Here is a 144,179-nt window from a genome sequence, read left to right on the forward strand (position 1 = left end):
TCGATGCGTTTCTGCTCGATCTTGCGTTTGCCATGGGTGATCACTATTCTTAAATAAATTACTTTTTCTTGTAGAATCTGGGCCTTTTTGGGGTTCACTTTACATCCAATTTGTTGAAGAAGTCCTAATAATTTGGCGAGAAGCGAAATGTGCTCTCCTTTATTGTCCGTCTGTAGAAGCAAATCATCTACATATTGGACCAGGCAATCGGGTCGGGAAAATTTGGCTAAACCATTCGCCAACTGTCGGTGGAAAATGGAGGGGGAGTTGTGGACGCCTTGTGGAAGGCACGTCCACGTGTATTGCTGTCCCTGGAAGGTGAAAGCAAATTTATATTGGCACGCTTTAGCCAATGGAATGGACCAAAAGCCGTTGCTAATGTCCAAAACCGAAAAAAAATTTGATTGGAGTCCCTGTTTTAGCATTGTCTCGGGACCCGTGGCTACGGTGGGGGCTGCTTCTGGGGTTACTTTGTTTAGTTCCCGATAATCAATGGTCAGTCGCCATGATCCATCGGGTTTCCTGACGGGCCAAATTGGTGCATTATTCGTTGATGCTACTGAACGGCGTACGCCTTCGTCAAGCAGACTCTGAATAACCTTTGCGATTTCTCCCTCTGCCTCTTGGGAAAACCGTACTGCTTTTGGGGTCTGGGGTCGGGACCTGTAATGTTCACTAAGCCAGTGATCTTGCCACATTCTTGCTTGTGCAGGATTGCTTCTCTATCCTGACTAATGGCTCGAGGGTCGAACCAGAGGTCTCCTACTGCGCTGATTCTGTTTTCGTAGTCTCCAACTGTGAGCGTGGCGGGGGCTCGTGCTGCCTTTGCCATTCTCCACACACATTTGTTTACTGGGTCGAATGATAGATTGTGGGAGCTCATAAAATTGATACCTAAAATGTGTTCGGCTGTCTGGGGTAGATCGACTAGAACTACGGGGTGTTTAGTTTTAATGTTTCCTATCTGAATCGCTACAGGGGCTGTGATGTGTCCCTGCTGCAAATGCCCTGTAAAACCGCTGAGAGTAATGGTGTCTGTGGTGGGCCATGTGTTTCGCTGAAACATTGTGGAGGAGTTTAGCGTGGTGTGGAACCCTCTTGTGTCCCAAATAAATTCTACGGGGTGTCCCTGGACTGTGCCTGCCACTACCGGTCTCCCGGACTTGTCCCAAAGGGTGTCGCAGACCCAAGTTAGGGAGTCCGAACACCGTCAATCGGTGCGTTCATATCTGTGTTCTCGGAACGGGTGCTAATACTCATAGAATCATAGAAGTTTACAGCATGGAAACAGGCCCTTCGGTCCAACCAGTCCATGCCGCCCAGTTTTTTACCATTAAGCTAGTCCCAGTTGCCCGCACTTGGCCCATAACCCTCTATACCCATCTTACCCATGTAACCATCTAAATGCTTTTTGAAAGACACAATTGTACCCGCTTCTACTACTACCTCTGGCAGCCCATTCCAGACACTCACTACCCTCTGAGTGAAGAAATTGCCCCTCTGGGCCCTTCTGAATCTCTCCCCTCTCACCTTAAATCTATGCCCTCTAGTTTTAGACTCCCCTACCTTTGGGAAAAGATGTTGACTATCTACCTTATCTATGCCCCTCATTATTTTATAGACCTCTATAAGATCACCCCTAAGCCTCCTACGCTCCAGGGAAAAAAGTCCCAGTCTATCCAGCCTCTCCTTATAACTGAAACCATCAAGTCCCGGCAACATCCTAGTAAATCTATACTATGGATCCAATACTATGGATTGGCTTGGGCCTATTCTTATTCAGGGTGCCTGCCTGCTGGTTTCGCTGCTATTTCTGGGGCGCATTGCACTCTCCTGCGTAATGTCCTAATTGGCCGCAATTATAACATTCTTGGGATTTAGTTTGCTGTGGGCTGTTTCTTCCAGGCCGCACATGGTCGCCTGTTGTTTTACTCTTGCGAAATAATGGTGTGGGTCCGGAATGTGGGTAGGAACGGTGTTATTTTATCGCACGCATCCCTTAATTGAGTGACGGTTAATGGGGTGGTGTACAGAAAATCTGGGTCTCCGTCTGTTGTGGCCCTGCGCTGTGTGGTGACAGGGTTCATAGGGCTGTGTTCTGCTTGTGCAGTCGGGGGTGGGGGTGCTTTTCCTGTGTACATGTTCCATGTACATATCTATGGGTAGTCTCATTTAATTCCTGCCAATCGGGGCCATTTTCTTGGTCTAATTGGGATCCAAACGTGTTCTGGAATCCATTTTGTACAGAAAGCAGAGATTGCAGGTCTGCATTTTGCTTTCGGCATTTGGTGTGGTCTACCGAGCTCTGCCTTTGTTCCGTTGTGGAACTGTGGCGTGCTCGTAGGGCTGCTTTTAAATTGTTACATTGTTTCTGTAACTGCTCAACTTGGTGTTCTGTTTCCACTCTTACCAACACCGCGCGTTGCCTGTCTTGGTAGGCCTTGTCATATTGCGACTGAAAGCTGCTTAAATGAAATGAAAATCGCTTATTGTCACAAGTGGGCTTCAATGAAGTTACTGTGAAAAGCACCTAGTCACCATGGGCGAGACAAGATTGGTGTGCCCATTTGACATCCGCCATCTACTTGTCCTTCGCCGCTAACTGCTCTCTCAGTGTGGTAGTCACCACTGATGTATATATGAGGTGCTTTGTGGTAAGGCCCTGTACTACAGGTACGTGGGTAGTTCCCTGCCTGCTGGCTCTGCCCAGTAGGCGGAGTATAAATATGTGTGCTCCTCGTACAGCAGCCACTTCGCCAGCTGCTGTAGGAGGCCACACATCTTAATATAATAAAGCCTTGATTACATCCAACTCTCGTCTTTGTGTAATTGATCGTGCATCACTCAGTTCCCTGTTTTCTTTCTCATACTCACTCACGTCTCCTTCACTATTCTTATCTCTCTCTTCAATCTCTCTGCGGAGCGTCCTCACAACCTCCTCTGTGCCTCGCAATTGTGCCAAGCAGGACACGATTGCCATCGGCTTACGAGCTTTCCCTGAGCTCTTCTTATGGATCTCTGTCAGGTTCTCCCACCAAGTATGCCCTATACTTTTGGGACCTGTTTCATCATTCGCACAAAATTCACTCCAAAGGGGCCATCCTTTCCCTTCGAGGTACTTTCTAATCTCCTCTTCCCATATGGGACACTGTCCTACTCTACTGGTCGCTGCGACCTCGAATTCCTGGGAGTTCATAAGGCATTCCATTGCCTTCATTGCCATTTCTATCGCTATCTCTGGGGTTTCTACCGAATTTGGAACAGGGGGGAATAAAGTGGTGATCTAAACATGGGTACGGCTTCCGCTAATTTCCGTTCTACAAACTCCCGACAGTTTTACGCAACAAAATCTCTCAGATTTACCTTTGTCCCTGTTAGTACGGATGCAAATAACACACTTCCGAATCTTGGTGGTTTGATCAGTATTGGTCTTACGCTTGTGGTTTTTCTTTTTCCAATTGGATTCCAATTCAAATTTGGGTTCACTCGGAGTGACTAGGCCACTTCTAGGTCGAATCCAACCAGAGTCGCCAGTAATTTGCTCTATTTATCTGGTTATAAATACGGCGGTCAATATGGTCGCCTCCCTTAATCCTAATTATGTTTACTTTAGAGTCGCCAGGTATCTCTCAATACTGCTACAAGGTTCAAACCCGAATACTGATCAAAGAGCCAATACACCAGTTAGTTAGTTCAAAGTCAATACTATTTATTTACACACTCAGTAAGATCTACTTCACAGCAGCTGGTATAGCACAGGGCTAAATCTCTGGCTTTGAAAGCTGACCAAGGCAGGCCAGCAGCACGGTTCAATTCCCGTACCAGCCTCCCCGAACAGGCGCCGGAATGTGGCGACTAGGGGCTTTTCACAGTAACTTCATTTGAAGCCTACTTGTGACAATAAGCGGTGTTCATTTCATTTCATTCATGTACAACAGTACTACAAACTGAACTATCTCTAATGTTAACGCCTATACTTAACTTTGGGTGCCCACTTAGTCAAAGGAACAATGACCGTTGTTCGGATCTGAGGCTGTTGGGTTCGAAGATATACAGGAGAACAGCTAAGGTAGTCCGTCTGGTAGCGAGCGTTGATCTTGAACTTACTTGCTTCTGGTGATGCTGGTGGATGGGTCTCTCCGCTTTGAGAGCCAAGTCCAAGAGAGCGAATCTCTCGTGGGGGTTCTTTCTTATACTTGGAGGGGCTTTGCGCGCTTTTAGGTGGACCTTAAACTTGGTCCCAATTAATTGGGCCGCTTCTCGATCACTCTTATCGATCTTGACCAATAAAGGGGTGGGTGCCCTGATGGCTGGGCGTGTCTTAGGTGGCCGTTGGCCTTGCTTTGTTTGTGCTTTCGGTTGGGAACTGGCACCGGGATGTCTGCAATAGTATCAGTTACCTGTGTGTCATTCCTTTGTTTCCCAGAGATGGGCCATCAATATGCTAATCGACCCATAGTTTCAATTCCGTCTGGGAGCTGTTTCCCAAATATACATTCAGGCTCTGTGCCTGCTTGTTTTCTAGCATTGTCCACAGTTCCTTATATTCTTTGCGAGTGTCCATTTTGTATTCTGGAAATGGCCATCCCAGATGGCTACAAGAGAGGACATATAGGCTGCTGCGTTTTGGATGAGCTGACAGACAGACAGTCTCTGATCTCTGGAAGTACTCTTGTAAACAGCCTCTCTAAAGCTTTAATTCCTAATTCCACGGTACTTCAGTTAAGGCTGAACCAGTGTTTCATTACGACCGTTCAAAACCTCTTCAATCTGTGCTGCCATCTTCAATAATTTGTACATGTATCTCTCTGTTCCTGCACCCTTTTTCGAATTGTGCCCTATAGTTTTCTCAGGACAGTCTCGTCATCCACAAACTCACATTCTGCAATCCAGACATTCAACCTGTTCTGCCATTTCTTCGATTTGTATTTATTTAATTGGAGTCTTTATTGAATGATCATTCATCTTTATATTAAATAGTTTAACCAGTTGAGCTATAAATTGACAGTAGTATTTATATTATCCTGTTCTCAGTTTAAATTGCTGCCTTAGTTTAGGGGAAAATAACAAAACCTTAAAATTCCTTAAGTCACCAACCTGCCTCTGTAATTACTGCCTCCAGACAACCATCTCTCAGGTCTCGCTCCCTCCCACTCCCTCTCTCAAACCACTCCTTGTGTGAACAGTACCTCGTCCCTCATTCACCAATTACCCCGAGTTCAGGAAGTACCCTATCCAGCTGTACTCAGCCGAGCTTGACTTTGTGGTGATCACTTTTAAAGAAACATTTCGAGAGGGTATAGAGAATCCATTCATATGAATGATGTAAGTCACACTTCGAATTGATCACAAAGTCAGTTCAAGGATTGCTATTGTGGACATATGTGCGGATAATGTCTGAAGTGATTTTGTGCATCAAAGAAGCTGTCAGGTTCAGATATAAAGCAGTGCAAATGAAGTAGATATACACCAGTTGTAGCGAAGAGAAGGGATTCGACATGATTCATCAGATCAATCCAGAAATCTGCACGTTCACTGTCTCTGTGTGTTTTCTCAGGTACAATGACAGTACACATTTGGCAAATCAGGTTGCACACAGTACGTATAGAGGTGAGAAACATTTCTCTCAGAGGTTCGACCTGTACCAAATCACTTGCTTTAGGTGTAGGATACACAGCTTTTATATCCGTTCAGATACACAAACTCAGCCAACACTTACTAATTGTGAACTTCTAAGTGAACAGTTTTTGCTGCTGAATACCATCCCATTCAGTTACTTCACAAGTGAACCTGTGTGTCAAGGCGGTATGGAGCTTATTCTTGTTTTGTAATTGGGACATACTTACGTGAAACCATTTCGATGGAGACAGTCAGTAGTGCATATCGAGAAAGAAGGGCTGACCTAATATCAAAATTTAAATTTGAAACAAGAGCTCGGATCTGTGCTCAGGTGTGCACCAAGTCACTCCTGGTCAAACTGAGCTTGAAAAGAAAAAGTACATTTGAAAGGATCTGGACAAATATGATCAGATATAACAAAGTGAAGAAGCAAAGTTAAAAGAACATTCTAAATATTAGAGATTTGAAACAAATCAGAATACAGGGCCGGGATTCTCCCCTACCCGGCGGGGCAGGGGAATCCGGCGTAATGGAGTGGTGGGAACCACTACGGCATCGCGCCACCTCAAAGGTGCGGAATTCTCCGCATCTTTAGGGGCCAAGCCCTCACCTTGAGGGGCTAGGCCTGCGCCGGAGTGATTTCCGCCCCGCCGGCTGGCAGGAAAGGCCTTTGGCGCCACGTCAGCCGGCGCCGAAAGGACTTCGCCGGGCGACGCATGCGCGGGAGAGTCAGTGGCCGCTCACGGCATCCCCGCGCTTGCGCAGTGGAGGGGATCTCTTCCGCCTCCGCCATAGTGAAGACCATGGCGAAGGCGGAAGAAAAAGAGTGCCCCCACGGCACAGGCCCGCCCGCCGATCGGTGTGCCCCTATCGCGGGCCAGACCACCGTGGGGGCACCCCCCCCCGGGCCAGATCGCCCCGCGCCCCCCCCAGGACCCCGGAGCCTGCCCGCGCTGTCTGCTCCCGCCGGTAAGGTAGGTGGTTCAATCCACGCTGGCTGGCGAGGGTTGACAGCGGCAGGACTTCGGCCCATCGCGGGCCGGAGAATCGCTGGGGGGAGCCCGCCGACCGGCGCGGCGCAATTCCCACCCCCGCCGATTCTCTGGTAGCGGAGAATTCGGGACACGGCGGGGGCGAGATTCACGCCAGGCCCCGGCGATTCTCCGACCCGGCGGGGGGGTCAGAGAATCGCGCCCCAGGAGAGAGATTAAAACCTAGTGGAGTGATGCAGTGACAATAATCTATCCTTCAATGCCAGCAAAACTAAAGAGCTGGACATTGACTTCAGAAAGCAAAGTACTGTACACACCCCTGTCAGCATCAATGGGGCCGAGGTGGAGATGGTTAGCAGTTTCAAATTCCTAGGGGTGCACATCTCCAAAAATCTGTCCTGGTCGACGCTGCCACCAAGAAAGCACAACAGCGCCTATACGGCCTCAGGAAACTAAGGAAATTCGGCATGTCCACTGTGGTACCCTCAATAACGACGCTTAGAGTGTAAACAGTAAAAAAGGCTTTAATAAACTAAGAACGAGACTAGTGCCGAGACGTGTGCTAACTGCTGCACTGCCCACAAGGCGGCCCCTTATATACGGCTCCCAGATGGGTGGAGCCGGAGGCGGAGTTCCCCAGGGTTCCAAGCCCGGTCTTAAAGGGGACATCACCTTACATGATGACAAGGGTACAGTGTTACAGTAACCGTTCATCACATTCACCCCCTGTTTAAAAAAGAGGCCGGCGGGGGTGAAGTGCCATCATAAGTCCATCCGTCTCGGTGACCGGATCGTCCTCATCGATCTCCTCAGTTCAGGCGGGGTGCGGCGGCCGGTGGTGCGGCGGACACAGACGTCCTGGTTGAGGGTACGTCCGGGAGCATGGCGGTCAGAGCTTCGGTCCGTGTCGGGGCAGGGGAACAGGGCGCAGGGAGAATAGGCGGGGCCGGGGGTAATGGTGCCAGCGCCGGCAGGGTGTGTAAAGAGGGGGCGCTACAGGGGGCGCGCGGTAGGTGCTCACCAACGGGAGGTGGGGCCGGGAGGGGTGTGTTGTAGTGGGTGCCGGGTCCTGCAGGGGAGCGGCGCAGGAAGGGGCATCTGTAGTGGGGGATCCAGCGGGTGCCAGATCCAGGAGGGAAACCGTATCTTGCCTGCCGTCGGCGTATCCGACGTAGGAGTAACTGGGGTTGGCGTGGAGTAATCAAACCTTTTCGACCAGGGGGTCCGTTTTATGGCTCCTTGTGCGCCTCCGGAGAAGAACAGGTCCTGGAGCCATCAGCCAAGGTGGAAGTGAGCCCCCGGAGGTAGACTTCCTGGGGAAGACAAACAATCGGTTGTGAGGGGTCTCATTCGTGGCCGTGCAGAGGAGCGACCTAATGGAGTGTAGGGCGTCGGGCAGGACCTCCTGCCAGCGGGTAGTTGGAAGACTTCTCGACCGCAGGGCCAGAAGGACAGCCTTCCACACTGTCGCGTTCTGCCTCTCCACTTGCCCGTTCCCCCGCGGGTTATAACTGGTCGTTCTGCTTGTCGCGATGCCTTTGCTGAGCAGATATTGACGCAGTTCATCGCTCATGAGCGATGTACCCCGGTCGCTGTGGATATAAGCGGGGAAACCGTCCAGAGTGAAGATGCTGTGCAGTGCCTTAATTAAAGTGGCTGAGGTCATGTTGGGGCAGGGAATGGCGAATGGGAAACGGGAGAACTCATCGATAATGGTGAGGAAATAGGCATTACGATTGGTGGACGGGAGGGGCCCCTTGAAGTCCACGCTCAGTCGCTCAAAGGGCCCCGAGGCCTTCACGAGCCGAACCTTGTCTGGCCGGTAGAAGTGCGGTTTGCACTCTGCACAGATCTGGCAGGCCCTGGTCATGGCCTTGACCTCCTTGGTTGAGTAAGGTAGGTTGCGGGACTTGATAAAATGGACGAGCCGGGTAACCCCCGGGTGGCAGAGGTCATTGTGGATGGCTTGCAGGCGGTCGTCCTGCGCGTAGGCGCATGTGCAGCGGGACAGGGCATCTGGGGGCTCGTTGAGCTCCCATGGACGATACTTGATATCGTACGTGTAGGTGGAGAGTTCGATCCTCCACCACAAAATTTTATTGTTTTTTATTTTGCCCCGTTGCGTGTTATCGAACATATAGTTGGTCGGTGACGAGGGTAAACCTCCTACCGGCTAGTTAGTGCCTCCAGTGCCGTACAGCCTCCACAATGGCTTGTGCCTCCTTCTCGACTGCAGAGTGTCGAACCTCGGAGGCGGTGAGTGTCCGGGAGAAGAACGCTACTGGTCTGCCTGCCTGATTGAGGGTATCAGCCAGGGCAATGTCTGATGCATCGCTCTCTATCTGGAAGGGGATAGTTTTGTCCACCGCGCACATAGCGGTCTTGACGATATCAGCCTTGATGCGGTTGAAGGCCAATTGAGCCTCAGCCGAGAGGGGAAAAGTGGTGGTCTTTATGAGTGGGCGGGCTTTGTCCGGATACTTGGGGACCCACTGGGCGTAGTAGGAGAAGAGCCCCAAGCACCGTTTGCGGGCCTTGAGGCTGCGGGGGAGGGGGAGTTCCTTAAGGGGGCGCATGCAGTCGGGGTCGGGACCTAGGACCCCGTCTTCCATGACATTGCGCTGGTCAAGGAGACACAGCCTGAGTGAGTGAGACACAGACAGAGTGAGAATTTGGTAATTTGGTGAAGAGTGGGAGAAGGTGCTTTTTCCCGACTGTTTTGTTCTCTCTCTTTCTTCGGGCCTAATTTTGGGAGCCGTTCGGAGGAGGAGGAGCAGTCTCTGTGAGTTTAAAAACCTAACGGTAACTTCCTGTTTTCCAGTTTTTTTTCTCCAAAAGTGACGTCAGAGGGAAGCTGTGATCTGATTGGTTGATAGCAAATCTGCCCCAAATTCAAAAAAAAACACAGCGAAACTTGTAAACTTAAATTAAACTAATTAATTAATTAGTGATGGCTGGTCAGGTGATGTGCTTGAGCTGCTTGATGTGGGAGCTGGCAGATCCCATTGCGAGCTGCAGCGACCACATCTGCAGTAAGTGTTGGCTGCTCGAAGACCTCCGGCTCAGAGTTCATGAGCTGGAGTCTGAGCTTCAAACACTGAGGCACATCCGGGAGGGGGAGACTTACCTGGACACTGTGTTTCAGGAGGCAGTCACACCCGTCAGAGTAAGTAGTTTAAATCCTGCCAGTGGCCAGGGACAGCAGGGTGTGACTGCAAGTCAGGCAGGTAAAGGGAACCAGCAGTCAGGAACTCAGGAGCCTCAGCCCTTGACCCTGTCCAACAGGTATGAGGCACTTGCTCCCTGTGTGGATGGCGAACAGGGCTGCAGGAAGGATGAGTCAGCTGACCAAGGCACCATGGTTCAGCAGGCCATTCAAGGGGAGGGAGTAAATAGGCAAGTTGTAGTTGTAGGGGATTCTATTATCAGGGGGATAGATAGCATCCTTTGTGAGCAGGATAAAGAGTCCCGCATGGTATGTTGCCTGCCCGGTGCTAGGGTGCGGGACATCTCTGACCGGCTTGAAAGGATACTGGAGAGGGATGGGGAGGATCCAGTTGTTGTGGTCCATGTCGGTACCAACAACATAGGCAAGTCTAGAAAAGAGGACCTGTTTAGAGATTATAAAGAGCTAGGATTCAAATTAAAAAACAGGTCCTCAAGGGTCATAATCTCCGGATTGCTGCCCGAGCCACGTGCAAATTGGCATAGGGAGGCAAGAATAAGGGAAGTTAACACGTGGCTGAAAGAGTGGTGTGGGAAAGAGGGGTTCCTTTTCATGGGACACTGGCATCAGTTTTGGGACAGGGGGGGACCTATACCGTTGGGATGGTCTCCACCTGAACCGAGCTGGGACCAGTGTTCTGGCGAAAAGAGTAAATAGGGTGGTCAATAGGACTTTAAACTAGAGATTGGGGGGGAAGGGAAAGTCAGGGAACCAAGAGGTGAAGTAATCAGTGGGAAGCTTAGCTGCTTAGGAATACAAAAAAGCACAAAAAGACAGAACTCAGGAGAGGTTACGATAGTCCCCATCCCACAAAATATGACACAGTGTATGGAAAGGCTCAGTAAACCAAGGTCCACCACACTAAGAAAACAAAAAGGGACGGTCAATCGATAATTAAAGGTGCTATATTTAAATGCGCGCAGTGTACGGAACAAGGTAGATGAGCTTGTGGCCCAGATTGTGACTGGCAGGTATGATGTGGTAGGCATCACAGAGACGTGGTTGCAGGGGGTTCATTCAGGACTGGCATTTAAACATCCAGGGATTCACAACCTATCGAAAAGACAGAGAGCTGGGCAGAGGGGCGGGGTTGCCTTGTTAATTAGGAATGAAATTAAATCAATAGCCCTAAACGACATAGGGTCAGATGATATGGAGTCTGTGTGGGTAGAGTTGAGGAACCACAAAGGCAAAAAAAACCATAATGGGAGTTATGTACAGGCCTCCTAACAGTGGTCAGGACCAGGGGCACAAAATGCACCACGAAATAGAAAGTGCATGTCAGAAAGGCAAGGTCACAGCGATCATGGGGGACTTCAATATGCAGGTGGACTGGGTAAATAATGCTGCCAGTGGACCCAAGGAAAGGGAATTCATTGAATGTTTACAGGAGGGCTTTTTGGAACAGCTTGTGATGGAGCCCACGAAGGAACAGGCCATTCTGGACTTAGTGTTATGTAATGAGCCAGACTTGATTAAAGATCTTAAAGTAAGGGAACACTTAGGAAGCAGTGATCATAATATGGTCGAATTCAATCTCCAATTTAAAAGAAAGAAGGCAGAATCAGATGTAAAGGTGTTACAGTTAAATAAAGGTAACTACAGGGGCATGAGGGAGGAACTGACGAAAATCGACTGGGAGCAGAGCCTAGTGGGAAAGACAGTAGAACAGCAATGGCAGGAGTTTCTGGGAGTAATTGAGGACACAGTACAGAGGTTCATCCCAAAGAAAAGAAAGGTTATCAGAGGGGGGATTAGGCAGCCATGGCTGACAAAGGAAGTTAGGGAATGCATCAAAGCAAAAGAGAAAGCCTATAATGTGGCAAAGAGTAGTGGGAAGTCAGAAGATTGGGAAGGCTACAAAAACAAACAGAGGATAACAAAGAGAGAAATAAGGAAAGAGAGGATCAATTACGAAGGTAGGCTTGCCAGTAACATTAGGAATTATAGTGACAGTTTCTTTAAATACATTAAAAACAAACGGGAGGCAAAAGTAGACATTGGGTCGCTCCAAAATGACGCTGGTAATCTAGTGATGGGAGACAAGCAAATAGCTGAGGAACTAAATAAGTACTTTGTGTCAGTCTTCACAGTAGAAGACATGAGTAATATCCCAACAATTCAGGAGAGTCAGGGGGCAGAGTTGAATATGGTAGCCATCACAAAGTAGAAAGTGCTAGAGAAACGAAGAGGTCTAAAAATTGATAAATCTCCGGGCCCAGATGGGCTACATCCTAGAGTTCTAAAGGAGAAAGCTGAAGAAATAGTGGAGGCGTTAGTTATGATCTTTCAAACGTCACTGGAGTCAGGGAAAGTCCCAGAGGATTGGAAAATCGCTGTTGTAACCACCCTGTTCAAGAAGAGAACAAGGAAAAAGATGGAAAATTATAGGCCAATTAGCCTAACCTCGGTTGTTGGCAAGATTCTAGAATCCAATGTTAAGGATGAGATTTCTAAATTCTTGGAAGTGCAGGGTCGGATTAGGACAAGTCAGCATGGATTTAGTAAGGGGAGGCCGTGCCTGACAAACCTGTTAGAGTTCTTTGAAGAGATAACAAATAGGTTAGACCAAGGAGAGCCAATGGATGTTATCTATCTTGACTTCCAAAAGGCCTTTGATAAGGTGCCTCACGGGTGACTGCTGAGTAAAATAAGGGCCCATGGTATTCGAGGCAAGGTACTAACATGGATTGACGATTGGCTGTCAGGCAGAAGGCAGAGAGTTGGGATAAAAGGTTCTTTTTCGGAATGGCAACCGGTGACGAGTGGTGTCCTGCAGGGTTCAGTGTTGGGGCCACAGCTGTTCTCTTTATATATTAACGATCTAGATGACGGGACTGGGGGCATTCTGGCTAAGTTTGCCGATGATACAAAGATAGGTGGAGGGGCAGGTAGTATGGAGGAGGTGGGGAGGCTGCAGAAAGATTTAGACAGTTTAGGAGAGTGGTCCAAGAAATGGCTGATGAAATTCAACGTGGGCAAGTGCGAGGTCTTGCACTTTGGAAAAAAGAATAGAGGCATGGACTATTTTCTAAACGGTGACAAAATTCATAATGCAGAAGTGCAAAGGGACTTGGGAGTCCTAGTCCAGGATTTTCTAAAGGTAAACTTGCAGGTTGAGTCCGTAATTAAGAAAGCAAATGCAATGTTGTCATTTATCTCAAGAGGCTTGGAATATAAAAGCAGGGATGTACTTCTGAAGCTTTATAAAGCATTAGTTAGGCCCTATTTAGAATACTGTGAGCAATTTTGGGCCCCACACCTCAGGAAGGATATACTGGCACTGGAGCGGGTCCAGCGGAGATTCACACGGATGATCCCAGGAATGGTAGGCCTAACATACGATGAACGTCTGAGGATCCTGGGATTATATTCATTGGAGATAAGGAGTTTGAGGGGAGATCTAATAGAAACTTACAAGATAATGAATGGCTTAGATAGGGTGGATGTAGGGAAGTTGTTTCCATTAGCACGGGAGACTAGGACCCAGGGGCACAGCCTTAGAATAAAAGGGAGTCACTTTAGAACAGAGATGAGGAGAAATGTCTTCAGCCAGAGAGTGGTGGGTCTGTGGAATTCATTGCCACAGAGGGCGGTGGAGGCCGTGTTGTTGAGTGTCTTTAAGACAGAAGTTGATAAATTCTTGATTTCTCGAGGAATTAAGGGCTATGGAGAGAGAGCGGGTAAATGGAGTTGAAATCAGCCATGATTGAATGGTGGAGTGGACTCGATGGGCAGAATGGCCTTACTTCCGCTCCTATGTCTTATGGTCTTATGGCCTTATGGACATAGCCGAGAATGGCTAGCCGGGTTGTGGGGAAAACGCATTTTACCTCATTATAGGTCAGGTTAAGGGCTCAGGCGGTCTGGAGGAACTTTTCGAGGTTAGCGTCATGGTCCTGCTGGTCATGGCCGCAGATGGTGACATTGGCCAAGTACGGGTATGTAGCCCGAAAACTGTACTGGTCCACCATTTGATCCATCGCCCTTTGAAAGACGGAGACCTCATTTGTGATGCCGAAGGGGACCCTGAGGATGTGGAAGAGCCGGGCGGCTGCTTCGAAGGCAGTATAGGGACGGTCTTTTGGTCGGATGGGGAGCTGGTGGTAGGCGGATTTGAGATTGACCGTGGAAAATACTCGGTATTGGGCGATCCGATTTACCATTTCCGCAATGCGAGGAAGGGGGTATGCATCAAGCTGCGTGAATCGGTTTATGGACTGGCTATAATCCACGACCATCCGTTTCTTATCCCTGGACCGGACTACCACCACTTGTGCTCTCCAAGGGCTGTTGCTAGCCTCGATGACCCCCTCTCCCAGTAAACGCTGGACCTCTGACTTGATAAAAGTCATATCTTGGGCACTGCACCGCCGGCTCCTGGTGGCGAGACTGGCTTACAATCGGGAGTGAGGTTCGCGAATAGCGAAGGGGGTGCGACTTTCAGTGTCGCAAGGCAGCATACGGTGTGGGGGGGGCAAGGGTCCGCCGAACTTCAGTGTCAGGCTTCGGTGGCTGCACTGGAAATCCAGTCTGTGCAGCAGGGGGGCACAGAGGTGGGGAAGGATATAAAATTTGAAACGGGTGTACTTGGCGCCCTGGATTGAGAGATCCGCGATACAGTACCCCTTGATTTGTACTGAGTGGGACCCCAATGCGAGGGCTATGGTTTGGGTCGCGGGATGGGTGCGCAGGGAGCAGTGCCTGACCGTTTCAGGATGGATAAAGCTCTCCGTGCTCCCGGAGTCGAAGAGGCATGCAGTGTCGCGCCCGTTGACCTGGACCTGCATCATAGAGTTCTGCAGGTGTTTTGGCCGAGTTTGGTCGAGGGTGATCGCTCCCACTTGCGGATAGTCGGAGTCCTCAGCCGAGTCGGACTCGTAAAAAGACCGCCGCCGGCTGCGCATGTCAGGTCGAGAAGATGGCCACCAACAAGATGGCCGCTCCCATGATTCGCACGAGGCTGACGACGCATCAGAAGGGGGCGTGTCGGGTTGGTGCGCAGCCGCATTGCGAGGCCTGTGGGCCTGAGAGCCTGATTTTCAGGACGGCTGTTCTTTGTTCTTCTGGCCCCTGGGTCTGGCCAGGCAGACCCTCGCAAAATGCCCCTTCTTCCCGCAGTCGCTGCAGATCGCAGAGCGGGCTGGGCAGCGTGGGCGTGGGTGCTGGCCCTGCCCGCAGAAGTAGCACGGTGTGCCCCCATGATGAGCGGGTCGCCGCGTGGCACAGTCCTGTAATATGGCTGAGTCTGAGGAAGTCCGAGGGGGGCTTGCAGAGTCCGCGGGATACGTACCCAAGTTATGTCGGGCCACCTCCAGCGAGAAGGCGAGCGTTAGCGTGTCCTGGAGGTCTTTTGCCCCGTGTTCGAGCAGCCTCTGCCGGATGTAGGTCGAGCGGATGCCAGACACGAAAGCGTCTCTGATGTGCAGGTTCATATGGACTTCCCCTGTCACATCCTGGTGGTCACAGTCCCTGGCAAAAGCGGTGGGTTTCTCGACGAATTGGTCTAGCGATTCCCCCGAGCGCTGCCGGCAGGTAGAGAGCAGATGCCTGGCGTGCACCCCGTTGATAGGCTTGACGAACCTCTTGCGGAGTAGCTCAACCACCTCTTCATAAGTTGTCGCCTTTTCAAGCGTGGCGGACATTCTGTGACTCACCCGGGCGTGGAGTAGGCGCAGCTTGCGTGGCCCCAGGATGGGAGTCTCTGAGGAGTCCAGGTAAGCCTCGAAGCATTGGAGCCAGTATTAAAAAATTTCCTTTGCCTCCGGTGTCCGTGCTTCCAGGTTGAGCTTCTCCGGTTTTAGGCCTGCATCCATCCTGATGTAGTTTAGTTTATTAAATTGTGGTACCCTCAATAACGACGCTTAGAGTGTAAACAGTAAAGAAGGCTTTAATAAACTAAGAACTAGACTAGTGCCGAGACGTGTGCTAACTGCTGCACTGCCCACAAGGAGGCCCTTTATATACGGCTCCCAGATGGGCGGAGCCGGAGGCGGAGTTCCCCAGGGTTCCAAGCCCGGTCTTAAAGGGGATATCACCTTACATGATGACAAGTGTACAGAGTTACAGTAACCGTTCATCGCATCCACATTAACTCTTACCAACCTTTACAGTTGCACCATAGAAAGCATCCTATCTGGCTGCATCACAGCTCCGTGCGGCAATTGCTCGGCCCAAGACCGCAAGAAACTTCAGTTGTGAACACAGCCCAGTCTATCACACGAACCTGCCTCCCATTCATTTACTCCATCTACACCTCCCGCTACCTAGGGAAAGCAGGCAGCATAATCAAAGACCCCTCCCACCCGGCTTACTCATTCTTCCAACTTCTTCCATCGGACAGGAGATACAGAAGTCTGAGAACACGCACGAACAGGCTCAAAAACATCTTCTTCCCCGCTGTTACCAGACTCCTAAACGACCCTCTTATGGACTGACCTTCCAGTCCTTTTCATTTCAGAAATCCCCAGCAGATGTAATGAGCTGAATAGTTTATTCGGATGTTGTAATGGAAAATCAGGGGAGATTGGTCTATGGAGAGGAATGGAGCATGGAAAGAGTTAAAAATGGGCTATTCAGCTTACTAGCCCAAAGCCACTCAGGTCTCTGCCTGTACCATTTTCTTTCAGCTGATTCTCCAGTTGACCCACAGAGGGCTTGGGAACTCAAAATATATGATCACTGGCCACACCCAATCCTCCACAACCGGCGGGCAGGGGCGATAACCCTGATAAGACCATACTGAACACCAAGCTTAGGCATTAGGTTTGACTTAGCCAAGCCTTAGACTGTTTTCAGGATTTATGCTGGACCCATTCCAATGTTGTGGTGGAAGGTGACTGGAAGGGTTGCGGACTTAGCCTCACATCTCTTTTTATTTTTCCATCTTTAGTCCTGCTTGGTGGCTGATGATTGCTCATGGTGGGGTTGGAAGGCAGCATTTTTATGGTTGTGATGCTAGGGCACTCGCAGAAGCAAGGATCCAGGCAGGGATGGAGACTGGGTGTGCTTGTATGTCCACTCCTATTTCAGATATTTGCAGGCTCAAGTCCCCCCCCAGAGAGCTGAACAGGTAATTGAGATTGACATTGAAAATGAGATGTTAGATGTTAGTGCTTCCCAAAGTGATCATGAAAGTTCTCACTGCACTATTTGAAGAAGTCCAGGACAATTCTCTCCTGACCAATATTTATCTCTCAACCCAAGTTGCAATGTGCAAATTGGCTATCATTTTCCTTACATTACCAGAGTCTATTCACTTCAAAAAGTACTTACTTGTCTATAAAGTGCTGTGGTGTCATCCAATCCTGCCGAAGTCGATGGGCTTTTGGCTGACTTGCCAGATATTCCGTGGGGGAATCATATTTTTCTTCACATAAAGTGAAAACTGTGATATAGGCCATTGAAAACATCCAAGATTTGTTGACCAGAATAATGCTAGGAATGAGAAGTCATAGCTATGTGGAGACTCGAGGTACTGTCACCATTTCCAGTGGCGCAGGGACATCTAAGAGGAGATTTATTCGTTTTTTTAAATTATGAAGAGTTTTGAAAGAGAGAATGAGGAAAGGCTATTTTTCTCTTCCTGGGGTATCAGTGGAGAGATGGTTTGTAATTTAAAATTATCGCTCGGAAAATAAATTTGTGCCGATTCATTACTAACTGGAGAAAATTTATCACGGCCTCATTATAACTCTTCACAACCTTGAAGGCGTTAAACCACTCTTTTCTATCTAATCTTCCGTGGAAAATTCTCTGCCTTCTCACATCTCTCTTCAAAATTGTAGTCCAATAGTGGGAAACACCCTAATCAATCTACACTGCACCAGAGTCATTGCTTTCTTCCTATAATTCAGTGACCAAAGCTGCAAACTAATTAAGTTGTACAACTTTAGTCTTTTCTTTTTACTGTTGGATGGTACTTTGGGTAAATGTCAGGGATGTGGGTGAAAATGGTTAATCTGGGACATTGCAGCAAGCCTGAATGGTTAACTGATAAGTTTTGTTGGCGCAGTGTTGCTGTGCTGCTATTTTAATAGTAACTATTTCTAGTGCTAGCATGGGAGTATATTATGGTGTGATTTATGTTCAATCACAACATTGTGAAATAGTAAATGTCTGGGACATTTGCAATGGAGTATGTGGGGGTGGGGGTTTGAAATATCAGAGGCTAGATTCATTGTTGGTGGAATTCTCTGTTGTGTCAGGATTTCCCAATGATGTGTGGCTGCCCACAATGGGAAATCCCATTGGCCGGCTGGCGGGATGCAAAATCCCACCCCAGATGCCTGTGTGGAAAATCCTAGAGTCATGGAATTCCTACAGTGCAAAGGGAGGCCATTCAGCCCATCGACTCTGCACTGACCCTCTGAAAGAGCACCCTACCTAGGCCCCATTCCTCTGTGCCCCAGCCTATCTCCATACCCCCATAACCCCACCTAATCTGCACATCTTTGGACACTAAGGGGTAATTTAGCATGGCCAATCCACCTAACCTACTCATCTTTGGACTGTGGGAGGAAACAGGAGCACCCGGAGGAAACCCACACAGACACGGGGAGAAAATGCAAACTCCACACAGTCAGTCACCCGAGGCTGGAATTGAACCTGATTCCCTGGCGCTGTGAAGCAGCAGGGCTGACCACTGTGGCACCATGCTGCCCAAATGCTAAATAGGAAGTAAGGAATCCTCTGACGATGTAAGTGGGATGACTCCTCAAATACCTTCAGCAAGGTGAAGAATATGTAAGGTCGAGGGTCCTTGACTTTACCAGCGGAAATGACAAGAACATCCACAGCAAAGAGATGCCCTCTGTTCAGACAAATGTGATAAAGTTCACGGGGGTGCTGTGACAGAAATGAATGTTGCAAGCTATTCATCCCATAGTGTTGCTGAGAAAGATAAAGTGAGAGAAAGGGTATGTATCTAAGTGGGAAGTAATGACAAATCCTCCACACAGAGAGTACGGCCAAATCACCATGTTCAATTGGCAAGGTTGCCTCCATGCTGAATGTGGTGCAGTGTTCGGAAACGACCAGGTCATGTTGCTGGTGCGAGTAAAGATTCTGTAAGGTTAGTCGGAAATGACAGGGCTGAACACAAATTTATTTGATCAACATTACTTTTGTGTTGGATGCAAAACTAAGGACTTGTCTCGCATTTCTGACTTGAGCTGCATGCACTGACACTATTAATGATGCAAGCATTTTCATACAAAGGTTATTATGCCCCATTTGAAATTTTGTAAGTTGTATTTTCCTTCCCTGTTCGTACTTCCAAAGTGTATTTCACATTTCTCAACTTTGAACTGCATCTGCTCATCTTGCTAACCTATCCATGTGTTCCTGAGATATTTACAATCCTCATGGCAATATGCCTTACCCCATATATTTTCAAAGTGGGGGTTTGGACCTGCGGGTGGGTCATGGTGGGTGTCGGGAGGGTCACGGAGCCACCCATCGCAGCGTTCCCGATCGCAGGAATTCAGGCACAATGGCCACAGCAGCCGGCTTTTAAAAATGCCGGTTGCGAGAGGCTTCATGACAGCCGCAACCGGCTTTAAAAATGCGGATGTGCTGCGCATGCGTGCCTGCTCATCAGTGCACATGCCCGGAGTCCAGAGAGAAACACCGCCTCCTCCTGACATCAGCACCTCTTCTGCATCTCTCTTGAATATGCTCAATGGCTGAGCCTGCAGAGCTCTCTTTCATAGTGAATTTTAGAGATTAAAAACATTCACAATACTTTGAGTTAAGTCATTCCTCCTCATCTATGTCTAAAATCGTCGCATTGTAGTTTGAAGACTATATCTCTAGGCGGTAAACCACCCATCTGAGGAAGACTTACATTCTGCATCTGCTCTGTAGAGTCCTGAGAGAATAATGCCTGTTTCAATGTGGTCATTTCTCATTCTTCTCTACTCTAGACTATAGAGTATAAGCCCAGGCTCACCACTCGCATTAAAGGTAAGAGAAAATGGTGGGTCGCGAATGTCGGCTGGTGTGGGTCGCGAAAGTCGGCCGGCGTGGGTTGCGAAAGTCGGCCGGTGTGGGTTGCAAAGGTCGGCCGGCCTGGGTTCCGAAGGATGGCCGGTGTGGAAAAATGGGTCCCTAGCAAAAAAGTTTGAAAATCACTGCCTTACCCCACCAATTAGCAAGTTTTAAGATCACTCCCTCAATTCTGAAATTTATATCACTTACTGCTTTGGTAAATTAAACTGCCCCAGCGCAGATCACTAAGGAACATGACTAGTCACTTTTTAGTTTGAGAAAGTTCTTTATATTCATCCTTCATTCATTCTTCACTGATGTGATCGCATTTTCCTTAACTCCATGTCCCATTACCCTTGACAAAGGATTTATATATAGCGCATATTAAATACCTTATTGAAAACATATGTAAACCACATTTAATTAATTTTCTTTGTTTCTGCTCTCTGCTATATCTTCAATTTATTCTTTAAGTGTAGGTCAAAACCTGCCTTGTAGAAATCCATGCAAACTGGCCATGATTAACTCAATGGCATACAGATTCATTGACTGTATCCGTTATTCCAAATTCCATTACAAATTTGCCTTCTTCATTTTTTTGTGACACTACCCTTTTGTTGAATACGCATTGTTAGATATTATGTAAACTGCACATACGGTGATAATAGATGATACGTACATTCCCCAACAAGGAACCAGGGTTTAACTGGGAGATCCACTCTGTTATTGAAAATATGGAAAGATGTGTCATTTGAAACATGGAAGTCTGGCAATATCTGGTCTGAGAGAAACATGAGAGGATACAGGGAAAGATCCCACAAAGGGTTAACAGCAGCTACCAGGAGAGGATTGTAAAATGCAGATATCCTTGGTCAAGCAGGCTTAGCAAACAAGACAAACAGGATTTTGAATGAAGCCAAAAACAAATGGCTCACACCTTCATTGAACGTAACTATCTTAGCAAGCATCTGGAAAGGAAAGGATGAGGTTCAGTTGAATTTGGTGATAATTCTAAGTGTGAAATTTTGCTAATACCAAGTAAGTTAAAGAAAACTGGAGACTATCAGTCTACGAGAAACATAATTCAAAGCCAAAATCAAAGTCAAAATTATGAGCTGAAGACACAATTGGAAAATAAAACTATAGAAATGACAGGAATTAAAAGTAACACCTCTTGAAACCAAAGCATTTTTGAATATCACAAAGGAACTTTGAACATCACAAAGGACACAATGTAATCAGATCTATGTTGTATTAGAATGTTTAGATCAAAGATACTTTTTACAATCAAAGAAAATCAAGAGTTACTTTACAATAAAGTCATAAAAACTTAATAACTGTTAGAAAGAGAATATAAACCTAGAGACCAGAGCAGGAACTACCAGAACCAGAACTCAGGGAGAAGCAGAGAAGGAACAAGCAGCTCAAATCAGATTACAGTCAGCTCGGCCATGGGAAAGGGACAGGGCAAAGCAGCCAAGCTAAAATAGCTAATACATCTAAGGAAGACTACAATTTAAAGAGTAGGCAGAGTCAGCCCAAAGTCAGCCCAGAGACAGCCAGCAGAGCCAGCTCTTATAGCTCGGCACATGGGAAAGATAGGACATAGCAACCGAGGTAACCAGCGAATACATCTAAAGAAGACCAGACTTTAAAAAGAAGGTTGATTGTCAAGTTGGGCCTGAAGGTCCCTTCAACCAACCAGAAGGATCCAGAACCAAGATATTTTTCCTTTCTGTAAAGAAAGTAATTGCAGCTTTTAAAAGAAAAAATATAATAATAAAATAACTTAATTTAACCTGAAACAGTGGTTATTCCAAAGTCTACTTTAATTACTTAGCAATGCGGGACCCAGGATCGATGCTACTAAGTGGTAAGTAGATGAAATCTTCGGTGAAGGTATGGGTTATACCGGAGGATAACTTGAAAACATAGTTTGACCTGAATAGCACCCACTGAAGCCTGCATTGGAGTCAGGGAGTGAGAATCCCTGTTCACCATTTAGAATGTCGGCCCTTTTTGGTATAGGGGGACTCCGAAGAATAGTGGTGAGTTTTCAACAACAACTCCTACTGAAGTCCAGGTCTGAGGCGTTCAAGACAGGTGACCCTGGCCTACACACAAAATCTAGGTACGACCTCTGCAAATCCATCAGGGACACCAAGAGACAATACCAGACTAAGCTAGAGTCACAGAATAATGACACTGACTTTTGTCGGTTGTGGCAAGTCTTAAACATGTAATGGGCTACAAAACAAAGCCAAGTAGAATCTCTGGCAACAGAGCACCCCGCTCCGATGAATTCAATGCATTCTATCCTTGTTTCAAGCAGGAAGCCAACATACTGTTGTCAACTGCCCCACGAGCCTTGGACACACCCATATCATAGATTATCATAGAATTTACAGTGCAGAAGGAGGCCATTCAGCCCATCGAGTCTGCACCGGCTCTTGGAAAGCGCATCCTACCCAAGGTCAACACCTCCACCCTATCCCCATAACCCAGTAAGCCCACCCAACACCAAGGGCAATTTTGGACACTAAGGGCAATTTATCATAGCCAATCCACCTAACCTGCACATCTTTGGACTGTGGGAGGAAACCGGAGCACCCGGAGGAAACCCACGCACACACGGGGAGGATGTACAGACTCCGCACAGACAGTGACCCAAGCCGGAATCGAACCTGGGACCCTGGAGCTGTGAAGCAATTGTGCTATCCACAATGCTACCGTGCTGCCCATATCTACTATCACAGGCTCAGAAGTCAGATCAACCTTCTTGAAAGTGAACCCACGGAAGGCAACGAATCCTGGAACAGTCCCTGGTCGTGCACTCAGATCCTGTGTGGAACAACTGGCAGGTGTGTTGTAGACATCTTTAACATGTCCCTACTCCATCCCGAGGTTCCCACCGTTTTCAAGAAGACCACTATTATACTAGTGCCAAAGAAGAACCAGGCAACGTGCTTCAACGACTACCATCTGGTGGCCTTGACATCTATCATTATGAAGTGCTTTGAGAGGTTGGTCATGAGGCACATCACCTCTATACTCCCAGAATGCCTAGGTCCACGGCAATTCACATACTGCCACAACTGGTCCACAGCAGATGCCATTTCCCTGGCCCTACACTCATCCCTCGAGCATCTCAAGAACAAGAACTCCTACATCATTGACTACAGCTCCACCTTCAACACCATAATCCCAGTCAAGCTCATATCCAAACTCCAAAACCTAGGACTTGACTCTTCCCTCTGCAACTGGATCCTCAATGTCCTGGCCCATGGACCACAACCAGTAAGGATAAACAATGACACCTCCTCCAGGATAGTCCTCAATACCGGGGTCCCGCAAGGCTGCATACTTAGCCTCCGACTATACTCCCTATACACACACGACTGTATGGCAAAATTTGGCTGCAACTCGATCTACTGGTTTGCTGATTACACGACCATAGTGGGTTGGATGCCGAACAATGGTGAGTCAGAGTACAGGAAGGAGATAGAGAAACTAGTGGAGTGGTGTATCGACAACAATCTCTACCTCAATGTCAGCAAAACTAAAGAGCTGGTCATTGACTTCAGGAAGCAAAGTATCGTACACACCCCTGTCTGCATCAATGGTGCCGAGGTGAAGATGGTTGACAGCTTCAGATTTCTAGGTGTGCACATCACCAAAAATCTGTCCTGATCCACCCATGTCGATATTACGTCCATGAAAGCACAACAGTGCCTATACGTGACTATAAAACAAATCCAATCCAATGCCCTCAGCCTCCAACTGGTGAGGAGTAAGAATGGAAAAAAACATCGGCCTTCAATGGAGAGAACACTTCCGAGAACGGCTAAACTGTGATACAACCATAGGTGAGGACATGTTGAGGAAATCCCCCAACTCCCCACCAGAGATGATCCTGGGCTCCCTCCAAGCTGCAACGTCGAAGCTGCCATTAAACACATGAAGAACGGAAATGCCCCAGGAGTGGATGGGATCCCAGTGGAGATTTTCCAACTTGGAGGGGAAGAGATCACCCGTCATCCCATCAGCTGTTGCTGAAAATCTGGGACAGAGAAGAAATTCCTGCCAACCTCAGGGATGCCGTCATTGCCACCATCATCAGGAAAGGAGACAGGCAGGCTGTGGGAACTGCTGAGCAATCTCCCTACTTTCCATCACCGGAATGATCATCTCCTGAACTCTCACTAACTGCTTTTTCCCAGTCTCTGAAGAAATCCTTCCAGGAAGCCAGTGTGGTTTCCCACCAAGTCGTGAAACAGCAGAGGTGAGTTTCACTGCTCGGCAACTTCAAGAGAAATGTGTCGAAAGTAAATAGTTAAAATGAATGATAATCTCATTTTTACGACCCCTTCATAACAAATTTAGCAGAGTAAGAAGTCTTACAACACCAGGTTAAAGTCCAACGGGTTTGTTTTAAGCACTAGCTTTCGGAGCACTGCTCCTTCCTCAGGTGAATAAAGAGGCATGTTCCAGAAACATGTACAGAGACAAATTCAAAGATGCAAGACAATGCTTAGAATGCGAGCATTTGCAGGTAATTAAGCTTTACAGATCCAGAGATAGGGGTAACCCCAGGTTAAAGAGGTGTGAATTGTCTCAAGCCAGGACAGCTGGTAGGATTTCACAAGCCCAGGCCAGATGTTGGGGGATGAATGTAATGCGACATGAATCCCAGGTCCCGGTTGAGGCCGCACTCATGTGTGCGGAACTTGGATATAAATTTGGCTATAAATTTAGCAGACAGACAGCTTGTATGTATCTTAAACCAAGGTTTGAACCAACATTACTGAAACAAATATATAATACAATACATAAAAATTTATTACATTTAGCACAAGACTTTTATTTTTATTACTGTCTTAAACCGAAGAGCAAATCCCTTTCTTTGTCTGAAAAGTATTTTTGGCTGACATTGCACTGCAATACTGAGGGAGTGTCGCATTATCAGAGGTGTTGTTATTGTTATTCTGGCAATTGCTATCACAATCCTTAATTTCTTTGGGTTGAGATCAATCAGAGAGCCGCAAAGGAGCAGGATTAGCTCAACTGATAGATCGTGTGAAAGATGAACTGACAATATGGATGGTAGAATATTATTCCGGAAAATGAACCAGTGCTAAAACTTTCATTGCAAATAAAGAGCTGGAGAATAATGAAAGTGGTAGCCACACAGTCACGGCCCTCAACTCTCACATCTCTCCTGGACATTTGACTTGGTAGTGTGAAGTCTTAGACCAATTGTGTACCATTGGTCAGCTGGGGTCAGTGGTAGCACTCTCACTTCTGAGTCAGGAAGCAGTGTATTCACATCCTACTCCAGGACTCTGAGCATACAAATCTAGCTGGCAGTCCAGTGACGCAATGGGGCCAAATTGCATTGTCACAGGTGCTATCCTCAAAATGATGTCCTATCTTCTTGCTTAACTGTATGTAAAATATGCAGTGGCAGTTTGAAAATAGGTTTGAAGAGAGGTAGGGTAGTCTGCAGGACTTTGCTGTGAACAGATTTTCTCCTACCTTTGCGTACATGACAACAGTGAGTATAATTCGCTAATGGTTCTATCCATCTGGTTTACTCATACGCTTTAGCCAACCTGCCAACCTTACCTGGTGTGGCTTATAGGCGACTCCAGTCTATCAGCGGTCAGGTTGACTCTTAATTGCCCTCTGAAATGGCCTAGCAATCGCTAAGTTGCACTAAATAGCTATAGGAAACTTTAAAAGGAAAAAGAACGAATGGTCCACTCGACATTGACCTAGGCACCAGAAACGATCATGACAAACCCTGGTTTGTCGAATCTGGGGGCTTTTGACAAAATTGGGAGGGCTGTCATACAACTATTAATCAACTGCCTAACATTGTCATGCTAGGGGCAGCACGGTGATGCAGTGGTCAGCACTGCTGCCTCACGGCACCGAGGTCCCAGTTCGATCCCGGCCCGGGGTCACTGTCTGTGTGGAGTTTGCACATTCTCCCCGTGTCTGCGTGGGTTTCGCTCCCACAACCCAAAATATGTGCAGGTTAAGGTGGATTGATCACGCTAAATTGCCCCTTAATTAGAAAAAATGAATTGGGTACTCTAAATTTTTTTAAAAAGATAACATCGGCATGCTCACCTCATCATACCTGACAGGCAAAATCCCAGATACTCCAGGTGGTATTTAATAGTGACAATTGGAGTCTCGCTCATGGCTAGACTAGCTGGCTAGACCCCTCGTTTCTTCTTTTAGGAAAGGCCCACCAAATTAAATGCAGCTCAGGCACTTAACTAGGTGGGCTTTCCCCTGGATCATGGACCTTGGGGCAGAAGTCTTGCCTGCCAAGATCTGCCACCCAATCAGAGGCCAACAATTCTATTGAATGGCAGCACCACCAGGAACAGTGAGCAGTGGCAAAAAAAGCATGAAAAGTCCAACCGGCCATTTACCGCCTCTCTGCCTGTTCTCAATTATCAACAAGTGATGGAAGGTGTCATCGACTGTGCTGTCAAGTGGCTCTTACACAGGTATAACCTGCTGAATGATGCTCAGTTTGGGTCCTGCTAATGTCATTTAGCTCTTGACCTCATAGTAGCCTTGGTTCTAATATGGACAAAAGAGTTGAACTCAATGTTTGTCTGAGCATGGTATCAGGACCCCTGGCAAAATTGAAGCCATGGGTAATCAAGGGGCAACGCATTCCACTGGTCGGAGTCATACCTAGCACAAAAGAAGGTGATTTTGGTTATTGGAGGAGAATCACCTCAGTCCCAGGGTATTTCTGCAGGTTTTTCTTGGGATAGTTCCTGGGCCCAACCATCTTGAGCTGCTTCATCAGGACCGTCCTTCCACTCTAAGGTTAGAAGTAGGGATGTTCACTGATTATTGCACAATGTTCAGCAACATTCATGACTCTTCCGATACCAAAGCACTCCATCTCCATATGCAGCAATATCAGGACGAGATTCATGCTTGGGCTGAAAAGTGGCAAGTCACCACACAAGTGCCAGGCAATGACAATCTCCAGTAAGAGAGAATCTAAACATCTCCCTTTAACATTCAATTGTATTACGATCACCGAATACCTCACTGTCAACATCCTGGAGGGTTACCATTCATCAGACCACTGGGCCAGGCATATAAATACTACATTTATAAGAGCAGGTCAGAGAGTACAGTTCTTAGACTCCTTGAAGCCTGTCTACCACATATAAGGCACAAGTCAGGAGTGTGATGGAATCCTCAATAATTACTTTAAAAAAAAATTAGAGTGCCCAATTATTTATTTTCCAATTAAGGGGCAATTTAGCATCGCCAATCCACCTAACCTGTACATCTTTTGGGTTGTGGGGTGAAACCCATGCAAATAAGGGGAGAATGTGCAAACTCCACACAGACAGTGACCGGGGGCCGGGATCGAACCCAAGTCCTCAGCGCCATGAGGCAGTAGTGCTAACCACTGTGCCACCGTGCTGCCCAAATCCTCAACACTTACCAATGAGTGCAGCTCCAGCAACATTCAAGAAGTTGTCCTATCTCGGACAACGACACTCACTAGATTGCCCACTGAAACAATCACTCTCTCTGCCACCAATACACAGGGAAAACAGTGTGTACTATGGGCGGCAGGGTAGCACAGTGGTTAGTACTATTGCTTCACAGCGCCAGGGTCCCAGGTTTGATTCCCGGCTTGGGTCACTGTCTGTGCGGAGTCTTCACATTCTCCCTGTGTCTGTGTGGGTTTCCTCCGGGTGCTCCAGTTTCCTCCCACAAGTCCCGAAAGACATGCTGTTAGGTAATTTGGACATTCTGAATTCTGTCTCAGCGTACCCGAACAGGCGCCAGTGTGTTGCGACTAGGGGTCTTCCACAATGAACCCATTGCAGTGTTAATATAAGCCTATTTGTAACAATAATAAAGATTATTCTTATTATAAGATGCAACATAACACCTCACCAAGATTGCTTCAACAACACATTATATACATTTGATCTCCGCCATCTAGAAGAACAAATGCAGCAGATGCATGGGAACAGCATCACCTGCAGTCTATCCCCTCCAAGCTGTAAGGTTTTCGGGCAATTCGGCCTTTTTTGGAACTGCCCAAGAATAAAACTCAGAGACTGTAAACTGACTTTTCAGCCAAGAGAACGTAACCAGTTTTCCCAGCAGGCCTGGTCCGCTGAGCTGAGTAGGGACATAAGTATTTACAAACCCCCCCCAGGAGCTACAAGGAAGGAGCCAGACAACGAGATAAGATCAAAACACAGACCAAAGGGCACGGGAATACACAGGGGGCCTGCCTGCAAGCAGGACAATGGGATGGTCATAGCCCCATGCAAATGTAAATGACCTGGCCTCCACCAGAGCAGAATCCAATCAACACCCCATCAACATAGCAGCTATCTCCGGAGCAGATGGAAGTCTTTGAAAATCTTCAAGGGAGCTCAACCTCGTTATCTCAAAAAACAGACTGGAGGCGGACCTAGGGGAGGTACTCCCATCTCGACAGGTCTGACCGGCTCAAAGGGGGCGGGACCAGCGGGAACTTTAAATCTTACCTTTTTCAATGCAAAAGGGGCTGGCCGATCACAGGACAAAGCCAGGTAAAACAATATAAAAGGGGCTGTGTTTTCGATTGGGGGGCTCTTCGTTCTTGGCTCGACCTCTGCACCCCTGACTTGACCTCTGCAGCCTGTGACCGTAAGTACCCTGCAGCAGCTTGCGAAACTCCCTTGACTTTAATAGTGGTTGAGGCTTTGGGGAAGGGAACTTGTTTTGTGCCTTGTGATATTGCTAAAAACTGTGTAATCATAAGAATTTTCGTTGTGTCCGCTATATTACTTTTGAATAGACTTAGTTTGTATTAGAGCATAAGATTTTATTGTGTTTCTTCTGTTGATGATTTTGACCTGGGTTTTGCAATAAACCTTGATTTGATGATAATTGGAGTCGTTTAAATTCTTCAATCTTTCACCAGCGATCTCTGACCAAGTCATTGTTAAAATACTCCTCACCTTAATTCCGGGTTCAAGAATCGAGGGTCATCTTGAGCGATTCACTCAGGACAGACTGCTGGTTAGGAAATAAACAGCAGTGTCCTATTCTCTCTCTTGGGAAAGCTACTCTAGTGGAGTAGGAACCGGGTGGGTGTTGCACCACCGGCAAGAGAGAGAATCACCTGGGTATTGGTAGGGGTCTGGAGATCTGTGTGATATAAGTCTCAGGCTGTCGGTTAGGAATAAACGGCAGGCTTGAATCAGTGCTCTCTTCAGTGGAAGTGTCCCAGTGCGACATCCCCTGGCCGCTGAAGTTTCAGTGCCAGCTGGAGAGAGACACACACAGATATTCAAACCCCAGATATCGGCCCAGTAGTGGAGTAGCGGAGATGGCACCCTCTACAATGGCGAGTCAGGCAGGAGCCCGGTGGTTTGGAGTATGTGACTTGGCAGAGGGGGTGAGGGAACGAAGTAAAATGGAGGAGAGAATCTCCTCGTATTTGTGGCAAAAGGTCAACCTCACCAAACCTTGGGTCTCAGAATTAATCAATGCGGAGCAACCGGTAATGGCAGCGGCTGCATGGACAGACAGTAAGGCGCACAAAAAGCACTTGGAGAAGGCAGTTTGGCTGGTTTGCCTGTCCGAGCAGGAAGTCAAAACAGAGGATAGGGTCGAAGAGTTAGAGCAGGAGTTGAGAGAAGTGAGGGCCAGCGCAGGGGACAGCGCTAGCGCAGCGGAACGACTGCGGGAAGAAATGACAGAAATGAAACAGGAAAGCGAGTCTAACCGGTGTGAGAAGGACTATCTCCACTGCCAGATAGTGGAGGGTAAAGAAAAGGAACGGAGGCTCCAGGAACTCTATGCTCGGAGTACAGAGCAGTGTAGGAAGCTGGAGGGGAAGTTCCGGGACATCCAGGCAGCGTACCGAGTGGCTCGCGAGGAAGTAGGGGACTGTGCCCATGGGCCGTGCCAGGCACGAATAACGGAGTTGGAGGAGGCCTTGTCCAAGGTCAGGGGACAGATACACCTGGTAGGTCCAGGGGGGTCCCCAAGGGGCAAGGTGCTCCTCGCAGCGGATGATTCCCCACAGGCCAAGGGGAATAGACCGCCTCCTGAGGCACCGGGATCGTGCCCGGGTCGGCAGGCGGGGAGCGGACTGCACGTTCAGGGGCAAGTCCAAGGGGGGTCGGCAGGGTACCCCCAGCTGGAGGCGTGTCCGCCTGGTTTCGTATGTGGGTCCCCATGGGATGGGGACAGGCCACTGCCTGGGATGCCGGTGACGGGGCCGGGTCAGCAGGTAGGGTTTGGACCGCCCGGTCAGGGGCAGGTCCAAGGGGGGCCAGTGGTGTATCCCCAGATAGCGGCGTCTCCTATATGGGTAGTTAGCCCGGGGACAGGGGGGCTACCCAACGAGGCAGGAGAGCTGGACAGTGGGGAGGAGGAGCAGGAACCCCAGGTAGGGCAGATGTGCCCTGTCAGGCAAAGAAGGTACGGTCCCCCGGCGGGGATGGCAAACAGGGGACCGGTTGAGGGCGACATTATCGTTCCTCATGGGGCATCCGCGCTCAGGGGGATGGTGGCCCACGTTCCCAGACTAACTCCAAAGGGGGATCCGTCGCTGCATTTTATGGAGGTGGAACAGGCTGCCAACATCAATGACTGCGACGAAGGGGAGCAAATAAAGATGCTCCTGATAACCCTAGATGCCCAGCTATGCAGGACAGTGACCTCTGGGAATGGGGGAAGACCTGACACCTGGGCGGCAGCACAGACTGCTGTTCTGGAGGCAATGGGCTTGAATCTGGGGAGCCCTTTCATGAGGGTGGGGGAAACCAAGCAGCAACCAGGGGAATCTCCCACCATGTTCGCAGACAGACTGTGGACTGTCTATATGGAGGCATGCGGGGTTCAAGCGGATAGACGGAATTTAGGGGAAAGAACCGCCCACTGGCTGAAGACCCTAGTTGCCAACTGTCTCCCTAACGTTAGGGCAAAAGCCGAACACTGGTTCGACCCGCAGAGTCCGGACCTTAATGAGGAAGAGGTCCTTAGGAAACTTACCCTCGCATATCGTAATGGGGAGAGGGGTGAGGACAAGCCCCTTAAGGGTAGGGTGCATGAAATCGCGCCAGCAGCCCCTAAGAGAGAGTGGAAGCATGAGGGCACCCGGACCTCCGACGAGAAACCGGTATGCTACGGGTGTGGGAAGGCCGGGCATTTCAAGAGGGAATGTAAAAACCCTAGCAAGCAGGAGAGGGCTCCCGCAGTAGAGAGTCAGACCCCGGCGGCAGGAGCAGCTGCCCCGGAAACCTTCGAGGTAAAGAAACTTTTAGCCTTTTTGCAGAGCCTAGCAGCTGGGTCGGGACAGGTGGCAATGGCAACGGGCCAGGGCCTGCCCGCACCCACACCACAAGAACCCGTATGACTACCCAGGGAGCAGCCTCAGGAAAAAGGGAGCGCAGGGGTAGTTCTAGCCCCAGACCCTGGTCCGGTCCAGGTGCAGGGTCCCATTCTGGAGGCTTCCTCAGCGGCTATTTGCAGTTTAAATCCCTTAAGGTGGGACCCATGCGAACGCCACATCAGCCAATTTAAATTGTTCCACCCCATAAGGACAAGAAAGAGCAAGGTGGGGGGAAGACGGGGGGTGGTAGTGGAGAAACCCCCCGTAGAATTAACGACGGTGGGGGAGGTCCCTGACTCCACGATCACACAACCGGTGACAAGGTGCTGTCCCGAAGGGGCAGTCCCAAAGAGACCGACGGTGCTGCAAGCACCCAGCCCAGGGACAGTAACGATTCCCAAGCCCTTACCTGTGGGTCAGGTGGCCTGCCTTAGTATAGGGGCTAAGGAGGCGGAGGAAGGGGAAATATCACCGTGGGCTTGGGAACCAGTCAGGGGACGAAGGAGCAATCGGGTCTCCAAGCCCCCTCTAAGATGGTCACCCTCACAACTCCCTAGAACCCGGTCCCGCAGTAAGGGGGCCCGAGTAGGAGGGAGCGCTGAGGGATCCCCGAACCCTGTTGGGAAAGGAGAGGCAAGAGGCAGCCCGAACCCCCGGGAGGGGACGGTCTGGCCCGAGCCATTCGACCAAACAGGCGGACTGCCCCAGTTTAGCGGGGCACAGTTTTAATTTGGCCACCCGGAGACGGGTGGCATTGTATATATCATATTCCTTTTTCTTTCCCCCTGCTAGTTCTAATTAGTATGTAGTTGTGTGTGAAGTATTTAGGATCGTGGGGACACAGAAGCGCCTGGTGCAAGGGTAAAATGATGAAGCACCAGGCACTAGGACCCTGGTGCAGCCGGGCTGTAAACACAGAATCCCAGACAGGCTGCGGCAACTTCAAAGCAGGAGCTGCTGCTGCCACCGGATAGCGGCAGGCACTAGGACCCTGGGGAGCCGGGCTGTGGACACAGAATCACAGACAGGCTGCGGCAACTTCAAAGCGGGAGCTGCTGCTGCCGCTGGATAGAACCCATGCACTTTAAGGTAGGTAGGGCTGTGGAGGCAAGGATGTGTTTTGTTTGTCTTACAGATGGGGCACCCGACGATGTGGAGTTTGCTGATCCTGGCGATGGTGGGACCGGGAGAACTCCGCAGAGGCGAGACAGAAGAGTCCTTCGACTGACCGGGTTAGGGTGACTGAGGGCAGGCGGGTGTGTTCAACCTGTGAGGGGGATGCTGGACATGAGGGATCGGTCCTCGGACTGGGAACGGACTGGACAACACCTACCGGACCATCACGGGGTCACCGGGTAGGATCACCGTTTGCAGGGATAAGGGGTGGGCTTCTGACCAGGGCATTTATTTGTGTTCATGGGGATCTACCAAGGCATGCCCACAAGGGGCATTAATCACTTTTGTAAGGTGGTGGCAGAACCCAGGGAACGGGATAAATTGACCGCAGTGGGGAGGGATGTGTAACGCCCAGGGAAGGGATGACTGTAGAAGCTACCGAACTGCTGGTTCAGGTAAAGCGACCCCTGCCCACAGCCCAACCGATCGACCCTCACAACTGTCCGATCACCACCAGGGGGGGGCCTGAGAATGGTTTAGTGTTTGCCCCACAAAGGAAATGTTGTACAGGGGGTACATTGTGCTGTCGCCTCAGTTGGACTAAACCTCTCAGCTGCAGGTATCGACGATGGAGAGTAAATGAAGAGCCCTCATCGGGAAGAAGCGAAGTGCAGCCAAGAAAGGAGGATCCTTGGTGAAATAAACAGATGCAATTGTAAATAGTTGTATGGATTCGCGGGTTACAGGGACCCTTACGTTTGGGGTTCCGGTGAAATGTGTACTTGATTGTGATATATGTACAGGGACCCTTACGTTTGGGGTTCCGGTGAAATGTGTATATGTTACTGTGTGTTTGAATTAAGTATGGTCTTGTCTTTCCCTTTCATTGAAATCAGGGGTAGCCTAGATTAAGGGAACTGTCTTGGGACTTGTAGTTTCGCATGTTGTTGAGGGGGGGGCCTACGGTCCACACAAAAGGAAATAATTGCCCTTCACCTGTGTCGATACGGTCCAAGCAGGTAGGGACGTATCGAAGGGGCATCTGTAAGGTTTTCGGGCAATTCGGCCTTTTTTGGAACTGCCCAAGAATAAAACTCAGAGACTGTAAACTGACTTTTCAGCCAAGAGAACGTAACCAGTTTTCCCAGCAGGCCTGGTCCGCTGAGCTGAGTAGGGACATAAGTATTTACAAACCCCCCCCAGGAGCTACAAGGAAGGAGCCAGACAACGAGATAAGATCAAAACACAGACCAAAGGGCACGGGAATACACAGGGGGCCTGCCTGCAAGCAGGACAATGGGATGGTCATAGCCCCATGCAAATGTAAATGACCTGGCCTCCACCAGAGCAGAATCCAATCAACACCCCATCAACATAGCAGCTATCTCCGGAGCAGATGGAAGTCTTTGAAAATCTTCAAGGGAGCTCAACCTCGTTATCTCAAAAAACAGACTGGAGGCGGACCTAGGGGAGGTACTCCCATCTCGACAGGTCTGACCGGCTCAAAGGGGGCGGGACCAGCGGGAACTTTAAATCTTACCTTTTTCAATGCAAAAGGGGCTGGCCGATCACAGGACAAAGCCAGGTAAAACAATATAAAAGGGGCTGTGTTTTCGATTGGGGGGCTCTTCGTTCTTGGCTCGACCTCTGCACCCCTGACTTGACCTCTGCAGCCTGTGACCGTAAGTACCCTGCAGCAGCTTGCGAAACTCCCTTGACTTTAATAGTGGTTGAGGCTTTGGGGAAGGGAACTTGTTTTGTGCCTTGTGATATTGCTAAAAACTGTGTAATCATAAGAATTTTCGTTGTGTCCGCTATATTACTTTTGAATAGACTTAGTTTGTATTAGAGCATAAGATTTTATTGTGTTTCTTCTGTTGATGATTTTGACCTGGGTTTTGCAATAAACCTTGATTTGATGATAATTGGAGTCGTTTAAATTCTTCAATCTTTCACCAGCGATCTCTGACCAAGTCATTGTTAAAATACTCCTCACCTTAATTCCGGGTTCAAGAATCGAGGGTCATCTTGAGCGATTCACTCAGGACAGACTGCTGGTTAGGAAATAAACAGCAGTGTCCTATTCTCTCTCTTGGGAAAGCTACTCTAGTGGAGTAGGAACCGGGTGGGTGTTGCACCACCGGCAAGAGAGAGAATCACCTGGGTATTGGTAGGGGTCTGGAGATCTGTGTGATATAAGTCTCAGGCTGTCGGTTAGGAATAAACGGCAGGCTTGAATCAGTGCTCTCTTCAGTGGAAGTGTCCCAGTGCGACATCCCCTGGCCGCTGAAGTTTCAGTGCCAGCTGGAGAGAGACACACACAGATATTCAAACCCCAGATATCGGCCCAGTAGTGGAGTAGCGGAGATGGCACCCTCTACAAAGCCACGGACCATTCTAACTTGGATCTATATCGGCGCTCCTTCATTGATCTTAGTATACTGGGCCAGATCCCAATTTATGTTAGGATACCAGATGAGAAACAGCAATAATTTGCAATTTGTAAAACTGTGAGGAAAGAACACTTCATCCAGGTGTGATGAATACGACCATGTTAAAACAAACATTATTTCTAACACAGTATTAACCACATTAACATCAAAGAAATAGCTTTACAATTTACAGTTAAACACTTCTTAAATAAAAGGAAAAACTTTCAATTATGCCCTGCACATTCACTCTAAATATTCCAACCACGTAACTGCAATACAGTCCAAAGCCACTTATAAATTAAGTTAACAAAATAGGCTCACTTGCTGTCCTCTGTGCAGAACTTTTGGAGAGAGCCCTTTTCAAGAGCAGATCAAGTACACTTCTATTTTGTCAGATCCTTCTGCTCAACATTACAACATTTAGCAAAGCTGCAAACTATAGACAAATCAGGCTCCTCCCATGAGACACATTATCTGCCTACCACTTGGCTGTCCCATCACCTACTTGTTTAGGGTTAAACACAATCCCTGAAATCAGCTGTACCCCAGGCAACCATCTAAAATATAAATACTATTCCATTAGCTCTTTATCTGTAATTAAGTAAGTGGCTGGACTGAATAATTAACACATCTTTTATGACACCTTAATTACAACTGTAGTAGGCACACAGTCTGGATACCTTAATCCAGGCTTTTAAGACATTACTGCAACAGATACAAAATCTAATGCATATACCAATTTCTTACATTCATCACACTGGCGCTGCATCAAAATAATGAAACTTCTTCCTAACAGCATGGTAGGTGTACCTACACCAGATGGACTGCTGTGGTTCCAGGAAACAGCTCGCCACCGCCTTCTCAAGGGCAATTAGGTTGGCACAACAAATACCGCCCTTGCCAGTAATGCTCATATCCCATTACAGAAAAAAATCAAAATTGATTAGTTGAAAAACACTTTGTGATATGTCCTGAGGTCACGAAGGGCTCTATATTAATGCAAAGACTTATTGTCTTTTTTTTGCAATAGAGAACAATAATGTGAATTAATTGGGTGCAGAAGTAGAAAGGCGATTGCCTGTGATATAAATTCAGCTTTGGCCTTTAGTGCAAATCAATTGAAGTCAATAGAAGGAAGTTGGACAGAGTGAGAAATAAGCTTCCGATTCGCTATTGATTGCTTTGCGCTGCTGACCAAGATGAATTTGTGCCCATTATATTCAGAAACATTTGGATCAAACAACATAACAGCCATGACTGCACTTTGGAAATAATTCATTGTTGTGAAGTATTGTGCAATATTCCAAGAATTTAAAAAATGCTCGTTCTTCCTTTCTCTCAAGTTCTTTTTTTTCATTTCCAGTTTTCTATCAGTTATGACATTGTAAATCAGGAAGTCGGAAATGCAAACCTGTTTGTGGCAGATTTTAAAGATGTACTATTTCTTGCCGATTTCCTCGAACCTTTGCAGTGCACTTCACTCCTTGCGCCACAGAATCACAGGATCGTTACAGTGGAGAAGGAGGCCATTCGGCACATTGAGCCTGAACTGTCTCTCAGAAGGAGCATTCTACCTACTTCCACTCCCCTGCCTTATCCCCGTGACCTTGCACACTCTCTTTTCAGATAGCAATCCAATTCCCTTTTGAAAACCTCGATCGAACCAGCCTCCACCACACTCTCAGGAAGTCTGTTCCAGACTCTAACCACCTTCTGGGTAAAAACATTTTTCCTCAAATCTCTACTATTCCTTTTGCCAATTATTCTGGATCTTGGCCTCTAGCCCTTGATGCTTTCTTGAGTGGGGGTAGTTTCTCACTACCCTGTCCATACCCCTCAGGATCTTGGATATCTCATTCATGTCTCCTTTAGCCTTCTTTTCTGCAAGCAAAACGGGTTCGACCTCTCCAATCTATCCTCATACAGTTCTTTATCCTAGGAATCATTCTTGTGAATGTCCTCTATACTTTCTCCAATGTCTTCACATCCTTCCGTGAGTACGGTGCCCAGAACTGGACGCAGAGCTCCAGATGAGGCCTAACTAATCTCTTACTCAAGTTCAACTTTTAAAAAAAATTTCGATGATCAAATTCATTTTCTCCAATTAAGGGGCAATTTAGCGTGGCCAATCCACCTATTCTGCACGCCTTTGGGTTGTGGGGGTGAAACCCACGCAAACACGGGGAGAATGTGCAAACTCCACACAGACAGTGACCCAGAGCCGGGATCGAACGTGGGACCTCGGCGCCATGAGGCAGCAGTGCTAACCCACTGAGCCACCGTGCTGCCCACACAAGTTCAGTCCTGTACTCAATGCCTCAACTATTAATAGAGTCTAGGATACTATATTCTTTATTAACTGCACTCAACATGTCTTGCCATCTTCAATGACTACTTATGTTCATACACACCGATGTTCCTCTGTTCTGGCACCTCCTTTAGAGTTTCTCCCTTTATTTTATACTGAGTCTCTATATTCATCATGCCAAAATGAATCACCTCACATTTCGCAGCACTGACGTTTATCTGCCACTTGTCTGCCTAGACCCTTTGAAGTTCAAGAATATCCTCATTACAGTTGCCAATATTTCCAGTCTTTGAATGAGTTTCAAATTTTGAAATCATGCCCTGAACACCACAATCAAGGTCATTAGTATACGTCAGAAAGACCAAGGATCCCAACTCTAATCCCTGGGGAGCTCCACCATAAACCCTCCTCGAATTTGAAAAACAACCATTTGGCAATGCTCTCTGTTTCTCGTCACTTTTTTTTCTGTTTCGTTCTCTGTACCAGAGGTGCCAGTTGGGCTCCTAAACTTTGCACAAACGAACATTACTATTGTGCACCAGTGACTGATACCCAGGGATCCAAACAGAGATGACATCACTTCCTTTTGAGTAAAGAAATTATGTTGGTAGAATTTAAAAAAAGAAAATGCTGGACAAACTCCGTGTTGGCAGCATCTGTGGAGGGAAACAATGTTAACGATTGGGGTCAAAATGACCTTTTTTTAGAAGGGTCATTTAGACCTGAAACTATGCAGCATTTTCTGGTGTTATTTCAGATTTCCAGCATCCATAGAATCCATCAAGTCCCGACAGTACACAACAAGGCCATTCAGCCCATCGGGTCTGCACCAATCTTCCAAAAGTGCACTCTACCTAGGCCCACTCCCCCCAAGTTATTCCCTAGCCCCGTGCATCGATCATGGCCAATCCATCTAACCTGCACATCTTTGGATTGTGGGACGAAATCGGAGCACCCGGAGGAAAAATACGCAGACACGGGGAGAACGTGCAAACTCCACACAGACAGTCACCCAAGGCCAGAATCAAACCCAGGTTGCAGGTGCTGTGAGGCAGAGGTGCTAGCCACTGTCCCACCGTGCCTCCCCCTTGTATTTTGTTTTTATAATTGTGGTATCATGGCCCCTTTAAGTGGCAATAGTAAATGAATGTTAGCCTATCAGGCGTTTAGACATAGATCTGGCTGCTGGGATGGTCAGAGTTAGCCCGGGAGTCATGGGAACAAGGCCTGTTTAGTATTTTGCTGTCCTGTGTATAGAGTTCTTCTTAGTTCTGTTGTGTTTTAACACCATCGATCACCTTGCAATACAACACCGGTGACGAGAATAAATCAAGACAGTCAAAGGAAACTCGCCGAAATATGGAAGGGCGGGAAGAGTCTCTCAGAGTCCTGAAAAGGTAAAAGATCATCAGCAGTCGAATAGCGATGCCACTATTTGTGAAAATTGATCCGGTTGATCCGAAGGTTGAATGTTGGGGCCAATATGTTGAAAGGTTTTGTTACTGTTTTGCTGCCAATGAAATCACGGCAGAAGAGAAACAAAAAAGTAATATTACTGACTGTTTGAGGCCCCAAAACATATAAGCTCGTGTGAAGTTTAACATCGCCAGAGGCTCCAGACTCCAAGCCCTTTGATCAATTGGTGCAATTAGTGAGGGACCATTGAACTCTCAATCCTACATTATTATGCAGTGCTGCAAATTTTATACAGCCATCAGAGGTCCAGGAGAAATGGTACCTGTTTTCAGAGGCAGACTTTGGCACGTGTAGGAGCATTGTGAATTTGGTACTTCTCTCAGCGACATGCTGCACGACCGGCTGGTCTTGGGATCAGCAACTTAAATACGCAGAAGAAGTTGGTGTCAGAAACCAAGATATCCTTGGACAAGGCGGTTGAGTTGGGTCAAGTGACTGAAAGCGCTGAGCAAAACGCTTTCTAATTACAAAGCAAGGTGAACCAATTATGGCGGGAAGCGCAGCCGCTCGAGGTTCCCCAAGCAAGGGAGCAGCTGCGCTAGAAAAGAAGAAAAGTGACCGGTCGTCACAAGGATTAGAGGTTTGTTATGGTTGTGGGGGAGAACATTCCAAAGACAGATGCAGGTATAAAGAATTCAGCTGTTTCAGATGCAATAAGAAGGGCCATTTGCAAACAAGATGCAGAGTCAGACTGCTGCAAACTCCCAAATAAAAACAACTGCAGCTCCAATCAACAGGCATGAGGAAGACGCTGAAGAAAAATCAGACGTGCATAAGCTTAACATGGCGAGATTAAGTAAAATACACCCATTGAGATCATCCTCGTTGTCCACTCAAAATGGAGGTTGCTCCAGGGAAAGCAGCCACAGTAGTGGGCGAGCAAGCGTTTAAGTGTCTGAATGGAGGGCTGCAGCTTGTGAATCTCAGCAGTACTTTGACTGCCTTAGCCACCTATACTGGGGAGGCACTGAAGATATTGGGGACAGCATCCACACCAGTATCTTATCAACAGCAGTAAGCCCAATTGCCATTGATCATTGTGGGAGGAAAGAGACCAATGCTCATGGGGCTCGATTGACTGAAGAAAATCAAATTGAATTGGATAGAAATATTCAGCATCACCACTGGGGTTTTCCAGGAGCTTCTACGGAAATACCAGAAGGTATTCAAAGGTGTGAAGGCAAAAAGCGATGTAATGCCAGAAGCAATATCAAATTTTTTCGCTCCAAACCGGTACGAAAACATGGAGGTGGAGTTGAAGCATCTGGAAGACCTGGGTGTTTTGTTATGCTCTTGACTTAGCATAAGCTGCTTCCTTGATGTGCACTCTGACAAAGGAAGGTTCAGACTTGGAGATAGGTTTAACACATTTATTACTGTTAACGATTCTCCTACTTGGATTCGACTCTACTGTTAATCCTGCTATAGCTACTCAGACTGACAAACCAGTCTGCTACAATCCACGTGGTGGGTGTGATGTTCAATCAACCCTGTGTCTGTACTCACTGAGTGTCTCCACTGGAAAGAGACTGAGCATGTGTGATGTGTCCTTTTATATGGCAGTGTCACCTCTGTGTGTATTGTGACTGCCCATTGGTCATGTCCTATCTTACTGACCTATTGGTTGACTGCTTGTGTGCCATGTCTCTGGTCTTCCCTCTAGTGTCTAGCTAGGTGTAGTGTATGTACATTAACCCTTTGTTTACTTACAGTGATGTATATCACCACACTGGGGATAATTGTTTAAGTATAGTTTTCAGAATGGGCTTGTCCCGGTGTTGAAGTCGGACCACATAGTCCACATCTGCAGTGATTATAAGATGATGGCGAATAGGACTGCTAAAGTAGATAAATATCCTGTTCTCAGGATATAAGATGTATACGCCAAGTTGGCAGGAGGCCTTAAATATACTAAGTTGGATTTCAGCCATGCATACCAGCAACTTGAGCTGGAAGAGGAGTCAACAAAGTTTGTCACCATAAATATCCATAAAGGCTTGTTCCAATATACGAGGTTGCCTTTCGGTATTTTGTCGACGCATAATGGTGAGCCTTTTGCAGGGAATTCTGAAGATTGTCATGTATCTGGACAATGTCCTAGTGACGGGGGCAAGACCAGAGGAAACAGTCCGAATTTGGAAGAAGCCCTCAAGAGGTTTAAAGAAGTTGATATTCAGTTACAGTGAGAGAAGTGCATGTTTCAGGCTGATGAAGTCATGTATTGGGTTTATAATTATCTATCAAGATAAGAAGAAGGCAATAACAGGGGTCCCGGAGCCAAGGAATGCATCAGAATTGAGGTCCATTCTAGGGCTGGTCAATTATTACGGCCATTTTATACCCAATCTGTCCACCATTTTAGCAACCCTGCATCAACTACTAAAAAAGCACCAATGTTGGAAGTGGGATGATTTCCAGAGGAAATCTTTTGATCGGGTCAACCAGGCCCTGCAGTCGTCGGCCTGCTGGCCAATTTCTACTTGGATAAACCAAGTGTAGTCACTTGCGATGCATCACCGTATGGCATCGGTGCGGTACTCTCACCCAAAATGGAAGATGGTGTGAAAAGGCCTGTCGCCAGAACACCGTTGGATGCTGAAAAGAAATATTTCCAGATTGAAAAAAAAGGACTGGGCGTTACTTATGCCGTAAAAAAATTTCATCAAGGTGTTTATGACCGGCAGTTCACCATCATCTCACATCATAAACCATTACTTGGAAATTTTTGTGAATATAAACCTGCCCTGCCAATAGCATCAGCCTGAGTGCAAAGGGGGCCAATGCTCTTGGCTGCATATTCGTAAACCTTTCAGCACCGACCGAGAGCTCAGATACAAAATGCAGATGCTTTGAGCAGGCTTCCACTGCTAGAAACCTTCCGAGCCTCCCACTCCACAGGAGATCGTCCTAGCACAAAATTGTCTTGATATTTTACCTATCTCATCCAGCCACATTATGACGTGGACCAAAAGGCCAAAAGACGTGGGCTTGATTTAATGGCCTTGTCGTGCGCGACTTGGTGACCGACGAGGCCGTTAAATTCCGCAAGAGACCTCGCATGAGATTTGCGACGATCGGAACGCCTCGTGAGATTTAACTAAATCGTCCAGTGAAGGCAAAATCCGGCTTAACACATTTAAGTGAGCCATTAGGCGCATTTAGCTATGTTTACACCATATTCCCCCGAGGCCCGGGAACCAACGGCCTCACCTGGGAGACCTCACCATGGCACCGTTTAGCACTGATCCAAACAAACGTGGACCAGATGTTACGGCATCCGGGCGAGGGGGGGGGGTGTCTCCCAGGCCATTGGAAACCCCCGGGTGGTCAAGCTCTGGGCAGGGTGGCACCCTGGCATTCCTGCTGGCACCAGGACAACTTGACACTGTCAGCCTAGCACCTTTGCACTGTCTGTCTAACTGCCACCTGGGCACCCTGGCAGTGCCACCCTGCAGTGCCAGGGTACCCCGACAGGCTGTTTAGCGGCAAGAAACACCCCGCTATATGTGCCCAATTGCGCTCCCTGTGTTGTCAAGAGTTAAAAGGATGGTTCTTCCGCGCTGGCATTTGAGAAGGAAGAACAGATCAGGTTCAAGCTGCAACATAGAGACAAAACCACTTCTGCTGACGGGGTTCCCCTGTGGGGATGCAGAATGATAGTGCCACCCATGGGGCGAAAGCCTCTTCTTCACGAATTGCACAATGGTAACCCTGGGCAATCTCTGGCCAGGGATCAACAAGGACATCGAAAGCAGGCAGGTGTGCCAGTGCTGTTGGAGAGGGTTTAAGCTAACTTGGCAGGGGGCTGGGATCCTGAGAGAAGGTTCAGCAGGGATAGATTTTAAAAAATTCATTTACAGGATGTGGGCATCGCAGGCTGGGCCGGCATTTATTGCCCATCCCTAGTTGCCCTTCAGAAGGTGGTGGTGAGTTGCCTTCTTTAACCGCTGCAGTCCTTGAGGTGTAAGTACACCCAATGTGCTGTTAGAGAGGGAGTTCCAGTATGTTGCCCCAGCGACAGTGAAGGAATGGTGATATATTCCCACATCAGGTGGTGACTGACTTGGAGGGGAACCTCCAGGTGGAATGGTTCCCAGGTATCTACTGCTCTTGTCCTTCTAAATGGTAGCGATCGTGGGCTTGGAAAGGTGTTGGCTAAGGAACCAGTGCATCTTGTAGATAGTTCACACGGCGGCCACTGTTCTTTTAATAAGATCAGATATGATTTGTTCAGAATGGACTGGGAGCAGACACCTTTAGGTAAATCTGTGACAGAACAGTGGGACACATTCAAGCAGGAAATAGGGAGAGTGCAGGGCCAACATGTTCCAATGAAAAAATAGGGTGGGACCAACAAATCCAGTGAACCCTGGATATCGATGGATGTACAGAATTGGATAAGGAGAAAATGGGAGGTTTATGGCTGATATTGAGGGCATAGACCAGCAGAGGCCTTCGAGGCATATAGAATGTGCAAAAGGGAACTATAAAGGAAATTAGGGATTGGATTTGTTTATTGTCACGTGTACCGAGGTACAGCGAAAAGTATTTTTTTGCGAGCAGCTCAAACAGATCATTTAGTACATGAAAATAAAATAAAATAAAAATAAAAATACATAATAGGGCAGCACAAGTTACACAATGTAAATACATAGACACCGGCATCGGGTGAAGCATACAGGGATGTAGTGTTAATCAGGTCAGTCCATAAGAGGGTCATTTAGGACTCTGGTAACAGCGGGGTAGAAGCTGTTTTTGAATCTGTTCATGCATGTTCTCAGACTTTTGTATCTCCTGCCCGATGGAAGAAGTTGGAAGAGTGAGTAAGCCACGTGGAAGGGGTCTTTGATTATGCTGTCTGCTTTCCGCAGGCAGCAGGAGGTGTAGATAGAGTCAATGGATGGGAGGCACTTTCAGGAAGGCCGATCTGACTTCGGAAGCTGTGACGGTGGGTATGGGTGTGTTTTGGGCTGCTGGAGCACTTGGCAGAGGAGTGATGGTTTCCTGCTCGAACCGAGCATAGAATGCATTGAGTTCATCGGGGGGGTGGTGCGCTGCTGCCGGAGATACTGCTTGGCTTCGCTTTGTAGCCCGTTATGTTGTTTAGGTCTTGCCACAACCGACGAGAGTCTGTTACGCTAGTCTGTAACTCTAGCTTGGTCTGATATTCTCTCTTGCCATCCCGGATGGCTTTGCAGAAATCGTACCTGGATTTCTTGTAAAGGTCAGGGTCGCCTGACTTGAATGCCTCAGACCTGTGCTTCAGTAGGGAGTCAATCTCCCGATTAAGCTATGGTTTCCGGTTGGGGAACGTACGTACTGCTTTCTTTGGCATGCAGTCGTCCACACATTTGCTGATGAAGTCTGTGGCGGTGGTGGCATACTCATTTAGGTTGGTCGCTGAGTTCTTAAATATGGACTAGTCCTCTGTCACTAAGCAGTCACGTAGGAGCTCTTCTGCTTCCTCGGACCAGCACTGCACACCTTCTCAGCTGGATTCTCCCCTTAAGTTTCTGCTTGTATGCTGGGAGAAGGAGCACCGTCTTATGGTCTGATTTCCCAAAGTGCGGTCGGGGGATGGAACGGTAGGCGCTCTCGATTTTTGTGTCGCAATGGTCAAGAGTGTTGTCGCCCCTGGTGGGACAGGAGATGTGCTGGTAGAATTGTGGCAGTACACACTTGAGGTTGGCCTTGTTGAAGTCCCTGGCCACGATGAACAAGACGTCCGGGTGTTCAGTTTTGCTGTTGTTTATAACTATGTACAGTTCGTCCAGCGCCTTCCTCACTTCTGCCTGGGATGGGATGTAGACTGCTGTTAGGAGAGCAAAGAGGGCATACGAAAGGATACTGGCGGATAAAATAAAGAACAATCCTAAGTTGTTTTACAAGGGCATTAAGGGCTAAAGGATAACTAGCGAAAGAGTAGGGCCCATTAAGGACCACAGTTGTAATTTGTAGGTGGAGCCAGACACCGTAGGTAGCGTTCTAAATTAATATTTTCTGTTCATGTTTATTTGTGAGAGCGACGATGCGGATATGGATTTCAGGGAGAAGGACTGTGATAAAATGACAGAGGTTAACATAGACAGACAGGAAGTTCTGAATGGCCTGGCAGGCTTAAAATTTGACAAATCTCCAGGGCCAGATGAAATATATCCCAGGCAGTTGAGAGAGCTAAGGGAGGAAATAGCAGGGGCACTGACAATAATTTTCAATTCTTCTCTAGCCACAGGCGAGGTGCCGGAAGATTGGAGGACAGCCAATGTGATCCATTATTCAAGAAGGGAGGAAGGAATAAACCAGGAAACTACAGGCCGTCAGTCTAACCTCTGGTGGAGAAACCATTGGAAGCAATTCTGAGAGAAAGAATCAATCTGCGTTTAGAGAGGCAGGGATTAATTGAGAACCGTCAGCATGGTTTTGTTAAGGGGAGGTCATGTCTGACCAACTTGATTGAATTTTGCGAAGAGGTGACCAGGTGTGGAGGTGAGATAAATGCCTCTGATGCAGTCTTCTTGGACTTCAGCAAGACTTTTGATAAGGTCCCTCATGGGACACTGATAGCAAAGGTAAGAACCCATGGACCTATGGAAAGTTTGCAAATTAGATCCAAAATTGGCTGAGTGGCAGGAAGCAGAGGTTGATTGTTGAGGGGTGTTTTTCTGTCTGGTAGCCTGTGTCCAGTGGGTCCTCCAGGGATCAGTGTTGGGGCCTTTGCTGTTTTGTGTTTTATATGAATGATCATAGATCATAGAATTTACAGTGCAGAAGGAGGCCATTCGGCCCATCAGGTCTGCACCTGCCCTTGGAAAGAGCATCCGACTTAAGCCCACGCCTCCACCCTATCCCCGTAACCCCACCTAACCTTTTTTTTGACAATAAGAGCAATTTACCATGGCCTATCCACCTAACCTGAATATTTTTGGACTGTGGGAGGAAACCAGAGCACCTGGAGGAAACCCACGCAGATACAGGGGGAACGTGCAGGTTCCGCACAGACAGTGACCCAAGCCAGGAATTGAACCTGGGACCCTGGAGCTGTGAAGCAACAGTATTAACCACTGCTACCATGCCGCCCATTTATACATGAATGTAGGAGGGTTGATCAGTAAGATCGCAGATGATACGAAAATTGGTGGTTTGGTAAATAGTGAGGAGGATAGCCTTAGATTATAGGAGGCTATAGACTGGCTGGTCAGATGGACTGATCAGTGACAAATGGAATTCAACCTGGATACGTGCGATGTGATGCACTTGGGCGGGAAAGGAAGGCAAGGGAATACATGATAAACGATAGGCTTCTGGGAAGCACTGAGGATCAGAGCGACCTTGGTGTGCGTGTACATCGGTCCCTTAAGGTAGCAAAGCAGGTGGATACAGTGGGCTAGAAAGACATATGGTATACTTGCATTTATTAGCCGAGGCATGGAGTTTAAGAGCAGGGAAGTTATGCTGGAACTGTATAAACCGTTGGTTAAGCCACAGCTCATGTATTGTGTGCAGTTTTGGAATCCATATTATAGGAGGGATGTGATAGCACTGGAAAGGGTGCAGAGGAGATTTACTGGGATGTTGCCTGGGCTGGAGGGTTTTAGCTATCAAGAGAGATTAGATAGACTGGGGGTAGTTTTCCTTGGAGCAGAGGAGACTGAAGGGGACATGACTGATGTGTATAAAATTATGAGGGGCACAGATAGAGCATACATGAAGAAACCTTTCCCTTTGGTGGAGGGTCCAGTGAACAGGGATCATAGATTTAAGGTAAGTGGCAGTAGGTTTAGAGGGGATGTGAGGAAAAACATTTTCATCCAGAGGGTGATGGGAGTGTGGAACTCGCTGCCTAAAAGGGCGGAGGAGGCATTTAAGAAGTATTTTGATGTGCACGGGCGATGCCAAGGCTATGGGCCAAGTGCTGGAAAATGTGATTAGAATAGTTAAGTGGTTGTTTTTCACCGGGGCAGCTATGATGTGCCGAAGAGTCTTTTCTGTGCTGTGGACCTCGATGATTCCATCACTCTATAAAGCATGGTCCATCCATGCGGCCATGGTTAGTCTCAACATAACCTTCCGCCTGGAACATGTTTGCACTGAGTGCTGAATTTGGTGCATTTGAGTGCTATAGTGAAAGTTTGGAGACTGAGGGAGTATAAGGCTTCATTTTTATCTAAAGTCTAGTCTTTCTTTTATTTAGATAATTAACTTAAAAGATGCTGTTTGGTTTAGAAGAAGGTGAATTTTCAATCAGCTTTAAACAAAGCTTCTATTTGTAGGCACTTGCAGCTGGAGCTTGTTAATTAGTAAATTGGATTAGGCCAGTTTTCAGAGGCGAGATTCACTGTATAAAAGTGATCCCCTACAGTGCAGACTTTGTTTGCACTGAGTGCTGAATTTGGTGTATTTGAGTGCTATAGTGAGAGTTTGGTGACTGAGGGAGTGCTGAATTTGGTGCATTTGAGTGCTATAGTGAGTTTGGTGACTGAGGGAGTTAGGTGAGGAGGGAGTAAGGTGCTCCTTTCATTTTGTTTCCGACATTTCCGCAAAGAGTGAGAAGAGAGCCAGGAGTTTACAGAGAGTGCAACTGACTGGGAGCAGAGTCGGAGGGCGGAGATCCAGTTGGTCCACAGGGCAGCTATATTCTGTAAGGTAAGAGGGGATGGAGGCTAGGCCAGTTGCATGCTCCTCCTGTAGGATGTGGGTGGTGAGGGATACCACCGGTGTCCCCGCTGAATATACCTGCGGGAAATGCACCCAACTCCAGCTCCTCAAAGACTGTGTTAGGGAACTGGAGCTGAAGCGGGATGAACTTCGGATCATCTGGGAGGCAGAGGGGGTGATAGAGAAGAGTTACTGGGAGGTAACTACACCCAAGGTACAGGACAAGAATAGCTGGGTTACAGTCAGGGGAAAACAAACAAACAGGCAGACAGTGCAGGGATCCCTCGTGGACGTTCCCCTTCAAAACAAGTATACCGTTTTGGATGCTGTTGGGGGGTTGACCTACCGGGGGAAGGCCCTAGCAGCCAGGTCTCTGGCACTGAGTCTGGCTCTGGGGCTCAGAAGGGAAGGGGGGAGAATAGAAAAGCAATAGTTGTAGGAGATTCAATGGTTAGGGGAATAGATAGGAGATTCTGTGGTCGCGAGCGAGACTCCCGGAAGGTATGTTGCCTCCCGGGTGCCAGGGCCAGGGATGTCTCGGATCGTGTCTTCAGGATCCTTAAGGGGGAGGGGGAGCAGCCAGAAGTCGTGGTGCACATTGGTACCAACGACATAGGTAGGAAAAGGGTGTGGAGGTAATAAATGAGTTTAGGGAGTTAGGCTGGAAGTTAAAAGCCAGGACAGACAGAGTTGTCATCTCTGGTTTGTTGCCGGTGCCACGTGATAGCGAGGCTAGGAATAGGGAGAGAGTGCAGCTGAACACGTGGCTGCAGGAATGGTGTAGGAGGGAGAGCTTCAGGTGTTTGGATAATTGGAGCGCATTATGGGGAAGGTGGGACCTGTTCAAGCAGGACGGGTTGCATCTGAACCAGAGGGGCACCAATATCCTGGGAGGGAGATTTTCGAGTACTCTTCGGGAGGGTTTAAACTAATTTGGCAGGGGAATGGGAACCGGATTTGTAGTCCAGCAACTAAGGTAGCCGATATTCAGGACGCCAAAGTGTGTAATGAGGCAGTGGGGAAGGGAACACTGACAAAGGAGAGTACTTGCAGGCATGGAGATGGGTTGAAGTGTGTATACTTCAGCGCAAGAAGCATCAGGAATAAGGTGGGTGAACTTAAGGCATGGATCGGTACTTGGGACTACGATGTGGTGGCCACCACGGAAACTTGGATAGAAGAGGGGCAGAAATGGTTGTTGGACCTGGTTATAGATGTTTCAATAAGATTAGGGAGGGTGGTAAAAGAGGTGGGTGGCGGGACATTGTTAATTAGAGATAGTATAACAGCTGCAGACTGCAGTTCGAGGAGTATCTGCCTACTGAGGTAGTATGGGTTGAAGTTAGAAAGAGGAAAGGAGCAGTCACCTTGTTGGGAGTTTTCTATAGGCCCCCCAATAGCAGCAGAGATGTGGAGGAACAGACTGGGAAACAGATTTTGGAAAGGTGCAGAAGTCACAGGGTAGTAGTCATGGGTGACTTCAACTTCCCAAATATTGAGTGGAAACTCTTTAGATCAAATAGTTTGGATGGGGTGGTGTTTGTGCAGTGTGTCCAGGAAGCTTTTCTAACACAGTATGTAGATTGTCCGATCAGAGGGGAGGCGATATTGGATTTGGTACTTGGTAATGAACCAGGACAAGTGATAGATTTGTTAGTGGGGGAGCATTTTGGAGATAGTGACCACAATTCTGTGACTTTCACTTTAGTAATGGAAAGGGATAGGTGCATGCAACAGGGCAAGGTTTACGATTGGGGGAAGGGTAAATACGATGCTGTCAGACAAGAACTGAAGTGCATAAGTTGGGAACATAGGCTGGCAGGGAAGGACACAATTGAAATGTGGAACTTGTTCAAGGAACAGATACTACGTGTCCTTGATATGTATGTCCCTGTCAGGCAAGGAAGAGATGGTCGAGTGAGGGAACCATGGTTGACAAGAGAGGTTGAATTTTGGAGGGATATAAGATAGCCAGGAGGGAACTGATGAAAGGGATTAGGAGAGCTAAGAGAGGGCATGAACAATCTTTGGCGGGTAGGATCAAGGAAAACCCCAAGGCCTTTTACACATATGTGAGGAATATGAGAATGACTAGAGAGAGGGTAGGTCCGATCAAGGACAGTAGCGGGAGATTGTGTATTGAGTCTGAAGAGATAGGAGAGGTCTTGAACGAGTACTTTTCTTCTGTATTTACAAATGAGAGGGGCCATATTGTTGGAGAGGACAGTGTGAAACAGACTGGTAAGCTCGAGGAAATACTTGTTAGGAAGGAAGATATGTTGGGCATTTTGAAAAACTTAAGGATAGACAAGTCCCCCGGGCCTGACGGGATATATCCAAGGATTCTATGGGAAGCAAGAGATGAAATTGCAGAGCCGTTGGCAATGATCTTTTCATCCTCACTGTCAACAGGGGTGGTACCAGGGGATTGGAGAGTGGCGAATGTCGTGCCCCTGTTCAAAAAAGGGAATAGGGATAACCCTGGGAATTACAGGCCAGTTAGTCTTACTTCGGTGGTAGGCAAAGTAATGGAAAGGGTACTGAAGGATAGGATTTCTGAGCATCTGGAAAGACACTGCTTGATTAGGGATAGTCAGCACGGATTTGTGAGGGGTAGTTCTTGCCTTACAAGTCTTATTGAATTCTTTGAGGAGGTGACGAAGCATGTGGATGAAGGTAAAGCAGTGGATGTAGTGTACATGGATTTTAGTAAGGCATTTGATAAGGTTCCCCATGGTAGGCTTCTGCAGAAAGTAAGGAGGCATGGGATAGTGGGAAATTTGGCCAGTTGGATAACGAACTGGCTAACCGATAGAAGTCAGAGAGTGGTGGTGGATGGCAATTATTCAGCCTGGATCCCAGTTACCAGTGGCGTACCACAGGGATCAGTTCTGGGTTCTCTGCTGTTTGTGATTTTCATTAATGACTTGGATGAGGGAGTTGAAGGGTGGGTCAGTAAATTTACAGACGATACCAAGATTGGTGGAGTTGTGGATAGTGAGGAGGGCTGTTGTCGGCTGCAAAGAGACATAGATAGGATGCAGAGCTGGGCAGAGAAGTGGCAGATGGAGTTTAACCCTGAAAATTGTGAGGTTGTCCATTTTGGAAGAACAAATATGAATGCGGAATACAGGGTTAATGGTAGAGTTCTTGGCAATGTGGAGGAGCAGAGCGATCTTGGGGTCTATGTTCATACATCTTTGAAAGTTGCCACTCAAGTGGATAGAGCTGTGAAGAAGGCCTATGGTGTGCTAGCGTTCATTAACAGAGGGATTGAATTTAAGAGCCGTGAGGTGATGATGCAGCTGCACAAAACTTTGGTAAGGCCACATTTGGAATACTGTGTACAGTTCTGGTCGCCTCATTTTAGGAAGGATGTGGAAGCTTTGGAAAAGCTGCAAAGGAGATTTACCAGGATGTTGCCTAGAATGGAGAGTAGGTCTTACGAGGAAAGGTTGAGAGTGCTAGGCCTTTTCTCATTAGAACGGAGAAGGATGAGGGGCAACTTGATAGAGGTTTATAGAATGATCAGGGGAATAGATAGAGTAGACAGTCAGAGACATTTTCCCCGGGTGGAACAAACCATTACAAGGGGACATAAATTTAAGGTGAATGGTGGAAGATATAGGGGGGATGTCAGAGGTAGGTTCTTTACCCAGAGAGTAGTGGGGGCATGGAATGCACTGCCTGTGGAAGTAGTTGAGTCGGAACCATTAGGGACCTTCAAGCAGCTATTGGCTAGGTACATGGATTACGGTAAAATGATATAGTGTAGATTTATTTGTTCTTAAGGGCAGCACGGTAGCATTGTGGATAGCACAATTGCTTCACAGCTCCAGGGTCCCAGGTTCGATTCCGGCTTGGGTCACTGTCTGTGCGGAGTCTGCACATCCTCCCTGTGTCTGTGTGGGTTTCCTCCGGGTGCTCCGGTTTCCTCCCACAGTCCAAAGATGTGCAGGTTAGGTGGATTGGCCATGATAAATTGCCCTTAGTGTCCAAAATTGCCCTTAGTGTTGGGTGGAGGTGTTGACTTTGGGTAGGGTGCTCTTTCCAAGAGCCGGTGCAGACTCAGGGGGCCGAATGGCCTCCTTCTGCACTGTAAATTCAATGATAATCTATGATTAATCTAGGACAAAGGTTCGGCACAACATCGTGGGCCGAAGGGCCTGTTCTGTGCTGTATTTTTCTATGTTCTGTGTTTTTCTATGTTCTATGTTCACTCTTGGGAGTGTCAGAGGGTGTCCGTGCATGAGGCTCCACTTCGACTTTGCAGATCTCTTTTTGGGAATGATGTTTTTTGATTTCCATAGATGCCCACGCAATGTGGGCGGATGTCCAGCCTATATGTTTGGCCTCTGCAGCGGCCACTGGGGATAAGCTGCGTCAAATCTTTTCAATTCATGGCCTACCCGAGGTGATTGTCTCAGACGATGGTACTGCCTTCACAGCCGAAGAGTTTCAACTCTTCATTAACTCCAGTGATCCAGCATGTAAAGACAGATCCCTACCACCCCACATCCAACAGCTGGCTGAAAGGGCGGCCAAACGTTTCAACACATGAATGAAGAAACAAATTGATTGACCATTACTGCTTCGCTTAGCGGAGTTCTTGCTCTTGTACAATTCAACATCCCATGACCACTGGGGTCACCATGGCTGTGACTTTAATGGACAGGCGTTTCAGGACCTGGCTTGACTTCTTCTTTGTCGGGGAGGGTGTAGACAAAGCAAGTCTCACAGAAAAGCCACCATGATCCAACCAAGAAGGACAGGTTGTTTAAAGTAGACGGTTTAGTGTATGTGCGGAGCTTTGGTGGAGATCAGAATGGATACCTGGCAGAGTTGTTGCCAGGACTGGCCTGGTCTCCTGTGTCATAGACCTACAGGGCCGTGAGGCTAGAAAACATGTTGATCATTTGATTAGGAGAAAATCTGTCATCGCTGAAAGGGGGCAACTACCAATATGCCGAGGAGTGGTGTTAGAACCCGAAAAATTCTCAAGAGGTTTTATCAGTGACCACAGAAGGAGCTGACGAGGTAGTCAGTACTACTCCTGTTCCGGACTCTACTGATTTGCCTGCCCTTGCTGGAGACTCAGGTGATTCTAATTTAGAAGAGCCAGTGGCCAAGTTGAGACATTTGGCAAGTGTTAGGAAGTCACCTGATAGACTTAGATTATGAACTTTGTTTTGAGCTCCCTGACTATAACTTTCCTTTTCAGTATATAACTGTAAATAGGCGTTCTTCTGTTTTTATGTTTCAGGGATCTGTGAGGGAATTTAAGTGGAGAGGAATGTGCTGGCATGGCCCTTTTAAGGGGCGATTTAGTGGGCCATGTGATGGGCCCTAAGCCCAAGGGGATGGAACACACAAAGGCTAGCCTATCAGGTGTCTAAGGGGCGTTCTGGCTGTTGGGGGCTTGGTCAGAATTAGCCCGGGCGTCGTGGGGACTCTGCCTCGTCGATCGCCTCACAATATAGCAATAACCACGTTGGTAGACTATTTTAACTGACTGTTGAAGTTGCAAGAAGTCAATAATCAGGTACGGCACCAGCAACAGTCATATTGACTTTTAAATGATGTTTGGACTGGTGTTTTAGTTTCTCTTCCCCAGTTGCTTATTCTTGTTTTCAATTTACTGGATCACCTACTTGTGTAAACCTGAGAACATCAATTGGACTTTCATGTGTTGGGGTTTGGGGTGATTGTGCGGAGAGAGAGAGAGGTGTTGACTCAAATTCAGTGGCTGTGGAATGGGGCTCAGCTGGTCACTGAAGATAAAATAATTATTTGCCTATAAAAATTCTGATGTGTGTAGGAAACCTGACCCTTGTGTAATGGCTCCGTGAGGATCAGGCTGACTGGTTTTATTCCTGTGTGGAGCCAGTGTGCATGGGACAGTTCATCACCCAAAGTACAGTGGAGAATTGGAAGCACAAAAAGGGGTCAACTGAAAAAAATGTGAAGCACCTCACAATTTACTCTCGAGATTGAAAGTCCAGAGCGACACGTACAGAGGGAAAGAAAATAACAAAAGATAATCCCACTGCTCTTCAACAAGACTTGGTTTAATTCTATAAGGATCAAAATTCATCAATTTAGAAAACACTTCTGAAAAATTAGCATCTATAATCATGAATATTAAAAGCTGTCACTTTTAAAAATAATGCACGACTTTTTCTATGAATAAACAAGTTTGTTTACTCGAGGGAACTCTAAGTTGGATAGCCCCCAGAAAAACAGGCAATGGTGCAGTGATACGTGATTAAGCTGTGCCAGTTTATTGCAGTACAGGCAGGGCACCAACGTCATACTGTCTGCATTCAGCCAGTGCTAACTGTGCTGTCCCTGGGCTGGACAAACACGCAGCTGATCAATGCTCTGAGTGGCGAAAAACACTTAACACTAGAATCCACTGCTGGGAAGCTGCATTGTGGCTGGTGCAGGTACTGGGTCTTGGATGAAGAGGATCTGACCCAAGAAAAAGTGAGGAATAGCTCATTTGCGGAGAGAGTGAGCACCGAGGGGGGAATTTTCCTGCCCTTCCAGCGGGTGGGATCTTATGGTCCGTTGAAGACGACGACTACCACCCCCACCGCTACTTCCCCCCCCCCCTTCCTCACCACCATGGTGGGTTCCCTAGTGGTATGGCTGGTAAGCAATGCAAATGACCATTGACTGACTTTGGCAGGACCGTAAGACCGATGGCTAATGCTGGGCTGCCTCCACTGCCAGAAAACCTGGGCGGAAAATCCAGGCCAAGGCTTTCAAACATAGTACTTAGACGGAGATAAAAAGGGAAGGTGGACTGTACCTGCAGGGGGCAAGGAGAGCCTCCGGACAAATGGCCAAAACGCAGTGAGAATAGTTAACCATGGAGCTTGTTGTCAAGAGCCAAATCTTGAAGGCAGTGCTGCAAGAAGTTCAATTACCTCAAACGAATGGACAAGGCCAGTGAATGAATACTCAAATGCCAACTGCACCACCATCTTCATTCGCAGCTCAATTCACTCATCACTCACCTACCAACAATTTCTTTTTAAAAAAAATATATTTTATTCAAGATTTTTTGGCCAACCATAACAGTACATAGTTTTTCTTTTAAACAACAATAAAGCAATATAAATAACAGTGGCCAGTTTTAAACAAATAAATAAATAATATATAAACAGAAACAAAAACAAAACTAAATGGCAACTGCCTTGTCAAAAATAGTTACTCTCCAAAGATACAATCCAACAGTCCAATATACATTACCTATAACAAATGTCTATACATATACAATGACATCCCTGAGAGCCCGCCCGGTTCCTCCTCCCCCCTCTCCCCCCCCCCCCTCCCCCCTGGGTTGCTGCTGTTGTCTTCTTTCTTTTCCATTCCCTCTATCGTTCTGTGAGGTAGTCGACGAACGGTTGCCACCGCCTGGTGAACCCTTGAGCCGAACCCCTTAATACGAACTTGATCCATTCTAACTTTATAAACCCTGCCATGTCGTTTATCCAGGTCTCCACACCCGGGGGTTTGGCTTCCTTCCACATTAGCAATATCCTGCGCCGGGCTACGAGGGGCGCAAAGGCCAAAACATCAGCCTCTCTCGCCTCCTGCACTCCCGGCTCTTCTGCAACCCCGAATATAGCCAACCCCCAGCTTGGCTCGACCCGGACCCCCACCACCTTCGAAAGCACCTTCGCCACCCCCACCTAGAACCCCTGTAGTGCCGGACATGACCAGAACATGTGGGTGTGATTCGCTGGGCTTCTCGAGCATCTCCCACACCTATCCTCTACCCCGAAAAATTTACTGAGCCCTGCCCCAGTCATATGCGCCCTGTGTAAAACCTTGAATTGTATCAGGCTTAGCCTGGCACATGAGGACGACGAGTTTACCCTACGTAGGGCATCAGCCCACAGCCCCTCCTCAATCTCCTCCCCCAGCTCTTCTTCCCATTTCCCTTTCGGCTCATCTACCATGATCTCCCCCTCGTCCCTCATTTCCCTGTATACATCCAACACCCTACCATCCCCCACCCATGTCTCTGAGATCACTCTATCCTGCACCTCCTGCGTCGGGAGCTGCGGGAATTCCCTCACCTGTTGCCTCGCAAAAGCCCTCAGTTGCATATACCGAAATGCATTCCCTTGGGGCAACCCATATTTTTCCGTCAGCGCTCCCAGACTCGCAAACGTCCCATCTACGAACAGATCTCTCAATTGTACTACCCCAGCTCTTTGCCATGCTCCAAATCCCCCATCCATTCTCCCCGGAACAAACCTATGGTTATTTCTTATCGGGGATCGCACCGAGGCTCCCGTACTTCCCCTATGCCGTCTCCACTGCCCCCCAATTTTTAATGTTGCCACCACCACCGGGCTTGTGGTGTATTTCTTCAGTGAGAACGGCAACGGTGCCGTCACCATTGCTTGTAGGCTGGTCCCCTTGCAGGACGCCCTCTCCAATCTCTTCCACGCCGCTCCCTCCCCTTCTCCCATCCACTTACACACCATTGAAATATTGGCGGCCCAGTAATAATCGTTTAGGCTCGGTAGTGCCAGCCCCCCCCCCCCTATCCCTACTACGCTGCAAGAACCCCCTCCTCACTCTCGAGGTCTTCCCGGCCCACACAAAACTCATAATACTTTTCTCGATTCTCTTAAAAAAAGCCTTCGTGACCATCACCGGGAGGCACTGAAACACAAAGAGGAATCTCGGGAGAACCACCATTTTAACCGCCTGCACCCTACCTGCCAGTGACAGGGACACCATGTCCCATCTCTTGAAGTCCTCCTCCATCTGTTCCACCAATCGTGTTAGATTGAGCCTGTGTAATGTACCCCAATTCTTGGCTATCTGAATCCCCAAGTACCGGAAGTCTCTTGTTACCTTCCTCAGCGGTAAATCCTCTATTTCCCTGCTCTGCTTCCCCGGATGCACCACAAACAACTCACTTTTCCCCATGTTCAATTTATACCCCGAAAAATCCCCAAACTCCCCAAGTATCCGCATTATCTCTGGCATCCCCTCCACCGGGTCCGCCACATACAACAACAAATCATCCACGTACAAAGATACCCGGTGTTCTTCTCCTCCCCTAAACACTCCCCTCCACTTCCTGGAACCCCTCAGTGTTATGGCCAGGGGCTCAATCGCCAGTGCAAACAATAACGGAGACAAGGGACACCCCTGCCTCGTCCCTCTGTAAAGCCGGAAATAATCAGACCCCAGTCCATTCGTAACCACACTCGCCATCGGTGCCCTATACAGCAACTGTACCCATCCGATATACCCATCTCCAAAGCCAAATCTCCTCAGCACCTCCCACAGATAATCCCACTCCACTCTATCAAATGCTTTCTCGGCATCCATCGCCACCACTATCTCCGCTTCCCCCTCTGGCGGAGGCATCATCATTACCCCTAGCAACCTCCGTATGTTCGTGTTCAGCTGTCTCCCCTTCACAAACCCAGTTTGGTCCTCATGAACCACCCCCGGGACACAGTCCTCTATCCTCGTCGCCATTACCTTGGCCAGAATCTTAGCATCCACGTTTAAAAGGGAAATGGGCCTATAGGACCCGCATTGCAGCGGGTCTTTTTCCTTCTTTAGGAGGAGCGATATCGTTGCCTCTGACATAGTCGGGGGCAGCTGCCCCCTTTCCCTAGCCTCATTAAAGGTTCTCGTCAGTAGCGGGGCCAGCAAGTCCATATACTTCCTATAAAATTCCACCGGGAATCCGTCTGATCCCGGGGCCTTCCCTGCCTGCATGCTCCCAATCCCTTTCACTACCTCTTCCAACTCAATCTGTGCTCCCAGTCCCGCCCTCTCCTGCTCCTCCACCTTAGGGAATTCCAGCTGATCCAGAAAGCACATCATTCTCTCCTTCCCTTCCGGGGGATGAGCTTCATATAATCTTTCATAGAATGCCTTGAACACTCCATTCACTCTCTCCGCTCCCCGCTCCATCTCTCCCTCCTCATCTCTCACCCCCCCTATCTCCTTCGCTGCTCCCCTTTTCCTCAGTTGGTGGGCCAGCAATCGGCTTGCTTTCTCCCCATATTCGTACTGTACACCCTGTGCCCTCCTCCATTGTGCCTCTGCATTACCCGTAGTCAACAAGTCAAATTCTACATTTAGCCTTTGCCTTTCCCTGTACAGTCCCTCCTCCGGTGCCTCCGCATATTGTCTGTCCACCCTCAAAAGTTCTTTCAGCAACCGCTCCCTTTCCCTACCCTCCTGCTTTCCTTTATGTGCCCTGATAGATATCAGCTCCCCTCTAACCACTGCCTTCAACGCCTCCCAGACCACTCCCACCTGAACCTCCCCATTGTCATTGAGCTCCAAGTACCTTTCAATACACCCCCTCACCCTTAAACATACCCCCTCATCTGCCAATAATCCCATGTCCATTCTCCAGGGTGGGTGCTGTTCTTTTTCCTCCCCTATCTCCAGGTCCACCCAATGTGGAGCGTGGTACAAGATAGCTATGGCCGTGTACTCCATCCCTGTCACCTTCGGGATCAGTGCCCTTCCCAAAACAAAAAAGTCTATCCGTGAATAAACTTTATGGACATAGGAGAAAAACGAAAACTCCTTACTCCTAGGCCTGCTAAATCTCCAGGGGTCTACTCCTCCCATCTGCTCCATAAAGTCCTTGAGCACCCTAGCTGCAGCCGGCCTCCTCCCGGTCCTGGACCTCGATCTGTCCAGCCCTGGGTCCAGCACCCTATTGAAGTCTCCCCCCATTACCAACTTTCCCGCCTCTCGGTCCGGGATATGTCCCAATATACGCCTCATAAAATTGGCATTATCCCAGTTCGGGGCATACACGTTCACTAGAACCACCGCCTCCCCTTGCAATCTGCCACTCACCATCACGTATCTACCCCCACTATCCGCCACTATTGTCTTTGCCTCAAACATTACCTGATTACCCACTAATATAGCCACCCCCCTGTTCTTTGCGTCTAACCCCGAATGAAACACCTGCCCCACCCATCCTTTGCGTAGTCTGACCTGGTCTATCAGTTTCAAATGCATCTCCTGCAACTTAACCACATCTGCCTTTAGTTTCTTTAGGTGTGTGAGTACCCGTGCCCCTTTAATCGGCCCGTTCAGCCCTCTCACATTCCACGTGATCAGCCGGGTTGGGGGGCTCTTTACCCCCACCCCCCCTTGTCGACTAGCCATCTCCTTTTTTAATCCAGCTCCTCACCCGGTTCCCACGTAGCCGTATCTCCCCCCGACGGCGCCCTCCCGCCTCGACCACCCCACCCCGTACCAGCTCCCCCTTCTCCCCGGCAGCAGCAACCCAGTTAACGCCCCCCCCCCCCCGCTGGATCCCTTTCTAGCGTAATTGCACCCCCCATGTTGCTCCCAGAAGTCAGCAAACACTGGCTGACCTCGGCTTCCCCCCGTGACCTCGGCCCCCACTGTGCGAGGCTCCCTCCTTCCTGCTTCCCTGTTCCCGCCATGATTACCATAGCACGGGAACAAAGCCCGCGTTTCCCACTTGGCCCCACCCCTAATGGCCGGCGCCCACACTTCCTCATCCTCCCTCCCCCCCCCTCCCCCACGACATGGGGAAGAGAGAAAAGTTACAGGGTCGCAAGATTAACAACTTGAGAAATCATCCCTTCCCCCTTTTTTTCCCCCCTTCACCCCACGTAATCACCCCACCACTTTGTCCCAAACGTTCTTTTTCTGGCCCGCCTATTCCAGCTTCTCCTCCACAATAAATGTCCACGCCTCTTCTGCCGTCTCAAAGTAGTGGTGTTTCCCTTGGTGTGTGACCCACAGTCTTGCCGGTTGCAGCATTCCAAATTTGACCTTCCTTTTGTGAAGCACCGCCTTGGCCCGATTAAAACTTGCCCTCCTTCTCGTCACCTCCGCACTCCAATCTTGATATACGCGGATCACCGCGTTCTCCCACCTACTGCTCCGAGTTTTCTTCGCCCATCTGAGGACCATCTCTCTGTCATTATATCGGAGAAATCTCACCACTATGGCTCGAGGAATTTCTCCAGCCCTCGGTCTTCGCATCATAACTCGATAAGCTCCCTCCACCTCCAACGGGCCCGTCGGGGCCTCCGGTCCCATTAACGAGTGAAGCATCGTGCTCACATATGCCCCGACGCCCGCCCCTTCTGCACCTTCAGGAAGACCAAAAATCCTTAAATTCTTCCTCCTCGCATTATTCTCCAGCACTGTGGTGTTGGGTGCTCTGGTGCACAGATGAGCCAACACAGTTGTATGTGGTACAACTCTATTTTATTATAACTCTTATAATACAGTTCGTTCTGGATACTCTGCACGTGCTGTCTCCCTAAGTGTGTTTGGCAACAGATGTGTCCTGGTTCTCCTCTGCAGCTAATATGACCACCGGGGGTCGTGTCTGTGCTTTTATATCTTTCTGTCATTGGTTGTGGTGTTGTGTGTTCTGATTTGTCTGTTGGTGTGTCTATCATGATGTGTGTGTTTGAATATCATGACATCCCCCCTTTTTACAAAGATATGTGCCTACGTGGTTATAAATATAATTGTGTCGTGAGTGCATCGAAGAGTGTGTGTGTGTGTTATGTACAGCGTGTGTATATGACGTAACTATTTACATGGGGCGATGTCGGGTGCGTCACACTAACAAGGTTGTACCATAACAAAACTTGGATGCGAGAGAAAAAAAACTTGAACATTGGTCTGGTCAGACGATATCTGGAACAATAAACAACAACAGGTTATAATACAGAAGTGTTTGACTTTTTGAACGTATGAACAGCGTTATAAGTCCAGTCTAATGGGTGACCGCCTCAAGAATGGGCTGGTCCTCAAGCCGGTTCAGCTGTGGAGATTTGGGGTCACACTGGTTCACCTTGGACTGTTGGAGGTGATGCTGTTGCCGAAGTCTCTACTTGACCATTTGTTGTACTTCGTGCAGTGCTTGGTTTTTTCATTCGTGCAAATATAACATTCAACATCTTTGTTAGTGGTGCCTTGGCTGTGGTTTGGTTCTGGTGGCGATGGAAGGGGCATGATCCGTGGCATCTCCACGAAGTCATCCTTGGGAACCAGTGGAGGATCCGGCGTGTGCGTACGGTTCAGTTGCGAGCGTGGAAGGCGGCGCAAAGCTCGCTGATTGCGCCTACGCACCAATCCATCCGCCCTGCATGCCAGGAACAAGGTGGAGTCTTTTTCTTTTTATGTTTGTGGTGGACGGCATCTTGTAGCCGATGGGTCGTTGCCATCGAAGTAGCACCATCACTAATATCATGCAAGGCGATGACTGTGCCAGATGTGGAAGTTGGCCGAGACCGTGTACGCTGGTTCCGGCCACCTGCTGTGCCGGAAGGGCGACTCCGCAGAGAAACGTCGAAGCATGTCGCCTTGGAGAGAGAATTGTTGCTCGCATCAACGTCTGGCGATGGCGCGAATTGGTGTGTCCATCTTGGACAGACGGTGCTGGTTGCCACTGCCGACCCAGTGGGACTGCCACGCGATCCATTCCCTGTCGCCGTGGCATCCGCCGTCACCCTGAGCGTGCCATCACCGAGGCCGCGACACCGCCCGTCCGGAGCAAGGTCTGGCGTGCGCGAATCAGAGTCGGCGCTTGGCTGCTCCCCATCTGGAGTCTGGTCTGCCTTCCGTCGATGCCCCCCGTCCGGAGTCCCAACAGGTTCACTGGAGGCAGCCGAGATTCCCTGAAGCTGCACTTCTGGAGTCGGAACATGCAGGAATGCACCAACCAGTGGAGAGGGTCGAGCCATCGAGGGTGGAAGCGGTGCGCCGCCACCGCAGTCGTCAGTGGTCCCACCGTGATCGTCGAGTGCCTCGGTACGCACTAGGCGAGGTCCGTCACCTTGCACCTTTTGCATGGGAAGTGGGATGCTGTCGTCACTCGTCTCACATCCCGTGGATAGATCCTCATTAGCAGCTTGCTGTTCACTAGGCTTGGGTAAATTGTCAGAGTTTTCATCTGGTGGTGCACACCATGTCGGTGGACTGTCATTGTCTTGCCGTTGTCCTTCATTTGGGCTTTTCTTCTTTGGAATTTTAAATCTTCCCCCAGACATTGCAGAACCTTGTTTATTACCCCCAAATTCTCCCATAGGTATGGTCTCGAATATAGGATCCAATGTTTCTATCGACATTGTACTATTTTCCAAAGAACATTCCGTTTCACTTTTCTTCTCAGGTGCCTCATATGTATCTTTGTCTAATGTACATGCCTTCATGGTCTCTGGGTCTGATTTTGCTGGGACTGGCATGGTCACAGTCTCTCTTTTACTGTTCTCAATTGCCCACATTATACTCCCCATACATAACTGCTTAATCACTGGGGTTAGTGTGGTACAATGGATAATCGGGTCGACCTTATCTGCATCTTCACCATTAGTGGAAAGCACACTTGGTTCACTTGAAACTGCTGTGGGTTTTAAATTCGTTATCTGGCTACTCGATGTCGGTGTCCTCAGGATTCTTGCTCCAATGTTCTGCTCAATAATCAGTGGAGCGTGTATAGGTTCAATGCAATTAATGTTCCCCTCAAGGTTTGAAGAGTCATTACTGACTAACTGCTGGTCTCCGAAGTTGGGATTTTGCGGTGTTGTGTTGAACGGAGACATTTGTCCCTGCTGTAGATATGATTCAGGTTGTGTTATTTCCATTACCTGAGGATCAATGTCTTGTCCATTTTTTCGATCCGTACTAAAACACTGGCAATTCTCAGTCTGCTCCTTGCAAGTTAAACATTCAATTAATTTTGTTAGCAAATCCTCAGCATCCTTCTGTGGCCGTGCAGCATTATTAATCTCTGTTCGGCTATAATGATCCTGAATGTCAGCGCATAAACCTTTTTTCTTCGGGCTTGGACGAGGCGATTCCTTTGGCTTGTCTTCAGTTGGGCTTGAACAGTCTTCAGCGCTGTGCCCTTCATTGTAGCATGAGAGACCGTCATGTTCATGCTGCTGTGTAGTGGAGCATGGTAGGCTGTTATAGCCTTCTTGCTGTTCACGTGAGCATGGCAGACTTGCATCGTCTGCCGCTGGTTGGTCAGGAGAGGTTGCTAGACCCTCATGGTCTTGTTCCTGCAAGGACTGCGCTCTGGAGTCTTGCGTTCCTTCCATCGTGGAGTCCGTCCACGAGCTCTCTGTGGAGGCTTGTGACACTGGAGTCACTTCTTGTTCGTGCAAGGACTGCGCTCTGGAGTCTTGCGTTGCTTCTATCGTGGAGGCTGTCCACGAGCTCTCTGTGGAGGCTTGTGACACTGGAGTCACTTCTTGTTCGTGCAAGGACTGCGCTCTGGAGTCTTGCGTTGCTTCTATCGTGGAGGCTGTCCACGAGCTCTCTGTGGAGGCTTGTGACACTGGAGTCACTTCTTGTTCGTGCAAGGACTGCGCTCTGGAGTCTTGCATTTCTGCAATTGTGGAGTCTGTCCACGAGCTTGCTGTGGAAGCTTGTGACACTGGAGTCACTTCTTTCATAGAGTCGGGAACGTTGAGCGGGACGTGGACCACGCTCTGTGTGGCAGCAGGGCACTCTCCGTGTGCTTGCACCGCTCCCTGTCTGTTAATGTCAGGCTGCAGCATCATCCGGTACTGATAAGTTGGAACGTCATATCTGCTGGATTGAAGATCCTCAAATCCGAAAAATGAATCCGCATCTGCGTCGGATTCAATGTGGGGGCCGCCAATGTGCAACACGAAAGGTTCGTCCGAGTCATAGTCATATAGGACCACGGAGCTATCATTGGGCTCGCGAGGTCCGGAAACACTGTAAAGATCGTCATCGAAGTATTCAAGGTCGGAATCATCGGCTTGTGCGTAGGTAACTGCTTGTCGGAGGGTTCTTCGGAGGTCAAATTCATCTCCTGGGTCAATTTGCGGCACTGTGCTGTCATTCCAGGTGAGAGAAGGTTGTTTTACAGCTTTAACAGATTTTTGTTTTTTTGATTTGGGACGTTTCCCTTTTAAATTGGATTTGGGACGTTTCCCTTTTAAATTGGTGCAGTCTGGGGCCTCTGACATCCTGACGCTCGGTATGTAGCACGTAGGAAGCGACTGCGCATGCTCAGATCGCTGTTCCTTTACCGATGGCCGTTTTCTGGACTGCGCATGCGCAGCATCTCGCGCATGCGCAAACGAAACTTCCGGTTCTGCGCACTGCTCGCGCAACTGTGCTAGCGTGATACCTTTAGCAAGATGGCCACCGACCTCGACCCAGCCTTCTCTCAGGCCCGGGATTTCGGCCTCTGGGAATTCGGGCTCCGGGATCCCAGCCACGAGGTGAGTACTGCAGCTTTTCTTACCTTTATGTGCCGATTGGATTGCGTTTTCTTCACAGTACTTGGAGAATTTGCCCAGGACTGCCTGGTAATCGTACCTTTGCTGCCTCCTGAAGAACCTGAACCTTGTGAATATTTCTCTTGCCCTTGCACCGGCGATGGTGAGGAGAAATTCAATTTTTTCCCTATCATCCAGGTCTTGGAGTTCAGCTGCCACCAGGAACAATTCGAACATTTGCCGGAATCGCCGCCAGTTTTCGCGGAGGTCGCCGTGGCACTGGATCGGCTGCGGAACCGGGAGCTCGTACATCATGCCTGGGCACTGCTGGTTGTCTGTGTACACGGAGGTATGCCGGCAGGTATCGATCCACTCCTGTACCATGTGGTGTTGGGTGCTCTGGTGCACAGATGAGCCAACACAGTTGTATGTGGTACAACTCTATTTTATTATAACTCTTATAATACAGTTCGTTCTGGATACTCTGCACGTGCTGTCTCCCTAAGTGTGTTTGGCAACAGATGTGTCCTGGTTCTCCTCTGCAGCTAATACTGACCACCGGGGGTCGTGTCTGTGCTTTTATATCTTTCTGTCATTGGTTGTGGTGTTGTGTGTTCTGATTTGTCTGTTGGTGTGTCTATCATGATGTGTGTGTTTGAATATCATGACAAGCACCTCCAGCCTTTCCACACACCTTTTGTGTTGTGCCTCGTGCATCTCTGTCTTCACCACCAGGCCCTGTATTTCGTCCTCATTCTCAGCGGCCTTTTCCTTCACGACCCGAAGCTCCTGCTCCTGGGTCTTTTGCTCCTCCTTTAGCCCTTCAATCGCCTGTAATATCGGGGCCAGCAGCTCCTTCTTCATCTCCTTTTTAAGTTCTTCCACACAGCGCCGCAGGAACTCTTGTTGGTCAGGGCCCCATACTAAACTGCCTCCTTCCGACGCCATCTTGCTTTGTGCTTGCCTTCCTTGCCGCTGCTCTAGAGGATCCTCCGCAATCCGGCCACTTTCCTCTCCTTTTTCCATCCGTGTCCAGGGGGGATTCCCTCCTGGTTTACCGCACAGTGTTTTTAGCTGTTAAAATTGCCGTTGGGGCTCCTATTAAGAGCCCAAAAGTCCGTTCCACCGGGAGCTGCCGAAACGTGCGACTTAGCTGGTCATCGCCGCACCCGGAAGTCATCACCTACCAACAATTTCTAAGGGTCAGGCACTGTACCTTGCATACAAGGGATGCTGACATGGTGGTAAAATGGTACTTGAATAGTAATCCAGAGGTGAAAACAAAACATTTCTTTTTTTTCTTGTAGATTTAGAGTACCCAATTCATTTTTGCCAATTAAGGGGCAATTTAATGTGGCCAATTCTCCTACCCTGCACATCTTTTGGGTTGTGGGGGTGAAACCCACGCAAACACGGCGAGAATGTGCAAACTCCACATGGCCAGTGATCCAGGGCCGGGATCGAACCTGGGACCTCGGCGCCGTGAGGCAGCAGTGGTAACCACTGTGCCACTGTGCTGCTCCCAAAATAAAACATTTCTGATGCTGGATTCGGAATTCAGAGGCCCAGGCTGATACTCGAGGGACATGGGTTCAAATCCCACCGTGGCAGCTTTGTTTTTTATATTGAATCATTCACAGGATTTTTGCATCAGAAGCAAGGCCAGCATTTCTAGCCCATCACTAACAGTCCTTCAGAAGGTGGCGGTGAGTTGCCTTATTGAACCATTGTAGACCAAGTGGTGTAGATCATCCACAGTGCTGTTAGGAATGTAGTTCAAAGGAGAGTGCAGAAGGCCATACCAGGAGGAGTATCAGGCATGCCTAAAAATAAGGTGTCAACCTGGAGATGCCACAACACAAGACTATTTGCGTGCCAAACAATGTAAGCAGCAAGTGATAGATGGAATGAAGCAATCCCAGAACCAATAGATCAGACCTAAGCTCTGCAGCCCTGCCACATCCAGTGGACAATTAAACAACTGACTTGAGAAGGAGCCTTCACAAATATCCCCATCCTCAATGATGGGGATGTCCAACGCAACAGTGCAAAAGATAAGGCTCAAACATGCGCAGCAATCTTCAACCAATAGTGCAGAATGGATGATCCACCTTGACCTCTTCCAGAGGTCCCCAGCACCACAAAGGTCAGTCTTTTACCAAGATATCAAGAAATGACTGAAGGCACTGGATACTGCAAAGGTTTTGGGCACTGACAATATTCTGGCAACAGTACTGAAGATCTGTTCTCCAGAAATTGCCATGTTCCCAGCTATGCTGTTCCAATACAGCTACAACACTGGCATCGACCTGCAAATGTGAAATCTACACGGGCAATTTTCCACATTGCCGGGTAGATGCCAGTTGTTGTAACTGTACTTGGAAGTTTGGGTTTGGGCACGCAAATTCTGGAGCACAAATCTTCAGTATTATTGCTGGAATATAGTTACAACCCATGCAGTATCTGGTCCCTGCAGCTGTTTCTTGATATCAAGTGGGGTGAATCGGATTGGCTGTAATGCTGGGGGCTGAGATGCATCATCCACTCGGAACTTCTGGCTGAAGATTGTTGCAAATGATTTTGCCTTATCCTTTGCACTGAAGCGCTGGGCTCCCCCATCATTGACATCAGAGATACTTGTGGAGCTTCCATCTGCAGTGAGTTGTTTTACTGTCCACCCACCATTTTTGACTGGATGTGGCAGACCTTGATCGGATCCATTGGTTCTGGAGTCGCTCATCTCTGTCTATTGCATGTTGCTTAGGCTGTTTGGCATGCAAGGAGTTCTCTATTGTAGCTTCACTAGGTTGACACCTCACTGAAGTGAATCTTTATCTCCTGGCTTTGTGGTAATGATAGAATGGGGGACATGCTACGTGATCTCCACTCGAAAATGGCATGGTAAGCCACAGAGTTGTGCCAAACTGTGACAGAAAAATCAAAAAGGAATAAAAGCGCAAAGCTGAGAGTCCAGTAATGACAATTGTCCAGTTGACACTGCAAACTCCTCCTTATTAAGATGTGAGGGCTTGTGCTAAAATGGGGGGGCTGTCCCACAGACTAATCAAGGAACAATATTGTATTCATACTCTCCGAATCATACCTTACACATCATGTGCAGACCTGTCCTATCACCATCCATGGATATGTTCTGGCCCACTTGCAGGGCAGACCAAGTAGAGGTCTGAGCAAAGTGGCATGCAGTCACGAGGGAGATGCCTTTTGAACCTCATTTTGAGCTAGATTCACTTGGGAGGATTTAAACTAGTATGGTAGGGGGGGGGGGGGACACCAGAATGTGAGCTTAGAAGATGTAATAATTGAAGGGAAAATAGAGAACAAAAATAAGAAAACAACATCACCCTCAGGCACAGCAAAAAAGGCGACAAGTCTGAGAAGGGAGCTGGTCAATGCAGGGCTGAGGGTGTTGCACCTTAATGCGTGCAGTATACGGAACAAGATAAATTAGCTTTTGGGCATCACAGAGACATGGCTGTAAGGGGATCAGGGCTGGAATCTAAATATCCAAGGATATGTGTCCTATCAAAGGGACAGGCAGATGGGCAAAGGGGGTGGGGATACATTGTTAGTAAGGAATGAAGTTAAATCGATAGTAAGGAGCGAAAAAGGATCAAAAGGCATAGAATCTCTGTGGGTAGAGTTGAGGAATCACAAAGGTAAAAAGAGCCTGATGGGAGTTATGTACAGGCCCCCTAGTAGTAGTCAGGATGTGGGGCAGAAAATAAATCAGGCATGTAAAAAAGGCAATATTACAATAATCATGGGGGATTTCAATATGCAGGTGAACTGGGAAAATCAGGTTGGTAGTGGATACCAGGAAAAGGAATTTGTGGAATGTCTAAGAAATTTTTTTTTGGAGCAACTTGTGACAGAGCCTACTAGGGAATAGGCAATTCTGGATTTGGTGATGTGTAATGTGGCAGACTTGATTAGGGAACTTAAGGTGAAGGAACTCTTAGGGAGCAGTGACCGCAATATGATATAATTTACCCTGCAGTTTGAGAGGGAGAAGCTGTAATCAGATGTAATGGCATTACAATTAAATAAGGGTAACGACAAAGACATGAGGGAGGAGCTGGCCAGAGTTGATTGGAGAAGGAGCCTAACAGGGAAGACAGTGGAACAGCAATGGCAGAAGTTTTGAGGGGTTATTCAGTAGCGCAACAGAAGTACATCCCAAAGAGGAGGAAACATGCTAAGGGGAGGACAAGGCATCCATGGCTGACAAAGAAAGTCAAGGATAGCATAAAAGCTAAAGAAAAAGTATACAAAGTGGCGAGGATTAGTGGGAAGTCAGAGGATTGGAAAGCCTTTAAAAGTGAACAGAGGACAGTAAAAAAAGCAATAAGGGGGGAGAAGATGAAGTATGAGTGCAAGCTAGCTAGTAATTTAAAGGAAGATAGTAAGAGTTTTTTTCAATATATAAAAGGTAAGAGAGAGGCAAAAATAGACATTGGACCATTGGACAATGTGGCTGGAGAGGTAATAGGAAACAAAGAAATGGCAGATGAACTGAATAATTACTGTGCATCAGTCTTCATGGTGGAAGACACCTGTGGTATGCCAGAGCTCCAGGAGAACCAAGGGGCAGAGGTGAATTCAGTGACCATTACTAAGGAGAAGGTTCTGGGGAAACTGAAAGGTCTGAAGGTGGATAAGTCACCTGGACCGGAAGGATTACACCCCAGGGTTCTAAAAGAGATAGCTGAGGAGCTTGTGGAGGCATTGGTGATGATCTTTCAGGAATCACTGGAGGCAGGAAGGGTCCCATAGGGCAGGAAAGTGGCTAATGTAACACCACTGTTTAAGAATGGAGGGAGGCAGAAGATGGGACATTATAGGCCAGTTAGCCTGACTTCGGTCAGTGGTAAGATTTTAGAGTCCATTATTAAAGATGAGATCGCGGAGTATTGGAAGTGCATGATAAAATAGGACTAAGTCAGCACGGCTTCGTCAAGGGGAGGTCATGTCTGACAAATCTGTTAGAGTTCTTTGAGGAAGTAACAAGGAAGATAGACAAAGGAGACCAGTGGATGTGATTTATTCAGATTTCCAGAAGGCCTTTGACAAGGTGCCACATAGGAGACTGTTAAATATGTTAAGAGCCCATGGTGTTAGGAGTAAGATCCTGGCATGGATAGAGGGTTGGCTGACTGGCAGAAGGCAGAGAGTGGGGATAAAGGGGTCTTTTTCAGGATGGCAGCCGGTGACTAGTGGTGTACCTCAGGGGTTGGTGCTGGGACCACAACTTTTTACAACATACATTAATGATCTGGAGGAAGGAACTGAAGGCACTGTTGTTAAATTTGCAGATGATACAAAGATCTGTAGAGGGCCAGGTAGTTTTGAGGAAGCAGGCGGGCTAGGAGAGTGTGCAAAGAAGTGGCAGATGGAATACAATGTGGAAAAGTGTGAGGTTATGCACTTTGGAAGGAGAAATGGAGGCTAGACTATTTTCTAAATGGGAAGATGCTTAGGAAATCAGAAGCACAAAGGGACTTGGGAGTCCTTGTTCACAATTCTCTTAAGGTTAACGTGCAGGTTCAGTCGGCAGTTAGGAAGGCAAATGCAATGTTAACATTCATGTCGAAAGGGCTAGAATACAACACCAGGGATGTACTTCTGAGGCTATATAAGGCTCTGGTCAGACCCCATTTGGAGTATTATGAGCAGTTTTAGGCCCCGTATCTAAGGAAGGATGTGCTGGCCTTGGAAAGGGTCCAGAGGAGGTTCAGAAGAATTATCCCTGGAATGAAGAGCTTGTCGTATGAGGAACGGTTGAGGACTCTGGATCTGTACTCGTTGGAGTTTAGAAGGATGAGGGGGGGATCTTATTGAAACTTACAGGATACTGCGTGGCCTGGATAGAGTGGATGTGGCGAGGATGTTTCCACTTGTAGGAAAAACTAAAACCAGCGGACACAATCTCAGACTAAAGGGACGATCCTTTAAAACAGAGATGAGGAGGAATTTCTTCAGCCAGAGAGTGGTGAATTTGTGGAACTCTTTGCCGCAGAAGGCTGTGGAGACCAAATCACTGAGTGTCTTTAAAACAGAAATAGAAAGGTTCTTGATCAATAAGAGGATCAGAGGTTATGGGGAGAAGGCAGGAGAATGGGGATGAGAAAAATATCAGCCATGATTAAATGGCGGAGCAGACTCGATGGGCCGAGTGGCCTAATTCTGCTCCTATGTCTTACGGTCTTATGGTCTTATGAGCCCTCAACATTGTCTTCTGACCCCAAGAAGCCTCATGGCATCAGGTGAAAAATGGGTAAGGTTGATTATCAATTACCACCTGCCCTTAGCTGATTCAACAGCACTCCTTGCTGTTGAACTTGGAAGAAGCATTGAGGGTGATATTTGATACGGGTTTACAATGCCCATTGTTCAGATCAGCTTGGTAGCGCTACTACTATCAAAATGGCCGAGTTACAATGCTGACATCTACCCAGTGTCATGATATTCAAACACACACATCATGATGGACACACCAACAGACAAATCAGAACACACAACACCACACCCAATCACACACAAAGACAGGAACCATAAAAAGCACGAACACGACACCTGGTGGACAGTAGGTCTGGGGACAAGGACACGGACACGACCTGTTTTAACATCACAAACAGGGAATCCCCACATGCAGAGTATCAAGACAAAACTGTACATAGAAAGTTTAAATAAAATAGCGTTGTACCATATACAACTGTGTTGGCTCATCTGTGTGTCAGAACGCCCAACACCACATGGTACAGGAGTGGATCGATACCTGCCAACTAACCTGCCATTCTGGACATGGACCGCACCAACAAACCGCAGCCGTTGCAAGTCGCGGGGAACCTTGGTACCAATTGGAAGCTCTTCAGGCAGCGATTGACCTGTACTCCGAGCCAACGAGAAACAGAGTGCCTCGGATGAAACGAAGATTGCACTGCTCCTCTTCTACGCAGGGCAGCACGCTCTTGACGTCTTCAACTCACTGGTGTTCGAAGAAGGGGAAAACCAATCCAAGTATGACACGGTCATCCTCAAACTGGACCAGCACTTTAATGTTGAAGTGAATGAAAGTTTTGAAATATACCTCTTTCAGCAATGCCTGCAAGGTAAGGAGGAGCTTTTTCAACCCTTTTTGACGCACCTCCGAATTCTAGCGCAGTCCTGCGGTTACGGCAGCACCACAGAGTCCATGATCAGGGACCAGATTGTTTTTGGCGTTGCCTCCAGTGGCCTACGCCAGCAGCTTCTTAAAATAAAAGGCCTCACCTTAGCGTCTGCTGTAGAAGCCTGTGTCCTCTACGAGAATGCAACCAGCCGTTTTGCCCGATTTCAGGCGTCCGAATTGGCACGGAGGGGGTCCCCTGCCGTCGAATCGGCAAGCCAGGCCACCCACGACGCCGAACGCATCCAGGCCGTCGATTACTTCCCGACCCGCGGCCCCGACGAGAGCGGCCGCTTCCTGCGCTTTTCGCGGTCTCCCGCGCTGGTGCGCACCAAAAATAATGGCCACATCGAGGGACGCACTGCGCAGGCGCGCCCACCGCAAGATCGCACTGCGCATGCGCAGTGGTGCAACGAACGCCGTGACGTCATGACGTGCGGCAATTGTGGAGCTGTACACTTAAAAGGGCAATGTCCTGCTAAAAACCGACAGTGCCTCAGATGTGGCAAGATGGGCCACTATGCTGCCCACTGTCGTGTGGCTCAGCCCATGGATCCTGCACATCCCCGACAATCTCGCAGACAAGTCAGGACTGTCCAGCCCACGCATCAAGACTTCCAGTTAAGTGATGCAGATGACCAGGATGCCTTCCGCGTTTCCGTCATCGATGTCAACAAGGTCAATGCCATCAATCCAGCCGATGAGTGGTGTGCCACCCTGACGGTCAACCCGAACTCGTCGCAAGCCCATTAGACTGGACTTATAACACCGTTTATATGTTCAAAAAGTTACACACTTCTGTATTATAACCTGTTGTTGTTTATCGTTCCAGATATCGTCTGACTGGACCACTGTTCAAGTTTTTTTTTCTCGTTCGCATTCATGTTCTGTTATGGTACAACCTTGTTGATGTGACGCACCCGACATCACCCCATGTAAATAGTTATGTCATATGCACATGCTGTACACAACACACACACACACTCTTAGATGCACTCACGACACGATTATATTTATTACCACGTAGGCACATATCTTTGTAAAAAGGGGGGATGTCATGATATTCAAACACACATCATGATGGACACACCAACAGACAAATCAGAACACACAACACCACAACCAATCACACACAAAGACAGGAACCATATAAAAGCACGAACACGACACCTGGTGGACAGTAGGTCTGGGGACAAGGACACGGACACGACCTGTTTTAACATCACAAACAGGGAATCCCCAGGTGCAGAGTATCAAGACAAAACTGTACATAGAAAGTTTAAATAAAATAGCGTTGTACCATATACAACTGTGTTGGCTCATCTGTGTGTCAGAACGCCCAACACCACACCCAGCAATGTGGAAGGTTACCCAGCTATGTCGTGTTCACAAAAATCAGGACAACTTGGCCAATTACTGCCCCATAAACTTTGTGCCAGATTTGAGGTATTCATTTTCAAACTCTTTCTTCCTCAGATAACCAAAGCCTGGGATGGCACACTGAAGTTAGTGTTAAACCTTGTCGTTCATGTCTGTGTTTGTTGACAGTAATAAGAATAATATTTATTAGTGTCACAAGTAGGCTTACATTAACACTGCAATGAAGTAACTGTGAAAATCCACTTGTCGCCACACTCTGGCACCTGTTCGGGTCCAATGAGGGAGAATTCAGAATTTCATAGAAATTAGTTCATAGAATTTACAGTGCAGAAGGAGGGCATTCGGCCCATCAAGTCCGCACCGGCCCTTGAAAAGAGCACCCTATCCAAGCCCACACCTCCTCACAATTCCCGTAATCCAGTAACCCCACCCCGCCTTTTGGACACTAAGGACATTTTAGCATGGCCTAACCTGCGCATCTTTGGACTGTGGGAGGAAACTGGAGTACCTGGAGGAAACCCACGCAGACATGGGGCGAACGTGCAGACTCCGCACAGGCAGTGACCCAAGCTGGGAATCGAACCTGGGACCCGAGAGCTTTGAAGCAGCAGTGCTATCAACAGTGCTGAAAAGTTCCTTGTCACAGCTAAGCTGTCTTTATTAACCTTCCCCTAGTTTGATTAATCTTGGATACACAGACACTGAGCCGTCTTTATAGAACACTATATTCCCAAAAATATTTTTAAAAATAACATCCATCATCACACTCGTGTTGTTCAGCCACTTACTGAGGCTCCGCTGTGGTCACTGTCTATCCCTGGGGGCTTTCCTAGCTAGACTTGGTATTTATTTCTTCAATGCTGCAAAACTGTTAAAAACTGCTTTGCTTTAAGGTTTTCCGATAATCTCTTCACTCCCTTCCCCTGGAGCATGAAGTATTTACAACTGCTTTTATTTTTGCTTTTGTGCTGTGTCATGGTCACCATGTGAAATGGGACTGACCTCTGACCCAGTCTATAACCCACCCTCGCTCGGGATTTGGTTTTCCCAATGCTACCTGTCCGGTGTGCTGTTAACATTGATTTTCACCCTTATTTAAGGGTTGCTCACCAGTCCTATGATCTTTGCTTGGTCCTCTGATTCGAAATAGCATGAATGAGCGGCAGTGGTTAGCAGAGGACACAATCTCACAGCATCAATCACCCAGGTTCAATTGCGGCCTCGGGTGACTGTCTGTGTGGAATTTGCACTTTCTCCCCGTGTCTGCCTGGGTTTCCTCTGAGTGCACAGTCCAAAGATGTGCAGGTTAGGTGATTGGCCATGATAAACCTCCCTTTAGTGCCAAAAGATGTGTAGGTTTGATGGGGTTACGGGGATATAAGTCCCACAAATCGCAAAAGACGTACTGTTAGGTGAATTGGACATTCTGAATTCTCGCTCAGTGTACCTGAACAGGAGCCGGAGTGTGGCAACTCGGGGCTTTTCACAGTAACTTCATTGCAGTGTTAATGTAAGCCTACTTGTGACAATAATGAAGATTATTATTATTATTGATACAGCGAGGGAGTAGGCCTAGGTAGCGTGCTCTTTCAAAGAGTCAGTGCAGACTCGATGGGTCGAATTGCCTCCTTCTGCACTGTTGGAATTCTATGGAAACCTACAACTGCTGGATTGGGATTTTCATCACTGACCACCAGATGCTATGGTGCAGCCCTAAATGTGAATGAAAGTTGTTTCTATAATTCTTCCTGCCTCCACTCACTCTGTCCATGGAGAAGTTTTGGAGTTCTTCAATGAGTGTCTGACAGAGTTCTATAGTTTTGGGGCCACTGGCATTTACTCTTCCTTAAAGTTGAATTTTCAGTGTTTTGGGGTTCATTACTTTTGGCACCATGTTGCACGTTGATTAGTTTAGCTTTGGAATTATTATTGAGACATTGGTATGTTCACCTAACAACTGGTTTATTTTATACAACTGAACTATGTAGAGCTCCGGATTTTCCGATCCTGCCCACCGTGGGAATTCTGCCGGGTAGGATACAAACCTGTACAGATCAGCAAAAGGTCCGTTGACTTTGGCGGGAATCTCCAGTCCCGAGGTAGGTGGAATGGGAAAATCCATCGCTCGGTGTTACACTGCTGAAGACATAAACAGTCTCTTATTCCTCTCCTAATTTTGTGTTCCGTTATACCATCATAATTGGAGATGCTTTTCGACACAATACCACACGTTAACTCTTACAAACTCCAATACCACAGTGCTCCCATGTCTGGGAGCAAGTGGTTCGTCCAGAAGTCTTGAAGTTAACAAAAGCTCTTATAGCACTCGCCACACCATCTACTCCCACAACTTTAATCAATTAAAGCACAAAATACTTGGAAACAGTCAGACGGACAAAATTAACCAGCAAGTGTCTGAAAGAACTTGATCATTCCTTTGATTAACACTGATTGGGACACTTCCTTTCAGCTAGACGTGTGTTCAGCTGTGCATGGTTGACAGGTGGCATTAGCAGGAGCATGGAGCTCCAAAGTGACACTCCAAAGTGACAACATTGCCATGAAATTAGCAGCTCATTTTGATTGGTGCTGTGATACACCTGCTGTGCACCTTTCCAGTGGACATTGAATGCACAGGTGCTAACACCTGTGCAATAAATGGGGGATGGTGACTTGGTGGTAGTGTCACCGGGATGGTAAGCCTATGACCCAGGTTAAGCTCGGGGAACATGGGTTAGAATCCCACCAAAGCAGCTGGTAGAATTGGTGTTCAGTTAGTTAATGAACTTTGGAATTGAAACGCACAACCTCAGAATCATGGATTGTCATTACAAATTGGTTCACTTAGCGAGGGAAATCTTCCAATCTTTACCTGGTCTGACCTACATGTGACTCCAAACCCACAACAATGTGGTTGGCTCTTCACTGCTTTCCAAAGTTGCCTCACAAGCCATTAAATTCAAGGGCAACAAATGTTGGCCATGCCTGTAGTATCCACATCCGTGTGAGAATAATCCCATGCAATATGTCCTAAAATCGTGGGGTTGTGGTAGCCAATTTGGAATTCTAAGAGCACTTTGAGCATTCAAGCAATAGGAGCTGGTTAGCCTGTTTTCTTGATCTCTAAGAATTTGAAAATAATAATCTTGTATTTCCCACATGAAATAAAATCTTTTTTATATTTCAGAGAGAGAGACTTGTTAACCTCATGTTCTTTAGGTTGAAATGGAAAATGTCAGTTTTCTTAAATAATAATCTTTATTAGTGTCACAAGTAAGCTTACTTTAACACTGCAATGAAGTTACTGTGAAAACCCTTTCATCGCCACATTCCGACGCCTGTTCGGGTACACTGAGGGAGAATTCAGAATGTCCAATTCACCTAACAGCACACCTTTTGGGGCTTGTGGGAGGAAACCGGAGCACCCGGAGCAAACCCACGCGGACACAGGGAGAGCGTGCAGACTCCGCAGAGACAGTGACCCAAGCCAGGAATCGAACCTGGGTCCCTGGCGCTGTGAAGCAACAGTGCTAACCACTGTGCTACCATGCCACCCTACATATAATATAATATAATAAAAATATAACAAAATTAAATTTAATAAAAGGGCCATAAAATACCAGAAATATGCATCCTCAAAACATCTTGAAATTCCTTTTTACTTTTGTTAAAGCAGGCATTCATCTTGATATGAATCCAGGGTCTAGATATTTTAGGCAATAAGACATGCCTTGTATATGTCGGAAATCAATCTGGCTCTCCATTTCCATTAAATAAATTGTATGAATTGCCCATCGCATCTTTGTCTAATTTAATTTGATGCTGTTTTCACTCATAGTCCATTTACATTTGGTATGGAACAGCTCATTACAATCAACATCAAACAGAAGCATTTTGGAATTGGTACCCAGATGTTCAATAAAGTCACATGTACAAGAACAACTTGTCCACAGCAGTCTGTGCACCAACCGCCGAGGAATGCTTGCGCTGCTGTCTCCCAGGAATGTTGGTGTTGGTGACATATGCCATTTATGCCTGAGCAGGAGCAATAATTACAAGTTACACTTGCTGTGCCTGGGAGACAGGGCTGAAGATAAATGGATGACCGTAGATTACTGGGACTGCTGTCCTTGCCTTTCTTTTATTTGAATGCTGATAGTTGGGGAAAGAAGACCAGGCGGGTTAAGAGCATTCAAGGACAAAAAAAAAGCCATCTTGCTCATCTCTCCAAATACTCTGACTTTCTTGTTACAAGATCGATTTGTATTTGGAAGACTGTACTGCTTTTCCATTGACCCCTTATACGGGTTCTCCCCAACATTTTTCACTTGAAGAAATTTTTCTGATCTTGCGTTTTAAATTGAATTTTCCTTAATATAAACGGATGCCCTCTGGTTGTACTTTTGTATCTTGAGATGATGCTTTATTGTAGGCTGATCCTATCTAAACCATTACATATTCGATATAGAAATCATATGTTCGAGAGAAGAAACTGGCTACAGTATTGAAAGATTCATTAATGAGAGCTGGACAGGTCATACAAGGTTGAAAGAAAGCAAACATAGGGCTTAAATTGAAACAAGAAAAGCAGCCAAATGAGACTCAAGTAGCTACAGTCTTATTAGCCTTTGCATCGATACTGGGTCAAATGATTGGAACTATATTACACAGTAAATTGGAGGAACACATGAACAGAAATAGCTTAATAAGCAAAAGTCAGTAAGTATTCAGGAGCTGTAATCTTGATGGCTGAACCTCCTTGATTCCTTTGGGAGCTTTCTGAGTAAAAATACCGATTTTAAATTTGCATGACATAGTTTATCTAGACTTGACAAAGACTCATAAAATTCTCCTAATTAAACTAAAATCCTTGGGATTCAGTGGAATGTGAGACTGGTAAGAATTAGAGTTAAAAAAAAGAGGACATCCAAAGATGCACAGAGCAATTATCTGTTGGTGAGAAGAATTGTCTAAAGCCCTACACTGCCAGTGCGACCTCCCGTTCTGCCGCAAGCTGACTTTTATACAATATTTATTTCAAGAAGTTCTCATGTACTGGAGTGAAAATATCAAATGAAACAAAAAAATGCTTTATTTGACTGGATGGTTAAGCACGGATTCATGGAATTTAACAGCACAGAAGGAGGCCATTCAAACCTTTGAAACTTGTGCCAGCTCTCTGTGCAAATTAACTATTTAGTATCATTTTCCTGCCTTTTCTACAATGCCCTTTTGTATTTTTCTTCAGCAAATATTTATCCATCTCCCATTTCAAAGCTATTATTGATTCTGCTTCCATCAGTGTTTCTTGTATGATATCCCAAGGTTCAACAATTGTCGGCATATTAAAAAGAAAAACTCCAAGCCTCTCTCATTGTTCTTTTGCTGATTATCTGACATTTCTACCTATTGCTTTAAAATGTTGTCTAGGTTTCTTTTATCTATGTTCTCTAAACGTAATGAGATATATGTGGCACCTGGCAATAACATCAAGTACTGTCAATTCTCATAATGGAGCCTCTTCTGTCTTAACCAGCCAGGGATAAATTGCTCTGCTCATTGTGTGGAGTGATATTGCAAATTCGGACGTAGAGTCCACACAGTGCAGAAGAAAGCCATTCAGCCCATCGAGCCTGCACCGACCCCCTGGAAGAGCACTCTACATCGAGAGTCAAAGTCTCCACCCTATCCCCGTAACCCAGTAACTCCAACTAAATCTTTTGGACAATAAGGGTCAATTTAACATGGCCAATCCACCTAACCTGCACATCTTTGGGCTGATGGAGGAAACAGGAACAGCCGGAGGAAACCTATGCAGACACAGGGAGAATGTGCAAACTCCACACAGGCAGTTAGTGAGGCTGGAATTGAACCCGGGTCCCTGACGCTGTGAGGCAGCAGTGCTAACCACTGTGCCACCATGCCACCCCAGCATTTCACAGCAAAGACTATTTACTCAGCAACAGAGTCTATTCAAACAGAGCACGACAGCAAACAGTGTATAGAGTTTACTTAAACATTTTGCTGCTGCAAACAGTGTACAAAAGGTCAATTGACCAGTGCACTATGTAAGATTTTAGGAACATTGGATTCAAAGTATTGGACAATTTAAGGGTTAAAATGTTGAAGTTAAGGCGGCATGGTGGCGCAGTGGTTAGCACTGCCGCATCACGGCGCCGAGGACCTGGGTTCGATCCCGGCCCTGGGTCATTGTCCATGGAGTTTGCACATTACCCCATGCCTACATGGGTCTCACCCCACAACCCAAAGATGTGCAGAGTAGGTGGATTGGCCACACTAAAATTCCCTTAATGGGAAAAAAAAAGAATTGCATACTCGAAATTTATATTTAAAAAATGTTGGGGTTAGAGCGTGTTTGACTGCAGTAATCATTTTTTTAAATAAAGGAATTCTGTTTTGCAGGGCCTGGGTGCTTTTAGGAGTGAAAAAGTGAAATTCTGCCAACAGGAATTTGTTTTCAGTCTGGGCTAATGCACTGTATGTTGAATTGGGACAGTCCCAGGCGAATTAATACGCTTTCAGTTCCTGGAAAGTTAATTTGTGTTTCAGCATGGTGAGACTACGTCATGCTGGGTGGAGCTAAGAGAGAGACTTTTGAGAAAGCTTTGGGGAGAAGAGTTGAAATCTGATCTGGCTACATTTATTTCATTTTTTTTTAACCACAAATAAAGGCAGTTTTCTATCGCAGTAGGATAGTTTAAAAAAGAATAGTAATATTTTAAAACAGAGCAGTCTTGTCCGAGGACGAGAAAAGAGGCTGAATCAACCTAGTTGAAGCAGCTATTTGAAGATATTCAGCCAGAGTCTGAAGGGGTTCCCACTGGAGCCAAATCTTGTTTAATGAAGCAAGTATTACTCTATGCCCCACTAATTTTTAAGCTAGACTGAGAGCTGTATGTTTCTTTTCTTGTTTTTTAATGGGATATTGAGCATTAATGTTAAAAGATAATTATAAACTGTTATTTTTGGGTGTAAAGTTAAAGAGTTTAATATTGTATTCATAATAAAATTTAGTTTTAAAATACCAAAGCGCTATTTTTTTCATTCAATCACAACTGGAGCAAACTATTCTTTCCTCACAGTCTTACAAAATAAACTAAAATATTAGGGTTTTGGCCCAGTATCCTAGTCACTGTTGTGGTCTGCTACGAGATCATAATAACTACAGTGTACAGAGTCTACTTAAGCACTGCACTACAGCAAACAGTATACTGTCTATTTAAACAGTGCACTGCACCAGTGTGCAGAGTCTACTTAAACAGTGCACTACAGCAAACAGTGTACATCGTCTACTTAAACAGTGCACTACAGCAAACAGTGTACATCATCTACTTAAACAGTGCACTACATCAAACAGTGTACATAGTCTACTTAAACAGTGCACTACAGCAAACAGTATACATTGTCTACTTAAACAGTGCACTACAGCAAAAAGTGTACAGAATCTACTTAAACAGTGTACAGTGTCTACTTAAATCGTGCACAATAGAAAAGAGTGTACCGTGTTTACTTAAACAGTGCACTACAGCAAACAGTGTACAGTGTCTACTTAAAAAGTGCACTATAGAAAACAGTGTAAGTATCTACTTAAACAGTGCACTACAGCAAACAGTGTACAGTCTCTACTTAAACAGTGCACTACAACAATCAGTGTAGTGTCTACTTAAACAGTGCACTGCAACAGTGTACAGAGTCTACTTAAGCAGTGCACAACAGCAAACAATGTACATATTCTACTTAAGCAGTGCACTACAGCAAACAGTGTACATAGTCCACTTAAACAGTGGATATGTGGAGCTTGTTCAAGGAACAGCTACTGTGTGTTCTTGATAAGTACGTACCGGTCAGGCAGGGAGGAAGGCGTCGAGCGAGGGAACCGCAGTTTACCAAAGAAGTGGAATCTCTTGTTAAGAGGAAGAAGGAGGCCTATGTGAAGATGAGGTGTGAAGTTTCAGTTGGGGCGATGGATAGGTACAAGGTAGCGAGGAAGGATCTAAAGAGTGAGCTAAGATGAGCAAAGAGGGGACATGAGAAGTATTTGGCAGGTAGGATCAAGGAAAACCCAAAAGCTTTCTATAGGTATGTCAGGAATAAAAGAATGACTAGGGTAAGAGTAGGGCCAGTCAAGGACAGGGATGGGAAGTTGTGTGTGGAGTCTGAAGAGATAGGAGAGATACTAAATGAATATTTTTTGTCAGTATTCACTCAGGAAAATGATAATGTTGTTGAGGAGAATGCTGAGACCCAGGCTATTAGAATAGATGGCACTGAGGTACATAGGGAAGAGGTGTTGGCAATTCTGGACAGGCTGAAAATAGATAAGTCCCCGGGGCCTGATGGGATTTATCCTAGGATTCTCTGGGAGGCCAGGGAAGAGATTGCTGGACCTTTGGCTTTGATTTTTATGTCATCATTGGCTACAGGAATAGTGCCAAAGGACTGGAGGTTAGCAAATGTGGTCCCTTTGTTCAAAAAGGGGAGTAGAGACAACCCAGGCAACTATAGACCGGTGAGCCTCACGTCTGTTGTGGGTAAAGTCTTGGAGGGGATTATAAGAGACAAGATTTATAATCATCTAGATAGGAATAATATGATCAGGGATAGTCAACATGGCTTTGTGAAGGGTAGGTCATGCCTCACAAACCTTATAGAATTCTTTGAGAAGGTGACTGAACAGGTAGACGAGGGTAGAGCAGTTGATGTGGTGTATATGGGTTTCAGTAAAGTGTTTGATAAGGTTCCCCACGGTAGGCTAGTGCAGAAAATACGGAGGCTGGGGATTGAGGGTGATTTAGAGATGTGGATCAGAAATTGGCTAGCTGAAAGGAGACAGAGGGTGGTGGTTGATGGGAAATGTTCAGAATGGAGTTCAGTTGCAAGTGGCGTACCACAAGGATCTGTTCTGGGGCCGTTGCTGTTTGTCATTTTTATCAATGACCTAGAGGAGGGCGCAGAAGGGTGGGTGAGTAAATTTGCGGACGACACTAAAGTCGGTGGTATTGTCGACAGTGCGGAAGGATGTAGCAGGTTACAGAGGGACATAGATAAGCTGCAGAGCTGGGCTGAGAGGTGGCAAATGGAGTTTAATGTAGAGAAGTGTGAGGTGATTCACTTTGGAAGGAATAACAGGAATGCGGAATATTTGGCTAATGGTAAAGTTCTTGGAAGTGTGGATGAGCAGAGGGATCGAGGTGTCCATGTACATAGATCCCTGAAAGTTGCCACCTAGGTTGATAGGGTTGTGAAGAAGGCCTATGGAGTGTTAGCCTTTGTTGGTAGAGGGATTGAGTTCCGGAGTCATGAGGTCATGTTGCAGCTGTACAAAACTCTGGTACGGCCGCATTTGGAGTATTGCGTACAGTTCTGGTCACCGCATTATAGGAAGGACGTGGAAGCTTTGGAGCGGGTGCAGAGGAGATTTATCAGGATGTTGCCTGGTATGGAGGGTAAATCTTATGAGGAAAGGCTGATGGACTTGAGGTTGTTTTCGTTGGAGAGAAGAAGGTTAAGAGGAGACTTAATAGAGGCATACAAAATGATCAGGGGGTTAGATAGCGTGGACAGTGAGAGTCTTCTCCCGCGGATGTAAATGGCTAGCACGAGGGGACATAGCTTTAAACTGAGGGGTAATAGATATAGGACAGAGGCCGGAGGTAGGCTCTTTATGCAAAGAGTGGCGAGGCCGTGGAATGCCCTACCTGCAACAGTAGTGAACTCGCCAACATTGAGGGCATTTAAAAGTTTATTGGATAAACATATGGATGATAATGGCATAGTGTAGGTTAGATGGCTTTTTTTTTCGGTGCAACATCGTGGGCCCAAGGGCCTGTACTGCGCTATATCGTTCTATGTTCTATGTTGTATCGTCAAAAGATATTGATTCCCACTTTTTGTTTTCGGAAGCGGTCCTACACAATCAATTAGGACCCTTGTTAAAGGTTCCTCAAATGCTGGAATGGGTATTAAGGGCGATGGTTTTATCACTGCTTGAGGTTTCCCTATCACTTGACATGTGTGACATGATTGACAAAATGTAACTACATCTTTATGTAGTCCAGGCAAATAAAAATGTTTTTGTATTTTAGCTTGAGTTTTCCTTATTCCCAAATGATCTCTCACTGGTACCTCATGTGCAACTCGCAACACCTCCTTTCTATACCCTCCCGGCAATACTACTTGATGAACTTCTGCCCACTTTTCATCCGCCTGAATATGTAAAGGTCTCCATTTTCTCATCAAGACATTCCTTTTACGGTAATAACACTCTGGTTTACACTCAGATTCCTCCTCCGTGTACGCTTTCTGATATATCCATTTTATTTCTATATCTTTTTGTTGTAACTCCGCCAATTTTCCTGAACTAAAAATATCCGCCTCATCCTCCACCTATTCTTGTTCTTTTTCTTTCTCTTTTTTAAATATTTTAATTCAAAATTTTACATATTTTCAACAAAATGCCCCCCCCTTACAGAAAAAAGAAAAACAAAGAACACATAAATAAACATCTTACAACTACATCACGAATTCCCCCAATATACAAACCCCCCATTAACCAATAATAAACACAGTGGTAAACACAAAGTACACCCTCCCCTCCTCCGCCCCCCCCCCCCCCCCCCGGGTTGCTGCTGCTGCTGACCACCTCCTAATGCTCCGCTAGAAAGCCTAGGAACCGTTGCCACCGCCTGAAGAACCCTTGCACAGACCCTCAAAATAGCAAGTGGCATTGTGGTTAGCACAATTGCTTCACAGCTCCCGGGTCCCAGGTTCGATTCCGGCTTGGCTCACTGTCTGTGCGGAGTTTGCACATCCTCCCCGTGTGTGCGTGGGTTTCCTCCGGGTGCTCCGGTTTCCTCCCACAGTCCAAAGATGTTCAGGTTAGGTGGATTGGCCATGATAAATTGCCCTTGGTATCCAAAATTGCCCTTCGTGGTGGGTGGGGCTACTGGGTTATGGGGATAGGGTGGAGGTGTTGACCTTGGGTAGAGTGCTCTTTCCAAGAGCTGGTGCAGACTTGATGGGCTGAATGGCCTCCTTCTGCACTGTAAATTCTATAAAAATAAAGGGAAATTTTACCCTCTCCAATTTATTGAATCCTGCCATGTCGCTGACCCAGGCTTCCACGCTTGGGTGCCTCGCATCTTTCCACTGTAGCAGAATCCTCCGCCGGGCTACCAGGGACACAAAGGCCAGAATACCGGCCTCTTTCGCCTCCTGCACTCCTGGCTTGTCCGATACCCAAATAGTGCTAACCCCAGCTCGGCTTAACCCAGGTGTTCACCACCTTAGACACCGTCCTCGCAACGCCCCTCCAGAACCCAGCCAGCGCCGGGCACGCCCAGAACATATGGGCGTGATTTGCTGGGCTCCCCGGGCACCTCACACACCCAAAGAACCTGCTCAGCCTCGCCCCTGTCATATGCACTCTGTGAAGAACCTTAAATTGTATCAGGCTAAGCCTGGCGCAAGAGGAGGAAGAATTAACCCTACCCAGGGCATCCGCCCGCGTTCCCTCGTCTATCCCCTCCCCAACTCCTCCCATTTACTTTTTAGCTCCCCCACCGAGGTCTCCTCCTCGTCCATCTCCTGGTAGATCGCCGAGACCTTGCCTTCTCCAACCCAAACCCTCGAGAGCACCCTATCCTGGATCCTACGTGCTGGAAGCAGCGGAAACTCCCTCACCTGCCGTCTTACAAACGCCCTGACCTGCATGTACATAAAGGCATTTCCGGGGGGAAGCCCGAATTTTTCCTCCAGCGCCCCAAGGCTCGCAAACGTCCCATCTATAAACAGGTCCCCCATCCTTCTAATTCCTGCCCTGTGCCAGCTCAGGAACCCTCCATCCATTCTCCCCGGGTCGAACCGATGGTTTTCTCGGATCGGGGACCAAACCAAAACCTCTACCCCACCCCTGTGGCGTCTCCACTGCCCCCAAATTTTCAAAGTCGCCGCCACCACCGGACTCGTCGTGTACCTTGTCGGTGGGAGCGGCAGCTGTGCTGTCACCAGCGCTCTCAGACTCGTTCCCACACAAGACGCCATCGCCAGCCTCTTCCACCCTGTCCCCTCCCCCTCTATTACCCACTTGCATATCACCGCCACATTGGCAGCCCAGTAGTACCCACACAGATTAGGCAACGCTAACCCTCCTCTGTCCCTACTCCATTACAGAAACACCCTTCTCACCCTCGGAGTCTTTTTCGCCCACACAAATCTCATGATGCTCCTGCTGACCCGCTTAAAAAAGGCCTTAGGGATCAGGATGGGGAGGCACTGGAATACAAAAAGGAACCTCGGGAGCACCGTCATTTTCACCGACTGCACCCTACCTGCCAGGGAGAGTGGCAGCATATCCCATCTTTTAAACTCCTCCTCCATCTGCTCCACCAGTCGCATCAAGTTGAGCTTGTGTAGGGCCCCCCAGCTCCTGGTCACCTGGATCCCAGGTACCGAAAACTCCTTTCCGCCCTCTTCAATGGAAGCTCATCTATCCCCCTTCCCTGGTCCCCTGGGTGTACCACGAAGAGCACACTCTTCTCCACGTTGAGCTTATACCCGGAAAAGTCCCCAAACTCCCTGAGGATCCGCATCACCTCCGGCAGCGCCCCCACTGGATACACCACATACAGTAACAGGTCATCGGCATACAACGATACCCGGTGTTCCCCCCACCCCCGGATCAGCCCCTTCCAGTTCCTGGACTCCCTCAAAGCCATAGTCAAAGGCTTAATTGCCAATGCAAATAGTAAGGGGGATAGGGGGCACCCCTGCCACGTCCTCCGGTACAGCCGAAAGTATCCCGACCTCCTCCGATTCGTGGCCACACTCGCCACCGGGGCTTCGTAAAGTAGCCTAACCCAACTAATGAACCCCTCCCTGAACCCAAACCTCCTCAACACTTCCCAAAGGTACCCCCACGCCACCCTGTCAAAGGCCTTCTCCGCGTCCATCGCCGCCACTATCTCCGCTTCCCCCTCCACTGCAGGCATCATGATTACGTTAAGGAGCCTTCGCACATTGGTATTCAGCTGCCTTCCCTTCACAAAACCCATCTGGTCCTCATGAATCACCCCCGGGACACAGTCCTCAATCCTGGTAGCCAATACCTTCGCTAACAGCTTCGCGTCCATGTTGAGGAGCGAGATTGGCCTATACGACCCACACTGTAATGGGTCCTTGTCCCGCTTCAAGATCAGCGAGATCAGCGCCCTGGACATCGTCGGGGGTAGGGCCACCCCCTCCTCACCTTATTGAAAGTCCTCACTAGTAGAGGGCCCAGCAGGTCCATGTACTTCCGGTAAAGTTCCACCGGGAACCCATCTGGCCCTGGTGCCTTCCCCGCCGTCATACTCCCCAGCCCCTCAGTCAGCTCCTCCAGCCCGACCGGTGCCCCAAGCCCAGCCACCTGCTCCTCCTCCACCCTCGGGAACCTCAGCCGATCCAAAAATCGACGCATTCCCCCCTCCTCCGTCAGGAGCTCAGACCTATACAGCCTCTCATAAAAGTCTCTAAATACCCCAGTTATTCCCACTGCACTCCGCACCGTGTTCCCCCCTTTATCCCTAACTCCCCCAATCTCCCTCGCTGCCTCCCGCTTCCAAAGCTGGTGTGCCAACATCCGGCTAGCCTTCTCCCCATACTCCTACACCGCCCCTTGCGCTTTCCCCCACTGCACCTCTGCCTTCTTGGCGGTCAACAGGTCGAACTCGGCTTGGAGGCTTCGCCGCTCCTTGAGTAGTCCCTCCTCGGGGATCTCTGCATACCTCCTCTCAACCCTTAGAATCTCTCCCACCAATCTCTCCCTCTCTCCTCTCCTTCCTCTCCTTGTGGGCCCTAGTGGAGATTAGCTATCCCCTAATCACCGCCTTCAGCGCCTCCCAGACCACCCCTACCTGCACCTCCCCATTATCGTTAGCCTCTAGATATCTTTCAATGCACCCCCGGATCCGCCCGCTCACCTCCTCATCCGCCAGCAAGCCCACATCCAGGCGCCACTGCGGGCGCTGGTCCCTCTCCTCCCCTACCTCCAGCTCCACCCAATGCGGGGCATGGTCTGAGATGGCTATGGCTGAATACTCCATGTCCTCCACCCTCAGGATTAGTGCCCTGCTCATAACGAAGAAGTCTATCCGGGAGTAGGCTTTATGGATGTGGGAAAAAAAAGAAAATTCCCTGGCCCCCGGCCTGACAAACCTCCATGGGTCCACTCCTTCCATATGGTCCACAAACCCCCTCAGCACCTTGGCCTCTTACCAGTCCTGGGCCTGGAGCGGTCCAATGTTGGATCCAGTACCGTGTTAAAGTCCCCCCCCCCCCATTATCAAGCTCCCTGCCTCCAGGTCCGGAATCCGGCCCAACATGCGCCTCATAAATCTGGCATCGTCCCAATTCAGGGCATATACATTCACTAATACCACCTGCACCCCCTGCAGCTTAGCACTCACCATTACGTACCTATCTCCATTGTCTGCCACGATGTTCAGCACCTCAAACGACACCCGCTTCCCCACCAAAATTGCCACCCCCGATTCTTTGCCTCCAACCCCGAGTGGAAAACCTGCCCTACCCACCCCTTCCTCAGCCTAACCTGATCTGCCACCCTCAAACGCGTCTCCTGGAGCACAACAACAACTGCCTTCAATCCCTTCAGGTGCGCGAACACACAGGCCCTCTTGACCGGCCCGTTCAGGCCTCTCACATTCCAAGTTATCAGCCGGATCAGGGGGCTTCCCGCCAACACCCCCTGCCGATTAGCCATCCCCTTTTCTAGGCCAGCCACATGCCCGCGCCTCCCGCCCTCTCCATTCCCCCCAGCAGCAAACCCCCGCCCCGACTCTCTCTCCGAGCTCCAGCTCCCCTTTGGCCAATGCAGCAGCAACCCAGTTCCCCCCTCTCCCCCTCCCCCCGTTCTTATTCTTTTACAACCATCTGATCAAAGATCGTTTCTGACAATTGCACTTCAACATCATCTTCACTCTTTGATTTCTCCTCTTGTTTTAACCTGTGGCTTTGCAATCTTGTTACTACACAATCCGGAAAAATCCCAGGATATTCGTCCTTCAACACTTCAATTGTCTGATTTTCCTCTGGCTTATCAACCACAATAGGCATCACTCCCATCTGCGATCCAGCTATATCATTACCCAAGATAAACTGTATTCCTGGACAAGATAGTTTCTCTATTACTCCTACTACCACTTCACCACTCTTCACTGGATTTTCCAACCTTACCTTATATAATGGAATACGACTCCTTTCACCCTGAATTCCACATATTACCACCTTTTCTGGCAACATTCTTCCCAAACTAAATAAATCCTCATCTCTGTCTGCGTAGGTTTCCTCCGGGTGCTCCGGTTTCTTCCCACAGTCCAAAGACGTGCAGGTTAGGTGGATTGGCCATGATAAATTGCCCTTAGAGACCAAAAAATGTTGGGAGGGGTTATTGGGTTACAGGGATAGGGTGGACGTAAGGGCCTAAATGGGTCGGTGCAGACTCAATGGGCCGATTCACCTTCTTCTGCACTGTATGTTCTATGTTCTTTCCATTAAAGATTGACTAGCTCCCGTATCTCTTAAAATTGTGACTTCTTTACCTGCTCCTCCTGACACACATGAGTAAACTTTACCCACACACGTAAATTCTTTAAAGAGATCTGGCACCTTCTTATCAATCACCTCTTGATCAGGTTGTACAATCTTTTGCACCTCCTTTGCTTCACTTGGGCTTTCCTTTACCACTTTCACAAACCCAACTGTCTTATCCTGTTTTACCACATCAGCCTTCCCAGTGCTTTTCTTCAACCACCAACACTGTGACTTTACATAGCCTAGTTTATTACAGTGAAAACATTTGAAACTTTTCATGTCTCTTCTTCCCTCCTGGGCTTCTTTTTTAATCTGAGGTACACTCTCCTTATTATATCCCATCAGATCCCACCTTTACCTTTACCACTTGAGTATTTCTCATGTCCCCAGTTTCTATCCCTCACAGGCTGAAACTGATGTCGGAAACCAAGCTTTGATTTCTGAACTAATTCATAATCATCTGCCATTTCTGCTGCTAACCTCACAGTTTTGATACTCTGCTCTTCCACATGAGTTCTCACTACATCAGGAATTAAATTTTTAAACTCCTCCAAAAGTATAATTTCTCTGAGAGCTTCATACTTATTTTCAAAGCCCTTATCCACCTATGAAAATAACTCTGTTTGATCCTTTCAAACTCCATGTATGTTTGACCAAATTCTTTCCTTAAATTTCTAAACCTTTGTCTGTCGGCTTCAGGCACTAGTTCATATGCACCTAAGATGGATTTTTTCACCTCCTCATAAGTCCCAGATACCTCCTCCGGTAGTGATGCACACACTTCACTAGCCCTACCTACCAGCTTTGTTTGAATCAGTAATACCCACATCTCCTGTGGCCATTTAATTTGTTTAGCTACCTTCTCAAATGAAATGAAAAAGGCTTCTACCTTCTTCTCATCAAACCTTGGTAATGCTTGGACATATTTAAATAGATCCCCACCAAGCCTTCGACTTTGACGCTCTTTCTCACTATCCTCATCACTATCATCCAACTGTACGTTTCCCTTTACGTCTGCCAATTTTAACTGACTGTCATGTTTCATGGCCATTTTCTGAAGTTCAAACTCTCTCTCTTTATCTTTTTCCCTGATCTGTATCTCCCTTTATCTTTCTTTTTGTTCTGCTCGGGCTATTCTTTCTGTTTTCCTTTCTTCTCACTCTTTTCCCTCTCTCTCTCTTTCTCTTTCTCTTTCTTTTTCCTCTCTCTCTCTTTCTCTTTCTTTTTTCTCTCTCTCTCATTCGTATTCAAGCAGCTTTAATTCTTTCTCATGTTCCATTTGTTTAATTTGCAACTGAATGTTTGCTATTTCCAATGAGTCAAAATGTATCTCAGGCAACTTTAAATGCTTAGCCACTGCCATAATTATTTCATCTTTTCGCATTTTGTCAGGTAATATTAACTGCAATGTTTTTGCCAAATCTAACAGTCTGCTTTTAATCTATGTCCGTAAGGTAGTGCGTGTGACCGTCACCACCCCCAAAAACGTCTGAGCCTCTGAAAGAGCCATTGACCACAACACACTCCATACTTAAACTAAAATACCACACCTGACAAGCACCCACAATATGTATCTGTCTTTAAGTTCACTAAGCCAATCCAATAGATAGACTTTTATCCCGGACAAGCCCCCAATTTGTTATGGGCCAGGGTTTAGAGAATCCTAAAGTGTGTCATGGAGTTCACCTGACCCACAACTTTTAATAGATTGTAGTATGGGGAGCACACGACCCACTCTACAGGTGTGGTACAGCAGAAATGTAAAAGTATTTTTTAAAGCAAAACAATGTTTATTCTATGAACTGAAGTTAACCTTTTTAAAACATACAGTGAACATCTTAGCAACCATTAATTCAAATACAACCCCCAAAGACTACAACACTAAGTAAAGCTTTAAGCTTTCCTTGTTAACATCCATACGACTTAAAAACAAAACCTTTGTCAGAAGCACATCAGGTTAAAGTCACTACTGCAAACATTTCTAATTCTGAATTCACCAAATGATCAAGAGATAGTCTTTTGATGGCAGAGAGAACAGCAGCACACCTGCTTGGTCTGGCTTCTGCTCCAACACTGAAAACGAAACCAGAACACACCCTGTAGCAAACAGCCTAAAACGAAAGTACAAAGCTGACAGACAGCCCAGCTCCACCCACATTCTGACATCACTGCAGTAATAAACAATCATTTCGTAAAGGTACTCTCACTACAGATATTGATATGCACATCCATTTATAAACACCCATTTCTTAAAAGTACTCTCACATGGCAGTGCACTACAGCAAACAGTATAGTATCTACTTAAACAGTGCACTGCAACAGTGTGCAGAGTCTACTTAAGCAGTGCACTACAGTAAACAGTGTACATAGTCTACTTAAACAGTGCACTACAGCAAACAGTGTACATAATATACTTAAACAGTGCATGACAGCAAACAGTGTAGAGTCTACTTAAACAGTGCACTACTGCAAACGGTGTGCTGAGTCTACTTAAACAGTGCACTACAGCAAACAGTGTACAGTGATTACTTAAACAGTGCACTACAACAGTGTACAGAGTCTACTTAAACAGTGCACTGCAACAGTGTATATAGTTTACTTAAACAGTGCACGAGAGGAAACAGTGTACAGTGTCTACTTAAACAGTGCTCTACAGCAAATAGTGCGCAGAGTCTACTTAAACAGTGCACTACAGCAAATAGTGTGCAGAGTCTACTTAAACAGTGCACTACAGCAAACAGTGTACAGAGTCTTCTTAAACAGTACACTGCAACAGTGTAGAGTCTACTTAAACAGTGCACTATAGCAAACAGTGTACAGTGTCTACTTAAACAGTGCACTACAGCAAATAGTGTGCAGAGTCTACTTAAACAGTGCACTACAGCAAACAGTGTACAGAGTCTACTTAAACAGTGCACTAGAGCCACGAGTGTACTGTTTAAGTAGACTCTGTACACTGTTTGCTGTAGTGCACTGTGTACTGAGTCTACTCAAAAAGAATCCCAGTGATGGAACAGAGCCCATGAACAAAAGTACATCAGCTTCTCCAGAGAAAAACAGGGTGATGTTTCTAGCAAAATGCAATGCCTGGACGTTAGTTACATGCCACAAATTATGTGCATAAAATCAATACCATCACTTACAGTATGCCATCTCCAGGTATGATTGATAGGTGAGTTACCCAATCACTTACATTCTGGTCAGAATGATGACATCATTGTATCCTTTAGTTGCTATTTTAATGTAAGTCAGATATGCAATGCAAGAGCAGAGCTTTATAATTTCACCGGAAATACAGACTTGAGGATATTTTGTGATATATCTTTAATACACTTAAACCTAGCAACCAAAGCATTTCTTACTTGGCATGATTAAACATCCTTCATGCTAGCTGCTTTATCCTTGGCAGATACGGGCTGCATCAGAAATAAAAATCTCTCAACATACAAAATCTATTTCAGGCACCATCTTCAAGTACATCTTAAATCATAAGAATTTACAATCATGCTCACATTCGTAATCTGTTCGAGGTAGAATTTGTTGAAAAAGGCAATGTCTCAAAATTGCAAATGTATTCCTGTGGTAGAAATATGGCTCCACGAGAAGGAATTGAGGTCTTTTTAAGTGGTATAGCCAAAAGCAAGTGTGATTGATAAAGTGACAAGGGCACGGACATTTACAACCAGCGCTCTGATGGCAACTTGTACATCTCTTTTTAAATGAATGTGAATGGTGCAAAATCATCTCATTATTTCAGTTAAGGGAAATGGTACGGTCGTGATCATTGAACCATGCGTAAGATGAATGACGGTACCTTTAAGTGGAATAATTCATCCACTTCAACAATGACTACCAAGGAAAATTAATCAGTTGAATCCATGCAAGGGCAATCGGTGAAAAATCACCATCATAACTTTGTCGGACCAGAGGTGAGTGCAGTTATGCAAAGTTATTTTTGGACATCTTAGAAAGATTCTCGCACTAAATCCTATGCATTAACATGAAACGTTTTGTCCCTTTGAGAGGACATTACAAATTGAAATGTGTGCAGGATTGATTTGTTTCTTCTCATTGATCAAAATGTTGTTTAGCATTCTTGCTGTATATATGTCATTCTATTTCTGATAATATCGAAGTGTGTAAAACTCTCTCCAGGTGGTTATCAGTAACTTTGACAAACACCTGAATTATTAAGCTGTCATTTCTATTTTCATCAGAACAAATGGCGTACAAGAATTCACTATGTCTTCGCAGATTTTAAGTCAGAAACTGCTGTTATATACTTAAATATATTAAAGCTCTAGAAAAACTAAGACCTAGCATTTTATACGTCATCTTTTACACTGTCCAAAAGTACTTCACAGCCAATTATTGACTTTTGAGGTGTAGCCACTGTTATAATGCAGGAATATGTGGCAGCCATTTTGTCCACATCAAGCCTCACAACCAGCAATGGGATAAATGGCCAGAGCATTTTTCTTAGTGATGTTGGCTGAGGGGATATCTTCCTTCTTCTTTGAACATGTGCCGTGGGACCCTGAGTGGTCCTTGTTATTGTCGCATCTGAAAGTACAAAACTGGTAGTACTTAATCACATGCCCAATATACAACTCGCTTGATACCCATTCCGCAACTAGAGTCAGCGGGAAACAAAACCAGCCATAGTATTTAAGGGATGACCGACCAGCTGTCCATGGCATGGTTTTGTCAACTCTGAAATATAACACACACAAGTTGAAAGCTACCTTCAATACTGCACTGAAGTTCTCAGGTTAGATTACATGCTAAAGTCACAAGAGTAGGCTGTGAACCCACATCCTTTAACTTCAGAGATGCGAGGTCATCAAGCAGATACAAGATTTATATTAGTTAGTAAAAATAATTGGGACAGGAGAACATTGTAATGGTCAAGAAGTCTGGGGGCAACAGAGGCATGGCTGAATTGTTCATGGATAATTGGCCACTACCAAGGAAAATGATAGTGATCTCATGTCACCAGACGTTTGAGCTTCTGGCAACCAGGTTCCACCTGCAAACTCTCCCGAACCTACCGCTCCTCATGGGACTTAGCTAACCACCTTTTAGTGACTTCCAGATCACCTGATCTTCAGAAGGTCAAAACCAGCAAGCTGCTTCTGGACATTCAGTTTGTGTGGGAAAGCTGGCTGCCTTATCCGCCCCGCTCGCAGGCAGGCATCCCACACCCCTCACCGATTTCCTGCTTGGGAGTTAAGATTCCTCTTATAGTGTCAGACCAAATAATCGACCAGTCCTGTAAATACCGTGGTGAATTGTTCTCCTATAAACTGTTCTTCAAATGGATGTGCACTGCAAATAAATGGCAATGAGGAGATCTATGGCAAAATGGCATGTTGACACCTGGGGCGCGATTCTCCAACCCCCCACCGAGTCGGAGAATCGCCGGGGGCCGGCGTGAATCCCGCCCCCGCCGTGCCCCGAATTCTCCGCCACCAGAGATTCGGCGGGGGCGGGAATCGCGCCGCGCCGGTCGGCGGAAATCGTGCCGGTAGGCGGGCCCATCCCCCGGCGATTCTCTGGTCCGCGATGGGCCGAAGTCCCGCCGCTGTCAACCCACGCCAGCCGGCATGGATTAATCCACCTTTCGAACGGCGGGACAAGGCCGCGCGGGCGGGCTCCGGGGTTCTGGGGGGGGGGGGGGGGGCCCGGGGGGTGCCCCACGGTTGCCTGGCCCGCGATCGGGACCCACCGATCCGCGGGCGGGCCTGTGCCGCGGGGGCACTTTTTTCCTTCTGCCTTCGCCATGGTCTTCACTGCGCATGCGCAGGGATGCCGTGAGCGGCTGCTGACGCTGCCGCACATGTGTCGCATGGCAAAGTCATTTCCGCGCCAGCTGGCGGGGCGCCAAAGGCCTTTCCCGGCAGCCGGCGGGGCGGAAATCACTCCAGCGCGGGCCTAGCCCCTCAAGGTGAGTGCTCAGCCCCTCAAGATGCGGAGAATTCCGCACCTTTGGGGCGGCGCGATGTAGGACTGATTCACGCCGTTTTTGGCACCAGTCGGCGGACATCGCGTCGATTGCGGAGAATCCTGCCCACGACGTTTAAAATTGTTTCAGCAATGCCACTCTAGAGCAGTGGCAAGTGCCTCCCACAGAGGAATTAGGAGAGTAATTTTGGAGCCAGCTGCGTGTGTCTTCCTGGGATAGTACAGAGTGGCACTGGGAGAGATTTAGGAACAGGTAAATCTGCTTCTTGACTGAGATTCAGGGTGATTGGAGGAAGGAGGGGAGAATCACACCGAAGAAACGGGTTTCAATGTTTAAAGGTAAAATCAAAGTGGAGGAACGGTCTTCATATCCTCTCCGTGGACAAACCCTGTGGTGGTCAAGATGAAAATGTTGATATTGGTGTTGATAGGAATTTAACTTAAAGAAATAAATATGAACTTAGAAAGATAATTATCCATCTTTTTAAAAAATTTATTCAGTCACCAAAAGCATTGGAGAGCATGATTTTCATATGAGTCACACATTAAATTCTAACGCTCTCCAGCACTATTCAAATTGACTTTATTTGCTCCTCTGGTTGTAGAATAAAGCAATATTGATATTATAGCTATTCAAGAAATGATTTATAGAACCCTATCCAACTACAAATAACTTTGCTGTTCGCATTGTCTCGCCCTATAAAATCTGCTGACTCATGCAACTACATGACATAAGTTCAAGCATGCTCCATTTATTTATTTTGCTGTAATTAATTTTAAAAAGCTGCTTGCACGTCTAACTGTTTTTCACACATGCCAAGCACTCCAGATAACACATTTAATTATGTGGCCTGCGTTTTTACCATTGTAACAACATGGCAACAAAGACACAGTTATCTGTGTTGTACTTTATCTAATTTACCCAAATCTCTGAAAGTTGCTGAAGCATACTTTCTTGAATTATGAATGATCTTGATACAATAAAATAATTAGAGCCTTTAAACAGTTGGAAGATGCAAGTACAAGGAGTGAGCTAATAGGATTAAAGTTCGGCGAGGTTCTTAGGATTGATGCAATAACCTTGGCTCCAGCCCAACTCTGGCTAAGGTTCAGTATTCCAGCAAATTTGAGTACAATTCAGCGTCTTTTACCAGGCAAGGGTACGTGAAGTGAGCCCTTGGTGTCGTGAGGATTGCTGGCTTCCTTATCGGGCAGGGCAACATATTGACCACATACAAATCGCTTTGGGGACATGGCATTGTCAACTCTGAAATACACCACACACAAAAGGGATTCCATTCTCTCAAACTGATGTGCGACCATGATCAGAGTATCATGAAGATCAGTGTTCGATATACTTGCAGCGGGCATGATGCCTTCCTTTTGTGGCAGCCCGTGGTGCCAGCTGCACTTGAGCCACTACAACAAACCAAATGGAAGCCACTGGGCGGCAAAGGGTATCCACTGACAATATGGCACATAACCCCAGTGCACAACCAACAGAAACATGGGCTCCATGCTGCAACGTAAAAGACAACACAAAATAAACATTCCAAACCTAAATTTATCAATCAGGATCATACCACTTTGCATACAAACATCAGCTAATCACTCTTGCAAATTCTCTGATGCATGTATTTCTCTGCACAGGTGTTCCTACACAGTGCTATCTGCATGGGATGCATGGCTGGTGCAAGGCTGTTGGCTTTCAGTGAAGAACATGGCAGATGGCAGATGGCATGGACATGTTGGGCCAAAGTGCCTGTTTTCATGCTGCAAACGCCGATGACTCTTTGCACATAATACTCCAGGTATGGCCTCACCATTTCCCTATACAAATGCAGTGAAACATTTCTATTCCTATATTCAAATCCTGTCGCTTATGAAGGCCAACATATCATTTCCCTTCTTTACTGCCTGCTGTACCTGCGCACTTACTTTCAGCGACTGTTGTGGGCCGAACTGGGCCGGATGGGATTCACCCCAGAACACTGAGGGAAGCAAGGGAGGAAATTGCTGGGGCCTTGACTGACATCTTTGTATCCTCATTGCCTGGCAACTATAGGCCGGTGAGCCTCACGTCAGTAGTCGGTAAATTATTGGAGAGAATTCTACCTACAGGTGAGATCCCAAAGGACTGGAGAATAACTAATGTGGTACTCCTGTTTAAGAAGGCTAGCAGGGATAATCCTGGAAACTATGGGCCAGTGAACATCACGTCGGTAGTCGGTGAATTATTGGAGAGAATTCTCAGGGACAGGATTTGTACCCATTTGGAAACAAGTGGACTCGCTAGCGATAGACAGCATGGTTTTGTGAAAGGGAGGTCGTGCCTCACTAACACAATCAAGTTTTTTGAGGAGGTGAAAAAGATGATTGATGAGGGAGGACGGTGGATGTTGCTTACATGGACTTCAGTAAAGCCTTTGACAAGGTGCCTCATGGCAGACTGGTACAAAAGGTGAAGTCACATGGGATCAGAGGTGAGGTGATAAGATGGATCAGAACTGGCTAGGTCACAGAAGGCAAAGAAAGGGTATCAGTAGAAGGGTGTTTTTATGAATGGAAGGTTGTGACCAGTAGTGTTCTACATGGATCTCTGCTGGGGCCTCTGGTTTTTGTAGCGTACATAAACGATTTGTAGGAAAATGTAGCTGGTCTGATTAGTACGTTCGCGGATGACACCAAGGTTGGTGGAGTGGCAAATGGAGTTTAATCTGGACAAATGTGAGGTAATGCATTTTGGTAGGTCTACCATAGAGGGGAAATATACCATAAATGGCAAAATTCTTAGTAATATAGAAAGTCAGATCTTTGAAGGTGGCAACACAAGTGGACAAGGTAGTCAAGAAAGCATACGGAATGCTTGCCTTCATTGGACAGGGCATCGAGGATAAAAACTGGCAAGTCATGAAACAGTTGTATAGAACCTTGGTCAGGCCGCACTTGGAATATTGCGCCCAATTCTGGTCACCACACTACCAGAAGGATGTAGAGGCTTTGGAGAGGAGGTTTACCAGGATGTTGCCTGGTCTGGAGGGTGTTAGCTATGTTGAGAGGCTGAATAGACTCGGACTGTTTTCACTAGAAAGACGGAGATTGAGGGGGGACCTGATAGAGGTCTACAAGACTATGAGGGGCATGGATAGAATGGATGGGCAAGCATTCTTTCCCAGGGTGGAGGGGTAAGTCACCAGGGGGCATAGTTTAAGGTCCATGAGGCAAAGTTTAGAGGAGATGTGCGAAGCAGGTTTTTTATGCTGTGGGTGGTGAGTGCATGGAATGTGTTGCCAGGGGAGGTTGTGGAAGCAGATACATTAACGGTGTTCAAAAGACATCTTGACAAACACATGGATAGGATCCCACAAAGGGTTAACAGCAGCTGCCAGGAGAGGATTGTAAAACGCAGATAGCCTTAGTCAAACAGGCTTAGCAAACAAAACAAACAGGATTTTTGTATGAAGCTAAAAACAATGGTTCACATCTTCATTGAAATTAACTATCTTAGTAAGCAGCTGGAAAGGAAACAATGAGGTTCAGTTGAATTTGGTGACAATTCTAGGTGTGAAATTCTGCTAACACCAAGTAAATTAAAGAAAATTGGAGACTATCAGTCTACGAGAAACATAATTTAAAGCTAAAATCAAAGTCCAAATTATGAACTGAGGACACAATTGGAAAATAAAACGATGGAAATGACAGGAACCAAACCAAAATTCACACCCCCTATTGAAACCAAAGCATTTTTGAATACAACAAATGACCTTTGAACATCACAAACGAAACAATGTTATCAGAGACCTGAGAGGTGAGGTCATGTCAAAATGAATACTTAGTTGTATTAGAATGTTTAGATCAAAGATACTTTTTATAATCCAAGTCAAATAAAAATTACTTTACAATAAAGCCATAAAAACTTAATAACTGTTAGAAAGAGAATACAAACCTAGAGACCAGAGCAGGAACTAGCAGAACTCAGAGAGAAGCAGAGAGGCGGAGAAGCAGAGAAGGAACAAGCAGCTCAGAGTCAGATTACAGTCAGCTCGGGAAAGATAAGACATAGCAGCCAAGCTAAAACAGCTAATACATCTAAGGAAGACTAGAATTTAAAGAGGAGGCAGATTCAGCTCAGAGACAGCCAGCAGAGCCAGCTCTCATAGCTCAGTACATGGGATCGACAAGACATAGCAACCGAGCTAACCAGCAAATACTTCTAAAGAAGACCAGATTTTTAAAAAGAAGATTGATTGTCAAGTTGGGCCTGAAGGTCCCTTCAACCAACCAGAAGGATCCAGAAGCAAGATCTTTTTACTTTTCTGCAAAGACAGGGATTGCATCTTTTAAAAAGAAGAAAAAAAAGAAAATAACTTAATTTAACCTGAAACAGTGGTTATTCCAAAGTCTACTTTACTTACTCAGCAATGCAGGACCCAGGATCGATGCTACTAAGTGGTAAGTAGATGAAATCTTCGGTGAAGGTATGGGTTATACCGGGGGATAACTTGAAAATATAGTTTGACCTGAATAGCACCCACCGAAGTCTGCATCGGAGTCAGGGAATGAGAATCCTTGTTCACCATTTAGAATGTCGGCCCTTTTTGGTATAGGGGGACTTCTAAGAATAGTGGTGAGTTTTCAACAACAGTGGGTAACCTATATGTGCTATCTATGACACTCTCCACCTCACGGATGCTCCACAGTGTCCTCAGCTGCCGCTCCAGTGCTGAAACTCGGGTTTTCAGGTGCTGTAGCTGGAGACACTCCCTGCATACACGCTGACCCCGGGCACTGGAAATGTTCCCGGCCTCCTTCATGGAACAAGAGGAGCAAACCAAGGCTTTGAGCTCTCCTGCCATGGCTTACCCTTTTAATTCAAAGCTTTCGATATAAATTTAAATCCAATTCTCTATTTCCCTTCTTTGCTTGTCCTCGGTTCTACCAATTAGAGCTCTTATAGATTATAAACCACCAAGCTTATTTTCAAACTATTATCGATGAAAGTTGTGAACACTTACTGACCTTGCCCACTATTTACCAGCTCTGTCCCTCAGCTGCAGCAGGGCAAGAACACTCTCTGAAGATTTAAAAGTTACAAAAGTTACAAAGCAAGGAGAAAAAGCACAGATTTCCTCTTCCGGACCTGCACCAATCCCCATTCTGCTTCAAATTCCTACGTTTAAAACTTAAAGCTCATTCTGCCTGTGGTCTCACTCCAGATGTGGTCTCTCTCTCTCCCACTGCTCATGCGCAAAGCTCACATTTAAGTTATGAAGAGAGGTTGGGTCGGCTTGGTTTGTTTTCACTCGAGCTGAGAAGACTGAGGGGTGACCTGATCGACGTGTACAATACGATGAGGGGCATGGACAGGGTGGATAGCGAGCAGCTGTGCCTCTCAGTTAAAGGGTCAGTCACGAGGGGCACGCATTCAAGGTGAGGGGCAGAAGGTTTAGGGGGCATGTGAGGAAAAGCCTTTTTACCCAGAGAGTGTTGATGATTTGGAATGCCCTGCCTGGGAGAGTGGTAGAGGCGGGTTGCCTCGCATCCTTTAAAAAGTGTGGTAGTCACCACTAGCAGTATTATATGTATTACGGTAAGACACGTATAATAGAGGTACATGGATAAATCCCTGCCTGCTGGCTCCGCCCAGTAGGCGGGGTATAAATGTGTGTGCTCGCCGGTGCTGCAGCCATTCTGGTGGCAGCTACAGGAGGCACAACATCTTTGCTCAATAAAGCCTCGATTATTCCACTACTCTCGTCTTTGTGGTAACTGATAGTGCATCAAAATGTATCTGAATGGGCACTTGGCATGTCATGACGTTCAAGGCTCTGGGCCAAGTGCTGGCAAATAAGATTAGGGAGATATGCCAGGTTTTTTTCACATGTCAGTGCAGACTCGATAGCTCAAAAAGCTTCTTCTGCATTATGTGAGTCTGTGAATCAAGCATTTCACTGTTTATATCCTTTGTTTCAGCCACCTCCTCAACGTTCTCAACAGCCGAACTCAGTCTGTCCTTGTCCCTTGCTCCTACTGTCGCCCACTCATACCCAATGCCTCTCCACGTGCAGACTCCACCCTCAAACCCGCTTCCATTTTAGAAGAATAAGAGGTGGCCTTATTGAAATACAACAGGTTCTGAGGGTGCTTGACAGACTAGGAGGATGTTCCCCCTCATGGGGGGACTGTAGAATCTATGGGGCTCAGTTTGAAGGTAAGGGGTCTCCCATTTAAGATGGAGGTAAGAAAGAATTTCATCTCTCAACGGGTCATTAATCTCTGGAATCCAGTCCCGTGCTGTACCGTCCCGTCCAGTGCAGTGAATATGTTCAAGGTTGACAGGCTTTTGATTGCAAATTGGGAGTCAAGAATTATAGGACCAGGCAAGAAATTGCTGTTAAAGCCACAATCAGATGAACCAAGATCTTATTGAATGACAGAGCAGGCTCGATGGTCTGAATGGCCTCCTGCTACTCCTATTTCTTACGGTAATATGAACTCCGAAGTTGGTGCCGTGTCAGCATCTGAGCTGGTGGCTGCAAGAGAGAAGGAATGACGATGGGTGGAATTTGTACAACTCCTTCCGCGGCAGGATTTTCCACTCATGCCGAAGTTAATGGGCCTGTGAACGATTTACCACATTTTCCACCCTCACCACGATGGGGCAGTAAAATTGCAGCAGATATTTCTTCCTCATTGTCATTTTCAGCAAACATCCCTACTTCTAACCTTATGATAGATGGAAGATCATTGACGAAGCGACTGAAGGTGGTTGTGCCAAGGCTACTTCCCTGAGGAAGTCCAGCAGTAATGTCCTGTGGTTAATAAGATTAAGCTCTAGCAATCATGAACATCTTAACTTCCGTTAGATGTGACCCCAACCAGTGGAAGGTCTTCCCTCTGATTCTCATTGAGACTCATGGTACAGTGTGTGAGATTAGTGGTGCAGTTGGTGGAATATGGCATTTGAAGGTACAGTCTCTGCCCTTGAACACTTGTGTAAGGTAATTGAACTTTTTATGACACTGAATCCTGCTCCTTGCTTAACATCTTGCTGTGATATCCATGGCTCTCTGACCCTTGGCTTCTCAAGATTTACCTGGAAAACCTCCAGGCCTCCAGTGGATCGGTCGCGGGCTGGATTTTCCGTCGCATCGGGAACTCTGCTACCGGTGGCGGGTGGCGGGGAATCGCCTGGCGCTGATCCCATTCCACTACTCCTTGTTCCCCTCTGGCGTTGGGATCGAGGTTCGCGCCCTGCACCAGCGGGAGGATGTAAATGGGGCATTAAGACCCATTTGCATCCAAGTAACGTGGCGGGCACCATATTCTCTGGGCCCCCGTGATTCTCCTGTCCTCTGTGCCAGGAATCACGTGGGTGAAAATTGGTGCAGGTCTTGACAAATATGACCCTGACGCGAGGGCACCTAGGGGATAATCCTTTTGTCCCCAAAGTCGATAGGAGGGCCACCCTCCACCTTGCAATGCAATACATGCGCACTGCCGTGGATGTCATAGCAAGATGTTAAGCAAGGAGCACTGAACCCACTGCTCCCCACCATAAGAGGCTTCCTAATTAAAGAGATGTTCAGAAGTGATCCCTAATTAAAGAGCCCGCATCAGAGACGCCCTAATTAAAAAGACCCACCGACAAAGACCCCCATAAGAGAGACCCCAGTCTGGAAGCCCCCTCAGAACAGAGGCCTCTATCTGGAAGCAGAAACGTAAGCGGGAGAATCCAGTTAATAAGGTCATGCAAGGGCAGCACGGTGGCGCAGTGGTTAGCACTGCTGCCTCACGGCTGCCTTGGTCCCAGGTTCGATCCCTGCTCTGGGTCACTGTCCGTGTGGAGTTTGCACATTCTCCCCCTGTTTTCTTGGGTTTCGCGCCCACAGCCCAAAGATGTGCAGGGTAGGTGGATTGGCCAAACTAAATTGCAACTTAGTTGGAATAAATGAATTGGCACTCATAAAAAAAAGAGAGAAAAAAAAGATCATGCTATGCTCATTCAAGAAAACAGAAGAGCTCCTGTGAAATTGCTTGGAGTCAGTGGACTGGTTCATATTCAGGAACTCAGTGGCAAACTCCATCAACAGGTTTGCTGACGACATGACCGTAATGGGTCGGATCTCGAACCACGATGAGTCAGAGTACAGGAGGGTGATAGAGAACCTAGTGGCATGGTGTAACAACAACAACCTCTCCCTCAATGTCAGCAAAACTAAAGAGCTGGTCATTGACGTCAGGAAGCAAAGTATTGTACACACCCCTGTCTGCATCAAGGATGCCGAGGTGGACATCACAGAATCACAGAATAATACATGCTGAAAAGGCGTTTGGCCCATTGAGTCTGCATTGCCGCATGAAAGGCACCTGTTTTTTCCAATCCTAATCCCATTTGCCAGCACTTGACAAGGCCTCGATAGCCTCGAATGTTAAGACATTGCCAGGTGCTCATCCAAGTACTTTTTAAAGGATGGGAGGCAACCCGCCTTTACCACCCTCCCAGGCAGTGCGTTCCAGGCTTCACCACCCTCTGGGTAAAAATGTTTTTCCTCAAATCCCCCCTGAACCTCCCGTCCCCCACTTGAACTTGTGTCCCCTCATAACTGACCCTTTAACTAAGGGGAACAGCTGTTCCCTATCCACCCTATCCTTACCCCTCATAATCTGTACACCTTGATCAGGTCACCCCTCAGTCTTGCCTGCTCCAGCGAAAACAACCCAAGCCTATCCAACCGCTCTTCATAATTAAAATATTCCATCTCATGCAACATTCTGGTGAAACACCTCTGCACCCGCTCCAGTGTAATCACATCCTTGCTATAATGTGGTGACCAGAACTATATGTTCTATATAACTCCAACATGACTTCCTTGCTTTTGTAATCTATGCCACGATTGATAAAGGCAAGTGTACCATATGCCTTTTTCACCACCCTATTAACCTGCCCTTCTGCCTTCAGAGATCTATTTACAAACACGCCAAGTTCTCTTTGTTCCTCAGTGTGGGTTCTATTCATTGGTTGACAGTTTCAAATTCCTTGGTGTGCATATCACCAGCAATCTGTCCTGGTCCACCCATGTCAGTGCTACGACCAAGAAACCCTAAAGCACCTGTACTTCCTCAGAAAACTAAGGAAATTTGGCATAGTCACTTTGACTCTTACCAATTATTACAGATGCACCATAGAAAGCATCCTATCTGGTTGCATCACAGCCTGGTATGGCAACTGTTCAGCCCAGGACTGGAAGAAACTACAGCGAGTCATGTACACAGCCCAGTCCATCATGTGAACCCACCTCCCACACATTTACTCAGTCTACACCTCCCACTCCCTTGGGAACGGTTAGTACAATCAAAGACCCCTCGCACCCGGGTTATTCTCTCTTGCAACTTCTTCCAGTGGGAAGAGACGACTGAGAACACGCACTAATAGGTTCAAAAACAGCTTCTTCCCCGCTGTTACCAGACTCCTGAATGAACCTCTTATGGACTGACCTCATTAACACTATGTGGCGCACAAAGACTCCGTGAGACGAATAGAGTGAAGTCGATGAGGCTTTATTAAGCGTGTCTGTTCCCCAGCAGCCCGATAGTAAACTAGCCTGCGGGGGAAGGCACCGGCTTCTTATACTTCGCCTTCAGGGCGGAGTATGAGGTCAACGGCCAACCAGGACCCGGGATCTGTCAGCCAATGACATTAGGGCTTCCAGTCCCACATGACCCCCAATACATACTACCACATTCACCCCTTGTCAAAAATGAACCCGGCGGGGTGATGCTTCATATGGTGGTAAGGGTTTACAGGGCTGGTCCTGGGAGGATAGAACAGTTACATGGTAGTACAGAATTGGACAGTATCGTCCTGTTACAACTATTTACAGAGGGTATAGGAAAAACAAAATGTTCATTGGACAGTCCATCTTTGTTTTACATCGACGCCACGAGTCGGTCGGGCGGTCTGGTCGTCCGTGTCGATCGCCTCGGCCCCGGCGGTGGTGGTGGTGCTTGTACTAGCGTTGTCGCCTCCGGGAGCCGCACGGTTTCAGCTGTCGGTGCAAAGGGGAGGGGGACTGATCCTCCTGGGAAGGGGGTGGTCGCCAGGTGCGGCGGTGGCAGGAAGGGGGGCGGTTGGGTTGATGGTGTCGGGGGGGGTGTGCGTGGTGCCGGCGGGCGCCAGATCCCGCAGGGAGACCGTGTCCTGCCGGCCGTCGGGGTACTCCACGTAGGCGTACTGGGGGTTTGCGTGGAGGAGGTGAACCCTTTCGACCAACGGGTCCGCCTTATGTGCCCGCACGTGCTTTCGGAGCAGGATGGGTCCTGGGGCCGCCAGCCAGGTTGGCAGCGACGTTCCAGAGGAGGACCTCCGTGTCGGGATGTATAAAACTTTCCGTGCTCCCGGAGTCGACTAGGCATGGCGTCTCGTGGCCGTTAATTAGGACCGTTGTCGTCGTCGTCTGGAGAGTCCGGGGCCGAGCCTGATCGAGTGTAACCGAAGCGAGCCGTGGTTGTAGTAGTGGGGTGGGGTCCGTTGTTGCCGTCCAAGATGGCGTCGGGGATGGACAAAATGGCCACCCCCATACATCGCACGTGGCTGAGGGGTCACAAGATGCCGTCGGGGGTGGACAAAATGGCCGCCCCCATGCGTCGTACAGGTCGGGGGCGGTCCAAGATGGCGGCGCCCCTCCTCCCCTCGTGGTGGTCGGGACCCAAAATGGCGGCGTCTGCGGGTCGCACATGGTGTGCTGGGGGGTCTGGGAGCGCTAGGACCGCGCGGAGTTCCTGCATTGCGAGCGCCCGGGCCGCGGGCGCTAGGACCGCGCGGAGTTCCTTGACTGCGAGCGCCAGGGCCGCGGGCGCTAGGAACGCGCGGAGCTCCCTTGCCGGGGACAGCGGTGGTCGGGGCCCAGGCCGGCGGGTCAGTACCGCGAGCGCTGGGACCGCGCGGAGCTCCCTCGCCGGGGACAGCGGTGGTCGGGGCCCAGGCCGGCGGGTCAGGCGTGGGGCGCGGGACGGGGGTGAGGGCCCAGGTCGGCGGCGCCGGCGGGTCAGTCGTGAGGCCGCGAGCGCTGGGAGCGAGCGGAGCTCCCTCGCCGGGGACAGCGGTGGTCGGGGCCCAGGCCGGCGGGTCAGGCGTGGGGCGCGGGACGGGGGTGAGGGCCCAGGTCGGCGGCGCCGGCGGGTCAGTCGTGGGGCCGCGAGCGCTGGGACCGCGCGGAGCTCCCTCGCCGGTGACAGCGGTGGTCGGGGCCCAGGCCGGCGGGTCAGGCGTGGGGCGCGGGACGGGGGTGAGGGCCCAGGTCGGCGGCGCCGGCGGGTCAGTCGTGGGGACGCGAGCGCTGGGACCGTGCGGAGCTCCCTCGCCGGGGACAGCGGTGGTCGGGGTCCAGGTAGGTTGCGCCGGCGGGTCAGGCGTGGGGCGCGGGACGGGGGTGAGAGTGGCGTTCGGGATGCGAAAAACCCCCTCCTCTCCGTGGAGAGTGTTGGCCGGCACCCAAATCGGGAGCGCCGGCGGCGGGTCGTACATGGACTGCGGGGAGGGGGGTTGGGGAGCGTAGGCGGCGTGCAGGGCTCCCAGTTCTCCCGGGACCGCGGTGGTCGGGGCCCAAAATGGCGGCGTCTGCGGGTCGCACATGGCGTACTGGGGGGGTTGGGACGCATAGGCTGCCTGTAGGGCTCCCTGTGGCCCCGGGACGGCGGCGACCACGCGGGATCGGCACACCACCGCATAGTGGCCCTTTTTCCCGCAGCTTTTGCAGATGGCTGCGCGGGCCGGACAGCGTTGTCGGGGGTGCTTCGCCTGGCTGCAGAAATAACAGTAGGCGCCCCCGGTGCGACTCGGCGTTTGGACTGCGCAAGCCTGTGGGGTGTCCGGGGGGGGGGGTAGGGGGTTTGCCGCGGCGGGTACGTACGGGGCCCAATGGCCTGCCGCGCTGTCGGGGCCGTAGGCGCGGGTATTATGCGCGGCTACGTCCAGCGAGGCTGCCAGGGCCCGTGCCTCTGAGAGTCCTAGCGACTCTTTTTCTAGAAGTCTTTGGCGGATTTGGGAGGATTGCATACCTGCCACAAAAGCATTGCGCATTAACATGTCCGTATGTTCGTTTGCATTCACCGACGGGCAGCTGTAGGCTCTTCCCAAAATCAGCAGCGCGGCGTAGAACCCGTCCATCGATTCTCCGGGAGCTTGCCGTCTTGTCGCGAGCTGGTAGCGAGCGTAGATTTGGTTAACTGGGCGAACGTAGAGACTTCTCAGTGCTGTGAACGCCGTCTGGAAATCGTGGGTGTCTTCAATGAGGGTGAAAATCTCCGTGCTCACCCTCGAGTGCAGGACCTGCAGTTTTTGTTCATCTGAGACTCGGCCTGTGGTCGATCTGATGTAGGCCTCGAAGCAAGTCTGCCAGTGTTTGAAGGCTGCTGCCGCATTCACTGCGTGGGGGCTGATCCTCAGGCATTCTGGAATGATCCTGAACTCCATAGTCCTTTTTAGGCACGCTTAATAAATTGTGGCGCACAAAGACTCCGTGAGACGAATAGAGTGAAGTCGATGAGGCTTTATTAAGCGTGTCTGTTCCCCAGCAGCCCGATAGTAAACTGGCCTGCGGGGGAAGGCACCGGCTTCTTATACTTCGCCTTCAGGGCGGAGTATGAGGTCAACGGCCAACCAGGACCCGGGATCTGTCAGCCAATGACATTAGGGCTTCCAGTCCCACATGACCCCCAATACATACTACCACACACTACACCCATGTATACTTCACCCAATGCCGGTGTTATGTAATTACATTGTGTACCTTGTGTTGCCCTATTATGTATTTTCTTTTATTTCCTTTTCTTTTCATATGCTTAATAATCTGTTGAGTTGCTCGCAGAAAAATACTTTTCACTGTACCTCGGTACACATTACAATAAACAAAATCCAATCCAATCCAATGTCTTGCTGCAATTATACAGCGCCTTGGTGAGACCACACCTGAAATATTATGAGCAGTTTTGGTCTCCTTATCTGAGGAAGGATGTTCTTGCTATAGAGGGAGTGCAGCAAAGATTTACCAGACTGATTCCTGGGATGGGGTGGGACTGACGAATGAGCGTTCGCTTAGCATGTGAGAACATAGAACATAGAACATAGAACAATACAGCGCAGTACAGGCCCTTCGGCCCACGATGTTGCACCGAAACAAAAGCCATCTAACCTACACTATGCCATTATCATCCATATGTTTATCCAATAAACTTTTAAATGCCCTCAATGTTGGCGAGTTCACTACTGTAGCAGGTAGGGCATTCCACGGCCTCACTACTCTTTGCGTAAAGAACCTACCTCTGACCTCTGTCCTATATCTATTACCCCTCAGTTTAAAGTTATGTCCCCTCGTGCCAGCCATATCCATCCGCGGGAGAAGGCTCTCACTGTCCACCCTATCCAACCCCCTGATCATTTTGTATGCCTCTATTAAGTCTCCTCTTAGCCTTCTTCTCTCCAACGAAAACAACCTCAAGTCCGTCAGCCTTTCCTCATAAGATTTTCCCTCCATACCAGGCAACATCCTGGTAAATCTCCTCTGCACCCGCTCCAAAGCCTCCACGTCCTTCCTATAATGCTGTGACCAGAACTGTACGCAATACTCCAAATGCGGCCGGACCAGAGTTCTGTACAGCTGCAACATGACCTCTCGACTCCGGAACTCAATCCCTCTACCAATAAAGGCCAACACTCCATAGGCCTTCTTCACAACCCTATCAACCTGGGTGGCAACTTTCAGGGATCTATGTACATGGACACCTAGATCCCTCTGCTCAGCCACACTTTCAAGAACTTTACCATTAGCCAAATATTCCGCATTCCTGTTATTCCTTCCAAAGTGAATCACCTCACACTTCTCTACATTAAACTCCATTTGCCACCTCTCAGCCCAGCTCTGCAGCTTATCTATATCCCTCTGTAACCTGCTACATCCTTCCACACTATCGACAACACCACCGACTTTAGTATCATCTGCAAATTTACTCACCCACCCTTCTGTGCCTTCCTCTAGGTCATTGATAAAAATGACAAACAGCAACGGCCCCAGAACAGATCCTTGTGGTACTCCACTTGTGACTGTACTCCATTCTGAACATTTCCCATCAACCACCACCCTCTGTCTTCTTTCAGCTAGCCAATTTCTGATCCACATCTCTAAATCACCCTCAATCCCCAGCCTCCGTATTTTTTGCAATAGCCTACCGTGGGGAACCTTATCAAACGCTTTGCTGAAATCCATATACGCCACATCAACTGCTCTACCCTCGTCTACCTGTTCAGTCACCTTCTCAAAGAACTCAATAAGGTTTGTGAGGCATGACCTACCCTTCACAAAGCCATGCTGACTATCCCTGATCATATCATTCCTATCTAGATGATTATAAATCTTGTCCCTTATAATCCCCTCCAAGACTTTACCCACTACAGACGTGAGGCTCACCGGTCTATAGTTGCCGGGGTTGTCTCTGCTCCCCTTTTTGAACAAAGGGACCACATTTGCTGTCCTCCAGTCCTCTGGCACTATTCCTGTAGCCAATGATGACATAAAAATCAAAGCCAAAGGTCCAGCAATCTCTTCCCTGGCCTCCCATAGAATCCTAGGATAAATCCCATCAGGTCCCGGGGACTTATCTATTTTCAGCCTGTCCAGAATTGCCAACACCTCTTCCCTACGTACCTCAATGCCATCTATTCTATTAGCCTGGGACTCAGCATTCTCCTCCACAACATTATCTTTTTCCTGAGTGAATACTGACGAAAAATATTCATTTAGTATCTCGCCTATCTCTTCAGTCTCCACACACAATTTCCCATCCCTGTCCTTGACTGGTCCTACTCTTTCCCTAGTCATTCGCTTATTCCTGACATACCTATAGAAAGCTTTTGGGTTTTCCTTGATCCTTCCTGCCAAATACTTCTCATGTCCCCTCCTTGCTCGTCTTAGCTCTCTCTTTAGATCCTTCCTCGCTACCTTGTAACTATCCATCGCCCCAACCGAAACTTCACACTTCATCTTCACATAGGCCTCCTTCTTCCTCTTAACAAGAGATTCCACTTCCCTGGTAAACCACGGTTCCCTCGCTCGACGCCTTCCTCCCTGTCTGACCGGTACATACTTATCAAGAACACGCAGTAGCTGATCCTTGAACAAGCCCCACTTATCCAGTGTGCCCAACACTTGCAGCCTACTTCTCCACCTTATCCCCCCCAAGTCACGTCTAATGGCATCATAATTGCCCTTCCCTCAGCTATAACTCTTGCCCTGCGGTGTATACTTATCCCTTTCCATCATTAACGTAAACGTCACCGAATTGTGGTCACTGTCCCCAAAGTGCTCTCCTACCTCCAAATCCAACACCTGGCCTGGTTCATTACCCAAAACCAAATCCAACGTGGCCTCGCCTCTTGTTGGCCTGTCAACATATTGTTTCAGGAAACCCTCCTGCACACACTGTACAAAAAACGACCCATCTATTGTACTCAAACTATATCTTTTCCAGTCAATATTTGGAAAGTTAAAGTCTCCCATAATAACTACCCTGTTACTTTCGCTCATATCCAGAATCATCTTCGCCATCCTTTCCTCTACATCCCTAGAACTATTAGGAGGCCTATAAAAAACTCCCAACAGGGTGACCTCTCCTTTCCTGTTTCTAACTTCAGCCAATACTACCTCGGAAGAAGAGTCCCCATCTAGCATCCTCTCCGCCACCGTAATACTGCTCTTGACTAGCAGCGCCACACCTCCCCCTCTTTTGCCTCCTTCTCTGAGCTTACTAAAACACCTAAACCCTGGAACCTGCAACATCCATTCCTGTCCCTGCTCTATCCATGTCTCCGAAATGGCCACAACATCGAAGTCCCAGGTACCAACCCACGCTGCCAGTTCCCCTACCTTGTTTCGTATACTCCTGGCATTGAAGTAGACACACTTCAAACCACCTACCTGAATGCTGGCCCCCTCCTGCGACGTCAAATCTGTGCTCCTGACCTCTATACTCTCATTCTCCCTTACCCTAAAACTACAATCCAGGTTCCCATGCCCCTGCTGCATTAGTTTAAACCCCCCCAAAGAGCACTAACAAATCTCCCCCCCAGGATAATTGTGCCCCTCAGGTTCAGATGTAGACCATTCTGTCTGTAGAGGTCCCACCTTCCCCAGAAAGAGCCCCAGTTATCCAAAAATCTGAAACCCTCCCGCCTGCACCATCCCTGTTGGGGGATCGATGCCCACATTCTCCACTTTCATTTACTGGGCAGCACGGTAGCACAGTGGGAGCACTGTTGCTTCACAAATCCAGGGTCCCAAGTTCAATTCCCGGCTTGGGTCACTGTCTGTGTGCAGTCTGCACGTTATCCCCGTGTCTGCGTGGGTTTATTCCGGGTGCTCCGGTTTCCTCCCACATTCCAAAGATGTGCAGGTTAGGTGGATTGGCCATGCTAAAATTGTCCTTTGTGTCCAAAAAATGTTAGGAGGGGATATTGGGGTTTGGGGGATAGGTGGAAGTAAGGCCTTAAGTGGGTCGGTGCAGACTTGATGGGCCGAATGGCCTCCTTCTGCACTGTATGTGCTATGGTCTATATTCTATTTGACGTACTGTCATGTAATTTGGACATTCTCAATTCTCCCTCTGTGTAACCAAACAGGTGCCGGAATGTGGCAAGTAGGCACTTTTCACAGTAACTTCATTGCAGTGTTAATGTAAGCCTACTTGTGACAATAAAGATTATTTGATTATTAGATTAGATTAGAGATTGAGTTGGTTAGGATTATATGCATTGGAATTTTGAAGAATGAGAGGGATATCAAAGAAACCTATAAAATTCTAACAGGATTAGACAGGTACATGCAGGAATGATGGGCGAAATTCTCCCGAAACGGCGCGATGTCCGCCGACTGGCGCCCAAAACGGCGCCAATCAGACGGGCATCGCGCCGCCCCAAAGGTGCGGAATGCTCCGCATCTTTGGGGGCCGAGCCCCAACATTGAGGGGCTAGGCCGACGCCGGAGGAATTTCCGCCCCGCCAGCTGGTGGAAACGGCCTTTGTTTCCCCGCCAGCTGGCGCGGAAATGACATGCCGGGGCGGTGCATGTGCGGGAGCGTCAGCGGCCGGTGACAGTTTCCCGCGCATGCGCAGTGGAGGGAGTCTCTTCCGCCTCCGCCATGGTGGAGACCGTGGTGGAGGCGGAAGGGAAAGAGTGCCCCCACAGCACAGGCCCGCCTGCGGATTGGTGGGCCCCAATCGCGGGCCATGCCACCGTGGGGGCACCCCCCAGGACCCCGGAGCCCGCCCACGCCGCCTTGTCCCGCCGTTCAAAAGGTGGTTTAATCCACGCCGGCGGGACAGGCAATTTATCGGTGGGTCTTCGGCCCATCCGGGCTGGAGAATCAAGCGGGGGGGCCCGCCAACCGGCGCGGCCCGATTCCCGCCCCCGCTGAATATCCGGTACTGGAGACTTCGGCAACCGGCGGGGGTGGGATTCACGGCAGCCCCCGCCGATTCTCCAACCCGGCGGGGGGTCGGAGAATGACGCCCGATGTTCCTGATGTTGGGGGAGTCAAGAATAAGGGGTCACATTCTCAGGATACGGGGTAAACCATTTAGGACTGAGAAGATAGATTTCTTCACCCAGAGAGTGGTGAGTTTGTTGAATTCACTATCAAAGAAAGCATTTGAGGCCAAGGCATTGTATGATTTCAAGAAGGAATTAGATATAACTCTTGGGATGAAAGGGATCAAAGGACATTGGGGGAAAGTGTGAACAGGTTACTGAGTTGGTTGATCAGCCATGATCACAATGAATGGCGGAGCAGGCTCGAAGGGCCGAACGGCCTCCTCCTGCTCCTATATTCAATGTTTCAATTGATCTATTGGATGTGAAAGCACATGGACTCAATCGTCTCACAATGCTTTGACTTCATATAAGTTGCAACAGAATCATAACCGAAGCAGGTAAAGTTTTTCAAGTCACAAGTGAGCTGATTATCTCAAAAGTTGTAGACGCGTGAGCCAAGCTCCAAAAAGCAGGTCCTAGTCCCAAAATAGTAGCTGTACTTTAGCTGCGGTGTTCGTCCATCTGATGGATTGACTGAGATTGCACTATTTTTCTTGGTTTCAAAATGCTTGAGTGCAGCTGTCTGAGCTACCATTTCTTTTTCAGGTTATTCATCTTAATGGCATTCTACATCAGCTGATCCAGTGGTTCTGTGGTATTCAAGAGATTGATTGTTGGCTCAACTAAGTTTTCTTTCATTAATTCTGGGATATGGGCACCACTAGCAAGGCCAGCAGTTATTACCCATCTCTGGTTGCCTTTGAGAAAGGAATGGTGAGCTGCCTTCTTGAACTGCTGCAATCCACGTGTTGAAGTTACTTCCACAGTGCTGTTAGGGAGGGAGCTCCAGGCTTTTGTCTCGGGGACTATAAATGAATGGCGGCGACAGCAACTAAATATGGGATCACTCTAAGAAAGCTCCCTACTTTTAATGTAACCTCTGTTTTTCTAAAATTTATTCATAGCCTGTGGGCATCACTGGCAATGCCAGAATTTATTGCCCATCTCTAATTGCCCTTGAGAAGGCGGTGGCGAGCAGTCTTCCTGAACCGCTGCTGCAGGCTATGTCGTATAAACACTCTCACATAGTCCGTTTGGTGGACAGTTGCAAGATTTTGACCCAATGATGATAAAGGAGTGGTCGTATATTTCCAAGGCAGGGTGATGTGTGCCGGGGAGCTGGGGGGCGGGGTTGGGGGGAGTTGCAGCTGATGATGCTGCTTACACTTGCTGTCCTTATTCTTCTAGGTGGTAGAGATTGTGGGGTTTGGAAGATGCTGTCAAAGAACAAAAAGAACAGTATCTTACGGTCTAAACCAAACTATCGTACATCTCCTCTAAACCTTGCCCCTCGCACCTTAAACCTATACCCCCCAGTAATTGACCCCTCTACCCGGGGAAAAGCCTCTGACGATCCACTCTGTCTATGTCCCTCATAATTTTGTAGACCTCTATCAGATCGCCCCTCAACCTCCGTCGTTCCAGTGAGAACAAACCTAGTTTATTCAACCGCTCCTCATAGCTAATGCTAACAGGTCCATAGTTCCATGAAAGTGGCAATGCAGCTGGATAAGGTGGCCAAGGAGGCATACGACATGCTTGCCGTCATTGGCCAGGCATTGAGTACAAGGGTTGGCAGATCATGCACAGTTGTATAGAACTTTGGTTGGGCCACATTTGGAATATCGCATGCAGCTCTGGTCGTGTTAGCTATGAGGAGAGGTTGAAAAAACGCAGATTGTTTTTGTTGGAAAGACGGAGACTGGGAGGGGGAGAGGTGATTGAGGTCTCCAAAATGTTGAGAGGTAAAGACAGGGTGAATAGTCAGAAGCTTTTTTCCAGGGTGGAAGGCTCAATTACAAGGGGGCAGTTTAGGGGAGATAAGCAGGGACCGTTTTTCAGGCTGAGGGTGGAGGGCGCCTGGAACGCGTTGCCAGTGGAAGCGGTGGAGGCAGGCACAATAGCAACGTTTATGATGAATGGACATGGCATGAAGGGATACAGATCGTTTGGGCAATAAGTAGTAGGTCTAATTACGGAATCTGGATTGACGCAGGCTTGTTGGGCCGAAGGGCCTGTTCCTGTGCTGTAATGTTCTTTGTTCTTTGTATTATTTCACATCTGTAATATACTATGAATAGCACAAAAAACCTATGTCAGGGCAGCACGGTGGCGCAGTGGTAGCACTGCAGTCTCACGGCGCTGAGGTCCCAGGTTCGATCCCGGATCTGGGTCACTGTCCTGGTAGAGTTTGCACATTCTCCCTGTGTTTGCGTGGGTTTCACCCCCACAACCCAAAGATGTGCAGGGTAGGTGGATTGAACATGCTAAGTTGCCCCTTAATTGGAAAAAATGAATTGAGTACTCTAAAATTCAAAAAAAACCTTATGTCCTTGGGGGTTAGATTTTTGCCTTGTGCTGGTAAGATCAATGCAGAGTGACGCAAAACAAATTGTCAATTCGCCGTCACCTGTTTCACACTGCCACAAAAAGTCAAAATTACTCCGTGGAGTGGGGGTTGACTCAAGGGTGTGAGTAGCATCATTAGTCAGAGTCAATGGTGTGTGACTCAGAGGGGAAATTGGCGATGTTGGCGATCTCATGTGTCTGCTGTTCTGTCCTCTAGGTAGAGGAGGATAAGACGGTGCTCACAGAGAGAAACATCCAGAAGCTCCCATTGATTGAGCACATTCAATTCCTGTTAGATGACCTGACCTGCAAATCGAAGTGCCGTTGTCCATTTCTGGTCTGCTGACTAGTAGTCGGGCACCGGAAACTGAAGGAAGTGCGCTCTTGCTATTCAGCAAGAAATCTCTGAGAACTCTATGATTAGGTTTACTTTGTTTACTGTATGTGTGTGAGGTACATCGAACACTTTACCAGTAAATGTCACAGAACCGTGATGGTAAATCAATGTAAAGCTAATTTATTAAAAGTTGAATTCCTAGAGGAGTTAACACTGAGTAACAAGGGGAAACTAATTAGCACTCCTCAACAAAGTTAATTAATGATTCCTATTGAATTACCCCATATGAGTGAAGGACACCATTACTCAGGAACAATTAGGTCTTGCAAGTACTAATTAAACAATCTATTTTACATATTTAATTTTTTTTTGCAACAGAGTGGTTTTAAAGGGTAAAGTGTATTTATACCTTATTATTGATATAAGGACAGCTAATGTCTTTTAGAATTTCATTGATTTTTCCAGGAGTCCTTGAAAGGACACTCTGAGCAATGCTCAAGGTGCTCATCCAATGCCCTTTCTCTCACAGTTTGAATAGAGACATTAAAGTGGGTTAAATTCAGCACCTTTCACTTTTGGATGTCCCCTGGAACAGAAATTGTGAGATCCGAGGAGCCCTGATACTGGGTGTAGAGCCTCACCGCAATCATAGAATTTACAGTGCAGAAGGAGGCCATTCGGTCCATCGAGTCTGCACTGGCCCTTGGAAAGAGCACCCTACCCAAGCCCACACCTCCACCCTCCCCGTAACCCAGTAACCCCTTTGGACTCTAAGGGAAATTTAGCAAAGTCAATCCACCTGACCTGCACATCTTTCGACTGTGGGAGGAAACTGGAGCACCCGGAGGAAACCCACGCAGACACGGGGAGAACGTGCAAACTCTGCACAGCCGGGAATTGAACCTGGGACCCTGGAGCTGTGAAGCAACTGTACTAATCACTGTGCTACCGTGCTGCCCACAATGAGAATGGCATTGTCAGCAATGAGAATGGTATTGTCAGAATATGCTGTGGCGATGCCGGCGTTGGACTGGGGTGAGCACAGTAAGAAGTCTTACAACGCCAGGTTAAAGTCCAACCGGTTTGTTTCAAACACTAGCTTTCGGAGCATTGCTCCTTCCTCAGGTGAATGAAGAGGTACATACATAGAACATAGAACATAGAAAAATACAGCACAGAACAGGCCCTTCGGCCCACTATGTTGTGCCGAACCTTTGTCCTAGGTTAATCATAGATTATCATTGAATTTACAGTGCAGAAGGAGGCCATTCAGCCCATTGAGTCTGCTCCGGCTCTTGGAAAGAGCACCCTACCCAAAGTCAACACCTCCACCCAACACTAAGGGCAATTTTAGACACTAAGGGCAATTTATCATGGCCAATCCACCTAACCTGCACATCTTTGGACTGTGGGAGGAAACCGGAGCACCCGGAGGAAACCCACACAGACACGGAAGGAGGAAGGAGCATGTCATGCTTTAACTTGAAGTCATCCTCCATTTTATTTCTACGCATCTTATACTGTCTTACATAACTCAATGAGGTCTCCTCTGAGACAGCTCTGGATGGCATCATTTCCATCAAAAGTTTTATTTTTATATTCTATAAAGACTCAGTCTGCAAGTTTAACCTCAATCCTACATGGAATATTTTTTCGGTGTGCCACATGTAGTGAGATTGGAAGAGCATTCTTTATGCATGATATCCCTACAAAACATGCAGAATAAAAATCTTCTCAATTGAACACTATTCAAAATGTAATGATTACTAACCAAAGTATTTCACTGCAAATTGTTTAAAACCAGGCTTCGTGTATCAGGGAATAATTCCTCTTATATTACAGCTGTAGCAAAATCATGAATAGAATCATGAAGAAATAGTTGATGACTTCCCCACACCTATGGTGACAGTGGTGTTGGGTACTCGATGGATCAGCAATATTTTAATTTGATTTTTTTCATGTATGCACATCATAAATATATGAGATATTTTAATTCCGTGCTCTGCCATGCTTTCATTTCTTAAGCTTTGACTTTAATGGTTGCCAAACTACTAATATACCTGTTCCAATGAAATTCATTATATATTATTCAGCAGTTTGTAAAAAAGAACATTTCTACCAGGAATGCATGCATTGGTGTTTTTTGAATCCAAAAAATGAAAGGATGTTTAAATCTGAACCAAAGTTGAGCTGGCACAGTGGCGCAGTGGTTAGCACTGCTGTCTCACAGCGCCAAGGACCCGGGTTCGATCCCGGCCCCGGGTCACTGTCCGTGTGGAGTTTGCACATTCTTCCCATGTTTGTGTGGGTCTCACTCCCGCAACCCAAAGATGTACAGGATAGGTATAGTGGCCATGCTAAATTGCCCCTTAATTGAAAAAGAATTGGGTGCTTAAAATTTTTTTTTTATCTGAACGTGCTTTCGTAAAAATGTCAACACTCAGTATCGGGATGTTTTTGATCTGGGAAATTATCTGGGGGGGTTAAAGTCACACATCAATTTCAAATATACTTAATAAGATTAAAATAACTGCAGGAACAAATGTGAAGAAACTTTGGTGAATCCATAACCGGAGAACATAAAAATGTTCAGAACATAAGAAATAGGAGGAGTAGACAACACGGCCTATTAAGACTACTCCATTATTGACCTTGGGCTTCAACTCCATTTTCCGACCCACTCTCTGTGTCCCTTAAATCCTTGAGTTTGTCTATCCCAGTCTTAAATGTATTCAATGATGGAGCTTCCACAACCTACTGGGGTAGAGAATTCCAAAGACTCATAACTCATGGAATGAAGAATTACCTCCTCATCTCAGTCCTAAATGGTTAGTCCTTTATCCCGAGAATGTGTCTTATGCTTTAAACTCCCTGACCAGTGGAAGGAATCTCTCAGCAGCGACCCTATCAAACTCCGAACAGAATTTTATAGGTTTCGATGAGATTGCCCCTCATTCTTCTCAAGTCTAGAGAATGTAAGCTCAATTTACTCCGCCTCTCGTCATAGGACAACCCCTTCACCTCACGGACCAAATTAGTGAACCTTTGCTAAATTGCCTCCAATACAAGTATACCCTTTCTTAAATGTGGAGAGCAAAGCTGGAGCCAGTGTTCCAGATGTGCTCTCACCAAAATCCTGTGCAATTGTAGCAAGGCTTTTTTATTCCTCTGCTCCAATCCCCTTGTAATAAAGGCTAACATGTCATTTGTCTTCCTCATTGCTTGCTGCACCTGCATGCTAACTTTCTGCATTGCTTGTGCAAACAATAGGGGAGGCAGTGGCATAGTGGTATTGTCGCTGGACAAGTAATCCAGAATCCCTGGCAAATGATCTGGGGACCTGGATTCGAATCCGCCCACGGTAGGTGGTGGGTGGGACTAAAACACGATAAAATAAAATGATTGTCGGAAAAACTCATCTGGTTCACTCATGTCCTTTAAGGAAAGAAATCTGCCAGATAGCGGCACGGTAGCACAGGGGCTAGCACTGTTGCTTCAGGGCAGGGACCCGGGTTTAATTCCCGGTTTGGGTCACTGTCTGTGTGGAGTCTGCACTGCACGTTCTCCCCGTGGGTTTCCTCCGGGTGCTTTGGTTTCCTCCCACTGTCCAAAGATGCGCAGCTTAGGTGGATTGATCACGCTAAATTGCCCCGTAGTGTCCAAACGTTAGGTGGGGTTGCTGGGTTACGGGGATAGGTGGGGGGGGTGGGCTTCGGTAGGGTGCCCTTTCAGGGGCCAGTATAAACACGATGGTCAAGTGACCTCCATCTCCACTGTAAATTCTATGATCCTTACATGGTCTGGCTTACATGTGACTCCAGAACCATAGCAATGTTGTTGACTCTTTAATGCTTCCGCAAGGGTAATTGGGGATGGCCAATAAATGCTGGCACAGCCTGAGACGCCCACGTCCCAATGAACAAATAAAAAAAAACACCCAAGTCTCTTTGAACACCAACCCTTACAAGTTACTCATCTTTTAAACATTTTTTAGTCTTACCACCAAAGCTTTTTTAGCCTTACCACCAAAGTGAATAATTTCACACTTCCCCATATTATACTTCATTTGCTATCTTGTTGTCCAATCACCTAACATGTCTCTACCTTTTTGCCGCCTCTCTGGATTCTCCTTCCTGCTTACCTTTCCACCTAGCTTGGTCGTGACAGTGACGGATCTTTATGAAGGAACTGCAATTATGCTGCCATGTTTATTGTTGTTTTCCCAATGATGTTACGTGTTTTAGGATGTGTATTACCAGGGAAATGATGATGTACTTTAGGAAATTAGAAACAGGAGTAGGCCATTCAGCCCCTCAAGCCTGTCCCACCATTTAATGAGATCATGTCTGATCTGTGACCTAACTCCATTTACCTGCCTTTGGCCCATATACCTCAATACCTTTGCTTAACAAAAATCTATTTTTCTCAGATTTAAAACTAACAACTAATATAGATTCAGTTGTTTGTGGGGGAAAGTTCCAAACCTCTACCACCGTTTGAGTGAAAATGTTCTTCCTAACATCTCTCCTGAACAGCCTAGACCTAATTTTTAGACTAGCCCCCTAGTTTTATAATCTCCAACCAGTGGAAATAGCTTATCTTTATCTACCCTGTCTTTCCCTGTTAATATCTTGAATAGACCATAGAATTTACAGTGCAGAAGGAGGCCATTCGGCCCATCGAGTCTGCACCGGCTCTTGGAAAGAGGACCCTACCCAAGCCCACATCTCCACCCTATCCCCATAACCCAGTAACCCGACCCAACACTAAGGGCAATTTTGCACATCTTTGGACTGTGGGAGGAAACCAGAGCACCCAGAGGAAACCCACGCACACACGGGGAGAACGTGAAGACTCCGCACAGACAGTGAACCAAGCCGGGAATCAAACCTGGGACCCTGGAGCTGTGAAGCAATTGTGCTAACCACCATACTACCGTGCTGCCCTGTACCATGCTACCGTGCTGCCCTGTGCAATACTTCAATACTTGAATAACCATCCAAATTCTAGTGAAAACAGGCCTAATTTGTGTAATCTCACCTCGTAACGTAACCCCTGTAGTCCAGGAATCATTTTTGTAAACTTACCTTGCACTCCCCCCACACCCCTCCAGGCCAAAATATTCTTCCTAAGGTGTGGTGCCCAGAACTGCTCACAGTGACTCCAAGTGGGGTCGAACCAGGATTTTGTATAGCTGCAACATGACCCCTGTGTCTTTATAATCCAATCCTCTAGGTATAAAGGCTACCATTCAATTAGCCATTTTGACAGTGCTTTGGGAGTCAGCTCCACATTCTGACTCCTGAGCACACCAAAGCCTGGGGACAACAGGGGGTGGTGGGAGCGAGATCCTGTTGTTACCGGACCTTGAGGGGGGTGCACTTGATGTTAAAATGGGGCTGCTGATTGATGCATCTCCCATTTCCCGCGCGAGGCCTGAACCCGATTATTTTTGGGCTTGTCCAATACTTGGGAATTCTTCCCGCCAACCTTAAAATTCATGTTGAGTGGGAAATGGCCCTTGAGTGGTCAATAATTGTTGACTTAAGGGCCTTAATTGGGGAAAGGGTGGGCCAGCTGAGGCCCCTCCCATCTCAGCACATAACTGAAGAGAGGTTCAGTGGGCAGGCACTGCCCCCCCCCGCCTGCACCGACAAACCTACTGGTGAGGGAGCCGATACTTTCTTTCCTTCCTGGGCGTCCTGCAATATTAGCACTGGCCACTGATCTTAGTGTGGAATGGTGCTGTTGGCTTCCAATTGGCCTGCAGCTCTTTGAGGTGGACCTTCCTCTTGGATATCTTGGAAGTCCTGCCTCGTACTAATTAAAGGACTATCACCTGAACAATTAAAGCAGGGCAAACCAGTCAAGTGGAGGTAGGCTCGCCACAATCTTCAGAGAGTTACGAACTGAGACATGACTGACACAGTGTGTATGTGTTTGTGTGTGTGTGTAAGCTTCCAACAAGTGAGGAGGAGAGGCCTTAGAACTCTGTAAACCAGCGTTGGAAGTGTGAAGGAGGAGGGATGAAAAACAGGAAGAGATTGCCGTTGTGGTGCCTGCCAATGCAATCTAATTGTGCTCGGCAGAGCGAGGGTTAATCTGGGACTGGAGAATTGTATTACCCATGGTGTGATGCATTGAGTCACATGGGGCGAGATTTTCTGTTTTAGCGGCAGGGTGTTGACACCGTGGTAAACGACAGAGCGCTTTACGACGACGTCATCTGGCCGCGAAGAGCAGCGAACCCCCAGCCCACAGGGGGCAGCACAGCGCTGGAGCACTTCACGCAGCTCCAGTTGCCAATATGGGCCCCAGCACGGCCGTTGCGGGTCCGCACATGTGCGTAGGTTGCCGTCTCTGCGCCGGCCGTCACACAACATAGCGGAGACCTACAGGGGCCCACCCCCCAGAATTAGCCCGCCCGCCGATCGTTAGCCCCCCATCGTGGGTCTGGCCAGGGTGGAGGCCAACCCGGAGCTGGATCACCCCTCTCCACCCCCTCCCCTCCCACCAGGATGGCCCCCGCAGCCAGAACGCTGAAGTCCCGCCGGGTAGGAACACACACGAACGACGACGGCGGGACTCGGCAGGCACTCGGCCCGTCGAGCGTGGAGAATCGCCGGGGAGGGCTGCGTTTAGCGGCCCCCGACCGGCACCGTGGCGACCACGGCGCGCCATTGGTGCCGATTCTCTGGTCGCCGGAGAATCAGTGGCCCGGCGTCGGAGCGGCATGGCGGGATTCGTGCCCCCCCGGCAATTCTCCGACCCGGCGCGGGATCAGAGAATCCCACCCATGGTATTGAACTCAGTGAAAAATCTCTGGAAACCAGCCTGCATGGAAAAGCCTGACAGCAACCTGGGATCTGTAAATGTATAAAGACCAACAAAACATGGCTCATGTTTAAATACACAAGCCTCAAGGTTTCATCATTGAGCCATCTAAAGAATCAATATGACAACACAATTGGCAACGGTGTTGGCTCATAAAAGATATATCAGTATTGACATAAAAGGGGACAATGAACCAAGGAATGTAACCCAAGGTATGAAACACTAAAGCAGCTAAGCCCAGACTAGAGAGACATTCACCTAAGAAGAAAACTTGGACAAACTGTTTCAAAGCTTCTCTGCAGACATATACGTTGCGGAACCCACCAAACATAGAACATAGAACATAGAAAATACAGCACAGAACAGGCCCTTCGGCCCACGATGTTGTGCCGAACCTTTGTCCTAGATTAATCATAGATTATCATTGAATTTACAGTGCAGAAGGAGGCCATTCAGCCCTTTGAGTCTGCACCGGCTCCTGGAAAGAGCACCCTACCCAAACTCAACACCTCCACCCAACACCAAGGGCAAAGTGAGTGGAAGTCCATTTCGAGACTCCTGAGTGATGCAGAGTTTAAGAAGCAGGGTCAAATTACAAGACGATGAGCAAAGCTACAATATCTGCAAAGGCCCTGAATGGTGCAGTGTGAAGAATATTGGACAGTTCATGAGACGGTGAGCAGAAATTACAAAAAAGAAGCTGTAGTCACATTATGGAATAGGTGGTAGGCCCATGGCTCGGCATGTCCACAGGGCAGCTGGAGGAAAGCTGTAAGCCAAAAAAACCTGTGGGGAAAAAAAAGGCAGGCAGGGTAGAGACAAGAGGTGCTGTAGTCTTCGAACGTTAAAGAAAAGAATAAGCACAACAAACAAAAAGAAGAGCTGGAGTGTTAAGCTTAAAAAAGAAGGCCCGCAATCAATAGGATCCATTCCAGCTCGAAAATGCACAGGAAACATTACTAGAAGAAAACCTGCAGTCAGCAAACAGCTCCCTCTGTTCAAAATCTAAAGGACCTGCTGAGTTCAAAAAGAAGAGAAAGAGGCAGAGTCTGTACAATATTTTATTTTACAAAAAAAACCAGTCGATCGAAAAGCAAACCTGCAAAGTCGCCCAAAGCTTGGGACATCCAACATCAGAACGACCTACAGAGTGTGATGAAAGATGGTATTTAAAAAAAACATTTTGGGGATTATCCTCTGAAACAGGCTTGTGGCTATGTATTTGTGTGAACATAATTTAATTAATCTGGGGACTGATCCTCTACATAATTTAAGGCAACAAATAATGCATGCTCTTGAAGTAAATATGGCCAATTTGAATTTTCTGTAAATAACTAAGGCATTGGTAGAAATTTGCATTTGGAGATAAGTGGAGTTTTGGATTTCAAAGGGATGTTAAATGTCAAAGGGGTGTAAAAAGGGTTCACAACTCCAAAAAAGTAATAAATAAATACGGTAAGGTTAAATTTTATTTGACCTGAATAGGGAGAACATAAATTATCTTTATATTATGTGGAAAGTTATATTTCAAAAATGGGCTAAAGGCAATGGACAATGGACTTAAACATGAAAGTTAAATTTTCACTGTGTAAATGTAATCTTGTGTATTTAAGTTTTCTTTTGTTTATAAATGTTTTAATTTAATATTTAAAATCCCCAAAAGAATTACTAATGTGTGGCTTATTAATTCAGTAAAGGTAGCTTCTCACGGGTAAAATGGAAAACAAAGAAATGAGTTGTCAGAAGTGGGCCAGGTTTCCCTTTGGGATTTGGTTTGTATGGCAATTAACATTTGCCGGATCATAGCAAGAGATAAAAGAGAAAAAAAAATGGTTTCCCAAAAACAGAAATACTGCAGTTTCCAATATTTGCAAATATGAAAAAAAGAGGCCAACAATTGCAGCGATCCCAAAAAAGCGCAGGAGAATTCCAGTGGCAGAACCGACAGCTGTAGTGAAGTGAAAAAATGGAAAAATGGTTACTGCACTCACAGGCTTATGGGAACAGTGACATTTAAAGTTGCAACTAAAAGAAAACAGAAAATTAGAAGAGCCGGACAAATTTTAGACAAGGAAATGGCTATGCCAGATACAAGTGAGGTCTAATACACTCACAATAAAGCACCAATACTGTACTGTGGTAGTATGCATTAGGGGTCATGTGGGACTGTGAAGCCGTGATGTCATTGGCTGACAGATCCCGGGTCCTGGTTGGCTGTTGATCTCTAGCTCCACCCTGAAGGCGGAATATAAGAACCAGGAGTTCTCCCCCGCAGGCCAGTCTGTTGCTGAACTGCGGGGAACAAGTCACGCTTAATAAAGCCTCATCGACTTCATCTCTATTCGTCTCTCGTGAGTCTTTGTGCGCTACATGTACCAGCCTCCCCGAACAGGCGCCGGAATGTGGTGACTCGGGGCTTTTCACAGTAACTTCATTTGAAGCCTACTTGTGACAATAAGCGATTTTCATTTCATTCCATTTTCAATGGTAACAGAACCTGAGAGAGAAGGCAACAAGAGGCTTCAGGGAGATGGCAACCCCTAATAGTGCTCAAAGACAATAGGAGACCGCAGAAAGATGGCAAAAAAAACCAATGAAGCACCTCGGGCAACAAGAGACCCCAGGAAAAAGGCAACTCCCAATAAAACGCTGAGTGCAACATGAGATCCAAGAGAGAGGGAAACTTCTAATAAAGCATCCATGGCAATAAGAGACCCCAGAGATAGGACACTTCCCATAAAGCACACAGGGCTACAAGAGATCCTAGCCATAATAAAATCCCAATAAAGAACTGAAGGCAACAAAAAAGCCTGATGCATGACAATGAAATACCCCAGAGTGTAGGATCCCAGTGTGAGGGAGACAGAAGATGCCAGAGTGAGGGCGATGATAATCAAATAAACCACAGGATGGTTTGACAATAGTTTCTTGAAAATGCTAACACAGTACCCAAATCGAAACAGCAGATGACAGTGTGGCGGTGTACAGATGGCTGTGAATGAAAGAAAGCCATCTGAAGTTACTCAAAAGAAGCAAAATGTGAATGACGCTGTTCTACAGCAAAATGTCTACATTAGAGATGAAGTTGAAGATTTGAAGTGCAAATAACTCAAGCTCAGTCAACGAGCTGCCGCCCTGAAACCCAGAGTGAGTTGGTGAGACATCAACAAGAAAATAAGCAATTGAAGAACAGTTGATTGTCCTTCAAGATTGAATGCAAAAGGAACTTTTGACCATTCAACAGCACAAAAAAATGAAGATTGTCTTAAGCAGGAGAATGGAAGGACAGTAGAACAAACTTGAGGAGACTGCTGAATTAGAGGAAAGCTCAAGATGAAGCAATTGAGCTTTGCAAGGGTAAGGAAAAGCTGTTGACAAGCTAGCAGAATCCATCAGGTAAAACATTGTTCCTCTGGAAAATTGCAAGGAGGAGCAGAATGAATATAGCCTCACTCTGAACAAACTGTAGAGCTAGTTTGCGGAACAGACTAGCAATTTTCAATATTTCAGAAGGAAGCCAAAAGCTACATGAAACAGACTGAAGAGCTGAAGCAGCAGCTGAAAGATAAAGAGGAGGCATTGAAAGGAAAAGACGTAGAACTTTCCAATTTGCAGAAAGAGAAAGAAAGGACAGGGTTAAGATCGGAAACTCTAAACCTGATAGTGAAGCACCAGGAACTGGTGTTGAACTGCATGAAAAGATTCATAAGTTTGCAAAACATTTTGAAAATAAAACAGCAAATGAACGTTTGGCTGAGAATGTGAAACAAGTGGAAATGAAGGTTTCATTTGCAAAATGCAAACATCCAGCAAGAACATGGTGGACGGGCGGCATGTGTCGCAGTGGTTAGCACTGGGACTGCGGCGCTGAGGACACGGGTTCGAATCCTGGCCCTGGGTCATTGACCATGTGGAGTTTGCACATTCTCCCCATGTCTGTGAGAGTTTCACTCCCACAACCCAAAGATGTGCAGGTTTGGTGGATTGGACACGCTAAATTGCCCTTTAATTGGAGAAAAAATTATTGGGTGCTCTTAATTTATTAAAAAAAAGAACAGGGTGGACACCATGGTAAAAGATAATCTGAGCTCACTGCAGGGATGAATGGAGTGTACATTCCCTTTCTGAAGGAATGGGACAAGCTCACAATGCTCGAAAAAAAGCAGAGGAATTGTTAACATAGAGGAACGCAAGGAGTGCAAAAGGTGAATAAAGCCGAGGTAACCAAGCACCAGATAGCCTCCAAACGTGACAGACCTCGAGATGCAGAACAATTGTCAAGCCTCAAGGCTGTCTGAATTTATTGATAAAGTCAGACACTTGAGCTGGGGAGCAGGGATAGCAAATAAAGAATGTATCACAATGCACTGTTGAAAAGGGAGGAAAGAGTTGTTTGAAGAAGAAAGGGGGATGTTGTGGTGCCTGCATGCCACTATAATGCAAATGTGCCCAGCAGAGTAAGGGTTAACATGGGACTGGAGAACAACACCACTAACGGTATGATGTATTGAGTCTCATAGCAAGGGAGAATACTCTGGAAACCAGCCAGCATGGAGCAGCGGCACCATGCATGACAGTAACCTGGGATGTGTAAATAGTTAAAGGCACACAATAACGGTTCATGTTTAAATATACAAGTCTCAAAATCTCATCACTGAGGCAGCTAAATAACATATATTACAACCATTGTAAAGGGAGAGACCGGGAACGCATGTATATCTTTCACAGTCGCGCAAGCTTTTAAAGAAATGGCTAGTTCTGGGTTCTCCTGATATTTTCAATTAGAGTTCCATGAGATCTCACTCCGAACCTTATTCTACAACATTAACATGGAACTAATTGATATTTGAAAATGCTGCTCATGAATTATTGATATACGTTTTGTAATTATAGCATCTTTTGCTCAACTATAAATAGTTCCACACAAAGAAGAGCTATAAGAACAGAAAAGAAATGGGAGTGAGAAATTGAACAGCCATTAGTGGGCAAGGAAATTACATCATTAATGTAACAAGGATGCATTCTGTGAGTGGGTGATGTCAGATTACCGGCCCATAAATCAAGCATACATTTGGGCAAAAAAAATCAGTTTTAACAAGAGATGCAAATTTGACGACTTCCTGGCATATTTCAGATTAATCATTTTTTAAATTGGTCTCACATTTGCCCTAGCTTAATTGCTTAAATTTCTAAAAATAAAAACGGCTGGAATCACAGTATCACTTTTACTTCTAATTACTAACATGTCATTAAATGCTGCTGAATTGCTACACACCTACCTAAGAGAGGTGCTACTAAATGGGATAAAGGCACTTAAATTGCCACGTACCAACTGAGGGAGAATTAATATGCAGAATGTAGCTCTGATTTGGCCTGCAGGGAAATGAGGGAAATGCTTAACATTTATACAACTGTCCAGATGATTTATTTAATTAATGAATAACAAGCACTGTATTTAATATGTGAAGGTCCGACTTCTAGGATTCATCCCATTTTCCCACACTTAAAATTACAGTTGGCAAGAGGCGTGGCGGGAATGTTGCAAGGCTATTTAACGTGGCAGTGGCTGTGCGTGCTGCATTTTGTTCCTTATCTACTGGGAACTGACATCAGCCCTGAAATTCCTTTTGATTTGTAATATTGGAAATTCAAATTGAAAAGTCGGTCTGATCACTTTTATTTAGATTCATTATTTCTCCTGAATCCTCGTCAAAGGACGCCTTGCTGAACTTGCTGAAGGTTGTAGGTCGAGGCTCTAGACGCTACTTCAGAACATAAGAACAGGGGTGGCGATTTAGCCGCTTGAGCCGGTTCTTAGACTATGGCTGATTTGTACCTTAACCTGACTTTGCCTTTCTTCCACATCACTTAGTACCCAACAAAAGAAAAAAATCCATGGCCCTCGGGGTGGAAAATTTCAATTGACCCAGCTTCCACAGAGTTTTGAGGTAGGGAACCCAATGTTTTGTTTGAGCTGTGCAGTTCAACAGCTGCATAGTAATCTGCCATATACCACGCAGTGAGACAAGTAGGCCAATTAACATGTACGCAAGCATTCACACATTGCAAACTGTGCATTTTACACAGTGCAACAGATGCGCAGCAGACAATAAAGAACTATAAAGAGGAGCATTGGGAGGAGATCTAGATTTTTACTGCTCACAATGAGAAAAAAAATCATTTTGATTCTGCTCTAAATGGCCTACCTCCAGTTTTAAGATTATGGCCCATTGGCTTGGATGCCTAACCAAAGGAAATTGCTTTTTCTCCATACACCTTTAGTTAGCGCAGACCCGATGGGCCAAATGGCCTCCTTCTGCACTGTTGGAATTCTATGATTCGTAATTTCCTTCTCACTTTAAAAACCTTGATTATATCACTGTCAGTTTTTTAAAACTCAGAGAACGTTAGCCGAAATTGGAAGTCATTCCTCATCGTTTCACAGTTCAAGCCTTGATATTATTCAAGACCCAAATATCCTTCCTGAGGTTCGGTGTCTGAAACTGAATGAGAACAGGACCTGACTAAGGATCTGCGCGAATTAAGTATCACATCGTCATTTCTGTAATCCCACCTCCTTGAGATAAAGGCCAAAATCCCATTAGCCTATTCGATTCCAATTTGTACCCATGCTCCACAGCACTATTCTCACATTGTTAAGAAAATACTCCAAGTTGTCTTTCTTAGCTCTCACGCTTCTCTAGATGTAAGTTTATTGGGTGGGAATTGCTGTCCTGCCAGACCCGTTCTCTGCGACCCGGCAGCTGACCAATGGGGTTTTCCATTGTGGTCACCCCAAGGCCATCGGGAAATCTGTGGGTGTGAGTGCAGTGCTCTGCCCGTGAAGCGGAGGATCCTGCCGATGGAGAACCCTGGTGATTGATTTTACTTCTGTTCTCTCGCTTTGTCTATCTATATTCCTTTGCCACTTCCTAATTTGCTATGCTCCCTAACTTAGTGTTTTCTGCAAACCTTGGTTTCCACCTCCCAATTCCACAATCCAAATCATCATAGAATTTAGAGTGCCATTCAGCCCATCGAGTGTCTGCACCAGCCCTTGGAAAGAGCACACTACTCAAGCCCACACCTCCACCCCATCCCCATAACCCAGTAACCCCGCCTAACCTTTTTGGGCACTAAGGGCAATAGACACTCCCCTATCTACAATGCGAGTGACCCCAGAAAACATTCAGGTAGCTTTAGTCACAAAGCATCAGAGACAAAGCAGGCAAGTTAATCAACAATCCATCCACCATCTTACACATTCATTTGCTCCACCACCGACTCACAGCAGCAGCAGAGTGTACCACATACAAGAACTGCAGCAACTCATCTCGCCTCATTCAACACACATGACCTCTACCACTTGGATGCATAAGGCCAACAGGTACATGGAAACACCACCACCTAAATTCCCTGCACCTGTAAGTTGCAAGAGAATAATATATAATTGTAATTTTCACTCCTTTACTCAACATGGCTCATTTATCAGTTTAACGATATTGACAAATCCATCACTAACATTTAATGATGATCTACCACAAAGCATTTATGTACTTTAAGTTATTCCACACACATTGTCAGGAGATCTTGTGGTTTGCAATGGGTAGCGTCCCTGCCTCTAAGCCAGAAGCTCTAAGTTTGATTCCCACCCTCGACTCCATGGCCAAGGAAGGTGCATTCAGAACGTGGACAAACAGGTTGGGTATCGAGCTGCAAAATCTTTCCAATATGCTAATAACATGTGGTTAAGAGCAGGGGAGACACTTGGTCAGTCAGGCGTGATGTGGGATTAAATTCTCTACCTCCCCAGCCGCGTGTTCTTCAGTGGCGCGCTGTCGCCGGCAACGGGATTCTCCATTCCCACCCCCGGACAATAGGATTTCCCATGGTGGCCACCAAAACCTGGGCAGGGGCCCGCTGCCGGTGGAATGGAATATACCACCCGTGGAGAATTGACCCCATGGATTGGTGCCTCCTCAAGTTATAAGCCGGGTCGGAGAATCGCCGGGGGCTGGCGTGAATCCCACCCCCGCCGGTTGCCGAATTCTCCGGCACCGGATATTCGGCAGGGGCGGGAATCGCGCCGCGCCGGTTGGCGGGCCCCCCCCCCGGTGATTCTCCGGCGCGGATGGCCGAAGCCCCGCTGCTGGAATGTCTGTCCCGCCGGCGTGGATTAAACCACCTCTCTTACCGGCGGGACAAGGCAGCGCGGGCGGGCTCCGGGGTCCTGGGGGGGGGCGCGGGGTGATCTGGCCCCGGGGGGTGCCCCCATGGTGACCTGGCCCGCGATCGGGGCCCACCGATCAACGGGCGGGCCTGTGCCGTGGGGCACTCTTTTCCTTCCGCCTTCGCCACGGTCTCCACCTTGGCGGAGGCGGAAGAGACCCCCCTCCACTGCGCATGCGCGGGAATGCCGTGAGCGGCCGCTGACGCTCCCGCGCATGCGCCGCCCGGCAAAGTCTTTTCCGTGCCAGCTGGCGGGGCACCAAAGGCCTTTCCCGCCAGCTGGCGGGGCGGAAATCAGTCCGGCGCGGGCCTAGCCCCTCAAGGTTAGGGCTCGGCCGCTCAAGATGCGGAGGATTCCGTAATTTTGGGGCGGCGCAATGCCGGACTGATTCGCGCCGTTTTTGGCGCCGGTCGGCAGACATCGCGCCGATTGCGGAGAATTCCGCCCCCTGATTTCAATTGGCAGAAACCCAACATGGTGATTAATTTGGTCTCGCAACAAGGCCAGAGTTCTGTGCAGGGTATGGGAGGGATTCTCTGGCCTCCCAGTCGTGTGCTTCTCGGCAGCGGGAGGCGTGCGCTCTTCGCTGGATTCTCTGTTCCCGCCACTGTCAATGGGAATTCCCATTGAAATCACCCCATGCCGCTGGTAAACCCACGGGGCGGGGGTGCGCTGTCGGTGGGACTGGAGAATCCTGCCACCAGCCAATGGTGGGAGAATTCCGGCCCGTATTTCCAGACGGGTTTTTAAGCTAATGTAGAAGATCGCAGCTACCCAGCTTGAGTTGGACGGAACTTACGTTTGGAACCTTTCGATCTTCGGAGTCGGTTTGACTGATTTTGGGAGCATTGGAGTAGAAACACCAGCACCTCCTAACAGGAAGTCCCAGGCTAGAATATTGACAAGCCTGTTACTGGAACAGTTCAATCAGAGCTACCAGCAAGGATCCAGACTTTTGTTTTCATGCTAAGATGGCAAGGTACTATTGCACCTCATTGCTCCGCGCACACTCCTTAAAACAGTACAGAGAAATGCAGCAGCAATGTCTCACACATCGTTTCTCAGAACAATATTGCAGCCTGGAACTCCTTCCCACTGCGCGCAAAGGGTTTAAACGCAAGGGTTTAAATGTGTCATGAAATGGGTCGTTAGAGGCTAAATTAGGTGTTAGTAATTCCGCGAATCTCTTGCCAAGATTCTCATAGAGTTCTCCCAGGGCCAGTAAATCAGTTAGATTTGACTGCATTACCTCTCTCTCCAGCTATGACTTGCTGCTTTGCTACCCAATCGACAACTCCAGCAGGCTAACTCCATAACACAGAGTCTGAAACTATTTAAATGTGCAGTGCCTGTACGAGGTAGTCACAGCCAAGTTTCTGCAGAATATTTGCCATTCCACTAAGCAGCCAAGTTCTACGGGAAGCTACTCATATTATAACTTATGTGTTTGGTGAAAATACCTTTAGCTTTTTTCATTTATTCTTGGGGTGTGGGCATTGCCGGCTGGACCAACATTTACTGATAATCTCTAATTGCTCTCGAATTGGTTTGTTAATCCATTGCAGCAGACATTTTATTAAGAGTCAGCCACATTGCTGTGGATCTGGAGTCACGTGTAGGCCAGACTAGGCAAGGATGGCAAATGCCCTTCCCTAAAGGATATTAGTGAACCAAAAACAGGAGGCGGTAGTGTAGTGGATTGGCCATGCTAAATTGCCTTGAGTGTCCAAAAGGTTAAGTGGGGGGTTACTGGGTTACGGGGATAGGGTAGATATGTGGTCTTGAGTGGGGTGCTCTTTGTAAGGGCCAGTGCAGACTCGATGCAGTGTAAATTCTATGATCTATGAAATGAGTTTTTACAAACGCCGGCAGTGGTTTCATGGGGTAGGTTTCCGGTTGTGGGAATCGCAACGGGCGAGACAGAACATTTAAAGGTCTGTTGACCTCAGGTTGGGAATTTCCAGTCTCTGGGAGGGTGCAACCGGAAAATCCTGCCCACATCTTCATTACACTTGAATTCCAGATCTTTATTGAATTTAAATTCCATCACTTGCCACGGTGGGCTTTGAACCTGCGTCTCCAGAGCATTACCCTGAGTCTCTGGATCATTAGCCCAGTGACAATGCCACTGTGCCACCACCACCCTGCCTCGTATAGCACATTGGTCAGGCCTCAGTTAGAATACTGTGTCCAGTTTGGTCTCCTCATATCGTGAGTGGCACAGAACATAGAACATAGAACGATACAGCGCAGTACAGGCCCTTCGGCCCACGATGTTGCACCGAAACAAAAGCCATCTAACCTACACTATGCCATTATCATCCATATGCTTATCCAATAAACTTTTAAATGCCCTCAATGTTGGCGAGTTCACTACTGTTGCAGGTAGGGCATTCCACGGCCTCACCACTCTTTGCGTAAAGAACCTACCTCTGACCTCTGTCCTATATCTATTACCCCTCAGTTTAAAGCTATGTCCCCTCGTGCCAGCCATTTCCATCCGCGGGAGAAGGCTCTCACTGTCCACCCTATCTAACCCCCTGATCATTTTGTATGCCTCTATTAAGTCTCCTCTTAACCTTCTTCTCTCCAACGAAAACAACTTCAAGTCCATCAGCCTTTCCTCATAAGATTTCCCCTCCATACCCGGCAACATCCTGGTAAATCTCCTCTGCACCCGCTTCAAAGCCTCCACGTCCTTCCTATAAAGCGGTGACCAGAACTGTATGCAATACTCCAAATGCGGCCGTACCAGAGTTTTGTACAGCTGCAACATAACCTCCTGACTCCGGAACTCAATCCCTCTACCAATAAAGGCCAACACTCCATAGGCCTTCTTCACAACCCTATCAACCTGGGTGGCAACTTTCAGGGATCTATGTACATGGACACCTAGATCCCTCTGCTCATCCACACTTCCAAGAACTTTACCATTAGCCAAATAGTCCGCATTCCTGTTATTCCTTCCAAAGTGAATCACCTCACACTTCTCTACATTAAACTCCATTTGCCACCTCTCAGCCCAGCTCTGCAGCTTATCTATGTCCCTCTGTAACCTGCTACATCCTTCCGCACATGTTCATACTGGACAATCAATTCAAACATCTATCACAATCCAGTATTACACATTCAGTGGAAAATATTGACTGCGCTCTTTATGGGGGTGTTAAAATCCTGTAATGTGTAACGTAATAAAAATTGTTCTCAGCGCTCATAAAATCATTGGTTACTTCAAAATATTTTTCAGTGAAAAAAACACAAAGTCCATAGTGAGTCATATAGTTGAATTTTATGGCTCCCAAACAGTGAGGGCATGGCTGGAAAATGCAGCAAGCCATTCAAAGGTTCATTGACTTTCGAGGGACTCTCTTATGACCCGCTTATGGACTGACCTCATTAACACTACACCCTGTATGCTTCACCCGATGCCGGTGTTATGTAGTTACATTGTGTAACTTGTGTTGCCCTATTATGTTTTTTTTTCTTTTCTTTTCTTTTCATGTACTTAATGATCTGTTGAGCTGCTCGCAGAAAAATACTTTTCACTGTATCTCGGTACAGGTGACAATAAACAAAATCCAAATTCAACTAGAATATCTCGTTGGTTGGGGGGAGGGGCGGTGTTGTAAACCTCCGCCCATGGTTGTAGGATAATCAAGACTAGAAGCGTACTTGACGTTTGGATAGTGATAGGCAATATGGAAAAGGGGTTGGAGTGGCACGCCTGAAATGACACTTAGAAAACGTTCTCTTACATCGCACCCTAGGTGTTTGTACAAGGACCAAAATACATCCAGGACAACGCAGAAGTGGCTGTGGAAGACAGATTGTAAAAATAAACTGGTCACACACAGATATATAAACGTGTCATTTAAGTTTATAACTTCGGCTGAGATCAAGGAAGGTGAGTTTCCAGGTAGTTCGTTCAGAAATATTTAGCCTGGAGCAGACAATACAAGAAGAAAGGATAAACCAGTCACAGAAGGAGGCTCATCACTCCAAAAGCTGATAACAAAGTGTCAGGTGGAGATCAGCTGAACTGTACAGTTCATCCTGACAAGGTGTATAAAGTTGGCAAACATCGCTAACCGCCAATGCGTACATGAATTCCGGAAGGCGTTTGATAAGGTGCCGCACAGAAGGTTGATTCACAAGGTGAGATCACATGGGATTAGTGGTACTTTATTAGCTTGGATAGAAGACTGGCTGATGGACAGAAGGCAGAGAGTCGGAATAAATGGGTCTCTTTCTGGATGGCAAGATGTAACTAGTGGGGTGCCACAGGGTTCAGACCTTGGCCCCAGCTATTTACAATCTATATTAACAACTTGGATACAGGGCTAGAAGGTTCTATAGCCAAATTTCTAGATGACACATAAATAGGTGGGACAGTAAGTTGCAATGAGGAAATAAGTACCTTACAAATGAATATAGATAGGTTAGGAGAGTGGGCCAAAATGTGGCAGATGGAATATAACATGGCTAAGTGTGAGGTCAGGCATTTTGGTCTAAAAAATGGAAAGGCACCTTATTATCTAAATAGGGAGAGACTTTGGGGTGCTCCGATACAGAGGGATCTGGGTGTCCTCTTGCATGAGTCACAGAAAATGAGCATGCAGGTACAGCGGGTAATAAGGAAAACAAATGGAATGTTGCCATTTTTAGCAAAAGGAATTGAGTATAAAGGTAAGGAAGTGTTATTGCAACAATATGAGATAATGCGGCAAGTCAAAGGGATCGTTCCCTCTCGGTGTCATGTGTGCTGTAAAACTGGGACAGTTTCTTAATGGAGCATTGAGGTGAAGGGGTGAAGGATTTTTGATTCCTTGACATACATTTCCCAGCATAACCGACTCCAGAGTCCCCAACTTTTACAAACACCGTCTCTGGTGGCATACTTAAACTGTTGCATTTTATTTTACCCCATGGATTGCTGTTGCCTTTACTGTTATATAATTATTTGACATGTTTAATAACAGTATGGGTGACTTCAAGAGCTGGATAAGGTAATTTATCCTGTGATGGCATTACATATTGGCTACAGGAATAGTGCCAGAGGACTGGAGGATAGCAAATGTGGTCCCTTTGTTCAAAAAGGGGAGCAGAGACAACCCCGGCAACTATAGACCGGTGAGCCTCACGTCTGTAGTGGGTAAAGTCTTGGAGGGATTATAAGAGACAAGATTTATAATCATCTAGATAGGAATAATATGATCAGGGATAGTCAGCATGGCTTTGTGAAGGGTAGGTCATGCCTCACAAACCTTATCGAGTTCTTTGAGAAGGTGACTGAACAGGTAGACGAGGGTAGAGCAGTTGATGTGGTGTATATGGATTTCAGCAAAGCGTTTGATAAGGTTCCCCACGGTAGGCTATTGCAGAAAATACGAAGGCTGGGGATTGAGGGTGATTTAGAGATGTGGATCAGAAATTGACTAGCTGAAAGAAGACAGAGGGTGGTGGTTGATGGGAAATGTTCAGAATGGAGTTCAGTTACAAGTGGAGTACCACAAGGATCTGTTCTGGGGCCGTTGCTGTTTGTCATTTTTATCAATGACCTAGAGGAAGGCGCAGAAGGGTGGGTGAGTAAATTTGCAGACGATACTAAAGTCGGTGGTGAAGTCGATAGTGTGGAAGGAAGTAGCAGGTTACAGAGGGATATAGATAAGCTGCAGAGCTGGGCTGAGACGTGGCAAATGGAGTTTAATGTAGAGAAGTGTGAGGTGATTCACTTTGGAAGGAATAACAGGAATGCGGAATATATGGCTAATGGTAAAGTTCTTGGAAGTGTGGATGAGCGGAGGGACCTAGGTGTCCATGTACATAGATCCCTGAAAGTTGCCACCCAGGTTGATAGGGTTGTGAAGAAAGCCTATGGAGTGTTGGCCTTTATTGGTAGAGGGATTGAGTTCCGGAGTCAGGAGGTTATGTTGCAGCTGTACAAAACTCTGGTACGGCCGCATTTGGAGTATTGCATACAGTTCTGGTCACCGCATTATAGGAAGGACGTGGAGGCTTTGGAGCGGGTGCAGAGGAGATTTACCAGGATGTTGCCTGGTATGGAGGGAAAATCTTATGAGGAAAGGCTGATGGACTTGAAGTTGTTTTCGTTGGAGAGAAGAAGGTTAAGAGGAGACTTAATAGAGGCATACAAAATGATCAGGGGGTTAGATAGGGTGGACAGTGAGAGCCTTCTCCCGCGGATGGAAATGGCTGGCACGAGGGGACATAGCTTTAAACTGAGGGGTAATAGATATAGGACAGAGGTCAGAGGTAGGTTCTTTACGCAAAGAGTAGTGAGGCCGTGGAATGCCCTACCTGCTACAGTAGTGAACTCGCCAACATTGAGGGCATTTAAAAGTTTATTGGATAAACATATGGATGATAATGGCATAAGTGTAGGTTAGATGGCTTTTGTTTCGGTGCAACATCGTGGGCCGAAGGGCCTGTACTGCGCTGCATCGTTCTATGTTCGATGTTCTATGACTTGAATACCAGGATTAAGTTTCAAAGACTGTAATTGGATTAGGGAGCCTCTCCTATGGTATTTAATACAGCGGCAACATAGAACATTGAGGGGATTTTTTTATTTAAGGAGACTACAGTCTGCGGGACCTACAGTCATCCTAAAAGAGTGATCCCGGTACAAACTCCTATTCAACAACGGCAACAGAGTCTGAAGATCAGCTGTGGAGTCAATTTCCCTGCCTCAAGTTGTCATAGGACCACATAGCAATTAATTTTAATGATTATTAATCACAAGTGCAGCAAATTGGCTATGCTGGGAGTTTGATTTTACTTATCCGTGCTTCTGTTCAGCCAGACTTTGCAGCAGATCACAGAATGCCCACAACTTAAAACTGAGACACTGTTGGAGTTTATCTGAAATGATAAATGAGAATGAAAATCGCTTATTGTCACAAGTAGGCTACAAATGAAGTTACTGTGAAAAGCCCCTAGTCGCCACATTCCGGCGCCTGCTCGGGGAGGCTGGTACGAGAATTGAACCGTGCTGCTGGCCTGCCTTGGTCTGCTGTCAAAGCCAGCAATTTAGCCCTGTGCTAAACCAGCCCCTCTGGGCTGCTGGAGGTAGGTTCAGGAATGATTTGAGAGGTTAGCGCGCAGTGGGAAGAACTTAATGAACCTGACATGCTGGGAAGGCTTCGATCAGTTACATAGAAGAGCTCCAGCCATGGCCGGGAGAAAGGCAACTGTTCGAAGCACACCCTCTCTCAGAGAATGCTAACACTGCCTCACAGGTAATTGTCCAATTGCCTGCCTCGTTTTTCTCTCCTCTTCAGATGAACTTCCCTAGCGCCAACCTTCACTGCAGGATGGGAGGAATATATGACATTCCACCATCCACCTCTGGTGAGGGTAAAGAACAGAGGCCAGGCCATTGTTAAATGCAGCACAAGGTGTTCCCAAAGGTAGAGGAGTCTAGAACTAGAGGGCATAGGTCTAAGGTGAGAGGGGAGAGATACAAAAGAAACCAGAGGGGAAATTCTTTCACACAGAGGGTGGTGAGCATCTGGAATGAGCTGCCAGAGGCAGTGGTAGAGGCGGGTACAATTTTTTCCTTTAAAAAATAGTTATACAGTTACATGGGCAGGGTGGGGAGAGGGATATGGGCCAAATGCGGGCAAGTGGGACTGTCTTAGCGATAGAAACTGGGCAGCATGGACAAGCAGGGCCGAAAGGCCTGTTTCCATGTTGTAAACATCTATGACTCCATAACATTCGCATTAAATTAATACTTTACATTGTTTAAATAAATGCTGGTGGAAGTGAGAATGTCATATTTGGAACTTTGGTGGAGATAATGGCAGGAGAGAAGTATGTTCTGGAAAGTCCCAGGTCAGTTCAAGTCACTCCCATCCTGGCTGGGAAATATATCGCCAATCCTTTACTGATGCTGGGTCAAAATCCTGAAATTCCCTCGCTAACAGCACTGTAGATGTACCGACATCAGATGGACTGCAGGTGTTCTAGAAGACAGCTCACCACCACCTCAAGGGCAATTAGGAATGGGCAGTTAGTGCATACCAAGCCAGCGATGCCTGCACCTCATGAATGAATTTTAAAAGTAAGTAGAACACCTGGGGCGTCATTCTCCGACCCCCCGCCGGGTCGGAGAATGGCCGTTGGCCGCCGTGAATCCCGCCCCCGCCCCCGCCGACGTCTCCGAAGGGAGAAAAGTCGGCGGGGCGTTAATGGCGCCGCTGCCGCGGAGAATGTCACGGGTCTGCGCAAGGCAGCCGATTTTCGGCCTGCCGATATTCTCCCTTCCGGATGGGCCGAAGTCCCGTCGACGTGATGACCGTTCACGTCGACGTGAATCAAACCTCCTTTTCATCGGCGTGACCCGGTGCTCCAGGCTCACGCCGACCAGCGAGGAGGTGAGTGACGGCCTGGGGGGTTGGCTCTGGGCAGGAAATGGCGTGGCCGCAGACTGATTGCGAGAGGAGAGGTGTGTCTCGGCTTGTGTGTGTGTGTGTGCGGCGGGGGGTGGTTAGAGTAGGCTGGGCTCCGGGGGAGTGCCGGGAGGGGGTCCGTGCTGGGGTGGAGGTTGGGGAGGGGGTCGGTGCCGGGGTGCAGGTTGGGGGGGGGTCCTTGCTGGGGTGGAGGTTGGGGGTTGGGGGGGGTCCGTGCCGGGGTGGAGGTTGGGGAGGGGGTCCGTGCCGGGGTGGAGGTTGGGGGTTGGGGGGGTCCGTGCCGGGGTGGAGGTTGGGGGGGGTCCGTGCTGGGGTGGAGGTTGGGGGTTGGGGGGGGGTCCGTGCTGGGGTGGAGGTTGGGGGGGGGTCCGTGCTGGGGTGGAGGTTGGGGGTTGGGGGGGGTCCGTGCTGGGGTGGAGGTTGGGGAGGGGGTCCGTGCCGGGGTGGAGGTTGGGGGTGGGGGGGGTCCGTGCCGGGGTGGAGGTTGGGGAGGGGGTCCGTGCCGGGGTGGAGGTTGGGGAGGGGGTCCGTGCCGGGGTGGAGGTTGGGGGGGGGGGGTCCGTGCTGGGGTGGAGGTTGGGGGTTGGGGGGGGTCCGTGCTGGGGTGGAGGTTGGGGAGGGTGTCCGTGCCGGGGTGGAGGTTGGGGGTTGCGGGGGGTCCGTGCCGGGGTGGAGGTTGGGGAGGGGGTCCGTGCCGGGGTGGAGGTTGGGGAGGGGGTCCGTGCCGGGGTGGAGGTTGGGGAGGGGGTCCGTGCCGGGGTGGAGGTTGGGGGTTGGGGGGGGTCCGTGCCGGGGTGGAGGTTGTGGAGGGGGTCCGTGCCGGGGTGGAGGTTGGGGGTTGGGGGGGGTCCTTGCTGGGGTGGAGGTTGGGGAGGGTGTCCGTGCCGGGGTGGAGGTTGGGGGTTGCGGGGGGTCCGTGCCGGGGTGGAGGTTGGGGAGGGGGTCCGTGCCGGGGTGGAGGTTGGGGAGGGGGTCCGTGCCGGGGTGGAGGTTGGGGAGGGGGTCCGTGCCGGGGTGGAGGTTGGGGGTTGGCGGGGGTCCGTGCCGGGGTGGAGGTTGGGGAGGGGGTCCGTGCCGGGGTGGAGGTTGGGGGGGGGGTCCGTGCCGGGGTGGAGGTTGGGGAAGGGGTCCGTGCCGGGTTGGAGGTTGGGGGGGGTCCGTGCTGGGGTGGAGGTTGGGGGTTTGGGGGGGTCCGTGCTGGGGTGGAGGTTGGGGGTTGGGGGGGGTCCGTGCTGGGGTGGAGGTTGGGGGTGGGGTCCGTGCCGGGGTGGAGGTTGGGGAGGGTGTCCGTGCCGGGGTGGAGGTTGGGGGTTGGTGGGGGGTCCGTGCCGAGGATGGTGATGGGAGGGCAAATGAGTTGGTCCACCTGGCCAGGTGCCAGCCTCCAACAGTTGGACCCATGCGGTCCATGCCACCTGGCTGGGGGGAGGAGGGGCTATGGGCAATGATGACATGTCGTCGTTCCCCTCCCCCCCACCAGGCCGTCATGTTTTCAGACCATCCAGCGATATTGGCCACCGTGGTGGCAGCCGCTCATGTCTCTGTTGCCCTGGATGAGGAGGAGGAGGAGGAGGAGCGTGCCAGAGAGGCGGCGCAGGCTGCCGCAGAGGGGCAGGCGGCAGCCGCCCAGGCTGGAGGGACACCTGACCGACAGGACGAGGAGGGGGAGGAGGACGTCGCGGCCCCACGGCAACGGAGGCACCCGAGGGCGCCCCGTGTGTACCGGCCCCGGCAGTCATACCAGGACCTCACGGACCGGGAATGCAGGAGGAGACTCCGGATGAGCCGGGAAACCGTGGCACACATCTGCCACCTGCTGGCACACCTGTCACCGCGTGGCACTGGTGGGGGACACCATCTCCCCGCGTCAAGGTTACGGTGGCCCTGAACTTTTATGCAACAGGGTCATTCCAGGCACCGAGTGGGGACCTGTCCGGCATATCGCAGACATCGGTGCACCGGTGCATCCGGGCAGTGAGAGATGCCCTTTATGCCATGGCGCACCGCTACATCCGCTTCCCCGTGGACCGGGCCAGCCAAGATGCCCGGGCCGTTGGCTTCTCTGCCGTTGCCGGGTTCCCCATGGTCCAGGGCGCGATCGATGTGATGCACGTCGCCGTGCGGCCACCTGCAGATAACAGGGCCGTGTTCACTAATAGGAAGGGGACCTATTCGATGAACGTACAGGTGGTCTGCGACCACCGCATGATGATCCTGCACGTCTGCGCCCGTCACCCAGGCAGTGTACACGACTCATTCGTGTTGTCGCGGTCATCCATCCCCGGCATGTACGAGGGACGCCATCCCCGGCTGAGGGGCTGGTTGCTGGGCGACAGGGGCTACCCATTGCGATCGTGGCTGATGACGCCTATACGGAGGCCACGCAATGAGGCGGAGAACCGCTACAATGATGCCCATGTAGCGACAAGGGGAGTGATCGAGAGGTGCTTTGGCGTGCTGAAGATGCGTTTCAGGTGCCTGGACCTCTCTGGGGGCGCCCTCCAGTATCGGTCAGATAGGGTCGGCCGCATCATTGTGGTGTGCTGCGTCCTGCACAACATAGCCCAGCAGAGGGGCGATGTGCCGCAGGCAGAGGAGGGCGGAGTGGAGGAGCAGCAGGAAGAGGCACAGTCCTCCCCAGGTGAGGGGGATGGGGGCAATGGTCAGGGCAGACAGGGTAGACACAGGCGGGTGGCTGTCCACCGTTACCGGCTGGGCCAGCGGGCACGGGACAGACTGATAGACGCCCGCTTCACTGACTAGATGGGCGTGGGAATTGGGTAGTATGGCCACAGACCGCACACCATGACAACAGCCGACCACCCACACCCCCCACCCATCCACCCACCCAGCACCCTCACCCCCCTCCCCAACCCCACACACCCCACCCGCATGCATACCACCCCCCCCCCAATTGCCGATCCACCGGCGGCACAACGGGCCGGGCTCACCCAGTTGCGGGTGGTCGCGTGTCTATCGCAGGCCATGGAGGATGATGACAACCCGCCCTCCGATGAGCTCCTGGCTCTACATTGTTGGACTATGTCTGACCCATGGCCACAGTACCACCATCCACCCGGACCATCCCTGCATGCGGCTGTGACACAGCAGCGCACGGTCCCGTCCTCTGCCCGGGGGATGTTGATGGCGGCCCAGGGGGAAGGGGGCAGACTCACCTGGGCCTGAGGTAAGACCACTCCTCACACACACACTTGCGCTCAACGTACATAACACGTCCGCACACTTTGGACAGAGCACAAAGGCAGCTTCGGTAGGTGTAACATTGACTTTAATAACCAAAGGAGTTCATGCACGTGCCCTAGCCCCTAAAACTCATCTGTGCCCTGCACCCGTGCCAACTTACTCAGTGTCTAATTGTTTGGCCTTACGGGCCCTTTGACTACGTCTACGTGGTTCCCCAGACGGTACAGCAGAACTGGAGGTGGACTCTTGTGATTCCTGCCCTCTGACACTGGATCCCTTTGGCGGCCGTTTCCTGGGGCGTCCTGGCCTAGATGGGCCAGGCTGCGGCCCGGGCGACTGGGATGGCGAGCTGCCAGCCTGTCCTGCCCATTGCCCACCCGATGCACCTGGGACGGAAGGGGGGGAGTCCGAGGTGTCGCGGTGTACCGGGACCTCCCCTACAGAGGGAGCCGGGACGGACCACACCACCTCCTCCTCCCTCGAGGTTCCCGATGGCCCCCAGGCCTCTACATGGGTGGGGGATGCGAACGGACTGGCCATCCGACGCCCCCCCGACACCTGGCGCTGCCAGTCCTGGAGGCCCGTGCTGGTATCGACAGGGGTCTGCAGGTTTGCAGCCATGGAGCCCAGGGGGTTGTCAAACCCTGTCTGTGACAGTGCGACGCCGGCTCGCACATTGCCACTGGTGCCAATGCCCTCAGCGATGGCCTGCTGAGACTGGGCCATGGCCTGCAGAGACTGTGCCATGGCCTGCTGAGACTGGGCCATGGCCTGCAGAGACTGGGCCATGGCCTGCAGAGACTGGGCTATGGCCTGCTGAGACTGGGCCATGGCCTGCTGAGACTGGGCTATGGCGTTGAGCGCCTCTGCCATCTGGCGCTGGCACTGGCTCATGGCCTCCTGTTAGAGGGCAGCCATTTCCTGGGCCACAGACGCCGCCTGCACGGAAGGCCCCAGGCCTCGCAAACCGTTCCCCATGTCTGACACCGTCGCACCCATTGCCTCCACCGCGGACGCCACCCGTGCGGTGTCAGCCTGGGTGGCACGCATGACCGGGACCACTCCCAGCTCCTGGACGCGGGTGGACTCCTCCACCTGCGACCGCAGTCGCCGCAAGCTACCTGTCACCCTATTCGCTCGTCTCCGTGTCGGTGGTTGCATCGGATCTATGTGTGGGTGTGGTAACTGCAGGAACCCGGGATCCATCTGGGCGGCAGATGTTCGCTTGGCTTGGGCTGCCCTCCGACCGCCCGGTCCCTCTGCTGCTCCTACCTCCACCTGCTGTACCGGGACGGCTGTGTTGTGCGTACCAGTGAGTGTACCAGACGCCTCATCACTAAAGTGCCCAACCGTGGTGAGTGTTTCTGCGATGGTGGAGGGTGTTGGTGACAGCAGTGGCGTTGTGTCGTGCTCTTCGTCCCACTCTGAGTCCATGGCACTTTGGGGTGGGGGTTCGTCTCCACCCATCCACTCTGAGTCACTGTCCGGTATTTCGTCTTCCCGGGTAGGGGTGTCCTGGGTAGTGCTGTCCCGGGTAGTGCTGTCCCGGGTAGGGGTGTCCTGGGTAGTGCTGTCCCGGGTAGTGCTGTCCCGGGTAGGGGTGTCCTGGGTAGTGGTGTCCCGGGTAGGGGTGTCCTGGATAGTGGTGTCCTGGGTAGTGGTGTCCTGGCTCGGATGTGACGGGGGCCTGTGGCTGCCCCCCTCATCGCTGGGTGGTCGCTCCCGCACGTGACGGGGGTGTCGTCTCCCTGTTGCTCCAGGTCTCTCCGTCTCCCGTGGTGTGCGAGGGGCATCCTGCGGGCGTCGCATGCTGGAGGGTCCGGGTCTCTCCGTCTCCCGTGGTCTCCGAGGGGCATCCTGCGGGCGTCGCATGCTGGAGGGTGCGGGTCTCTCCGTCTCCCGTGGTCTCCGAGGGGCATCCTGCGGGCGTCGCATGCTGGAGGGTGCGGGTCTCTCCGTCTCCTGTGGTCTCCGAGGGGCATCCTGCGGGCGGTGTGCATCTGCGGGGATGGGTGCCTGGATGTTTGGTCCTGCGATACACAATGAAGCATGCATGGTTAGACATCAGGCAGTGATCAGTTGATACGGGGGAGGGGGATATAGGGGAGGGGGGATATGGGGACGGGCTGTTGGTGGCTCACTTGCTCGTGGGCCCCCGACCTCTGCATCAGCAACCTCCCGGTCCTCAGGTCCGCCAGCCAGTTCCAGGGCCCTTTCCTCGTGTTCGGTCAGTGGCCTCTCATCAGCGGGCCCTCCTCCAGTCCTCACATGCTCCCTATTGTTGTGTGCGCACTTCTCCTGTGGGGGGGGTGGGGTGGTGGCAGGGGTAAAAGGCAACAGTGTTAGTCAGGTATATGAATGCACGCCATCGGTTGCGCGTGCATTGCAGAGGTTAAGGTTAGGGCTGGATTCACTTGGGGATATGGGGGAGGGGGGATATGGGAGAGGGGGGATATGGGGGATATGGGGGATATGGGGGAGGGGGGATATGGGGAGGGGGGGATATGGGGGATATGGGGAGGGGGGATATGGGGGAGGGGGATATTGGGGAGGGGGGATATGGGGGATATGGGGGAGGGGGGATATGGGGAGGGGGGATATGGGGGATATGGGGAGGGGGGATATGGGGGAGGGGGATATGGGGGATATGGGGGAGGGGGGATATGGGGGATATAGGGGAGGGGGGATATGGGGGAGGGGGGATATGGGGGAGGGGGATATGGGGGAGGGGGGATATGGGGGATATGGGGGAGGGGGGATATGGGGGAGGGGGGATATGGGGGAGGGGGGATATGGGGGAGGGGGGATATGGGGCAGGGGGGGATATGGGGAGGGGGGATATGGGGGAGATCACCCTGCCTGCTCTGACGAGGTCGTTCACCTTCTTGTGGCACTAGGTGCCTGTCCGTGGTGTCAGGGCCACAGCGGTGACGGCCTCTGCCACTTCCCTCCACAGACGCCGGCTGTGGCGTGGGGCAACTCTGCGGCCGTGCCCGGGATACAGGCCGTCCCTCCTCTGCTCCACCGCGTCCAGGAGCGCCTCCACATCGCGTGACTCGAACCTCGGGGCTGAGCGACGGCCAGCCATCCAGTCGGGTGTTGCGGTCGGGTGTTCCGGTCGGGTGGGGGGGAGCTGCGCGGCCTTATGAGCCGTCACGCCGTGCAGCGCATATGACGCTGCACGGCGTGAACCACTGCGCAAGCGCGGATCCCGTTACGTCGCTGCTAGCCCATTTCGTGCCGGAGACTATCGTCCCATTTTTATGACGTGACGCAAGTGGGATTTGCGCCGTTTTTTGCGCCGATCGGCGGACTTTCCGCCGATAACGGAGAATTTCGCCCCAGGTGCATGAATCACCGAACTCGAGTGGCATGTACCAGTCAGTGTGCGGGAGTCTGAAGGTGGGGAAGGGTGATAAAACGATAAGACCATAAGACATGGGAGCAGAATTAGGCCACTCGGCCCATTCAGTCTGCTCCGCTATTCAAACATGGCTGATCTTTTTCTCATCCCCATTCTCCTCCCTTC

Source organism: Scyliorhinus torazame, chromosome 9, assembly GCF_047496885.1.
Source record: "Scyliorhinus torazame isolate Kashiwa2021f chromosome 9, sScyTor2.1, whole genome shotgun sequence".
In the NCBI taxonomy this organism is placed as follows: domain Eukaryota; kingdom Metazoa; phylum Chordata; class Chondrichthyes; order Carcharhiniformes; family Scyliorhinidae; genus Scyliorhinus; species Scyliorhinus torazame.